The 112,025-nt window shown below is 42.7% G+C and overlaps 1 protein-coding gene across 1 annotated transcript; it reads right to left on the reverse strand.

The window, feature by feature from the left end:
• Positions 1 to 40,890: 40,890 nt before the first annotated feature.
• On the reverse strand, positions 40,891 to 86,011 carry LOC121860244 (nephrin-like). The gene is made up of 18 exons (XM_042357332.1): positions 85,609 to 86,011; positions 82,088 to 82,210; positions 81,618 to 81,803; positions 74,569 to 74,683; positions 68,134 to 68,309; positions 56,957 to 57,143; positions 55,649 to 55,761; positions 52,532 to 52,634; positions 50,191 to 50,360; positions 49,685 to 49,814; positions 49,160 to 49,296; positions 47,270 to 47,451; positions 46,309 to 46,473; positions 45,948 to 46,055; positions 45,695 to 45,839; positions 43,708 to 43,881; positions 43,456 to 43,577; positions 40,891 to 43,258 (listed from the first exon to the last, which is right to left on the reverse strand). Exons 1-18 carry the CDS (start codon positions 86,009 to 86,011, stop codon positions 41,375 to 41,377), a joined length of 4,623 nt encoding a protein of 1,540 aa, XP_042213266.1. The 3' UTR covers positions 40,891 to 41,374.
• Positions 86,012 to 112,025: the final 26,014 nt, after the last annotated feature.

Raw genomic sequence — 112,025 nt, forward strand, 5'->3', positions numbered from 1 at the left:
GACCACCTGTGTGTGGTGGGGAAGACAAAGACAACCTGTAGGTGGGTGGATGGAGACAAAAACCCAACCTGTAGGTGTGGTGGATGGAGACAAAGACCAACCAGGTGTGGGTGGATGGAGACAAAGACCAACCTGTGGTGGGGGTGGATGGAGACGACCACCTGTAGGTGTGGTGATGAAGACAAAGACCAACCTGTAGGTGTGGTGGATGAAGACAAAGCACCCCTGTAGGTGTGGGTGGGTGGAGACAACACCCTGTGAGGTGGGTGGTGAAGACAAAGACCAACCTGTAGGTGTGGGTGGATGAAGACAAGACCAACCTGTAGGTGTGGTGGGTGAAGACAAAGACCACCCTGTAGGTGTGGTGGATGGAGACAAAACCAACCTGTAGGTGTGGGGAGAAGACAAAACCCCTGTAGGTGTGGTGGTGAAGACAAAGACTGGCCCAGGTGTGGTGGATGAAGACAAAGACTGTGGGGTGGTGAGACAGCACAACCCTGTAGGTGTGGTGGGTGAAGACAAAGACCACCTGTAGGTGGTGGTGGAAGACAAACACCAACCTGTAGGTGTGGTGGATGGAGACAAAGACCAACCAGGTGTGTGGTGGATGAGACAAAGACCAACCTGTAGGTGTGTGATGGAGACAAAGACCAACCTGTAGGTGTGGTGGGTGAAGACAAAGACCAACCTGTAGGTGTGGTGGGGAGACAAAGGACCACCTGTAGGTGGTGGGATGAAGACAAAGACCACCCTGTAGGTGTGGTGTGTGGGATGAAGACAAAGACCAACCTAGGTGTGTGGTGGAGACAAAGACCAACCTGTAGGTGTGGTGGTGAAGACAGATCAGCCCCTGCAGGTGTGGGTGGGATGAAGACAAGCACAACCTGTAGGTGGTGGGTGGGAGACAGGCACAACCTGTGGGTGGGGTGGATGGAGACAAAGACCAACCTGGGTGTGGTGGATGGAGACAAGACCAACCTGTAGGTGGGTGGATGGAACAAGGCAACCTGGCCAGGTGGTGTGGGTGAACCAACCTGTAGGTGGGGTGGATGGAGACAAAGACAACTGTAGGTGTGGTGGATGAAGACAAGACCAACCTGTAGGTGGGGTTGGATGGAGACAAAGTGCCTGTAGGTGTGGTGGGTGAAGACAAAGACCAACCTGTAGGTGGTGGATGGAAGACAATGACAAACTGTAGGTGTGGTGGATGGAGACAAAGACCAACCTGTGGTGTGGTGGGTGAACAAGACAACCTGTAGGTGGGTGGATGGAGACAAGACCAACCTGCAGGTGTGGTGGGATGAACAAGACACCAACCTGTAGGTGGTGGATGAAGAAAAGACAACCTGTGGGTGGTGGATGAACAAGACCAACCTGTAGGTGGTGGATGGAGACAAAGACCAGCCTGTGGGTGTGGTGGATGGAGACAAAGACCAGCCTGTGGGTGGGGTGGGTGGGCAAGACCAGGTGGGGTGGATGGAGACAAGACCAGCCTGGGTGTGGTGGGATGAGACAAAGACCAACAGGTGTGGTGGATGAACAAAGACCAACCTGTAGGTGTGGTGGGTGAGAGCAAGACAGCACTAGGTGTGGTGGATGAAGACAAGACAACCTGTAGGTGGAGAACAAAACCAACCAGGTGTGGTGGTGGATGAAGACAACCTGTGCTGGGTGGGGTGAAGACAAGACCAACCTGAGTGGGGTGGATGGAGACAAAGACATACCTGTGGGTGTGGTGGATGAAGAAAAGACAACAGGTGTGGTGGATGAAGACAAGACCAACTGTAGGTGTGGATGAAGACAAGACCAACCTGTAGGTGTGGTGGATGAAGACAAGGCAACCTGTAGGTGTGGTGGATGAGGCAAGACCAACCTGTAGGTGTGGTGGGTGAGGCAAGACAACCTGTGGGTGTGTGGTGGATGGAGACAAAGACCAACCTGTAGGTGGGTGGATGAGACAAAGACCAACCTGTGGTGGTGGATGAAGACAAGACCAACCTGGGTGTGGTTGGGGCAAGACAACCTCCTGTAGGGTGTGGTGGGTGAAGCAAAGACCTGTGGTTGGGGGGATGGAGACAGACCAACCTGGGTGTGGTGGATGGAGACAAGACCAACCTGTGGTGGGGTGGATGGAGACAAAGACCAACCTGTGGTGGGGTGGGTGAAGACAAGGCAACTATGGTGGGGTGGATGAACAAAGACCAGCCTGTGGGTGGGGTGGGTGAAGACCAACCTGTAGGTGGGGTGGATGGAGCAAGGCAGCCTGGTTGGTGGTGGTTGAGCAAGACAGCAGGTGTGGTGGATGAGGCAAGGCCAGCCTGTGGGTGTGGTGGTTGAGAGACAAAGACCAGCAGGTGTGGTGGATGAAGACAAGACCAACCTGTGGTGGAGTGGATGGAGAGCCAACAGCAGGTGTGGTGGATGGAGACAACCTGTGGGTGGGTGAGACAAAGACCAACCTGTAGGTGGGTGGATGGAGACCTGTAGGTGTGGTGGGATGAAGACAAGACCAGCCAGGTGTGGTGGATGGAGACAAGACCAGCCTGTGGGTGTGGGTGGATGAACAAAGACAACCTGTAGGTGTGGTGGATGAAGAAACCAGCCTGTAGGTGTGGTGGATGAGACAAAGACATCATGTAGGTGTGGTGGATGAGCAAGACAGCCTGTGGGTGTGGGTGGGTGAAGACAAAGACCAACCTGTAGGTGTGGTGGATGGAGACAAAGACCAGCAGGTGTGGTGGATGGAACAAAGACCAGCCTGTAGGTGGGGTGGATGGAGACAAAAAACAACCTGTGGGTGTGGTGGATGGAGACAAAGACCAACCTGTAGGTGTGGTGGGTGAAGACAAAGACCAACCTGTAGGTGTGGTGGATGAACAAAGACCAACCTGTGGGTGGGGTGGATGGAGACAAAGACCAACCTGTAGGTGGGGTGGATGGAGACAAAGACCAACCTGTAGGTGTGGTGGATGGAGACAAGACCAACCTGTAGGTGTGGTGGATGGAGACAAAGACCAACCTGTAGGTGTGGTGGATGGAGACAAGACAACCAGGTGTGGTGGATGGAGACAAAGACCAGCCTGGGTGGGGTGGATGGAGACAAAGACCAGCCTGTAGGTGTGTGGTGGATGAAGACAAAGACCAACCTGTGGGTGGGGTGGTGATGACAAAGACCAGCCTGTGGGTGGGGTGGGTGAAGACAAAAACCAACCTGTGGGTGGGGTGGGTGAGACAAAGGCCAGCCGTGGGTGTGGTGGATGAAGACAAGACCAGCCTGTAGGTGGGGTGGGTGAAACAAAGACAATATGTGAGGTGTGGTGGGTGATGACAAAGATCAATCTGTAGGTGTGGTGGATGGAGACAAAGACCAACCTGTAGGTGTGGTGGATGAACAAAGACAGCAAGGTGGGGTGGTGAGAACAATGACCAGCCTGTAGGTGTGGTGGGTGAAGACAAAGACAACCTGTAGGTGGGGTGGTGAAGACAAAGACCAACCTGTAGGTGGGGTGGGTGAAGACAAGCAACTGCAGGTGTGGTGGGTGAACAGAACCAACCTGTAGGTGGGGTGGATGGGCAGAACCAGGTGTGGTGGTGGGCAAGACCAACCTGTAGGTGTGTGGTGGGTGAAGACAAAGACCAACCTGTGGGTGGGGTGGGTGAAGACAATGACCAACCTGTAGGTGGGGTGGATGGAGACTAAGACCAACCTGTAGGTTTGGTGGATGAAGACAAAGCAACCTGTAGGTGGGGTGGGTGAACAAAGACCAACCTGTAGGTGGGGTGGTGGACATAACAGTGTGGGTGCCATACTTCCGAGGTATCATCCACCTCGAGGATGGTTCTGGCTGACTCTATTGTCATCATAGTAAAAGTTGAGGTTATCTTCGACCTGAACTGTGAAGAAACAGAACTGTTATTACCTGTCTATGTATGTATGTATGTATGTATGTATGTATGTATGTATGTATGTATGTATGTAATGTCTGTCTGTCTGTCTGTCTGTCTATCTGTCTGTCTGTAATGTAATGTAATGTAATGTAATGTATGTATGTATGTATGTATGTATGTATGTATGTATGTATGTATGTATGTACGTGTCAGTCTTCTTATTCCCCCATGTTTGTGCATCCATCTGTTTGTCTGTCTTGTAAGTCCTGGTCATTCAATACCTGTCAATTTTCACCGTTCATCAAGGAGTTAAATCTCTTCTGTCTGTCTGTCTGTCTGTCTGTAATGGTATTCATGATAATATATCCAGCCAAATATGTCTTAAATGGTCCGGAATACACAGTAAACGTAAACCTTATGAAAAAAAAAGTGGACTTCGTAACTCCCAGAGGAAAATAATTAATATAAGGGAGGTTTTAGGACTCACAGACGAGGTGGACTCAGGGAGGATTTCAGGACTCACAGACGAGGTGGACTTGGGGGAGGAGTTCAGGACTGACAGACGAGGTGGAATCAGGGGGAGGATTTCAGGACTAACAGACGGGGTGGACTCAGGGGAGGATTTCAGAACTCACAGACAAGGTGGACTCAGGGAGGATTTCAAGACTCACAGGGGGTGGACTCAGGGGAGGATTTCAGAACTCCTAGACAAGGTGGACTCAGGGAGGATTTCAAGACTCACAGACGAGGTGGACTCAGCGGATTTCAAGACTCACAGAAGAGGTGGGATTTGTTACTCACAGAAGAGAAAGCCGTTATCAGCCTCGTCGGGTGGAGGCGTAGGAGAAGAAGGGCACGATGTCTTTGGCGTATTTCAAGATCCAGAAACGGTAGCAGATGGTGACGTCATCAAGAGGCGGCAGTGAGGGACCCGCACTGAAGTTATAACGCACAAACACCTCTTTTGATCCAGGGTCATATAAACCCGTCTGCAGCCCAAACACCTTTGCCTCCTCACCTGGGGGGAGTCAGAAATCACCAGGTCAATAATTTTTCACCAAGTCAATCTTATTTACCTTAGGGTCAAAGTCATCGTATCGCAGGTCACTAGATCGATTATTTTCACCGCAGGGTCAAAGTCCAGGCCAGTCTTAGAAATAACTTGGTGATTTTGCATCAGTGAATCAAATTATATAGAGTGTGTGTGTGTGTGTGTGTGTGTGTGTGTGTGTGTGTGTGTGTGTGTGTGTGTCATCATATATAACAATATAATTTATTAGTAGGAGCTCCACATATCACATCATCTCAATCTTTAACATTAACAAACACGAATACACTTTAACTAATGACACAGAAAATCCCAAAAGTATTTCGCGATTTATCCAGTGAACCTAATACTCTACTCATGAAGTATGTATTACAAGTTGTGTGTGAGAAACTACTTTATTTCAGTCACCAAATTTACGTTTTCTGTCGTATCTTCGGCCTTATTTTCTGCACAAAATATGTCATACTCATCTCTTAGGACGGGCGTGTTTCTTTCTTAGGACTCAAAATATTATAAGAAATATATTTATAGTACAATTAAATCTATAAAAAAAATATCAATGTAGCTCAAGATAATTAGGTTAAATGTTGAGAAAATTGAACAGATCTATTTGCGTAACATTCAATAATAACCTTTGTATTAATGTGTAAAGGTTTTCAAAGGTCTAATGAACTTGGCGTAATTAATTAACTAAAGTGGAATTCGCATTTGAAATACCAGAGAAACAGCAGTATATAAGCATGTGGGATTATCCTACAATTAAACACAAATTTATAAAATGTCAAACGAAAAGCTTCTCCTGGTGTGTGTGTGTGTGTGTGTGTGTGTGTGTGTGTGTGTGTGTGTGTGTGTGTGTGTGTGTGTGTGTGTGTGTGTGTGTGTGTTTTGTTTTCAACAGGTTTTACATTTTTAAAGCGCTTAAATGTCCTAAGGTACTCATTATTACTTCCTGGTCTTTACGAGTCGTACCTGTTGGTGTGGTGTTGTTGGTGTTGTGTGGTGTTGTGTGTGGTGTTGTGTGTGTTGTGTGTGACGTTGTGTGTGTGTGGTGTTGTGTGTGGTGTTGTGAGTCGTGTGTGCGTTGTGTTGTAAGTGTTCCTGTGTGTGTGTGTGAGGTGTTGTGTGGCGTTGTGTGTGTGTGTTGTTGTGTGTGTGTTGTGAGTCGTCCCTGTGTGGTATGGTGTTGTGTGGTGTTGTGAGTCCCCTGTGTGTGGTGTTGTGGTTATGTGTCGTCCCTGTGTGTGTTGGTGTGTGTGGTGTTGAGTATTCCCTTTTGGTGTTGTGTGGCGTTGTGTGTGTCGTCCCTGTGTGTGTGGTGGTGATAGTCCCTTGTGTGTTTGTGGTGTTGTGGCTGGTGTTGTGAGTCGTCCCTGTGTGTGTGGTGTTGCTACTAGTACAGTTCGCTTGTGTGTAAACAATGCAGGTGAACGGTGTACATAGACCGCGGAGGTATAGTTGCAGGTATACAACATTAGTTAATAGTAAGGGAGTATGACCAAGGAAACCCAACAGAGTCATATCCGGGCGACATCCTTGTTAACTCAACAAGTGAAGCTAACAGGTACACCCTCTTCAAAATAGGATTCACTAGTAATGTTTTTAAGATCTTGTCACCACTACCACAACCTTTCACTCTTATTCGCGAGCTAAATGCATGGAATACCTGCCTTACCTGTTACCATTCTATACCTTATTGATCAGTCTGTCTGGAATTCACCTGTTGTGTGTGTGTGTGTGGTGGTGGTGAGGTGTTCCTATAATGTAATTTGATGACGCGTTGTGTCTGGGTCATGTAAATATTATATAGAAATCAGGGAAAAATAAAACTGATTCTGAGCTAAAGCCCTTCCAGTGCTGTTCAACATCCAACCATACGTGCAACTGATCTATAAAACAAGAGTCCCAACCATTGTAAAATTATCATAACATGTAATAAATCAGTGTATTCTACTCCTACACTGTCACTATGTTGAAATGAACTGTATTTTGAGCTGATCCCATCTAAGTTTCTATATGTCTTATTGTGTCACTTATGTCATATTATTTGTAATTCGTAACCCATTCAAATATGTAATGTATATTTTCAGCTTCTGCTGCCAAGCTCTTTAAACCGTTATATTATTATTATATTATTTACACACACGATTGAGAGAGAGAGTGACATACATGGATTGATAGATCGATCGAATCTAATTGGCGCTTTACATACTCTCTAAACATACGAGACAAACACACTCGTTGACACTACACACACTCTCTTCATTACTTGTTCGAGAGAAGCAAACGATAACACATTTTTTTCAGGTTTCATGACTGGTGGTGAGTGGTGGTGGTAAGTGGTGGCGGTGGTGGTGGTGGTGGTGGGTGGTAGTGGTGAGTGGTGGTGGTGAGTTGTGAGTGGTGGTGAGTGGTGAGTGATGGTGGTGGTAGTGAGTGGTAGTGGTAGTGGTGGTGGTGATGGTGAGTGGTGGTGGTGAGTGGTGGCGGTGGTGAGTGGTGGTGGTGGGTGGTAGTGAGTGGTGGTAGTGGTGGTGGTGATGGTGAGTGGTGGTGGTGAGTGGTGGTGGTGGTTGTGAGCGGTGGTGGTGGTGGTGGTGGTAGTGGGTGGTGGTGTGAATGGTGGTAGTGGGTGAGTGGTGGTGGTGAGTGGTGGGGTGGTGAGTGGTGGTAGTGGTGGTGGTAGTGGTGAGTGGTGATGGTGAGGTGGTGGTGGTGGGTGGTGGTAGTGAGTGGTGGTAGTGGTGAGTGGTGGTGGAGAGTTGTGGTGGTGGTGAGTGGTGGTAGTGGTGGAGTGGTGGTGGTTAGTTGTGAGTGGTGGTGGTGGTGAGTGGTGATGGTGAGTGGTGGTGGTGATTTGGTGGTGCAACTACGGAGATTCCATGAATTTCAAAATGAACACTGCGACTCCTGTTGTCTCGGTAGGGTTGTCAAAATCCTTCGTCATTTGCGTTATATAATCTCACCCAAAATAGTAAGGATCCTATTTGTGAGTGAGTTCGTCTCCCATATAATTCCCTTGTTCTGTCCACTGAACACCCGCAAACTTCAATAATTTCATCACACTTTCTAGTAGCCGGTTTTTATGTTTTCTGGGTGTTTTCTTTTCTAGTTGGGTTTAATTGAGTGTCTTCTGTATTGTTAATCAAATTGTCCGGCCGCCGCTCCTCTGACTGTCTTCTATTTGGTTTGAGATCTCACCCTCTACCCCTTTTAGCTTCATGACCATGTTTCACACTTACTGTACATATGACCGCTGGTACTATATGTATTACATTACTCAAATACTTTTATTGTTAGAAACTAGATATGTTTACTTTTGAAAAAATAAAAATAAAAGTGAAAAATATATATATATATACACCTGATATTTTGTTGTCACAGCACCACCGGTCGAAAGAATCACGTGCGTCCGTCCGTGACAGATGCAGCTCCCGGTCGATAGTGTGTCACAGACTCAATGGATTCAATAAATCTTTGTGAGAAAGTTCTGTTTGGCAGCGTTGATACCCAAGTCGTTCTTGAGTTAAAGCCATTGTCGGCCAGGGGAATATGACACCCTCAATGGCTCTCTCTGAGTGAGTTATGACGTCTCATTAGCTTAAAACACAAACAGATTAGTGCTCATTGGGATTGATATCCATTCCAGAAATATCAAGCGGCTTGCAAGAGTTGTAGTAGTTGTTGTTGTTGTTGTTATAATGTTATTACTGCGCTTCAACAACGAAGGTCTTTTAGGGAGTAATAAAGTTTGTAAATACACTATTATAAACACAATTTACCAAACATGATATAAACTCTCTATTGAAAGCATGAGTATTTGTTTATCTATGCGTAAATCTAGATGTTTAAAACCGCTAATGTTTGAGGTTTAATAAGGTGTAGCTGCTAGTATGTATTGAATGATTACCTCTTATCGACCTGAGAGATCCATTAATCCCTTAAAGTTGTTTGATCATTGGCTTGTGTTTAATAGCTATAATCTCAATACGTATTTCTTAATAAAAGTTTATATTGTAACTTAATATTCTTAAAAACTTAGGTTAGATGTAGCTCAGTGAAGGGAGCGTAACGTATTTTGTAAGTATTTAGTTATAAGGAAATTACTCTACCAGTTTAACTACCCTTCCTAGGTGATATCTGAGCCTAGTAACATTATTACATTTATTAGTTATGTGTATCTCGAACAATACTTATTAGTACAACACAAGCTTCTTGGGGCATATAATAATGTAACTTCAACGACTTAATGTTAAAGGGAAAGATAGATTCACTATTAATTTGGGGTCGAAATGTCCAACTCTTAAAACAATACATTTATGAAGACAACTTTTGTTTTTTCCTAATAATTCCAGGTTCCTTCAGCCTGTTGTAATGAAACTTATTGAGTTGTAAAGGTTATGGTGATTATAAAATGGAATGGATTTAAGAGTACTTGCTTATTGTTATTGCTTAGTCTGGGTTTAGGCGTCCGTATTATATATTGGCTGGACGAGAACTGAACTTGGTACACACAGATGACTTTGTGTACAAGGAATGTATTTATTGGTATTGAGATCAGTAGGCAAAAGGTCAAGGTCACTGTTCCTTAAAGTATATTTCTCTTTACTGTCAAGAAATTTGGGTAAATATATAGTAAATTATACATAACCAAGACTTAGGCGTCCTCTCCTGAAGTCGACCTCAGACGTGTTTTTGTATTGGGTAGGTTGGCTTTCGGGCGGCTGAGGTCACCGTAACTAATAAAGCAATCACCGGCGGGGGATTCAACATGATCCAAGGACCTCTGGTTGAGTGAATTATGGCCCTTTATCGACATACAGCTTTAGAATTCTTTCACGAATGATAACTTAATTTTCCACGGAACTTAATGTTTATAAAAAGATAAATCAAAGTCGATGCTTTCAAGTCATTATGTTCATTATAAGGGCAGGCCACGAACACGGACACTGTGATCGGGCATTAATTCCTAATTCCCCAAGAACTAGTCTGAGTTATCTACATAAAAACAAAGTTTACACATAAATTCCTTTCTCACACGCTATTGACCCTTAAGACATAAACACTGGGGTAGGTAGAGAGTACATCTGTAATTATTATCATAACCTCTATAACTAGTTCGCTTTGACTTAAAAAAAATATTTATCCTGCTAAAGTAACAAATTTATCCAGATTATATTAAACCAGAGACGTACATTATCTTCATCACAGTATAATATTTCTGGTCACTCACACACAAAGGTTCACGTGAGTATGATGGTCACTGTAATATGTACTGAGGAGATGAATAACGTATGTCTGTCCACACTATAGCTCAGTAATGGAAAAAGTGCACTGTTTAATCTGGATATATTATTCAAGATGATAATCCACAGTGTAGCATATGGTTTTGTGTTTTACTCTAACGTATAGTGGTATTCCTGGTTTCTAACATACAGTGGTGTTCCTGGTTCAGACATATTGTGGTTCTCTGTTAAAGATATATTTTGGTTCGATGGTCATGATGTAATGTGATTCTCTGGTCAAGCCATAATACGGTTCACTGGTCAAGCCACATTCCGGATTCCTGGTCAAGCCATAATACGGTTCTCTGGTCAACCCATAATACGGTTCTCTAGTCGACCCATAATACGGTTCTCTTGTCAACCTATAATACGGTTCTCTTGTCAACCAATAATACGGTTCTCTGGTCAACCCATAATACGGTTCTCTAGTCGACCCATAATACGGTTCTCCTGTCATCCAATAATACGGTTCTCTGGTCAACCCATAATACGGTTCTCTAGTCGACCCATAATACGGTTCTCCTGTCATCCTATAATACGGTTCTCTTGTCATCCAATAATACGGTTCTCTTGTCAACCAATAATACGGTTCTCTTGTCAACCAATAATACGGTTCTCTGGTCAACCCATAATACGGTTCTCTAGTCGACCCATAATACGGTTCTCCTGTCATCCAATAATACGGTTCTCTAGTCGACCCATAATACGGTTCACTTGTCAACCAATAATACGGTTCTCTGGTCAACCCATAATACGGTTCTCCAGTCGACCCATAATACGGTTCTCTTGTCATCCAATAATACGTTTCTCTAGTCAACCCATATTTTAGTCAAGCCGATCATTACTTATTCCCAGCATAAAGTGTTCCATATACGCCTGATAATTTTTTCATCGTGCAAACACAACAATACCTCTCTGGCTACTTCATCATGAGAGTCTTGTATCTCGGTTATAGAATAAACACAATAGTGCACAGACACTGCTGCTCTAACACACAATAGCACACGAACACTGCTACTCGAACACACAATAGCACACGAATACTGCTGCTCTAACACACAATAGCACACAGACACTGCTGCTCTAACACACAATAGCACACAGACACTGCTGCTCTAACACACAATAGCACAGAACACTGCTGCTCTAACACACAATAGCACACAGACACTGCTCTAACACACAATAGCACACAGACACTGCTGCTCTAACACACAATAGCACACAGACACTGCTGCTCTAACACACAATAGCACACAACCTGCTGCTCTAACACACAATAGCACACGAACACTGCTGCTCTAACACACAATAGCACACAGACACTGCTGCTCTAACACACAATAGCACACAGACACTGCTGCTCTAACACACAATAGCACACGAACACTGCTACTCAGACACACAGTAGTACACGAATACTGCTGCTCTAACACACAATAGCACACGAACATTGTTACCCTAACACACAATAGCACACGAACACTGTTACTCTAACACACAATAGCACACGAACACTGTAGCTCTAACATACAATAGCACACGAACACTTTTACTCTAACACACAATAGCACACGAACACTGTAGCTCCTAACACACAATAGCACACGAACACAGCTCTAACACACAATAGCACACGAACACTTTTACTCTAACACACAATAACACGAACACTGTAGCTCTAACACACAATAGCACTTGAACACTTTACTCTAACACACAATAGCACACGACACTGTAGCTCTAACACACAATGCTGAACACTTTTACTCTAACACATGCACACGAACACTGTAGCTCTAACACACAATAGCACACGAACACTTTTACTCTAACACACAATAGCACACGAACACTGTAGCTCTAACACACAATAGCACACGAACACTTTTACTCTAACACACAATAGCACACGAACACTTTTACTCTAACACACAATAGCACACGAACACTGTAGCTCTAACACACAATAGCACCCGAACACTGTAGCTCTAACACACAATAGCACCCGAACACTGTAGCTCTAACACATAATAGCACACGAACACTGTAGCTCTAACACACAATAGCACACGAACACTTTCACTCTAACACACAATAGCACACGAACACTGTAGCTCTAACACATAATAGCACACAAACACTGTAGCTCTAACACACATTAGCACACGAACACTGTAGCTCTAACACACAATAGCACACGAACACTGTAGCTCTAACACACAATAGCACACGAATACTGCTATTCCTTTAATATTTGAACCTGTAGCTCTAACACACAATACTTTTGGTACTGTTACTGTAACATAATAGCACACGAACACTGTAGCTCTAACACACAATACTTACAGGTACTGCTGCTCTAACACACAATACTTTGAACATGCTAACACATGTGTACACGAACACTGTAGCTTTAACACACAATAGCACACGAACACTGTAGCTCTAACACACAATAGCACACGAACACTGTTACTTTAACACGTAATAGCACACGAACACTGCTACTCTAACGCACAATAGCACACGAACACTGTAGCTCTAACACACAATAGCACACCAACACTGTAGCTCTAACACACAATAGCACACGAACACTGTTACTTTAACACGTAATAGCACACGAACACTGCTACTCTAACACACAATAGCACACGAACACTGTAGCTCTAACACACAATAGCACACGAACACTGTAGCTCTAACACACAATAGCACACGAACACTCACGGTCTAATAATAATATCGTCACACCCTCTTGTATCCATGTATTATACACAAAATTTATGTTCAAAATAACTTTTTTATTCTTTTATGTTTTTTTATGAGAAAATTTCAAGTTTCTCTATAGATCAATGCATTATGGGAGAACTATACTTCGGATATATTTCACATAACAGTACACCAGGAATACTTCACATGATCGTATGTTTGTATGTACACACGTGTATTGTATATTCATGAATAAACACCAATACTTTTACCAAGGATCAATGTATAGTATATTGTCATCTAACAACTCACTCACCGACAGGAGCGACAGACACTCACCGACAGGAGCGACAGACACTCACCGACAACAACGTTATGTATTCTCATCAAGTTTTAGAATCACCATACTAGCTCACCACCTTTCGGAGTAAGTATACGTTTGTCTGATCGGGTCTTGGTTGATAGTTTGTGTCTTTAACTTGCCATCACTCGGATAAAAGGTCGGTAAATGAGAGTATAGTGATGAGTAAAAATGAGGAATCGTTATTGAGTACTAGTAAGTAACCACCGATATGAGTGGGTGAGTGTCTTGAGTGACCGACTGTTAATAGACACTGAATAGCGAGTGATCCCACGTGCCAAATAATGTGTAACAAAACTAAAGACAAACAGCAAAGTAACTGAAAAGTGTTGATGAGTGACTGATGTTTATTGATCGTATTTGTGTTTGCTGAATGATGAGTGAGTTTGGGTGGGTGATTGAGCGATGACTATGGTAAGTGAGAGTGACCTAGGAGGTACTCACGTGAGGGTGCTGCTGAGGCGACGTAAGCCACACACAATACCACCATCCATCCACCACCACCCATGACGCCTGACTAACCTGCTCTGTTGCTCCACCTCCAACCTTCCCATCCTCAAACCTTCCCACCTCCACCCCTGTCACCTCCACCCCTGTCACCTCCACCCCTGTCACCTCTACCCCTGTCACCTCCACCCCTGTCACCTCTACCCCTGTCACCTCTACCCCTGTCATCACCAATTCTTTCACCTCCACCCCTGTCACCACCCCACCCCTGTCACCTCCACCCATGTCCCCACCCCCTGTCACTCCCCACCCCTGTCACCCACCCCTGTCACCTCCACCTCTGTCATCACCTCCAGCACCCCACCACCTCCACCCCCTGTCACCTCCACCCTGTCACCTCCACCACACACCTCCCAATTCCCTTTTCACCTCCACCCCTGTCATCACTCCACCCCCCTGTCACCTCCACCTCTGTCACCCCACCCCCTTTCACCTCCACCCCTGTCATCACCTCCACCCCTGTCACCCACCTCTGTCGACTTCCACCCTGTCACATCCACTCCTGTCACCCCACCCTGTCACCTCCACCTCTGTCACTCCCCACTCCCTGTCACCTCCACCCTGTCACGCCCCAATCTCCCACCCTTCACCTGCACCCTGTCATCACCTCCACCCTGTCATCACCCACCCATGTCCCTCTAATTGTCACTCTGCCCTGTCACCTCCACCCTGTCACCTCTCAATCTTCCACTCCCCACTCTGCCATATATTCGCCACCTGGGGAAAAATAAGAGGCGTGATGCTGTCGTCACTGAACGTCAAACATTCCTGGTGATACAGTGGAACAATTTCTAACTCCTCCTTTAGTTGTTTCCCTACAGGGAGAGTTTTTGCGCATAATCACAGAGAATGTAGTAATAATCTGCGATAAAAGTGAAACTTGATTAACAGTGCGTGTATCTCTGACTCTGCTGTCTACACACATATACTCCATTACCATAACAAGAATTTTGGTGTCTTTGACTATCCATCAAAGTAAAATAGTTGGATTTACCACCAGCGTAGGGAACTACAATGTCATGGAATATCCAGTACGGAACATTAACTCCTTGTTTTCGTGAAATACAATGCAACTTTTCATAGAAACCGTAAACAATGTAATGGGAATTTCTTAAAGTTCCTGCGCGATACTAACCATAGACGATGTAACGCTCGCGCGATATTTACAGAAAACGTTTCATAATTTTGTGGGAAACTATTTTTTTTAACTAGAGTTGCACAGCCCCATTCTTTCGTCCATTCGTCCCACAGCAGCTACAATGTGAAGTCGATACACCCGAAGTTCGATAAACGAAGTACCTAAATGAAGTGCCTCTTTGTCCTAATAGGTGGCGCACCGTGTATGGGGGGAAGAGGGCTGTAGAGCGGAGGGGTGGAGAATGACGTAACGAAATCTTCAGATCCTGATAATGTTAAAATTGTGACTTCGTTGGTTCTCACAATGATAAGGATAGTGACAATAGCAGCACTACGATGCTATAGCAGCAACATTAGTACAGCTTACTTTATTTATACTAGAGGTGGCCATGCCGAAGGAAGGAAGTCAGTGGCCTGTGTATGATTCCATTAATAATTTTGTCAAGGGCTATGTTGATGCTTAGTAATGTTATTGATACCACAGTTTATATTCGTTCTGCATGATAACTTGACAACCTTATTGTTATGTCTTCTTATATTGGTGGTGCGTGACATCACAAAGAAATGTCTGGGTTCACGTTTTCCAATCTTTTCAGGATTTTGAATGTTTCAATAAGATCTGCCGTATTGTGCCTTGTCTGAAGGGCTGTTAGTCCTAAGGCCCTGAGTCTACTTGGATAATCGAGATGACATTGTTCAGGAATCCTCTTAATCACTCTGTGTTGCACCTTTTCTAGGGATGTTAGGTCTTACTGGAGGTAGGGTTTCCATGCTTGTTTACAAAAATCCAGACTGAGACATACAGTAAGTAAAATTTGTACAGTTGAAGGAGCATTTCCCTATCTTTGTATTCGAATGAAAACTTTATAATTCCCCAATCTATCACAACGCCAAGATCTTTCTCCTTATTGACATTGCAGTATCCAAGAAAGTGCTAACACAGTCAGCGCCGACTCGAGAATGGCTAGTACACTTTACAGAATAATTGCACACAGCTAAAGCTTTTATTCAAGCTCAAACAGTGATCAATGGTTGGCCCATAGATGATTTAGTGAATGCAGGTTTAGGTCGTCTAGACGCACAGCTGTTATCAATAGGTCAATATATTGTCGCTTTACATATAGCTTAAACAGACTATCACCTAACTCCTATCTCTCTGGAGCATGAAGTGGATTTATGTTACCCCTTGTTAGAGGCATCTTTAACGCACGAGGTAACACTAATACACATCCCACTAAAATCAAAGAAGATGTAAGTTAACAATTACTGGTAGAAGGTTATCATACACGGATAAGATCTGAGAGAATATTAAGTGAATCCTCTCCAGGGAAGTACCATAAGGCACTCTTAAGTGTGTGTCCAGTGGTGTTAAGTTGACTGACTAAGTCTTTTGAGCTTTATAATACTTAATGATATTGTTTACAAATTATTGTTGTTGTTTTTTGTGTATTTATTTAATATTATGCTTATAGTGACAAAGAAGAGCCCCAAAAATATACATTGTCATCCGTTGCATTATTTTACCGATGAACTCAATTTAATCCAGAAATATTTGGAAAACATATTGTCATAATTGATAAACAAACACAGAGTTAAAAAGTTATTTCACTATTAATGGATCCGTCGAGCTCCGTATTTACTGATGCATATCTCGCTGATCGATGGTGATTGTTGCCTCTTGATCATCCGAGGAACACCACTGGTTGGAGCTAAACTACTGAAGCATGAAGCATAGAGGCACTGATATATAAAACATTATCCCGCTGAGGAATTAAGCACTGAAGCATTACCCGCTGAGGCATTAAGCAATGAGGCATTACCCGCTGAGGCATTAAACATTAGGACATTACCCGCTGAGGCATTAAGCACTGAGGCATTACCTAATGAGGCATTTAGCATTAGGACATTACCCGCTGAGGAATTAAGCACTGAGGCATTACCTACTGAGGCATTAAGCACTGAGGCAATATCTGCGGAGGCATTAAGCACTGAGGCATTACCCGCTGGGGCATTAGGCATTAAGGCATTTCCTGCAGAGGAATTAAGCACTGAAGCATTACCTGATGAGGCATTAAACATTGAGGCATTACCCGCTGAGGCATTAAGCACTGAGGCATTAATTGCTGAGGCATTAAGCATTGAGGCATTACCCGCTGGGGAATTTGCTATTAAGGCATTACCTGCTGGAGCATTAAGCACTAAGACATAACCTGCTGAGGCATTAAGCATTAAGGCATTATCCCGCTGATGCATTAAGCACTGAGGCATTACCCGCTGAGGCATTAAGCACTGAGGCATTACCCACTGAGGCATTACCCGCTGGTGCATTAAACACTGAAGCATTACCCGCTGAGGCATTAACATTACGGCATTACCCGCTGAGGCATTAAGCATTAAGGCATTACCCGCTGAGGCATTACCCGCTGAGGTGGTTTTCATAAAGGCATTAAGTAAATACAGCCTCGTGTAGTTTTGTGAATCTTTATTGGCTGTTATATGTGTGATGAAAATTATTGATGACTTGCATTATCAACATCATTATTTTTTGTATCTGTTAATAAGATGTTGGTGGAGATAACCTGAGACAGATGGTATATTATTATTATTATTATTATTACTATTATTATTATTATTATTATTATTATTATTATTATTATTATTATTATTATTATTATTATTATTGTTGTTGTTTTTGTTGTTGTTATGATGGAAAACTGTTATAAAAGTCAGTACACAACTTCCTTCTTTTGCTTGTTTATACCATAGCTAGAGTAAAGACACTTATTTAACATGTGCATCTATAATACAAATTTGGTGGCCTCTCAAATATTATATATCACCAACCCAAGAATACAATTTCTTCGTTGACTTTCAAGATCAATCAACCATAGTTTCTATATACAGCTAAAACCTGAAATTTAAGTACGGGAGCCCGGTTATGATGGACATTATAACATTTGTTCGTAAATAATAAAGTCTTTTCAAAGTTTGCTTACAAAGGTTTACTCTGAATAAATCTACACACAAGTTAGAAGTTCTCTTTCTAATTTGGATAAAAGGTTTTAGTCATTACCAACCAAGTACAGAACTGTGTAGGCTCCTCTACCGTGCGTTCTTACCAACAACTGCTTCTTACCTCATGTAATATGGAGTTTTATCTTTGGTGTCATTTTTTCTCTAATGTAAACTACTGTATATTACCGTTGCTTTTTTGACTGAAAAAAAAAAAAACATTCATTTCTTTTCGGTAAAACAAATTAATAAGATTCTGAAGTTTTGTTGTTAATTAGTTATTCTTTTATATGCATCTATGTTTGTAAAGGATATAGTGATTTCTATCTGTCAGTTCATCTTTGCAAGCGTCCATACGTGTCCCTAAAGTTATTACAGGATTATCTAAATAGCATCCTGTGTAGACTAAAATATATTCTCTCGAACTACAAAAAAGTATCTGTACTCGGGGTGATCGATGAATTTCAATATAAACACTACGACTCCTGTTGTCTCGGATGGGTTGTCAAAATCCTTCGTCCGTTGTGTCATATTGTATAAACACAATTTTGTAAAGATATTTTTCGAACGACTAACATCCTTAGACGAAAACTTCTGTAAACTCTCAAGCTCTTTGATGTGATTCTTTCTATATACTTTTTCCTAGGCTTTAGTATTTTATGGCCAAGTGTGTTGAATAGTTTTAGTTTCTCGCTCTTTATGTTTCACAGTCATAACATTTTTAACACCGGTTATCGTAAGACTTTTTTCCCGTTGTAAGTTACACCAATTTTCACTTATTGGGTGACTTAGCTGTTTGTGTGTCTTTTAATGTATTGGAATTTTAGTCATGATTTGTCAATTGTTTTTAAACCAATCATACACATTTTCCTCTCAAATATATAGAGCACATACTGACTCAATATTTATTATTATTATTATTATTATTATTATTAATATTAATATTATTATTATTATTATTATTATTATTATTATTATTATTATTATTATTATTATTATTATTATTATCATTATTATTATTATTATTATTATTATTATTATTATTATTATTATTGTTGTTGTTGTTGTTGTTGTTGACTATGGAAGATTTAATATTAAATCAACTTATGAGTTATTCCCCATAAAATGTTTAGTCTCATCAAGAACTGGTCTTTACTGAGCAGGCTGTACACCAACGTCTTTTCATGTCTTTGTTTATATGTTATTGCATTAAAATGTGCGATCTATGATATGAATGAATGAATGTCTTTTATATTGGTTTCCATCACTAATCAATAAAACACACCGCAGGGAATTGTGTTCTACAGGAGACTGGTGCCATTTTAATGTAAATTTGCAATGAACTTTTAAGATAGTTTATGCAAGTATTCGTCATGGAATTGCCTCCAGCACTCTGTCGAGAAGTTGCTGACAACTTTTCTAATACCTTTGTCAACAACTTCAACAACTGGGCCGCGGCCTCTTGGCCAAGACCACGGCTAACATGGCTGCCAATATCCTTACTAAACTCTTGTCACATTTGTACAAATATTCCTGGTTAAATCGTTGTCAAAGTCCTGAAACATTTCTGCCCATAAATTTTTCTTCTTAAAAAATTACAAATAATATTGATCTTAGCATCTACGAACATGAGTTTCTTACATTTCTGCCGTTATCATTCACAGAATACAACGCTATCGTAGCTGTAGTTTCTGTAAATATTGTTACTAAACCCAAATGTTTGACAAGAAAGAAATTTATATTTGTATTTAAGTACTAATGTTCACCAACACTGTTTTTATCGGCTTGGATAATGTGAGACCCAGTTCACGGCTGCCAACAATACTGTCAATATACAGTATTGTAATTCTCCAAACTTCTGTCATCAATAACTTGAGTCAGGGAGGATGTGTTATACCTTCCGTTGTTCCTTCAATTACTTCTCTACGTTAAATATAAGATAAATATTTACCTCTTGGACTTGTTGTTTTCTTAAATCGAAAAAGTTGCAGAATTCCCACACGATCTTTATTGACTGACAAGGTTGAGGCTGGTCATGTGTGTTGGGTATAGCACTGCTTGGCTCCAGTAGTACTCCCAGGGATACAACACACGGAGTTACGTAACGTCTACCTCAAGTTATGGCATTCTTTAACTCTCTCTGTAAGGTGATCTTAGCAACACGCATGAATTCATTATACCTTAAATTGATCATCATGTTTACCATATACTGTATATATAAAGAGTGTACAGTACAGCACATCAACGCCGCCTACTTCATCTCTCTCAACACAGCAATTCCACCCACAGGATATTCTCATTAGCCATCAAGCGCCGCTCATCTGGGACATAATTCCCCATTAAAATTTTTAATCGTCATAAAGGTTGAGTTATTACGTCGGTAATTATGATATGCAGAACAGCACTGTTGCCCACGTGTTGCGTAAAGATGACGATAACCAGTGACGTGTGATGTCTTACTCGTCTGTCTGTGTCTCTTGTGTTGTGTTGTGTTGCTGTTCAGTGATCACTCCTTCTGTGTTGTGAGTTGTTATTATGTTGTCAGTGTGCGTGTTATGAGTTGTTTTTAAGTTGGCGACTGAGTGTTATTGTCGTGTTTACCAATGTGTGTTGTCGTTTTAGTCACAGTATGTTTCCTGCCATTGCCGCTCGGTCCAGTGTGTTGGGTGTGTATTTTGTGTAATCAGTGTTTGTTGTGTTGACTAGTGTGTGTGTGTGTGTGTGTGTGTGTGTGTGTGTGTGTGTGTGTGTGTGTGTGTGTGTGTATGTATGTGTGTGTGTGTGTGTGTGTGTGTGTGTGTGTGTGTGTGTGTGTGTGTGTGTGTGTGTGTGTGTGTGTGTTATGGGTTATATCTGTGTTAGTCTTGTGTTTGAATGGTTCTTATGATAAACCTTTATCTAATGTTTGTTATTGGTGTATTAGCAAGCGTGTGTTGTATGCTGTTGTGTTGTTCAGTGTGTTCTATAGTGCTGTTGTGTTGTTCAGTGTGTTGTATAGTGCTGTTGTTGATGTTCAGTGTGTTGTATGATGTTGTGTTTTTGTTAAGTGTGTTGTATGGTGTTGTGTTGTTCATTGTGTGTTGTTTTTGTATGTCAGTCTGGCCACCTCAACAGTGTCTTAACTACCACCACATAACACATACCACACCATTACTCGGTCAGGATCGGGTAACACTGAAATTAATTAGAGTTTATCCTATTTTCTGTGAATTAGTAACACTAATTAGTCTGTTCGGAATGAAACACAAATTTTCAAATCACAAAAACCAAACAATTTTATTTCAAAAGTTTATATAACATGAAGTGTGAGTTTTATGATTCATATGATCCACGAGTGTGTCAGTACAAGCAATGTTGTATTATTATATATAACTTATAACTGGCTACGGTGTACTCTGTTACCACCTGATCATTAATTATGATAGTAAAATATTGTAAATAAAAACAATAACTACAGCAATAATAATAATAATAATAATAATAATAATAATAATAATAATAATAATAATAATAATAATAAAATGAGGGTTAATCTAGTAATGAGTACAGTCGGCCACATTTCCACCTGGTACAGTCAGAGGCAGTATTGCTCCCTTAGTAGCCAGAGCCAGGGCTAGTGAAGGCCTGGCGATCATCATCCTTCCCACCTCACCTGTCTAAACGTTGTGTTAATATTGGCCTTGGCTGTGGCTCCGGCTCTAACACAGATATGAGTCCAAGAGTCAGTTTTAGAGCCTCTTGCTTGGTCAATGTTTGGTCTTAATCGCAGAAACACATCACTGAAACTAATATTCTGATCATAATGTTTAAGATCGTCTATTACACAAGGTGGAAAATAGAACACCAAGTTCCGTAAAGATCGACTGACCTAGATATGTTTCACCTGACTATGAATATATGATAAATACACACTATTTGAGGCCAGTAGTAGCAGTACTAAACAGGAGGAGGAGGAGGAGGAGGAGCCATAAGTACTACTGTAGGAGGGAGAAGGGTAAAGCCTCCAAACATTACTTCTACACAGCCAGGAGAAACGGGAGTGGGGAGAGTGAGGGAGGTTGTCTTTACTTCACAGGGGGAGGGAGAAGAGGTGAGGAAGGTAGGGAAGGTTGTCTCTACTATACAGGGGGAGGGAGGAGAGGTGAGGAAGGTAGGGAAGGTTGTCTCTACTATACAGGGGAGGGAGGAGAGGTGAGGAAGGTAGGGAAGGTTGTCTCTACTATACAGGGGAGGGAGGAGAGGGTGAGGAAGGTAGGGAAGGTTGTCTCTACTATACAGGGGAGGGAGAAGAGGTGAGGAAGGTAGGGAAGGTTGTCTCTACTATACAGGGGGAGGGAGAAGAGGTGAGGAAGGTGGGAAATGATGTCTCTACTATACAGGGGAGGAGAAGAGGTGAGGAAGGTAGGGAAGGTTGTCTCTACTTCAGGAGGAGGAGGAGGTGAGAAGGTAGGGGAAGGTTGTTCTACTATACAGGGGAGGGAGGAGAGGTGAGGGGTGTAGGGAAGGTTGTCTCTACTATACAGGGGAGGGGAGGAGAGGTGAGGAGTGGGAAGGTTGTCTTACTTCACAGGGGAGGGAGGAGAGGTGAGGAAGGTGGAAGGTTGTCTCACTAAGCAGGGGGAGGGGAGGAGAGGTGGAGGAGAGGGGGTTGTCTCTACTATACAGGGGAGGGAAGAAGGAGGTGAGGAAGGTAGGGAAGGTTGTCTCTTACTATACAGGGGAGGAAGAAGAGGTGAGGAAGGTAGGGAAGGTTGTCTCTACTATACAGGGGGAGGGAGGAGAGGAGAAGGTGGGGAGAAGGTTGTCTCTCTACTACAGGAGGAGGGAGGAGAGGGGAGGAAGGTAGGGAAGGTTGTCTCTACTATACAGGGGAGGAAGAAGAGGAGGAAGGTAGGGAAGGTTGTCTCTACTATACAGGGGAGGGGAGGAGGTGGAGGAAGGTAGGGAAGGTTGTCTACTATACAGGGGAGGGAGAAAGGTGAGGAAGGTAGGGAAGGTTGTCTCTACTATACAGGGGAGGGAGAAGAGGAGAAGGTAGGGAAGGTTGTTCTACTATACAGGGGGGGAGAAGAGGGAGGAAGGTAGGAAGGTTGTCTCTACTATACAGGGGAGGAGAGGTGAGGTAGGAAGGTTGTCTCTACTATACAGGGGAGGGAGGAGGAGGTGAGGAAGGTAGGAAGGTTGTCTCTACTATACAGGGGGAGGGGAGAAGAGGTGAGGAAGGTGGGGAAGGATGTTTCTACTATACAGGAGGGAGAAGAGGTGAGGAAGGTAGGGAAGGGTTGTTCTACTATACAGGAGGAGGAGGGAGGAGGAAGGTAGGGAAGGATGTCTCTACTATACAGGGGGGAGGAGAGAGGAGGAAGGTAGGGAAGGTTGTCTCTACTATACAGGGGAGGAGAAGAGGGAGGAAGGTGGGGAAGGATGTCTCTACTATACAGGGAGGGGAGAAGAGGTGAGGGGTAGGGAAGGTTGTCTCTACTATACAGGAGGGGAGGAGAGGAGAAGGTAGGGAAGGATGTCTCTACTATACAGGGGAGGGGAGGAGGTGGAGGAAGGTAGGGAAGGTTGTCTACTATAAGGGGGGAGGGAGAAGAGGTGAGGAAGGTGGGGAAGGATGTCTCTACTAGGGGAGGGAGAAGAGGTGAGAAGGTAGGGTTGTCTCTACTATACAGGGGAGGAGAGGAGGGAAGGTGAGGGAAGGTTGTCTCTACTATACAGGGAGGAGGGAGAGAGGAGAAGGTGAAGGTTGTCTCTACTATACAGGGGGAGGAGGAGAGGTGAGGAAGGTAGGGAAGGTTGTCTCTACTATACAGGGGAGGGGAGAGAGGGGTGAGGAAGGTAGGGGAAGGTTGTCTTTACTTCACAGGGGAGGGAGGAGGAGGTGAGGAAGGTAGGGAAGGTTGTCTCACTATAAAGGGGGAGGGAGGAGGTGGAGGAAGGTAGGGAAGGTTGTCTTTCATTTCACAGGGGAGGGAGGAGAGGTGAGGAAGGTAGGGAAGGTTGTCTCTACTATACAGGAGGAGAAGAGGTGAGGAAGGTAGGGAAGGTTGTCTCTACTATACAGGGGAGGGAGGAGAGGTGAGGAAGGTAGGGAAGGTTGTCTCTACTATACAGGGGGGAGGGAGGAGGTGGGAGGAAGGTAGGAAGGTTGTCTTTACTTCACAGGGGGAGGGAGAAGAGGTGAGAAGTAGGGAAGGTTGTCTCTACTATACAGGGGAGGAGAAGATAGAGGAAGTTTTAGGAGGTTGCCATTACCTCTCCTGTATGTCTGTGAGCCGAGACACGTCTGACTACACACACCTGTCTATTGTACAACATTAACAACTTCATTATTAGCTGGCTGATGTAGCACACACACACACACACACACACACACACACACACACACACACACACACACACACACACATGGAAACTAGTGGAACTTGCAGAGGGTGACACATCTCTCACCAGCAAGGCACCAGACACCTCTCCCAGAGGACCTTGCTGGGGTAAATCTCTCCTCCCGGTTCTCACCTTCTTTCTCTCTTCCTCTTACTTCTTGCTTTCTTTTTTACTCATTTTCTTACTTTTTTGGCTTTAGTTCCAACCACCTGTTTACCGCGTCCCCCACGTTGTTCCCGCTTTCTCTATTTTCTTTTTTCTCATTTTTCCTCACCCTTTCTTTTCACATTTTTTCTCGTCCTTCTCTTTCATCTTATTTTATGCTTAACTCCACCAACTCTTTTCTTCTCCCTTTACCAATCTCTTCCTTCCTTTGTCCTGTTCCTCTCCTCAATTTCTCCTCCCTAATTTTCTATTACTGACATTCAAGGTTCGCACACGAGCTCTTCATACACCAGTCAGTTTACTAAGGATATATGAGGAGGTAAGCCAGGCGCTCCGTAACCTACAATATACCATTTTCCTCCGGTTGCTTCTCCATAAGCTTGTGTGTACTTTTTCTTAAGTCTTTAGGCATTTAAATTAGTGTTTTTCTTTATTGTAGCTATTTATTGTGCGTCTGTTAGGATACTCATGTTCTTACTTATAGAAAGACCTTATGTAACTTTTAATTAAATTACTGTATCGTATTTGTGGCTGTGGTAATTACAGTTTCTGCTAGAATACAGGGTATATGAGTCAGCGTTAACCAACATTATGAGGGTCAAGACTTCTGACATTAACACAATCTGGTGCTACGTCATGTACATAATGTTTTGGAAATATGTTTCATAATTATGGGGTGTATTCCTGAGACATAAATAAGGATAAATGACTTTTATGCTCTTATCACGGATAGTGAAGAGGCGTCATAAAAACTGGTTAACAGATTAGAGGAAAATGTTGATAAATATGCGTTAAAAGTTAATGCTGTAATAACGAAAGTAATGGTTGTTTCCAAATTGGAAATAAAAACTAAAAAAAAAATGGTCGGTTAGAGGGAACTAAAACAAGTGGGAAATGTGTATTTGGGAATCAATATTAACTGTGATGTAGATGTGCAAAATAAATTATAGCAAGAATACATCACTAAAAAAACAACTTTTAATGGTCTAAAAGACTTAATAAAAAGGTCCATTAACTTTAATTTCAGAGAAAGGCTGGAAAGGCTTTATATGGTCAGGACTGATGTATGGGTCAGAGGCGTAGATACTCTCAGCAGACACCAGAAAGAAGTTAGAGGCCTTTGAAATGTGGTGTTATAAGCGAATGTTAAGAATAAGTTACACTGACAGGAAAACAAATGAAGTATTAAAGTTATCAAAAACTTCAAGAGAAATACTTTAAATGAGATACTTTGGTCATATAATTAAGGATGGGGAAAACAGCAGAGATATTAATGGGCAAAGTTGAGGGTAGGAGGGCCAGGGAAAGGCAGAGACTGGAATGTAATTAAATTAAAAAGTTCCAGAGATATACAAAATCTTGAAGGATTGGTAAAATCAGCCAGGAAACGTTTATAGTGGGTCACGGTGGTCGCCAACCCTCAGATATGGGAACGCTACTCTGTTTTATTGATTAATATTTGATTAACAGTCCGAGCTATGGTAATTCCAACTGCCGTCCACATTACGTGGTCTGACAGACGGGGCCTCTTTCATAGCAGCTATTTAATAAGGGACTGAGTCCAGTATCACCTAGAAATGTTGGTTCTGGACTGACCCTCGTAAGGATAAGACGTTAACCCTATTGAACACCTTTGAGAAATGGTGTGTCGAAGGTGGAATGTTGGGGAGCAGCGCACCCGTCAAGCAGTGGAAGAGAAGGCTCAATAGCTGTGGGAGAGCACCAGGTGTGTACCTCAACCAGCTACCCTTCAGGTGGTCTGAGTTTGGTCGTCGACGTTGAGGGAGGCTCTGGACTTTCTGTTGAGTGAAATTTGTGTAGTATACATTTATTGTGTATATATTTCATATTCTATGGAAATTGTTTTATATAATAAAATACATAGAAATTTTGTATAAGTAAAGAGGTGAATGTTTGAGATGATATTGCATGATGGTGAGCTTAACAGTAAATGCTGCAGCGAAATAATTCAAATCTCAGGAATTGATTGATCATCTGGTATATTATGACTGATAATTCATATCATGGGAAATATATGATATATAAAAAATAAATAAAATTGATTAATATCATTATTTACATGTGTATTTCACAATTCATTTTGGACGTCAAAAGTATAAGGGTTATGGCCGGGAGATGATCCTCCACCGTGGGGCAGGGCACGGACTGGTCGCCGGGGTCTAGCAGACATGGGTGGCGGCGGACCATACTATAAAATGCATGGCAGTACCGAATATATGAGCACCTGATTTGATAGCACAACTTTTAAGCTGCACAGATACAGAGAAGGAAGGAGGAACGTAGCGGTACAGGATGAGTTTGTTTACTTTGTGGAAACTAAACGAGAAGTGTAAATAAACCCTGAGCTATTTTTTCTTGACAAACGTCCTTAAATCAGTGAACTTCATCAACAACTCTTGGTACTCGGGCCAAGTGTAATTTATCATTTTGGCGTTGTTCTGTTTTCCAATTTCCCCATGAAAACATCCTTCCAGGGTTTCATCTCTTCCAGCATAGATAAAACTTTTTCATCTTAAAAATTCCCGAGTCTTGAGAGCTGGGCCTTCTATCTTCTCTTTCTTGCTGGTGGTTGGTTGATTTAATTTACTGGCCGTCGGCATCTTAGGTCATTACAGCCGTAGACTTGTTATTTTCGTGTTCTTTTTCTCTTGTTCTATTTTAGGAGGTTAATGTTAGTGGCGCCCATATATCCTTTTCTTGTTGTTCTTCTTCTGATTTCTTATTTTTTTCCTTCCGTTTCTTTTAGTTCTTGTTTCTTCTTTTCTTCTTGTTTTTTCTTTTTTTCTTGTTTTTTCTCCTGTTTTCACTACAAGGAGAACCTCCCTGTAGGTCATCTTCTTATCGTGTAGCACCTTGACTACCCGACACTCCTTCCTCCACTCGGGACACTCCGGTCGGATGATGAGTGTGGGCCACCACAAGCTGCACATTTCTTTCTTGTCACATTTCTTGTACTGATGTCCAGTGGATGCGCAACTGGAACACACGTCCTCTGGAACTTTGCATTTCTTGGTCCTGTGGACATATGTCTGGCACTTGTAGCACCCGGTTGGCCCTGTTGGTATGGCTTCAGTGGGATGATCTCCCAACCCAGTAATACTTCACGTGGAAGTTCCTTGGGACAGCCGACCAGGGCCACTTGACTGGTCAGCCTCTTAACAACGTGGAGCTGGTCCCCGATCAGATCGGCCATCTCGTGTTGGTCCATGTGGTCGATCCCTGCGTGGGAGATCACTCCCATCACCAAGTTTTCTTCGTAAATGTTAACCTCGATGGGGACGTCGTTGGTGGTGTTGATGTCCGATAGTTGTCTGGCCTGGCCCCATTCGGAGAAGGTGATCGTGAGGCCACCACCACCCCGGTCTGAGGACGACCTTCGTGACCTCTTTGATCCCTGAGGAGTCTAAATTCTTCCTCAGGACAAGGAGGTTGAGTTTCTTGGGGGAGGTGGGCTCGACCGGGTACAGTCGAACCACCTTAACTTGGTCCCATGACAGTGTCATGTGCACGTGGCACCTCGGGAACAGAGAGAGGTGTCTTCACTCGCTGAGGTGCAAGTCCGTGTTGGTTCTGTTTCTTGGATGGTATTGGGGGATTACTTGCCTCTTCGCCGTTAGGCTATTTCGGCCGAGTGATTGGTTGGACTTCTTCCTTTTCTTGTTTCTTCTTTTGCTTTTCAGTTTCCATTCTTCTTCGTGGTCTTCTTCAATGTTCTCATACACGTCTATAAACGATGTTAAAGATAGTGTAATGAAATCGGGTTAATTGTTGCGATCTTGTTCTGGTCTTGCTTGTTCTTTTCTTGATTTTTCACTACAAGGAGGGCTTCCTTGTAGCTCAGTCTTTCGTTAGTCCGCAGCTTGGCACCCCTGCACTTCCTCCACTTGGACACTCCCGGTCGGAGGAGGAGTGAGGGCCACCACAAGCTGCGCACTTTCGCGGCCGCCAAGCAGTTAGCGTCCTGGTGCCCGGGTGTCCCGCAGCTTGAACACACCTCCCGAGCACGACACTCGCGCCAGATGGCCGTACTTCTGGCATTTGTAGCAACGAGTGGGTTCGCTGGTACGGTTTTACTGGGATCTTCTCCATCCCAGCAAAACGGAGCTAGGAAGTTTCTTGGGAAGCCAACCAGGGCAGCTGTACTGGTCAGCTTCCGAACTATTGAGAGCTGATCTCCGATCAGCTCGGCAAGTTCTTGTTTTCGAGATGTTCGATTTCTGTGTGGAGATGACTTCCAAAACCAAGTTGTCCTGTAGGCAGGCTTCAACTTGGATCTCGATTCCATTGATTTGTCTTATGTTTTCTAATTGCTGGGCCTCTCCCCACTCCCGAAGGGTGACGATAAGGTCACCGCTGTCACTGCGGACGACCCTGTCACCCCGTGATTCCCGAGGAGTCAAAACTTCCTCAGGACAAGGAGGTTGAGTTCCTTGCGCGAAGGGCGCTTGACTGGATACAGTTCAACGACCTTCGCTCGGTTGCAGGTGAACATGGTCACGCGGTACCTCGGGAGCAGAGAGAACCTACCTCGCCGAGGTTCAGTTCTCAAGTGTCTGTTTCTTAAGCTTCTTTTGTTTATAAATCTGGCGCCCTCAAGCCAGCTGATATCTTTAGTTTGTGATTGGTAGGTATGATTTGAAAGCGTAACTGTGATTGGCTACCTGGCCTGCACGAAGACTTGCTATAGAATGTTTACATTCGAGTTACAATATCCTCACAATGTCGCAAAATAGTTTTCAGTATGAAGGATTTACAATGTTTAAAGCAGTTTGTAATTTAGAATACAGTAAGTTTGTTACAAGTGTGTTGAGTATCTGCCTCCTGGTCTTTGGACTCAGAAGGAGTGATCGTAAGTTACACTCGTCGTAGGTTACACTTAACCACTTTGTCTTCAAATAACTTCCCATGGGCGGCTTGTTCTCAAACGTTCCATTACCCACTTTGATCGCCCAGACATCTGCTAATGCTTGGGTACACTGGTCACACAAACTGTAAAGCGCACTTCTCATTTAAATCCTTTAGCGAAAAGGGTCATCACACTCATTACAATATCCCCATTTCGCTTAAAAAAAATAAATATTGAAGTACAGTTCATAAGGTAAAAAAATAAAATAAATGTAAACCAAAGATAGTTTCTACACAAAGTGAGAATAGGAAGAATCCAAGGGCCACAGGAAAATAGCGCGCCGTGCTTGTCACTCACACGACCTGTGCAGCAATAACTGTCTCCGGCTATGTTGTTTGTGTTTATGTATCTGCTACTTGTGTCCTGCACTGCTTTCACTTCCATCTTCATATGTTACATAAAGCACTTCACCTTATATAACTAAAGCCTACTATAAAATTAACACGTAAGATATGAATTAACAGTGAGGTAACGTCATAAGTCTACTAAAATCACTGTGGCGACAACAACAACATAAAAAGATCATCACTATGGCAACAAAACCAACGACAAACACACACCAAATACAGAAATAACAACAACAAAAACAAGACAAGAAAGGATCAATACTCTAGTATAAAAAATAAAAACAACAACAACGAAAATACAAGACAACAAAGACAACAACAACAATAACAGCAACAACTACAACACAAGGGAGATTCACAACAACAACAACAAATATAACGGGACGATCAACAATAATAACAACAACAACTACAACACAAGGGAGATTCACAACAACAACAACAGCACCTCCGAACCTGGTCTTCAGGTTTACAGAAGGTCTTGGGGAGAGATACTGGACGATTCCTCTGAGTTCTACCTTAAAGCTCTCCCCACACCACTCACCACCCACACCACCACCACCCACAACACCCACCTCCCCACACTACTCACCCACCCACACCACCACACCACCCACCAACACCACCACCCACACCACTCACCACCCACACCACCATCTCCACAACACTCACCATCAGCAACACACCCACCACCCACAACACCACCCCACACCACCACCACCCACACCACCACCCACAACACCACCACCCACAACCACCCACCACCCACACCCACCCACCACACACCCAACACCCACAACACCTCACCCCACAACACCTCACCACCCACCACCACCACCCACACACCTCACCCACCACAACACTCACCACCCACAACACTCACCCCACAACACTCACCATCACAACACTCACCACCCAAAACACCACCACCCACACCACCACCACCCACACCACCACCACCCACACCACTCCACCACCACACCACACCACCCACAACACTCACCTCCCACACTACTCCACACCCACACCACCACCCACAACACCCACCACCCACACACCCACCCACCCACACCACCACTCCCCACAACACCCACCATCACAACACCACCACCCACAACACTCACCCTCCCACACCACTCACCACCCACACCACACTCACCCCACAACACCACCACCCACACCACCACCACCCACAACACTCACCCACCACAACACCACCACCCACAACACCCACCCCACAACACCCACCACCCACACCACTCCACCACCCACAACACTCACCCACCACAACACCCACTACCCACAACACTCACCTCCCACAACACTCACCATCACAACACTCACCACCCAAAACACTCACCACCACACCAACCACCACCCACACCCACCACCCACACCACTCCACCTCCCACAACACTCACCACCACAACACCACCCACCACAACACCACCACCACAACACCTCACCACCCACACCACCACCACCCACACCACCCCACCCACCACAACACTCACCCCACAACACCACCACCCACACCACCACCACCCACACCACCTCCACCACAACACTCACTACCCACCAACACTCACCACACAACACCCACCTCCCCACAACACCACCACCCACAACACTCACCACCCACAACACTCACCACCCACAACACTCCACCACCCACAACACCCACCACCCACACCACACTCACCCCACAACACTCACCATCAGCAACACTCCACCACCCACAACACCACCAACCACAACCACCCCACCAACCCACAACCACCACCACCATCCACCACCCCACAACATCCACCACCCACAACACCCCACCACCCCACAACACCCCACCACCCACCCACCCACCACCCACAACACTCACCACCCACAACACTCACCACCTGCACCACCACACCACCCACACCACCACCACCCACAACACCACCACCCACACCACCACCACCCACACCACCCACCACCCACAACACCCACCACCCACAACACTCACACCCACACCACCACCACCCACACCACTCACCACCCACACCACACTCACCACCCACACCACACACAACACCCACCACCCACAACACTCACTGCCCACAACACTCACCCACCCACAACACCACCACCACAACACCCTCACCCTCCCACAACACCACCACCCACAACACCACCACCCACACCACCACCACCCAACACTCACCACACACAACACCACCACCCACAACACCACCACCACAACACCACCACCCACAACACTCACCACCACAACACCCACCACCCACAACACCACCACAACAACACCACCACCCACAACACCACCACCCACAACACCCACCACCCACACCACCACCACCCACACCACCACCACCCACACCACTCACCACCCACACCACTCACCACCCACAACACTCACCCACCCACACCACTCACCACCAATAACCACCACCCCACAACACCCCACCCACACCACCACACCACCCACACCACCACCACCACCACCACCACCCACAACACCTCACCACCACAACACCACCCACAACACCACCACCACACCACCACCACCCACACCACCCACCACCCACACCACACCACCACCCACAACACTCACCACCCACAACACTCACCACCCACAACACCACCACCCACACCACTCACCTCCACAACACCACACCCACAACACTCACCACCCACAACACTCACCACCCACCCACTCACCACCCACAACACTCACCACCCACAACACTCACCACCTCACCACTCACCACCCAAACCACCTCACCAACACAACACCACCCCACACACACCACCACCACCCACACCACCCACCACCCACAACACCTCACCACCCCACAACACCAACACCCACAACACTCACCACCCACACCACTCCACCACCCACACCACCTCACCACCCACACCACTCACCACCCACACCACTCACCACACACAACACCACCAACCACAACACTCACCCACCCACAACACTCACCACCCACAACACTACCCTCCCAACACCACCACCCACAACACCCACCACCCACACCACCACCACCCACAACACCTCACTCACACACAACACTCACCACCCACAACACTACCACCCACAACACTCACCTCCACCACACAACACCCACCAACCACAACACCCACCACCCACACACCACCACCCACAACACCTCACACCACCCACAACACCCACCACCCACAACACCCCACCAACCAACCACCACCCACACCACCACCCACACCACCACCACCCACAACACCAACCACCCACACCACCACCACCCACACACTCCACCACCCACAACACCACACCACACCCACACCACCACCACCCACACCACCACCCACAACACCTCACCACCCACAACACTCACCACCACACCACCACCACCCACACAACACCTCACCACCCAACACCAACCACCCACAACACTCACCACCCACAACACCCACCACCCCACAACACCACCACCCACAACACCACCCACCCACACCACCACCACCCACAACACCCACCACCACACCACCACCACCACCACCACCACACCACCACCACCCACACCACCACCACCCACAACACCACCACCCACCTCACCACCCACAACACTCACCACCCACAACACTCACCACCACAACACTCACCACCCAAACACCACCACCCACAACACTCACCACCACAACACACTCACCACCACACCACCACCACCACACCACACTCACCACCCACAACACTCACCACCCACAACACTCACCACCCCAACACCCACCACCCACACCACCACCACCCACAACACTCACCACCACACCACCCACCACCACAACACCACCACCCACAACACCCACCACCCACACCACCACCACCCACAACACTCCACCACCCACACACCACTCACCACCCACACACTCACCACCCACAACACCACACCACAACACCACCACCCACAACACTCACCCACAACACTCACCACCCACAACACCCACCACCCACAACACCACCACCCACACCACCACCACCCACAACACTCACCACCCACAACACCACCACCCACAACACTCACCACCCACAACACTCACCACCCACAACACTCACCACCCACAACACCCACCCACCACAACACCACCACACCACACCTCACCACCCACAACACTCACACCACCCACAACACTCACCACCCAACACTCCACCACCCACAACACCCACCACCCACAACACTCTCACCACCCACACCACTCACCCACCACTCACCACCCACAACACTCACCACCCACAACACTTACTTTCATGGTCCTCTTTTCCTCGTGATATATAGGACAAAAACCTCCCGAGCAGCTTAAGTTTTCCTTTGTATTCACAGAGGAGAATGTTAGCCCAGGATCTCACGGTACAAGTAATAAAAAGAGCCCAGTGCTGATGGCCGTGTGATGTGTCTTATATGAGCAAGTTTTCGCCTGGGGTCTCGTGTTGTATTTCTCGTGTGATTTCTCTGCAGTGTTACAGGTCAAAGTTTGTAGCTACGGTCTTATTAAATCTCTTATATATGTTGAGAAAGTTACTAGTTGTCCATTAATATCAGTGTTTTTTTTTTATAAGTCAACAACCGTTTCTATGTTGAAGTTTTACAAGAGGATCAAATATATTGTCTCTGCGTGGCATGTATTTATGATGCTATCTGATAAACACTTCCTTATGCAAAGAAAAGGTCCCTCGGGCTTACGGGTGTTGTTCAGTAAGTGATAAAGTTGATAGTACAAGAAAGGAAATGAAAGAATCATGGGGGCATATTTACGATTATTTACGATCAGTGAAAGTACTGCCATTCGTTCTTAGTATGTCTGCCTGCCCCAACGTTTGGCCCTAGTCTTAAGAAAATACGCTACGTATGTTACACCACCTACGGACACCACTACCAGGATAAGACTGAAAATAAATCACAAGATATAACCGTAAGCTTTATGGTACTGCTGGTTGTTTACCAAAATAGAAACAAAATGGTTCAGACATGATAAAGTAATATTCAGAAGAAAAAAAATCATACGAATAAAGATAATAACTCTTTAACTCCAGGTAGGGGACAACAGGACACAAAAAGGTTAAGTTAAGTTAAGTTAAGTTAAGTTAAGTTAAGTTAAGTTAGGTCTTTAGTACTACAGTTAGTCAACATAAGGATTGTAAAATAATAATTTCATAAGTAAATATCGAATGAAAAACACTTCCCCAGGATATTATGTTCCCTTTACTTGAGTGAAAAAAACATTAAACCAGGAACCTTCGACTTGGTAATAATAACACCTTTGTAATGTCACCATTTCACCACGATGGTATTCCACAGTATTTAATATAAATTCTTGGTGATAAATGTATAAAGAATCCTCATGTTTGATGTCAATTGGCGTGGAAGAGAATGGCACATATATTAGAACGAGAAATTCTTCTTTGGGGGAATCGAAACCTTAAGGAAACAGTTAAAAGTGAAATCGAATCGTGTAAGGTGAGAGGGACACGATGCTACACAACTACGGCAATATTGTTGTTATTATCCACTCTGTATCTATATTATTCCGGCTAAATAAACTGTTTCAACATTAATATCATTAAAGATTTTATTTAACAAAAACCGACTCGTAGACAGAAAAACTCAGAGATATAACTTACAATAGGCAGACTCACTCAAAATTTAATTCATTCGTCACTCTCTCACATATTAAGGCATAAATGACCTACTGAACCAAAGCATATCGTTGCTTCCAGTTCTCTCATATTCTGATTAGTTTTAAGCGATATAAAAGTGACCTGATAAATATTCCTCTCGCTGTTAATTATAATCCTAAGGTTATTTTCGTATTTACAACACAGCGTAAATCCCTCGGGGAAACTGAATCATATTTAGATTATTCTGATGCAACTTCACCCCCGTCACTCTCACCATCCAACCGCCAGCTGGTGCACCTCCGTCACCATCCTCCCGCCAGCTGGTGCACCTCCGTCACCATCCTCCCGCCAGCTGGTGCACCTCCGTCACCATCCTCCCGCCAGCTGGTGCACCTCCGTCACCATCCACCCGCCAGCTGGTACACCACCGTCACCATCCTCCCGCCAGCTGGTTCACCTCCGTCACCATCCTCCCGCCAGCTGGTACTCCTCCGTCACCATCCTCCCGCCAGCTGGTACACACCTGAACAAGGCAGTAATTACCCAGGAGGATGTTAGCGGCCGTGTTGGTGTGGGTTCTGCCAGGTTCACCCAATTAGTGAAGCTGGACTGGAATATCCTTACCTAGGTTCCATTACATACTAATGAGAATCTCGGGAGTGTGGGAGGTAGTTAATTAATTCGTTAAATTTGATGGTAATGATTAGACAAAAATAGACTTAATGGTTAAATAATTAATTCTCATAATGTAGAACTGTATAACCTTAACCTAACGTGATGCCTAACAACGTGCTCACATAAATATTCCCAGCTCAGAGTTTAATATATAGGTTATGTAAAACTGCTTCAGTGTATGCAAAGTTAATTACCGTGCACCAGAGTGCAGAGGGAATATTATAATCACTTTTCCCTTGTGCCCGAACGTGTTGGTGTGAAGCGGAATAAGTAATAAAAGATGAAATTAAAATGGATGAATTATCTCACAGAGGCTTGGCTGAATATTGGATCTGTCATTGGTGTTGTACAGAGACTTAGACTTAAGGCTGAAGTTCCCTCAACGTAGATCATAGTTTGGGATGACTGTCACAAATGTTATGGTCGACTCCCTTGACGGCATAAAGGTGGGTTAACATAATGACTAATTAACATTATCTGTTCTTTTACGCGTTTTGACAACCGTGGCAAGTGATGGGATGTCTGTCCAATTGTATACCTGTACACCTACATGTGAACAGAACATAAATTCAATTTAACTATTAACATTATAAACATACATATGTTAGTAAACCTTTAGCTAAAACTTTTGGAGAGGAAATAAAAATATTAGACTCTGGCAACTCGCGCTGACCCCGTCGAGGGCATGACAGTGCAGCTGTCAGGGCGAGGCGAGGGATTCGAACTGAACTTGAAAACGATGTACAGGCAGACAGACGTATTAAGCCGAATGAAAGTTCAACCTTTGGCCCCGGCCTCGGTGTGTGTCGGACCCATACTTTTAAATAAAGTTCACCAGGGAGTTATTCAGACTGTTGGGTCATGTAGGCTTTTACCATAAACTAATATTGGCAATTAACAAAAAAAACAATTACACAAGAGGCCAACTGTTAAACACTGAGTCATTAATCCTGACACCTAAGGCTACACCGTCGAGAGTGATTAATCCTTATTCCGTGACTCGCCTGTACATGACCAGGATTTAACTTAGCACACCGAAGAGATAATATCTTCATCGTTGTTGTCTCGTCAGCATAACCGTCATTACCAGAAAAAACTAAACGTCATGGAACCCGGGAGAAGTATTGTGTACCTTGTATATGTATTTCATCCTCACCCTTGCCTGCCATTTCAGCGAGGTCAGGAAAGGATGAACGTTGGACTTCAGTATAGATTCAGCTTTTATTTCTCATTCATTCTCATGTGCTTCTAATGTTTTACTAGTACGTTATTGTGTCGTAATCTCTGTTTAACCCGATGATTATATATTTTTACACACGTTTTTATTGTCTTGTTTCAGCTAAAAACAAAAAAGTCATATTTAATACTGTACTTCATTATTACTTTCCATCCTACACTCCTTTCCACCTTTTCCTTCTCCCCATTTCACATGTTCTTGCTCTTCTCTTTCCTTTAATAATTAAGTATCTTTCTCATTTGTCTTCCTCAGTGACTACATTCATTATTCTTTGTCCATCCTTATGTTATTCCCTTTACTAATTATGTGCTTCGGGCAACGAGTCTAAACATATATTATATCTTGGTGAGTAAGTTGAGGAGTTTAGATTAATTGAACTTCCTAATAGATATTTTTCTCTTAGAGGTAGTCAACATTTTATTATTTTAATACTGAAGACAATAATTCATAACTCGGATGAGACACTTTGGGTTAAGAGTTACCAGATATACTAAGACTAGCAAAGGTTACCTCATGTTACCCAGAAGTAAAAGATTATTACTTGTGGTGGGTGGTCGTCTGTGGTGCCTCTCTTGCAGTGATTGAACCAACAGTCATGGCTTCTATTTTCCAAGTTGTGTAATTTAGCCGAAACTGGAATCTAACTCAGTAAAATAAATAGTTTATTACTTGAACTTTAAAGAGAGTGAGATCAGATTGTAGTGTTTGGTAATTAACCTGACGTCGTGTGTGTGTGTGTGTGTGTGTGTGTGTGTACAGGTAATGTGGCGGCGTCATAAAAGATAATGTAATTGCCATAACTCGTAACAAAGGTGATCTAATATATATTGATAGAGATTGGAAATTCAGTCCCTGTGAACTTACTACTGCGTGTGGCTATTAATAACGTTATCGTGGCAGGTATGTACATTAATGAGTATTGTTTAAGCAGATTGAAGGATGACACGTATGTTAATGATGGACAGGTGTGTGAGGTTCTACGGTACATACTATTAATATTTAATTTTTGTTCTAGATAATAACTGTGTTTAGTGACTATTAAGAACCTATATTGTATATGTCATAGTTTTATATTATTGGGAAGTGTAATATTCCCTACGTTTAACTTGGAATGAATCAGTAACGGAGGAACGTATGAGTGGTTGAAGGAAAGTGTCCAGTATTCCCACATAAGAGGCCAGTAACAGTAATAATGGTTGTTACAAAGACTTACTTAAGTGTACAGTTATATACGAGACTATGGAGTCCCTGTCATATCAGCCATGTAAAAGACTCTATTTACATACAGATGATTTTCCACTGCCATTAATTACTATCAAGTAGGTGATAAAGATAACAGGGAAGCGTATCTTTACAGACATCGCAGTGACTTATGGATACCAATACCTGTGTTAGCTTTGAGGGGAATATATAATACACTTCCTATCTATTTTGTTAATTATTTATATTATATTGACAACCGAGGGGAACAGCCTCCGAGTAAACACTGGGGCTGGAGTTATTAATGGATTATTTTGCCAGAGCTAAGCCAATACAATACTGTCACTGATGAAAAACTTAATTGGAACAATTAGTAGAGATAATTACTGAGCAGCAACGTGAATATTAATCAAAAGGCATTGAGTCCATTACAATTGAATGTTTTAGATTACCGTCAACCAATCACAGTCCCGTCCTCACATCTGAAGGTTGGCGACCACAGTCCTCCACTCTAAACGGTTTTTTTTGGCTGTTTTTACCAATTCTTCGAGATTTTGCATCTCTTTGGGGCCCATTTTTAAATTTCATTCATCCATCCTCGTCTCTGCTTTCCACCGGCCCACCCACTCCCGGCCCACCAACCCCCGGCCCACCAACCCCCGGCCCACCTACCCCCGGCCCCACCTACCCCCGCCCCACCTACCCCCGGCCCTTCTACCCCTGGCCCTCCTGCCCTTAACTTTACCCATTAATATATTTGTTATTATCCCACCTCATCCCTAATTAATGAGGGCTACTGGCTCTTTAGATAGGAATCACTTGAAGAGCTCCTTTGACGTACATAGAATTACACATTTTAGTCAAACAGTTGAACCCATTCTTGCCCAATTGTTTTATAAATTCTTCTGGAAGCTGATCAACCAAACAAGCTTTATCATTTTTCATTTTGCTCACAGCTGCCTCACCTGTTGCCAGACTCTACTCTATCCTTATCATTGTGTAGTGCTTCTATATACTCTACTCATCTCTCTTTAAATTCTTCTGCCTCAAATTAGCTCTGAGAAAATGTTACCTTATAATTTCACCTGAACCTTTCCAGTTTCTCAGAATGTTTCAGTCCAATTAATTTCATGAATACCGAGAGTCTCAGGTGTATCAGCGACGAGTCGACTCAAGACCGTTCAATTTTTCCAGCTCTTGATTGTTTCATTTCAAGAAACTCATCCTTGTCGGATATACAGTATTAAAGTCATCCACGTCAGTCATTTCACATAATCACTTCTGTTGATCGAACTCCTAATTTGTGTTCCTCTCACCCATGTATCCTAAGGAACAATACTTTCATACGACTATTAACAAAACACTATATTTTATCACATTTATTTGTCTATATTTTTCACAGTTGTCGACTTGATTGAAATTGAGTTATGGTGTCTATGGTGAGGTCATTTGTGACTCGTACATGGCATTACTCTCTTGCAGCATCACCACAGTGCCTCACTACAGTCAGGCACAGTCAAAATATCAGCATTAATATATTTTGTTTTGTAAATAATAAAGTTTATAAATATTTTTTGATCTACAGCACGTTCTTCCACGTGTTGGTCTTTGATGTTGGGTGTGTGTGTGTGTGTGTGTGTGTGTGTGTGTGCTCCTCATTATATCAGTGTTAAGTTGTTTTGTTTATGCATTTTAACTTCGATATTATATGTTTTTCATAATAAATAATGCTTTATGAGCTTAACTTCAAAATGTTTAAAAGAACATTGACAAAAAGGAGGAACAAACGTTGTGGACTGTACATGATTTACAGACGTATTGCTTCAGCAGAGAGTCGGTCTGTAAGGGTAAACAACTTGAAGAAACATATTTGGTCTCGTGTGACAATAAATAACTCATAATCGAAAAACTCCAAAACGAGGCAACAGAAGATAAGGTGTACAGTGTGTCTTTAGCGGGATCATTTAGAGATAACCAAAGGCTGTGTTTTCCAGGTCTGAATATTATACCACAGAAGAAAAGATTAAAACTCGTAATACAATAGTTTGATAATGTCGTTTAAGAAGTGAAGTAACTCACTACTCAAAGACCCTTATAAGTGGAGTAAATCATCACTCAAAGACCCTTATAAGTGGAGTAAATCATCACTCAAAGACCCTTATAAGTGGAGTAAATCATCACTCAAAGACCCTTATAAGTGGAGTAAATCATCACTCAAAGACCCTTATAAGTGGAGTAAATCATCACTCAAAGACCCTTATAAGTGGAGTAAATCATCACTTAAAGACCCTTATGGAGGCATTCAGAAGGTTAAGTAAGACACTGTAATAGAAATAAGTCGTTTCATTTGGTGTGATCAAAATAGAACACCAGTTTATTATACATTACACCGTGAGACACAACACCAGTATAATCTCTTAAGCGCATCTCACTCAAATTTACAACGCCATGGCAACTGTTTCCTCACACGACCCATTATATAAAATCAATTGAAGTTATACAGAGTAGTGCTTTATTTACCGGTGAACCAATAAAAACAGTTAGTATAATTAAGGGAAACTTGGATTTATTAATCTACATACGATAGGTCATTATTGCCCGTTGAAGAATATGCTATTTTACACATTATTATAAGCTAAAGAAAACTCATTATGCTCACAGTGCTTAAGGTGTCTAGATATTTCTGTACTCTCTTAAAAGGCATTTGCTAATGATTGTGTAGAGTACATGAAGGAGTAATGAAGCATTTAACAAAGATAATGTTAATTAAAAGTTTTAAAAGGTAACCTAAGGTGACGAAGGGAGTCAATCGGTGACAACACAAGAGGGACTAAGCAACATTTTCATGTATACTTTGTCTACATCTTTCATCGCAACACGTCAGAGGTCGAGCATAGTATGTGGAGTACTGTGAAGGATGACAGGTCGATGGGTCGTACTGTTGCGTGTGTGGAGAGTGAGGCTGTGGCTCCTGAAATCTTACATGGGGCTGTGATGTACAGCACTGGAGGTCTTGACGATGCTCTTGGTAGTCCAGTGGCACGAAGGCTGATGGCACTCTATCGCTCGGCTTCATGATATATTGATTTTCTTGAACTTTGTGTTTATTATGGTGATAAACTCGTTGTTTGTCGTCACTAGAGTGCAAGTGTTCATGAACTCCAGAATAGTGTTGATGGTGGTGATGCAGATAGTGCAGTTGTTGATGTTGGTCAGGCAGGTGAAGCTGCTGGCCGTGAGGCACCTCGTGATGTTTCTGATCATCTACGCCATCATACATATGTTGATGATGATGAGTGGCTGTACTTCCGTACGGCTGTTGATGATAATGTACATGGGAAATTTGCTGGTGTTGTTGATATGAATTTTCCTTTAACTGATATTGAAGTTGTTGGTCCTCATGACACTGCTGGTGATGATGTTGAGGAGGTGACAATTGTTGTCCTTGTTGTTCATGTTCACGTGATAGCTCATGTATGGTGTGATGATGATGCCTGTACGGAGGAGTTTGTAAGTCTTCCTCTTTTTGTTGTTCCGTCTTATGTTTATGTTGAAGCTGAAGCTTCTCTATCGGTGAATTACTGCGCTCAAGTTGGTGCACTGAGAAATGTTGTCCAAGTTGGAGGAGCGGTTGAGCATGTTGGTGATCTGGTTGTTGCGGTGAACAACGCTGTTGAGTGACTGACTGCTGCATATGTTGTTGTTTAAGTTGTTGTTGCTCCAGTTGCTGTTGTATGTGGGGCTGGCCATGATAAATGACTTGTGTGGCGGGTTTGGAGGGAAGGCAGAGAGGTGGTGAGTACTGTAATGTTGGGCTACGTAAGGTTGTGCAGGGACTTTTGCTGGTGTAGTGTGATGACAGTGGCTGCTTAAGAATTCGTTTGGGAAGTAGATGGGAAGGAGGTGATCTTGGAGGAGCTGGATGGTTAACCCACGAGTCGCTACTGTGCAGTGACGAAAAGGACACTCGGTCCTCCTCCACGTGGTCCGTAAGTTTCTCCTGGTGATGACGAGGCGACGAGGGCTTGTAAGGTCTAGAACTCTTCAGGCATACATCTGGTATATTTGAAGTCAGGCCCGAAACCTTCCCTCTCTTGCTGACGCTATTTTTCCGTTTTAAGGGACTGTCAGCAGAAGAAATACTGATATTGTCATCAGAAGGAAGGCCATCACAGTGAGTCAAAATATGTTCTTTACTTACATCTCTCGTTAGGTTGTGTAGGGGGCTGTTACACACTCGCCCTGGACTAGTAGCCAGCGGCGAAGTAGAGTGTGATTGTTGCAGGTCTCCACTCACTCGTTGACTGGTATATGAAGGTATCAACTGTGGCGCTCTCTTTCTGACTTGGTGATCAGCGAGTGGTGACGCGGTAGGTAACTGCTGTGTTCCCCTTTGGTCTTGGCATCTTGTAAGTGGTGAAGGGAGACATAAACGGTGAGGGTCTTCAGTGTCTTGGTGTCTGTCTGACGGTGAGGGACTATGTTGGTGAGTTGTCCTGGTGGATTTATCACTGGTGAAGGGTGAAGAGGTGCGTGGTCTAGGGGAGCTTGTAATAACTTGGTGAGTGGCGATGGGTAGTGTGGGATATTGCCCAGGTGATTCCTTGTTATCTTGTTGACCGGTGAGTGGTGGTGTTGCCTCACCTGTCATCACCACCTGGTGTTCGCCACGTCTGGTCTCCTCAGGGCTCGCTGTTGTCTTAAGGCACAGAACCTGTTGGTCACAAAGGTGTCTACAAGAATTGTGTCCATAATAAATTAAAAGCTGGAACCCATGTTTTGACACAGTTCTAAGTACTTTTCCATGAATTTATTTTGTGTTTACCTTTGAAGGAAAACATAATAATTATTACTAGAGACTGGTATAAGCATAACTTTAATAACAAAAAGTTCACCTGACATGAGACTCACTTGGTTGTTGGCAGGAGTAAGGTTATCAAGAGAGCAACTTATCTCAGGCTCATCATGACTAATGTCTCCAGGAGTTGTTGCTGGGGTGTACACATCTAAGGCTGCAGTCTTGTTCGATGATCCTACGTGAAGAGACCTTCTTGTTTATCATTGATTAAAAAAAAATCAACATCCATGTTGACATCTCAAAAAATGAGTGAGTCTTATTATCAAATAATAGCAAATGAGAACTATATAGAATGATGTCATTACCTGAGGCACTTCTCTTAATTGATCGTCGACGGACAAAACAAACAATGATGGAGATGGTGAGGACAAAAAGTGTAGCCGCGGTGAGAGAGAACAACAGCAGGAGGAGTCTCGGTACTCGACCCTTTCCGCTGTCCTCCACGTTGCTAGTGCTGGCTGCCTCCTCCTCCTCCACACCTGTTCATACATCAATTATAAAATATGTCAAATGGATATAGAAAAAAGAGGTTGGTAAGGGAGGACAATACTTAGTCTTTGTGTAGGGATATTATTTGTATGGATCCTTATTATTTTCTCTGAGGCAAAGGTTCTAATTAGACCCAACCAGCGGTAGAAACCCCTACACGCACGCACACACACACCCACACCCACCCACCCACCCACACCCACCCACACCCACACCCGCCCACACACCCCAGAACACATATATGTTTTTTATGAGGTGAAAAGTATAAATTAAAGACGTTATTATCACGTAAATTGGAAACGACATTTGCAATTTCCTTTCCAAGAAATATTAAGAGAAAATATAATTTATAGGGAGAATTGGACTCAAGATTATTACCAAACATTTATACACCTGCATTTACTGTACAGTCTATGTGTATTGCTAAAATAATCATTAAATAAATCTAATAGCACTACATCCCAGATAAACACAAGATAATTATTGATACCCGCCTGGTCAATAGATACCTGCCTAGTGAAGCTTGAATGACTAAGTAGAAAATAATGAGGGGTAGCGGATGAGGGCAAAACCGTACCTGTACACCTGCCGGATATGTAAACGTTTTGAGCATTTATTTACAATCGACCACCACTTTCCCGTTCAGCTGTTCAATCATTTTTTGTTTATTTCTCGAGAATAGCTGGAGAATTGACATGTTTTTATATGTTTATGTTAACACTTTTCTGTGCCAGGGAACTAGTGTTTGGATGTTTGTTTTTTATAAAGTCCAGAAGCCTTTAATGTCTTTTTTTCCCCTCATGACTCTTCACAGGCGTCTCATAACACACTAATCCATTTAAATTTTTCATACAATATTTTTTTCTCCTGTCTCCCCCCAAAATTGTTTCGTTAAATTGAAAACATTCACTCCTCTGCCGATACTTGCAGCTCACTCACTAGAGCATGTCTCTTGTTTCCAGGAAAAACTCCAGTTAAGACGACCTAAAATAAACATTACAAGACAGCCATTGTCACAGCACAGCTGGCTGAAGCTGCCACAGTGGTCCTCGCTGCGTGGGCGGATTTAGGTTTCATTTCTGAGGCTGTTGTTGTAATTCGTGATAGCAGTATGCTGTATATAGTTTCTGGCTACCAACAGTGTAGTTAATATAATGTAAATGGATTGAACAGTGAATTATGTTAATTATTTCACTGAGGTTAATTATATAAATTAACTTTAAATCCAAAGTAAGTTAATTGGTTGGTAATTGTCTCGCATGTTTTTGTTTTATTTTATCTAATGTTAAATAAATCTAACACATCTGTTGTACTGTACGGGAGAACATTGGTAGCAGCGTGCACGATGGAATTACAGAACAGGTGATGAAGTGTGGCCTTGAGAGTGCTGTGTTGGGGAGACCTCTATGAGGATTATAGATTATTACTCACAAAGAGAACTACATTTTTTTCAAGTTTGTCTTGTGAGAGATACTGATGAAGCTCCAGTAGGTCTTAGTACTTAATCAGTGTGGTAACGATGACTGCTAGTGAGTTTTTTTTTTTTTTTTTTTACGGGCATTAGCCCACCCGGGCACAGGTCATTTTTAATGACCTGTAATTGTGTGTAAATGAGGCAGAAAGTTAGATCAGCAACCTGGGACTTGGTCACATTTTTTTTTATTGAGGACTTATAAGCATGACTACCCATTAGGAAAAGTGTGGTTACAGCTCACTGTGTACGTGGCTGGCACTGCACTAGACATCGTAAAGGTTTATTGTCTTACAAATAAGAGTGAACCTCCAGGCGGTCCTGATACTTACTCAGCGTGGTGACTACGACGGCTGGTGAGGTGAAGTGGGAGCGGCCGTGGTGGTGGTAGGTCTGGATGGTGAAGTAATACTGGGTGCCAGGTGTGAGCCCGTCCACCTCCGCCTCGTTAGTGTTGTTCCAGGTCACCTCCGCGTACTGAAGGAGACAGAATACTTCTAAACTCTTTCTTGTTGATGGTATGATTCATGTGCACCAGAATTAAACAATATATCGAGAGGGACACCAACATATCCTTTTACTCACCTGATAGCCCGGGATACCAGTTGCTTGATATCGTATAGTATAACCAAGTATTTCAGTATCGTTGTTGACCCACGAAATGGTGACGGAACTGGCTGTTACTGTCGTCACCTGAGGGGGGGGGGAGGTTGCCTAAGACAAACATATTATCATATTCCTAAATTGTCAAGGAATCATTGCGGGTGTTGTAATTAACCGATAACATTCAGCAGTGAGATACCATAATGTAACAGGGTGCATAAATAGTGTAGTGACAACCAATAGCAAAAGCATTTTATACAAAGTTAAACGTAACTAAATTCCTCACATTAAAAATGGGTTGATAATGATATAATTTAGAGCCTGGGTGCAGAAGTTAGCTTACCTGGAGGTGTGTCGGTGGGTGAGGGACGAGGGGAGGGCTGAGAGTGTGGTTAATGGTGAGTGAGCCCAAGGTGTTGACCGCCGTACAGGTGTAGTAGGTGTAGTCCCTGACGGTCACCTTCCTTATCTCCAGCACCGACCACCACTCCACCAGTCCGTCCACAAGCTGTAAATACCACGCCACTATTACCGTGTGTCTACCACAATCCGGCCCACAAGATCACTCAACAAAGCCAATAATAACTTTTGTTGCCCTTGTGGTTCCGTGGTAGCGGTTCCTGTTTGCACGTTGAGGTCCCGGGCTCGATTCCTGCTGAGATATATATATAAAGAGGGAAATTGTATATGATAGTTTTGTGAGAATGCTGTAGAGTGCAGAGGAAAAAATATTAAGAACTAACACAGTAGTTGGACGTGGAAGGGTAACAAGTGTTAAGGCAGAGTATTGCATGGTCTACAATCCTAAGGTTGTATGGCCATCATATGGGAAAGGAAGGCGGAAGATTGGTAGGAGAGAGAGAGAGTAAAATACCAATAATATGGAAGGATGGGAGGAACACTTGACGAGAGAGGGAAAGAGCAGCGGTAAGTACGAAGGAACAGAGAGTGTAGCATCTAGTGATCTGTAGTGGTGGCTTACCTAGACTGAGTGGATGAAACCAGTGATGTATCTGAGGCCGTTTTGTGGAGGGGAACAATCTGTTACACCAGTGAGAACGGATGAATGATAACGAGTGAATAAAGAATGTGTGTATGTCTGTTTCCGACTACCCTACAATAAATGGGAAGAAGTGTAAAAATGTGCAGATAAAAATTAATATCACCCAACAAAAATATTCTTCTCAATTCATACTTCTCTGCGCCATGTGTCGTCAGCTTGGAAACTTCGCATGCACTGTAGCTTGACTCACTAAAGCAAATTGTTGACGCTAATTTAGGAAAGATAAACACATTCACCTTACCTGTGGGAGCGGGACGAAGTATTTGTGGCTGTTCAGTAGGACTCGATCATTGTTTAAGGTCCATCTGAAGGTGGGTGCAGGAGCTGCCATGACGCGACACTGAAGTTGTGTGCTGCCCCCTACTGGAGCCAGCCACCTCCGCACGATCGCCTCTTCCGGGTACACTGGCAGCCAGGGTGCTTCTAAAGGTACAGTGCCACATAAGGTCACGTCTACCATCACTCCTGGCTCAGAAGTGCTTCACTTGTAGTGAATGGTGTGTACATTTTCAATGGATATCAATTTATATATCAGCATTAACATCACCTCCACAGTAAACACGAAACAAAAAACATCTTACAGGAAATGTCTCAACGAGAAATGTATTAGATCTTAAGCCACAGAGATCTGTAAATATTTAAATTGGGAGTTCAACATAATTTCTCAGGAGGACTTGCCGATCTATTCTGGATCCTCTTCTCATTTATTTCCCTCAGAAGTCACCAACCTTGAGTTTCAGAAAAAAATCGGAAACATTCAGCAGGTAAAATTTGTTCTCAATATCTTCAGTTTCTTCCGCATATTTTTTTTTACTTAACCTATAATCCATTCCCGTACAGGCAGAAAGAATTAATAATATCCTTCAGATTTTGACGTATTTACACAGACGAGCAAGGTGTCCTACTGTAGGTTCCGATTTCATCAGTTTCAGTGGTTTTCAGCTTAAGACTTACCGGCCTTACTCATAGTTGTAGCAAAGCGTCACCTCAGCTCCTGTATTTACTAACCTAGACTACGCGTACACGGTATATAGACTCAAGTTGTTAAAGCCCAGTAATACATTATAGCATCAATATCTCTGGTCCTCCCTCCAGCCAACGACTGCTCCCCTCCTAGCGACTGTTCCCCTTCTAGTGACTGTTCCCCTTCTAGCGACTGTTCCCCTTCTAGTGACTGTACTCCTTCTCGTGACTGTTTCCCTCCTAGTGGCTGTTCTACCTATGGCTCCAAAAGTTCCTTGTTCCTTTATATTATTATTTGTAAATCTACAGCGATTTTACCAAATATTTTTTTACTTTTTTCTTATCAATGAAGGAATCTACAAGTATTTGATTAAAATCTGTTTTCTTTTTGATAATTTTTCACCAAAAATTTTCATCAGAAATTTCTTTTGAATTTGTGAATTTTATGTGAACTGAGACATGTAGGACCAGAGTGATGCAGCTGTTTAGTAACCAGTGTATATCCTCTCATGCTACCTGTGAGGACCATCCCTCTGTGGTGAACACCGACTCCCAATCCTGGCCGAGTTTTGTGCTGGAACAATTTACACAGTACTATTGTCCCTTGGAACACCATACTGGTTCGCATTGACCCGCACTTGTTTTGGCTGTAAACGCCTTAGTTAAGGAAGTTCAGGTGACGGGCAAGTCGAAGGGAATGATTGAAACCCGCCTTTTGACACACATCAATAAATATTGAATGCGTCAAAAGGCGGGTTTCAGTCATTCCCTTCGACTTGCCCGTCACGTGAACGTAATATCAGAGTTTTGAAGGAAATTTTAATGTTTTTATGTAATTCTGGTTTGACATTTCTTCATATTTATTGTGAAAGAATATACTGTGTTAATGCTGAAAATAATAAACAAAATCAGTGAAAAATATAACACAAGGCAGCCAGTCTAACGCCGTCATGGGAAGTACGAAAGGTAGTAATGTACAGAAGTTACAGAGCTTCTATCAAGGTATTTGTTCTGCCTGTAGGACACCTATGTTAGTAATAAGTAACCCGGGACTAGGGTGTCTATCGTTTGTGCTGGAATATCATAATTTTCTGTGATAATTAGACACATGAACATAATTAAACAAAATCTAGATGAAGGGAGAGGGTGAGGCGTGGGGATAACTCACGGGAGACGAGGAGAGCAGTAGTCACAGAGGGGGCTGAAGAGACAGTGTTGGAGGCGTGGCACTTGTAGAGAGCTGTGTGTTGCCTGGACACTCGCTCCACCACCAGCCTGGCAGACCCCACGCCCCACCACACCTCACTGCCGGCACAAACTTTACTACTGCATAAACTCCTCGTATCTAGTGTTATTATATGTTAGACTATTAACATAATTTATACACGGCCAAATGTTTGTTTAATTGTTGTTATAAACTTTACTAAAAAAAAATAGATCAAATGTAAAATCATCTTTCATGTTTCTGATATTATTTATGCATTGTGGTGGTGGTGGTTGACGATAGACTGAGCCCAGGTGTTGGTTGTGAGGGTAACTAACTATAAGATATTTCACCGTTGGCGTTAACGTAGTTTTTCAAGTCCCTAGTCCAGGTAACTAGGGAGCTATGTCAAGTAACCTGGGTGTTATGTTATTTACCTTATATCTCTGGCGTCTCTGCTTCTGATGTATTCATACTTGTATTCCTCACCTGGTGTTATTGCTGTCCTTCATCCAGGTAACATTGGGAGTGGGGTTGCCAAGGGCTGAACAGAGTATAGTAGCGGTGTCTCCTTCGTCCACAGTCACCCGCTTAGGGGCCTCCACGCCCTCGGGCCCGTCTGAGAGTGACACATTAAATTGAATTGAATTGAAACAGCTTATTTAGCCAGAAAAACACAGATACAGAGTGGATAATAATAACAATATTAACATGGCTGAGCCAGTTGAGAACCTGAGCTCTCTTGTAGACACCTGATATATACTATACATTTATCTCAAGGAAGTATTATGTAACATTTAGTATCATCTGGAATAGTACAATAGCATGGTGGTAAAAAGAACATGTTACCACGGTTATCACTTCAATATTTTTTTTCTTAGGTAAACTGTGGGGAAACTCTTGGGATTTTTGTTCTTGTATAACGTTAATTACACACACACACATACACACACACACACACACACACACACGCGCACACACACACACACACTTACAGAGCACGTTGATGGTAAACGAGGAGTTTAGAGAGGCCCTCGGGTTGGTGGCGGTGACAGAGTAGCTGCCGGCGTCCTGGCGGTGCACCCTGGCCAGGTGGAGCTGACCCTCGGCCCCTGTGTCTCCGTCAACACCCACCACACTCTGCGGTCCTCGCCACCATGTGTAACTGTATGTGTACAGGAGGATTTTCGTGTGTTTTTTTCATACTACTTTGAAAAACAAGAGTTTATTTCCACTGATAAGAACAGACTTGGCTGTGACAAACATCATTAACCCAGTTTGGACGGGGAAGGGGAGCGAGGCGGGGTGGGGTGGGGTGGGGTGGGGTGGGAAGGAGGACTTCATTAAATGTGGGATTTCTGAAAATAATGATGGCCATAACTGTATTATATATTAATCGTGATAATGATAATAGTTAATTGGCTTAACCATGAATTACCTTCACTGACGTACAGTAATAAAATAATAATGATCCTCCCAGCTGGAGCACTACTGTCCTCTGTGGGATGGGTGTGACACTTCGCCTCCTCCATCGAGTGCAGAAAAAAATGAAATAATCAATTTTCCAGAAACTTTCCACCATTCCACATATGCTGGTATATCTCACTGCTTTGCCCATTTAATAGATACTCAACAGTGCAGCCACCACACACCCTCCATCGGCCTACGAGAGCTTATGGAGGGCCCGAGGCTATTCTGTTGAAGCTCCGTTATGTACAACTTCTGCCTATATATAACCCACACTAGCATTCCCTGGAACTCCCTGCCACAGAGAATTTTTCCTTTTTTTTTTTTTTTACAAAACCTGCATTACCCCAAATCCTTAAAAAAACATCTTTAGCAAGGGGACGCCACGGTGAAAAGATTTGGCAAATATCTCTTTCGTTAACCCTCTCAGAGGCCGGGGTGTCTCTCAGCTGAATAAAATTGTCTGGCTTTACCCAGAATAAAACACCTAAGTGCGACACTGGACTTGAAAGGATTTAAAAATTGTTGAGGGCCTGCGGGTGACCACATGGCCTGAGAGGATGCCTGGTGTCCAGGGAATGAGGGTGAGTGACCACCAGGCAACAATAGAGGCGCTTGATGTCCTAAATGTCATAAGGATGAGTCACCACCTGGCCTGCGTAGACGCTCCCTCGGCTGCCTGTCAACCTGTCAGCCTTAAATCTTAGCTCTGGTTGGCCAAGGTTATGATAGAAGTGTGGTAACTACCGATCTATTTGTTTCTGTAATGTTTGTCTGTGACGTATTTAACCCGTTGTGCGCGGGTTCCCCTCTGAGCTGAATAAAATCGTCTGGTGTTGTCAGTTAAATATTAAAAGTGGCGTCCCCAAAGTGAAGGAGTTAAGTAGTGTTAAGGGTCTTATGTTAAAGTATACCTGTACATGGAAATAAAATTTACTGTGTAGTAATTAATTAAAATTAAGACACACAAACTAAGGATGTGAACACTACATCACCGTCAAACTTTCCACAAGTTAATTTAGTGTGTGAGTCATACTTCGTTGATCTCTGACAACTTATAATTACTCAACTCTTTCGTTTCTATTTAATCGATATTAGACTATTATCATGAGTTAGTTGGTTAATCATTGATATCTGTGGTATAGGTTGTATTATGTTACCCTTACCCCCATCTTGCCATCACCTCCACCTGTCTCACGGGAATTTACATACAATACCCGGGTGTACACTTTATGGTATGGTTTAAGTAACTATTGTGTGGGTGATGACAGTAGTGAAGGAGGGGCAGGTGATGCATGCAGCCCCATGATACAGTAAATGGAGTTGTGTGTAAACCATGTCTGTTACGACAGCCTGTAGACTCATAATGTTAGCGAAGTATGACCATCTCTAATATGTCTATGGAGTATGCCCATACTGGCATACAACAGCGTTAATTAAACAGAAGTGATAGAAGACGTTATTTTGAGGTGGTCTGGGCGGGCGAGGCTGACACTAAAAGAAACAGGGAAAGCATATTTATTTCAGAAGGATGTGAGCGGACAGAGATGAAAAATTCATTATAATTAGCATGCGAAAGCCCCTTGATGAGAAAGGTGCAGATGTCACTGGGGTTGGTGGAGGATTTAATTAATTTTTTTCCACTTCATAGTAAAATGTGCCTTACGGGGGAAAGAGCGGCGGCTGTGTTTTCTAACAGTTGTAACTTTTGCTCTGGTCGCCTCCCATGACTTGAATTAAACGCGGGGGTTAACTGGTGGGGGGGGGCGGGGGACAGGTTGATCTTGACTGGCATCTTAATGACCACGTCCATGATGAGGGTAATCACTACGATGGTTAGTGCACCTGCAACAAGATGGCAGGACCTACCTGACGGGGGGTGGGTTGGCCGTGGCTACTACGTTCACGATCAGGTCTTCACCCTCCACCACGTCCACCACCCTGGCAGGTTCCTCCACCCACACAGGGCCGTCTGTAAGGAAAACCTCCATAAACAATGTATATAATGTATATCATTGAGACAGGTAGGCGGGTGGTTTTTGATTACCTCTTGGAGCTGTGACCCTGCCTCCAGTTGTCCCCAGCCTGTGGATTGGCATTAGGAGGGACATCCAGCCATAACACTTACCATCCTTACCCACCACCCTCACCAACACCCTTACCACCACCCTCACCACCACCCTTACCACCACCCTCACCATCACCCTTACCACCACCCTCACCACCACCCTTACCACCACCCTTACCACCACCCTCACCACCACCCCACCACCACCCTCACCACCACCCATCTCCACCACGACCACCCTCACCACCACCCTTACAGCACCCTCACCACCACCATCGTCCATTACCCTCTACCACCCTCGTCCATCACCCTCGTCCACCACCCTTACCACCACCCTTACCACCACCCTCCCACCAGACAACAACAACCATACATTGTTCCTAAAAAGATGCCAAATCTCAAAAGGTCCATTACCACCCCCGATCTATACGGCCAGGCAATAGACAACCTACCTAGACCAGCATCCGCCAGTAGGGTCGGCGCTCAAAAAACCCATAAATGGGATAGGGTAGGCTGACACAACCCTAACACACTATTAGCTTAACTAACCTACAGCAGGGCGGTTAGCCCGCCCTCTCTTACCTCCTCTTAAATTTCTTAACTATAACTTCCTTCCCCCACCTCTAATCTTCTTTCACCCCTCCTTTCTCAAAAAAAACAAAAAACAAAAACAACAACAACAACAACAACACCAACTCACCAACCACCCTCACCAACCACCCTCACCAACCACCATCACCAACCACCCTCACCAACCACCATCACCAACCACCATCACCAACCACCCTCACCCATCCACCATCACCATCCACCGTCACCAACCACCGTCACCAACCACCATCACCAACCACCCTCACCAACCACCATCACCACCCTCACCAACCACCATCACCAACCACCGTCACCAAACCACCACCACCCTCACCAACCACCATCACCAACCACCATCGCCAACCACCCTCACCAACCACCTCACCAACCACCATCACCAACCACCATCACCAACCACCTCACCAACCACTCACCATCCACATCACCATCCACCATCACCAACCACCGTCACCAACCACCTCACCAACCACCATCACCAACCACCATCACCAACCACCGTCACCAACCACCGTCACCCAAACCAACCACCTCACCACTCACCAACCACCACACAACCACCTCGCCAACCACCCTCACCAACCACCCTCACCAACCACCATCACCAACCACCATCACCAACCACCGTCACCAACCACCCTCACAGCCACCATCACCAACCATCACCAACCACCATCACCAACCACCCTCACCAACCACCCTCACCATCCACCATCACCATCCACCATCACCAACCACCGTCACCAACCACCACCACCCACCAACCACCATCACCAACCACCGTCACCAACCACCGTCACCAACCACCCCTCACCAACCAGCCACCATCACCAACCACCATCGCCAACCACCCTCACCAACCACCCTCACCAACCACCATCACCAACCACCGTCACCAACCACCCTACAGCCACCATCACCAACCACCATCACCAACCACCATCACCAACCCTCACCAACCAACTCACCCACCCTCACCAACCACCTCACCAACCACCCTCACCAACCACCATCACCAACCACCATCACCAACCACCATCACCAACCACCATCACCAACCAACCACCCCACCCCTCACCAACCACCCTCACCAACCACCCTCACCAACCACCATCACCAACCACCCACCACCAACCACCACCACCACCATCACCAACCACCGTCACCAACCACCCTCACAGCCACCATCACCAACCACCCACCAACCACCATCACCAACCACCATCACCAACCACCATCACCAACCACCATCACCAACCACCCACCAACCAACCCTCACAGCCACCATCACCAACCACCATCACCAACCACCATCACCAACCACCAACCACCATCACCAACCACCATCACCAACCACCCTCACAGCCACCCACCACCATGCCACCATCACCAACCACCATCACCAACCACCATCACAGCCACCATCACCCCACCAACCACCATCACCAGCCACCTCACCAACCATCACCAACCACCCAACCCCCACCCACCATCACCAACCACCCATCACCAACCACCATCACCACCAACCACCATCATCACCACCACCATCACCAACCACCATCACCAACCACCGTCACCAACCACCATCACCACCCATCACCAACCACCACCAACCACCCTCACCAACCACCCTCACCAACCACCCTCACCAACCACCATCACCAACCATCGCCAACCAACTCACCAACCAACTCACCAACCACCATCACCAACCACCATCACCAACCATCACCACCAACCATCACCAACCACCCTCACCAACCACCATCACCAACCACCATCACCAACCACCATCACCACCACCATCACCAACCACCATCACCAACCACCATCACCAACCACCTCACCAACCAACTCACCAACCACCCTCACCAACCACCATCACCAACCACCCTCACCAACCACCATCACCTACCACCATCACCAACCACCATCACCAACCACCATCACCAACCACCCTCACCATCCACCATCACCACCACCCTCACCACTACCCTTAGCATCACCCTCACTCATCACTCTCACCACCATCCTCAACCACCCTCACGCATTACAGCTTGTCATCACACACACACACACATGTATAGGCATAACAGGTAAATTGTATCTTGGGTTAAAATCGAGTAAAGAAATATTGCATTAATACGGTAAAGGCAGAAGGTAAGAAGTTAGTATTTAATAATCTCAAGTTAAAAGTAATTGAAACACTGAGAAGAGACTGAGGTGAGGGAGATACCACACACTGACAGGTTCTCACCATCACCAAACTGCCTCTGACGAAGTAAACAAGAAACGTCGCTACTCACACAACACGTTGAGAGTCATGTTAGTCGTCACGGTGACACCCAGACCGTTGTGGGCCTCACAGCTGACCACTCTCCCGTCATCATCCGTCACGGCCCTCAACAACAGCTCTGACCTGAGGGGTGAGGGAGGGTAGTGAGGGGTGAGGGAGGGTAGTGAGGGGTGAGGGAGGGTAGTGAGGGGTGAGGGAGGGTAGTGGAGGGGTGAGGGAGGGTAGTGAGGGGTGAGGGAGGTAGTGAGGGGTGAGGAGGTAGAGGGGTGAGGGATGGAGGGAGGGATGAGGGAGGGTAGTGAGGGGGTGAGGGAGATAGTGGAGGGGTGAGGGAGAGGGAGTGGAGGGGTGAGGGAGAGGGAGGGGTGAGGGAGGGTAGTGAGGGGTGAGGGAAGGGGTGAGGGAGGATATGGGAGGGGTGGAGGGATGGTGGAGGGGTGAGGAGGATGGAGGGGTGAGGAATGGTGGAGGGGTGAGGGAGGGGATGCAGGGGTGAGGGAGGATGTGGAGGGGTGAGGGAGGTGTGGAGGGGTGAGGAGGGTGTGAGGGGTGAGGGAGGGTAGTGAGGGGGGAAGGAGGGTATGCTTCATTAGTAAGGTCATCAATGATCGTCTTAATATAGTGGGTAAATGAGTGAAGGGGCGTTTATATTTTTTGGGGGGTAACCTGATAAGCACAGCGCTCTGAAGGTTCCCCTCAGGATGGAGATAAAATTAAATTGTGAACCTTACTTTGATCTCATTTGTGGCTCACCAATGTAATTATGAACAGTCTAATTGTTTAACTAAGTCAAGAGAAAGCTTGGTTATATGAGGTGAGGCGGGTGGAAATGGTGGAGGAGGAAGAATGTGTGAAGAGAGTGGAGGAGGAAGAATGCGGGAAGGTAGTGGATTAGCAAGAATGAGGGAAGACGCCGAGGGAAAAGAGGGGAAGAAGCGAGTCCAGTTAACAGTTTGGGAGTTTGTTTGTTTGCCATTAATATTTTCGTCCACAATCAAATATAAACGAAGGAGGGCTAATTGGTCCCGTGTTTTTTTAAATCGTAGTTCCAACTCTTGATAGTTTTTCATAGTGTAAATAGTTATATTAAACCTCATGTCAGTTCTTCACCGTAAGCATAAGTGTATTAATTATGGTACTGAAACCTTTTGCTAATCATAATAAATGTACTTTAAGGAGAAAATGAACCATGCCCGCTGGCCATCTCTTGATATATAAATTGATTCGTCTTACATTGTCATTCTTAACACCGAGAAGACAAGTAAACTGTTTGAACTGCAGGAGGTTGTGGCCCCGTAGGAGGCGTCAGACCACCTACCTGGTAATAGTAGCCCCAAACAGTCCAGGAGAGTGACGGATGGTGGCTCCCTGCACCGTAATCCCCTGTGAGTGCCAGGTGATGATGGTCAGTGGTCGACTGGGGGAAGACTCACAGGTGAGGGCCACTGTCTCTCCCGCCTCCACACTACTCGGCGTCACCCACCCTCGCACCTCCTTCACCGGCACTGTTAACATGGAGACAGTGCCGGATTAACCATGAGGCACTTGAGGCACTGGCCTCAGTCCCCCCGACTCTAAGGGTCCCCCAAATCCAAACATTCTCGAAGTTGAAGCATATAAAACATGAACTTCGTTCAACGATGTCCTAGCAACGTCTCAATTTTCTGTCTCTTATGAACATTAAATGTGTTATTTTGCAGAAGCTTAATATTGATGAAATCACTGATAAATTTTGGTATATTTTATTCTTGCTATATATATATACCTTGAGGGTAGGGGGCCCCAAGTTGATCTGTGCCTCAGGCCCCTACTAAGCTTAATCCGTCACTGCAGCGAGACGATAGTTAATGTTCCTCACACGTGTTGCAATAATGTCTAGTGTCTGAAGTGTTGCATTCGTGTCTAGTGTTTTTTATTTTTATTTTTTGTTTTTTTTGTTTTACGGGGATTAGCCCACCAGGGCACAGGTCACTGACCCACATCAGGGCCTGGGGGTGAAAATGTAATAATGATGAAAATAATAATAATAATAATAATAATAATAATAATAATAATAATTCAGATAAGTAAAATTTATAATAAAAAATACAAAATAAAAATAATAAAATAATAATAATAGTAATAATAATAATAATAATAATAATAATAATAATAATAATAATAATAATAATAATAATAATAATAATAAAAACATAGAAATACAAAAATTAAAAAAGATCAAGAGTGAGAAACAATATATGTATGTTGTGTTGTCAATGGTAAGAGGAACAATTGAGACCCTGCACTTATGTGTAAATGAGGCAGAAAGTCAGATCAGTAACCTGGGACTTGGTCACATATGGCAGCAGGGTCTACCATTAGACAACACATTATGCTTCCAATATCTTCCCAGCCGGTAGTACCTCCCTGTTTGGTAGCTGCCTACTGCCTGGTGTGTCTCTCTGTATACTTGGTTATGACGTGATCAAACTGGGAGGGACTCAGGACTATATTGGTGCGGGGGGGAAGTTTAACCTGGGAAGCTAAACAAAGAGATTTTCTGGTAAACGCTATTGAACTTCTCTTTATGTCAGAAAACGAGTAACAGAGCCAGCAAGAGTCTTGCTCTGCCCGGCAACCGAGTACACTCCATCAAAACACGCAGGCAGGTTCCATATTGGGCATAAATACATATTGCATTAGACACAGATATGATCCCCTGATCAATCATGTTTTGTGTGGGTGTATGCAGACATGATCTGCTGGATAGGCGCGTAATAAGGTTAGTAATTAGTCTCGTCAATTAACAATTAATGGTTATGAAAGATAGAACTCTCTGTATAATGTATATGGGTTACCCTGGGGATCATAAGCATGCTCACTATAAACTGCTTTATTTCTCAGGACACAAACATATGGTACACCTGACACGCATGTCTGGTGTACTGTACTGGGCAGAGAAGCGTGTCAACGTGGATGCAGAAGTGCTCCACTGACTCCTAAACTTTCCATAGTGGTCTTAAATCCACCATTCGTCACTCATATATTGCCACAATACTTCACAGCATCTGACAGATAAATTATAGTCCGTTTAGCGTAACAGCACTTACTATCAGGTACAAAGACACGTTCCACTAAGTAAAAAAAAACAGACCGCAGTGGACTCACCAGCTTTTGAGAGAGAGCGAGAAAAAAATTATTTACATAAAAAATACTCGGTTGAGAGGAGGAATGATTAATGGGGGAAAGATATAACACCGTTGAGCAGATGAGTGAGTGGGTGGGAGACGAGGGTCAATAGTTAAGAGAAAGATTTATATCTGAACTCATAACAGGGGGAACATCAGGGATGATTAAAGTAGTCAAGAAAATGGAGTGAGAAAATTAAAATCACAGAAAAGAATGAACAGCTCAATGCAAGAAGAGAAGCTAACTAAAGAGAGATGGGGGAAGAAATTGACTCGGAGAGAAAGTAGGTGGTACAGGGAAGCAGAAAATGGAACTCCGCAGATGAGATGGAGAAAAGAGATTAAACTGTGGTGAGAGGACAGAGTTGTGCTGAGTAAGAAAAGTGAGTTAGGGCCGAGAGGGGGAGCGGCAGCAGTGTCAGGGGAGAGAGGTGAGGGTTAATTACGTGGGTTATGATAGAGCAACTGAATTTTGGGAATAACCACGAAAAAAAAAAGACGAGTAGTGCAGCGAGGACACCAAAGCCTGAGGGAGAGACATAACTACGAGAACTCAGAAATAGTATTGTGTGGAGGTGAGGAGGGTGAAGTACGCTTGGAGGGAGAAGGGCTGTGGTCAGGTGCCCTTCTAACATTGTTGTTGTTCACTGAGTTTAGGCTAGGTAGTACTGTGTGTGTGGTGAAGGTAGTACTATGTGTGGTGAAGGTAGTACTGTGTGTGGTGAAGGTAGTACTATGTGTGTGGTGAAGGTAGTACTATGTGTGTAGTGAAGTACTGTGTGTGGTGAAGGAAATAGTGTGTGGTGAAGGTAGTACTGTGTGTGATGAAGGTAGTACTGTGTGTGGTGAAGGTAGTACTATGTGTGTAGTGAAGTACTGTGTGTGGTTAAGGAAGTACTGTTTGTGGTGAAGGTAGTACAGCGTGTGGTGAAGGAAGCATGATATATGATGAAGATATCGCACATAATGGTGGTGATAGTACAAAGTGTAGTGAACCTAACACACGATATGGTTAAGTAAAGTGAAAATTAAACGTGGTGATGCTAATGACTGTGGAGTAAATGACAATGTTTGATACATTAACATGGAGGTGAATGGGACAGGATTGCGGTATATTAAGTAGAGGTGAGGCTGTGTTGGTATGGGTAGGTAGTGTGACGCTAAGCCCGGAGAAAAATACGGTATGAGTGTGAGAGGGGACTTGGCTGGGTAAGGAGGATTTTCTCTGGGGTTTTGTTGGAATATCTTGCAAGGGTTTTGACTTACCAGTAGTAGCATACATCAGGGAAACTGGTGGAGAGGGGTGATGTGTCACACACGTTAGTATCTCGACACATTCACTTTTAACCTCATCAGTCAGTAAACCTTCACCAAGAGTATGTCCAAGAACAGTTGCATGACCAACAGCTTTCTTATACACTGTGAACCTAAGTATAAAGATCCATAAAGAAAGATACACACACACACACTACACAACTGTACAGTATATCATACAGCATTTGATGTCGCTGAGAGAGAGAGAGAGAGGCCACACCTGAACGAGAACAACTGACGACTGCAAGTAATTGCAACTATGTTTTTTCGTGGGCAAACGATGTCATTTGAGGATCTTATTTCCAAGAGTTGACTTCAACATAATAACATCCAATTTATTATTAATTAGAATAGCTTATGTAATTTTATCTCACCGTCAATAACGAGATTAATAAACCAAACTGACACTTTATTGGATTTTTTTAAAACACTGCACCAGTACAAGCAAGAGGTTGTGGTCTGCTGCCACCGTGCGCCAATTGAAGTGTGGAGGAGAATTTATGTTAGTGTCCATAAATGTCTCTAGGAACATAAGCCAGCACAATAACAGCTGATGCGCTCCATCCCGAGGTTAATAAAACCGAAGTTCTCACGACAAACATTAGGCCATCCTCACAGTTCACTTTATATGATGACAAAGAAAGTTTTTTTTATGACAACGAAATATAAAATCAGAATATGTCCTTGTCACTTTATCGTGAGGTAAGCGCAGTTGTTGGGAGCAATATATATTGTCTCTGGGGCTGCTGCCTACATCATAACACATGGTTTGCTAAAGAAAACAAATCAATGGCAGCTAATAAAAGGAGAAGGAGTTGTGTTTACTTTAGAGTATTGGCTTTTGATTCCGACTTCCCTTCATTAAGCCACATTGCTTCTAGATCAACGAATCAGGTATTTAGTAAATTCAAAGAGAGAGATACAATCGAAGTCTTCTCACAGTAATGAGAAAGCAGTGGCGTATTGTTAATGAATGCAAGGCATGCATTGCATGCCTAGTAGAAAGAAAAATATATTTTTAAATAGTATCTCCAGTAATACAGATTTAGTTTTAGTCTCAGTTTTCACTCAGGAAGGTCGAGCAGACTCAGTGTCCCTCAATGTCGAGGAGACTCAGTGTCCCTCAATGTCGAGGATACTCAGTGTCCTTCAATGTCGAGGGAGACTCAGTGTCCTCAATGTCGAGGAGACTAGTGTCCCTCAATGTCGAGGAGACCAGTGTCCCTCAATGTCGAGGAGACCCAGTGTCCCTCAGAGCAGACTCAGTGTCCCTCAATGTCAAGCAGACTCAGTGTTCCTAATGCCGAGGAGACTCAGTGTCCCTAATGCCGAGGAGACTCAGTGTCCCTCAATGTCGAGGAGATCTCAGTGTCCCTCAATGTCAAGCAGACTCAGTGTCCTTAATGTCGAGGAGGACCCAGTGTCCCCAATGTCGAGGAGATCTCAGTGTCCCTTAATGTCAAGCAGACCAGTGTCCCTTAATGCCGAGGAGACTCAGTGTCCCTCAATGTCGAGCAGACTCAGTGTCCCTCAATGTCAAAGCAGACTCAGTGTCCCTTAATGTCGAGGAGACTCTAGTGTCCCTAATGCCGAGGAGACTCAGTGTCCCTCAATGTCGAGGAGATCTCAGTGTCCCTTAATGCCGAGGGAGACTCAGTGTCCCTCAATGTCAAGCAGACTCAGTGTCCCTTAATGTCGAGGAGACTCAGTGTCCCTTAATGCCGAGGACTCAGTGTCCCAATGTCGAGATCTCCAGTGTCCCTTAATGCCGAGTCAGTGTCCCTCATCAAGCAGGCTCAGAGGAGACTCAGTGTCCCTCAATGTCGAGGGGAGATCTCAGTCCCTCCAGGGAGACTCCAGTGTCCCTCAATGTCGAGCAGACTCAGTGTCCCTCAATGTCAAGCAGACCAGTGTCTCAATGTCAGTGTCCCTCAATGTCAAAGTGTCCCTCAGTCAGCAGACTCAGTGTTCCTTAATGCCGAGGAGACTCAGTGTCCCTTAATGTCGAGGAGACTCAGTGTTCCTTAATGCCGAGGAGACTCAGTGTCCTCAATGTCGAGATCTCAGTGTCCATAATGCCGAGGAGACTCAGTGTCTTGTCGAGGAGACTCAGTGTCCCTTAATGCCGAGGGAGACTCAGTGTCCCTCAATGTCGAGGAGATCTCAATGTGTCTTAATGCCGAGGAGACTCAGTGTCCCTCAATGTCGAGAGATCTCAGTGTCCCTCAATGTCAAGCAGACTCAGTCCCTTAATGTCGAGGAGACTCAGTGTCCCTCAATGTCGAGCAGACTCAGTGTCCCTCAATGTCGAGGAGACTCAGTGTCCCTCAATGTCGAGGAGATCTCTCAGTGTCCCTTAATGTCAAGCAGACTCAGTGTCCCTTAATGCCGAGGAGACTCAGTGTCCCCTCAATGTCGAGCAGACTCCAGTGTCCCTCAATGTCAAGCAGACTCAGTGTCCCTTAATGTCGAGGAGACTCAGTGTCCCTTAATGCCGAGGAGACTCAGTGTCCCCTCAATGTCGAGGAGATCTCAGTGTCCCTTAATGCTCGAGTGAATGTCAAACAGACTCAGTGTCCTTAATATCGAGGAGACTCTCAGTGTCCTCAATGTCATCAGTGTCCCTCAATGTCGGAAGAGACTCCCTAGTCGAGGGGAGACCAAAATCCCTTAATGCCGAGGAGACTCAGTGTCCCTCAATCAATCTCAGTGTCTCCAGCAGACTCAGTGTCCCTCAATGTCAAAGCAGACTCAGTGTCCTCCTCAATGTCAAGCAGACTCAGTGTCCCTCAATGTCAAGCAGACTCAGTGTCCCTCATAAGCAGACTCAGTGTTCCTAATGCCGGGAGACCTAGTGTCCATAATGTCGAGGAGACCTCAGTGTTCCTAATGCCGAGGGAGACTCAGTGTCCCTCAATGTCGAGGAGATCTCAGTGTCCCTTAATGCCGAGGAGACTCAGTGTCCCTTAATGTCGAGGAGACTCAGTGTCCCTTAATGCCGAGGAGACTCAGTGTCCCTCAATGTCGAGGAGATCTCAGTGTCCCTTAATGCCGAGGAGACTCAGTGTCCCTCAATGTCGAGCAGACTCAGTGTCCCTCAATGTCAAGCAGACTCAGTGTCCCTCAATGTCAAAAGCAGACTCAGTGTCCCTCAATGTCAAAGCAGACTCAGTGTCCCTTAATGCCGAGGAGACTCAGTGTCCCTTAATGCCGAGGAGACTCAGTGTCCCTCAATGTCAAGCAGACTCAGTGTCCCTTAATGCCGAGGAGACTCAGTGTCCCTCAATGCCGAGGAGACTCAGTGTCCCTTAATGCCGAGGAGACTCAGTGTCCCTCAATGTCGAGCAGACTCAGTGTCCCCATGCCGAGGAGACTCAGTGTCCCTCAATGTCAAGCAGACTCAGTGTCCCTTACGCCGAGGAGACTCAGTGTCCCTCAATGCCGAGGAGACTCAGTGTCCCTTAATGCCGAGGGAGACCCCAGTGTCCCTCAATGCCGAGGAGACCAGTGTCCCCAATGAGGAGACTCAGTGTCCTTAATGCGTGCAGAAGGATAAGCCACATGCCCCCCAGTGAACATATCGGCGTAACCATCCTATCAATAACATGCTAAAATGAACTTTATTGCGATGGACCATAAGGAATTTGAGCCATTTTAGTAAAATTTAATATTTTTTCCCTTAATAAGCCTGAAGTCTTATGTTATACGGTGATATTATATTACCTAAGAGTTGTTGTTCCATAAGAGTGGCTATTTAATAAGGTTTCTGCAAATATAATGGGTACAAATGCATGCAATTCGAAAACTGCATTCACTTGTCGAGAGGCTATGTAGACTGTCGGCGGCTCTCCGTCAGCTGGACAAAACTGGTCCACATTATTATTTTAAATATTTCTAAATAATCCTACAGTCCGCTTTCAGTTATAGTTTTTCACTTGGGAAAATTATTAATTTTTCTGTTTTACTTGAAATAATAATCGGATCATATAAATAAAAATATTTACTAATTATTTAAATGTTCATCAATAAGATCATTGGCAACGTTACAGAGGGCCAACGTTGTACATTCACCCAAAAAAAAGTCCTGTCTCGAACCATGAACCCCGAGATTCAGACTCTTGAATCCGAAGCATTTATGGACAGAATAATGTATCAGTGTCTACTGCTTCGGGTTTACGAGTCTGAATCCCGGGGTTCGTGGTTCGCGACAGGACTTTTTGGTGACTGTACATGATGCCGAGTCATTTGTTTAACTACTTTGACAAATGCCGCTAATATAATTTAAGAAATTAGGTGTTTATGAAAGTTTCACAACCCTTATTTAGAGAAAGGCCATATCCTACTTGATATTTGATTTGATAACTGATATATGCATGCCTCAACAGTGCAACCACGGTACGCCGCTGTGAGAAAGGTTCATTCAGCCCATGAAGCTCCGACACCTGCTTTGAGGTGTTTTGTGAATCACTCTCATATGAACCGCGACGGTCAGTTCCGATGTTGTTGTCGTCGCGTTAAGAAGTGTCACAGTGAAGTGTCGCAAAGTGTCATCGTGGGTCAGGGAATATAATATCACGAGATTGTCAACACGGGTTGTATTTGTTGAGGTTAATGTGTTAAATATGAGGATGTACAGTGAGGACGTAGTTGTTGTGGGCCAGAGCTGACACAACCAAATGTACCCAAATGTAGCCAAATATAGCCGGAATGAAGTCAAATAATGGTCCTATATGAATAAATCGGACTGCCAATCACTTCTCGACTAGTATTTGGTGTCAGAAAGTCACAAAAAATTGGAAAACTTACTTTAATCTGAGTTAATAGCTCGCGTGCATGTACCGACGGATCGAGTAATTACCCAAATGTAGTCGCAATGAAGTCAAATAATGGTCCTACATGAATAAATCGGACTGCCAATCACTTGTCAACTAGTATTTGGTTTCACGAAGCCACAAAAAAATTTGTAAGTTAATTTAATCTAAGTTAATAGATCGAGTGCATGTACCTATCCTAACACAACTCAGATTAAATTAAGTTTACCAATTTTTTGTGACTTTGACACCAAATAATATTCGAGAAGTGATTCACAGCCCGATTTACGCTTGTAGGACCATCATTTGACTTCATTGCGACTACATTTGGGTAATTACTCGATCCGTCGGTACATGCACGCGATCTTTCAGAGAGTAATGGGAAAAACACTCAGGCATGAGAGACAGAGAGGGGGGAGGGGGGTGGGGCGAGAGAGTTGTGCAAGTTATAAGAAGATACACATATTGCTACCTTCATCCTGTGAACCCCTCACCCTTAACACCCGTCTCCCATCCTGGGTGAAAGATTAGGTCACATAAACAGAACGGTAAGACATAAATAGATTATTAATACTGAAATCTGACCCCAGTAGCGTTGAGGGCCACAGGTGTTGTTATCCAGGAATTTGTGTGTGTCTGATAAAATATTTATATTTATATAAATTATTTTATTATATAAATATTATAAAAATCCTAAGCTCTACAAATTCGCAAAATCGACATTTTCTAAATGTGGATGTGAAAATTTTGCGGATACTCCATGGATGCGGATGTGATATGCATCACGATTTGTCATCACTAGTTTTAGAGAAAATGTTGTAGAAAGATATTCCTATTTAAATAAATAAGAATCACAGCACCGGAAATTTTTTAGTGTAGGTTGTGAGTAAGTTACTCTTTGGGGTCCTGACCATTATGACTTCCTGTACTTTGTTGTGTCAAATTATATCAAGCAGCTGTACTGAGCCATGTTGACGGATGGAGGTATCCACCTCTCTTGTGTTACGGTTTATTAAATTTTTATTTAAATATCAATAAAATTGTATATAATTAGAGTAATAAAAGTCAATGTAGCCTCATTCATGAATGTTGTTTCAGGCAGGATCGTCCCTGGACCAAGACATGATGGGTGATGCCAAGGCTTCTTCTACTACCAGGGCAAGGTGAGTACAACTACTTCTGCTCATATTATGACACGATGGACAAGTGTGTCTATTTATTTTTGGTGTTAACTAAAAACATCGTTAGTTCATGGTTGTTCCTGTTAGTTCAAGAGTTCCATTGTTGGTTAAGGAGAGGGTTGCCACCTTTTTTTTGCAGCTAGGGCTGAGACTTGCCTTTGGGCTAACTAGGAAATCCTAGATGGCTGACCTCATTCTGACGTGGTGGCCAGCATTACCACAACCGAGTCATGTGGTCTTTGGCACTTCGATCGTGTAGAAACCCTCACTATGGATATGCAGGAAAACACGTTGGGCTTGATGGCCACCCATCATAACCTTTGACGAACTCTGTAAAATTATCTTAACCATCAATGTCTTAGCACTAGATTACTCTCCTATCCAAAATTTGCGTGCCATATAAAAATACCTGCCGTAGAGAACCTTTACTACACCCACTTGTATTGATGCACTGTGAGGCGTGGGGCATAAATAAAGACGTAACACTAAAACTAAGAGTAAAGACACTGTTGGAGATCATTAACATGAATAAGACTACTGAGAGTGAAGGTGATATTGGAGAGCAATAAGATACCTAAACGTGTACTAAGGGTGAAGGTGCTGTGGCTGTGCATTATTATTACATTGCGAATACCTTGAATGAAAGTGACGTGAGGGAGGACAATGCTGAATGTACAGTGAGTACAGGTGTTCTGAGGCATCATTGTGACAACTGTACATGTGTTGAAAGTGATTTGGAGGAGTATTATGATTATTATACGAATACTGAAAGAAGTATATACTGTATATGGTTAGGGGGCATTATGATAACTATATGGGTTAGGGGGCATTATGAAAACTATATGGGTTAGGGGGCATTATGATAACTATATGTGTACTGAGAGATGAGGTGCTTTGGGGGAGCATTGTGATAATTAGATGTGTACTGATTATGACGTTACTATGGGGGAGCAGTATTATAACTCAAACCTGTACAGTACCTTATGTCGGAGAATTATTATAATCAACTATAAATATACCGAGTGAATGTACTGTGGGGAGAATTGTGTTGTCTAATAAGAGTAAAGGCGTTGTGGGCGAGCATTATGATAACAGAGACGATAATAACAATGTTTATTTCTGTTCAGAAAAACTTTGGGAAAACATATAAAACATTGGTGTTGTGGTCTAGTGCACTAAATTATATTGCAAATGCTCTCTTGATATAAAATACATCCAGTTTATTTATTTATTTGCGTAGATAAATTTCGATATTCTTTAACACCATATTAGTGTTAATAACAGCGTCTTTTGATAGTAACGTTAAGCAAATACTATAGTACAGTAGGTAAAACAACTATCTGTGCATACTTTGTGGGAAACAATATGATACCATGGACGATAAATTTTGGTATATGAGGGCCGTCACTAGTCACACGTAAAATTTCGGAGCATATTGACCCCCACCTGCACAGAGAGTTGTTTTAGCTACTGTACTATCGTGGACAAAAGTTCGCTCCCTGTAGTGAAACTGAGACACGGGAATGAGTCTCCGAACTGACTAACCCTGATTGTTATCTGGTGCGGGTGTGCTGTGCGGGTCGATGCTGCTTCAGTTTGGGAAGGAGCGAACTTTTGTCCACGATAGTACATAGCGACATGAAAATAACGCTGTGTTCCAGAGTTTGGTGCGAAGATACGGGATGGTGCTAAAGTGAGGACCTTATTGTACACAGGCATAATGTGAAGGTGGTGACGATGTATGGTGTGGGGACGGATGGTGGTGACGATGAGTATGGTGAGGGGACTGATGGTAGTGACGAGTATGGTGAAGGGACGGATGGTGGTGACGATTATGGTGAAGGGACGGATGGTGGTGACGATTATGGTGAAGGGACGGATGGTGGTGACGATGAGTATGGTGAGGGGACTGATGGTAGTGACGAGTATGGTGAAGGGACGGATGGTGGTGACGATTATGGTGAAGGGACGGATGGTGGTGATGAGTATGGCGAGGGAACGTATGGTAGGTGATCAACTTACAGAGCACATGGATGGTGGTGGTGGCGGTGATGGGCGTGGGCGTGGCTGGGCTCCTCGCCTGGCACCTAACCTCGGCACCGTTGTCTGCTGGCATCACCTGCAGCGCTGCCCTCACCTGCGTCACGTAGCCCTCTTGATTAATCTCCACCGGCAGCTTTTTCTTGTTCTTGTACATCCTGAACCAAAACCAACAATTGTCTTCATTAACATTACACGAAGACAAATCCATTAACCATTTTTATACAGTGATTAATGATTGATATCAGACATGAAACAACGAATCACTTTTGTTTAGGAGGAAGACTCTACTGAAACAACAGGAAAACAACCGTCATGAAATAAGACTAACAATGTTGAGTGTACAAGGAAAGACGTGTATATCGTTAATGATGTTATATTACGTTTGATTAATGTTGTTAATGTAAAACTAAAATGTATGATGCGGATATATTGAGACGTCGGAGTTGCAAAGCTTCACGTCGCTAGTAACTTGCCAGACCTCGGCCGGTGACGACTATACCTGATGACCATTAGTATACCTAGTGTAGTGGGGGTCAGTATACAGGGCACACAATCATACACGCAGTAGCATTGTTCGAGTCTCTTGTCACGTTAACAAAACATCTTACGAACAGCTGCAGATGATCCTGTGGCGATTTTTCTCTTCTGTCCTTTAAGATGTAAAAAGATTCTGAATCTTTTTGTGTTCCCCAACTTATTTTATTCTTTGTGACTTGGACAGCTGAGCTACGTCTTCAGGAAGTCTGAGACACCTGTGCAGATGTATATTTTTTAGTTTTTCCTCTGGAATCACATCATCACCTGTCCTTTGTGAAGATTTCAATTAGAATCTTCGTCTCCTTTGAATCTGAGATCCTTCTTACGTGTAATGGCTTCAGCTCCTTGTCTGACACCAGCACTATATTGTTTCTTATGACGAGACTCTCCTGTTTGTTTTTAATTATGTCTTCTTTGACACAACCTTAAACTGTTTTAGACTCTTTAGTTCACAAGGTATTTTTTCATAATTTTCGTATTGTGTTTCTCTCCTTCTCTTCAACAGGTATTATTCTTGTTGATATCGTCGGGTGTCATATGTCGGATATAGTAAGTCAACTTCCTCCCTTTTACACTGGCTTTATCAAGTTCAGGTCCTGATAGTAATTCTTAATAAGTAAATCCTTAAGTCAGTGGGTGACATTCTCCATAAATAACTGATTCAAGTATAAAGCTGAGGACCAGGGCCGTGCACAGGTCTGTCAGAAGGGCGGCTGAGAGTTTGTAAAAAGGGCACCAATACCCTGAGGGAGGAGGTGAGCGAAGTGAACCTTTGCAGCTGGGAGGGTCCAGGAATTTTTTTTGTAAATCTGATCTATTTGAGGGCCATTTTGAAACCATGTACAGTTGCTATGAATATCCTTGAATTTTGGTATATTTTATAATAATTTTTTTAATGAAAATATAGTTAATATGCAATAAAAGCAACATGCAAACTGCTTCTTTATGAAACAAGTACCGGTTGTCAATATGTACTTCCAACTTCAAGTGTAGATGAATCTGATACCATACAATGATATTATTAGACAATATATTTACAACATAAACTAAAGAAGCAGGGTCATTGAATGCCACTTTACAGCTCAGCCACGTCTCTACTATAATCCAAGCTCTGCCAGGAAAGAGCCCCACATAATAATACAGCAGAGTGTTTATACTTGGCTTTAGAATAATATAAGAGGATTTTTTATCCCTAAGTTCTTTCCGTCTTAAATGGGATAATCTGTTCCTTTTTTCACGACTAATGGATACCCCACCTTCTTGTTACTGAAGATTTACAAAAGAAAAACACACACCATCGAGGAGGGCACTTTATAACTGGCAAGGCAAAGGGGCAGGGACTCAAGCTCCCCTTGAGCCCTACCTATGCACGTTCCTGCTTATGGCACAGGTAAATTGATATGTTTATTTCACCGTAAAGTGAAATTTTTACCCTAATGCTCGTGTTCCGTAACTCCCTATAATTCGTTAAGCGGGGACTCCTGTCTTTATATTTACTTAATTTAACGTTTCTTATAAAAAACACAGAATCCCAACTATTTGCAATTCTTCCTCTGTGTGAGTGACGTCATCATGCGTGAGGCGAGACTTCCGAAATAGTTGAGGAATTTAATTCTATATTTAATTGAATTATTTCTACCAAAGATACAATTATAATTACCCAACATAATTTCATCGCGATTTGATCTACTAGTTTAAATAAAATAACACAGACACATTATAAAAGTCATTAAAACACTGACTCACATTAAGTCTTGTGGAAACTTGAAAAATCACTCACGTTTCTATACATTTCTCGGTATTTTTAAAACCATTCAGTTCTAATCAAATACAACTTGGGGCTTTAAGCAACCCTCTTATAGGTGTAACACAGGCATAATTAACTACACTGTGTATTAAAGAAGAGTTATGTGGATATGATGGGATCAAGTGAGAACAAATAGAAGTAAGAAGATGGATGATGATGGGCAGGAATTAATGAGATGGGGGAAGATGTAACTGAAGAAAATACGAGAGAGAGAGAGAGAGAGAGAGAGAGAGAGAGAGAGAGAGAGAGAGAGGCGATTACGTTTAAAATTTAACTAGTTAATTTTCATTTTTTCAGTAAAGTTAACGTGATTTTTTTAACATTAACTAATTAAGTTAAGATTTTTTTCGATTAAGTTAAGTTAACCCGTCTGTGTCAAATTTGCTTAGGGGAATTTTCATGTGGATTAAATAACTTAATATCCTGTAAATGTTCTCCAGAAGAGACAATGAATACTGTAGTTTGAATACCTGAATAGTAAGGCAGTCTGGCACACTACTTCCTTGGTATAAGTCTTGAGATTAAATACCGTTTATCATATGGACACTGCAACGGACAGTGAGATGGATTTTTTTTATTTTGCCGCTAACAGCGGCTAGTTTATTGTACACCCCATACTCATCCTGTGAGTGGTAGCGCAAAAGGATTACAGAGTAGAGTTTGCAAGGGTCATAATAATTAAACCCCGTTGTCAGGATATTATGGCACTGAATGTTACACAGTATTTAAATTACGTTATTTATTTAGTTCTATACATAAAGGGTAACTTTGACAACTGAGAGGCAGCAGGGCAGGGCGGCCTCTCCAGTCTGGCTCCGAACGTTTCGTGTACAGGAAAGTCAACTGGGCACAAGGGCTGGTGTGTTATATATTATTGGTTATTTTTTCTAAGGAGTTAACTGATAATTAGTCGAAGTTAATCAATTAATTTGCCAAAATTTCGATTAAGTTAAGTTAAATTGTAATTTCAAAAGTTAATTAGTCAAGCTAAGTTAATTAATTTTCCCATGCCTGGTGTGTGTGTGCGTGTGTGTGTGTGTGTGTGTGCGCGCGCGTGTGTGTGTTTAATGTATGTATGTATGTATGTTGGGTATCATTACAACGGCCATGGTGGACTGCGCTTCAGCTCAAGACCAACTACTGCAAGAGTAAAAAAAAAAATACGTTTCTTGCTGAGCCTGAGTGAAGTGTGTAAGTTATTGCGGGTGAATTGATTGTGTTTAAAGATGACGTGAATTAATGACTTGGACGGATGAAAGAAGTGGGAAGTGAATGTAGAAAAGTTGAAGACTGAAAGAATTAGAGAGTGAAAGAGCTGGATGTTAAAGTCTCGAATGTGAAAGTTGGAGAATAAACGATGGAAAGTGAAAATTACAAAGTGAAAGGATTGAGGTCAGGAATGCAGGTGTGTGTGTGGTGTGTGCGAGTGTGTTTGTGAATGTATACATAAGATAGTTAGAACAGAAATAAAAGGCTTTACTAGGATTTTCTGGGGCCCAAACTGAGAAACTTTTGGAAGGAAAATTATGGGAAGATTACCCTTGGTGGTGTAACGTTAGTATAGTCCGCGGGCACAGCAGAGAGAAGCTAAGACAAGATAAAACTTTCTAGAAACAGGAAGTACAGTTGATATATAAGGTACAGGCGAGCTTTTTAAGAAGACACATTAGTTATATATGACCGGAAGAGATATATAAAGCCGGGAAGAAGTAGTGTTGGTGGACCAGCTGCAACGCTCTTGACTCTCATATGGGGTGTGAGAAGGTTTTTGTCCATTACCAACACACAACCCATGGGGAATGGCCCACACTGTCTGATATAATTAGTCCGTCACTACTTAATGAGTAAAGTTGTAACATTAGAGCCTCATCCATCTCCAGCCCATCATTCCTGGCGTTTGGTTCGATGTTTTCACTTGTACATATTAACACATACAGAAACGTCTTGGAAGGTGAATATGTAGATGGACAGTGACGAAGGTGAACATTGATGTTTCACAAATTATGGCACAAATATTTGTGTAATCATATAAAGATATACCAAGAGTGAAACAGGATATAGAAACACGACAATTTTACAGGAACGACAACTCAAAAATCTATATACAGTTATAAGCGGCAAACATTCCCCCAGAAGACACTGCTGGTCTAACTTAAAGCAGCCAGTATCGTCTGTGTAGATCGTGTCCTGTGGTTCACTGTTGTTTACGTGTAATTCCAGCCAGGAAAAAATGGTGGCTTCTTCACCGTGTTGTGTGTACCTCAGCTCAACCTACAGAGTATGTTTGTCTTCGGCGGGTGAGCCACGACACGCGGGGGGATCAAGTCGTGCACGATATGTGTTGTATATTATCTTCTCCCACTATGGAGTATTAAATTTAAACCGACAAAAAAAGTAAAGTTAACATCAGGCAGCTGACACACTAATGTCCAACAACTTATTATAAACCATTTAATGATATGAACATCAATCATTCCCGAGTGTACCATTTGGAATTATATTTTAATTATATATTACAATTCTCAAAGTCAAATGTTAACCAGTCGTTGAAGTCACAAAACCCGACCCAGGAGTTGTCAGGAGCCGCGCGCCCGCACACACACGGCCTATATCCGTCCTTGGCCAAAATTTAGTGCACTGGGAAAAACTAACTATACTAAATATTCAACTCTATGTTAAAACCTGTTGTTGTTCTTAGCGGGGCCCACTTTATATGTTCGTTGTATTCTCGGGGATGTTTATATAAGCATACCAAGTTTCAGCTCTTAAGAACCGCGGCCGTGCATGACAAAGAAACAAAAGTTTATGTGTTTTTAATGAGCAGGTTCCACCATTGGAGGCGGAGGGAGTAGTCCACTGGGACCAACCCCCCCAAAAAAGTTCTAACTTTATGATACTTCTGGGGTACATGAGCATCCCACTTCTGGAGTACATGAGCATCCCACTTCTGGGGTACATGAGCATCCCACTTCTGGAGTACATGAGCATCCCACTTCTGGGGTACATGAGCATCCCACTTCTGGAGTACATGAGCATCCCACTTCTGGGGTACATGAGCATCCCACTTCTGGGGTACATGAGCATCCCACTTCTGGGGAGCATCCCACTTCTGGGGTACATGAGCATCCCACTTCTTGAGGTACATGAGCATCCCACTTCTGGTACATGAGCATCCCACTTCTGTACATGAGCATCCCACTTCTGGATGTTATTTCAGCATCCCACTTCTGGGGTACATGAGCATCCCACTTCTGGGGTACATGAGCATCCCACTTCTTGGGTACATGAGCATCCCATTTCTGGAGTACATGAGCATCCCCATGTTAAATTTCAGCTCTCTTTTTCTAGTATTTGTAGCTGTGTATAGCGACCAGGCACACCGACACACAAACAAACACTGTGTTGTATATGTACACCCATGTATACATTACCAGCCAAGGTCTCTAGATACGCTACCATGTGTTCACGCTAAGAAATATACATGTTGTATCCCCAGCAGTATTATAACTCTCATTAACTCGTCCCCCGCTGCTCATACATACTCACTTACGGAATGGCTTATCGGTGAACATATGTTTTAAGCATTTTTTATTCACATTTAGTTGAAATTGGTAACTATCAAAACATTGAACAAGAAATTATCACCTCATAAAACTTAAAGGAAAACCTGAAATTGTAGAAAGGAGAACTAGACCTCTTGTTAGTGAGAGGTTCCAAGTGACGGTGAACATTACATAGATAAAGTACACACGTACCTACACCAGCCTGGGAGTAATTCTAAATTGTACTTGAAGAACACAAAAGGTGGTGTATTTAACTACCTGAAACACAACATGAGTTACACATACTTATAACTAAAGACATACTGTATAGCTTGCACCCTACACAAGAAAAGATGGAGGTTGAGACAGTGGAGGTGAGGTAGAGACAGTGGAGGTGAGGTAGAGACAGTGGAGGTGAGGTAGAGACAGTGGAGGTTAGGTAAAGACAGTGGAGGTGAGGTAGAGACAGTGGAGGTGAGGTAGAGACAGTGGAGGTGACGTAGAGACAGTGGAGGTAGTGGCACTCACGTGAGAGAGGGCGGGGGTCTGCCTCCGTCGCTGGTACACAGGAACTTGAGTGTGACGCCCGCTATCACCTCCGTTCCTCCACCCTCCACCTGCAACACGGGCCTGCCAGGACGCTCTGAGGCCCCACACAAGAGCACCGTCAACAGCAGCACCATAAGGAAAATGACGCACATGTTAACATTATGAATTTAGAAATAATTTTAGAGACATTATCAGACTACTTGAGATTTAAATTAACATATTACAATAATTCATCTTTGTGTTGCATTACATATTGTATTTCTTCATGCTACTGTACACAAGGGGAAGGTAACGCTGTACATTTAGGAATATTGTGAAGGCAAACATTGATCAACAACCTAAATGTGCGTGTTATATCACTCGTCTTATGTATTATCCACTCATCACTCTTACTTACCATCATATTCATTCTGATCTTTCATGAGGATATTGTTTTCGTATAAAGTTAGGTGGTGATGCAAAGTACCCATGGAGAGGCAGATAATTCATGTGTTGGCACTGATAGTTTTCTACTGCAACAAATTTTACCAACTCACCACCACTGACTTCCCCTCACAATCGAGTACACTCCTCACCACCCGCTACTGATACACCTTAACGAGCTACAGTACTGACGGTATCCCTCGACATCCACATGACTTTTTGTTATATAGTTTCAATTGGCTTCTTTGAGAGACTTGTGGCACGAGGCGCTTCTACAGTATCTTTGACTATGTTGAGTATCGGAGGTCGGGCTTAGATAAGGAACAGAGATATAGCACAGTAGTTGGTAATGATTGCTTTGACACCTTCAGTTGTCTGGACCAAGTACTCGTCAAGACAAGCAGTTAGCATCAGCAGTTAGCATCGACTACCTATAGGGGGTTGTTTTTTTTTTTTCTCGGTATTCTGTGTTGCATTCAGCAGTGCGGATGTAGTGATGCAGACAAACGAGTGAACGCAGCTCTGGACACGTGAATAGTGCACTGGCGTAGTGAGGTGTGCGGCACCCGGGGGCAAATGTCCCCCTAACTGCACCCCCCCTCCCTCTCCCTGCCCTTCCCTCCCTGCTTTCCCTGCCCTCCCCCTCCCTGCTTTCCCTGCCCTCCCCCTCCCCCTCCCTGCCCTCCCCTCTCTCCTCCCTGCCCTCCCGCCCTCTCCCCTCCTGCCCTCCCTCCTGCCCTCTCCCTCCCTGCCCTCTCCTCCCTCCTCCCCATCCCTGCCCTCCCCCTCACTAAGCCGCAGGAATAGAGTCGACCAGAGTTGTCCACACATTTTGGCGTTGTGGGCGGAAAGTTTCCTCTTAACACAGTCCACGAACCGCACCTGACTTAATAATGTTGTAGTTTTCATTAAAGTGTTGAAGCTCTTGGATAGTGAATATTAAACAATTTAGTTTTAGATAGTCGGTCTCAGTAACTATAAATACCGAGCAATACCCGTCCAGGGAGTAATTTATCATGTAAACCCTTGCGAAATTATCTCTCTTTTTTCATAGCATTCTTTATTTGGCGAGCTTTCATTACGATTTTTTTCTGCCTGAGTGCCCAAGCCGCAGAAAATTATCTGGTGAGCTGCATACTGCCTGCGGGTCTCTGCTGGAGCTCTTCTGGTGTATACAGTTGTTGTTTCTCGTACTATATGATCTCAGATGTGTTATGGTGGGTCGAGATGTCTTCACCCCCCCCCACAGTGTCCATCATCTTGCATCAGTTTTATCGGTATTGATATGGAGTAAAGTAACCTATATTAACTTAGAGGATGATGCCGCATACATACAGTACATACATACATACATACATACATACATACATACATACATACATACATACATACATACAGTACATACATACATACATACATACATACATACATACCAAGTGACAGGAGTGAAAAAGGTTCAGTTGAAGGACAATGAGCAGATGGAAACAAGTAGTAGGAGTAGAGATAGGTGCCGTGGCTAACACAGCTGGCTGGTTGTTATAGGATTGTAATAACAGACCTCCAGCACCACGACAAGACCCACACGGCCGCACCTCGAACCCCGATAGGCCCCACCCAGTAGAAAAGGTAGAAGTAGGTTAGTAGTAGCATTGTTTGATGACATGTGAAGGTATAGTCTTTGAGCTTATGTATGGTTAAAATTGTCAAAATGTAAGTTTTTACAACCTAGAATACAATATTTGGGGCATGTGGTTGACCAAGACGGAGTTACTGTTGATGCTAGCAAAGTTGAGGCCATCCGTAAATATCTTAGACCACAGTCTGCAGATGATGTACGCTCTTTCATTAGTATGGAGGGTTTTATCATTTTTTTATACAGGGATTTTCAAAAATAGCTCTTCCTTTAATTGATTTACTTAACCCTTTCACAACGGGAGGTTACACTAAGCTGAATAAATCGTCTGGCGGTAGTCAGAATAAAATGGCAAGTGCGTTACACGGTGAAAGGGTTAAGAGAGATGGACCTTTCAAGTGGGAAGAACAGCAACATTGTGCTTTTGTTGAATTGAAAGACCGCCTTACTAGAGCGCCCATCCTTTGCTTTCCAGATTTTTCAAAACCTTTTATGATAACCACAGACGCCAGCTACAGTGGGTTAGGGGCAGTGTTATATAACCACAGACGCCAGCTACAGTGGGTTAGGGGCAGTGTTATCACAAGAGAGTAAAGGGAAGCAACTCCCACTAGCGTATGCTAGTCGTGCCCGCTCTAAAGCAGAGAAGAACTACAGTGTTACTGAGTTAGAGGCTTTAGTTGTGTTATGGTCTTTACAGAAGTATCACGATTGTGTATATGGATATCCAGTTGTTGTAACTACAGACCATAAACCTCTTGTCAGTTTGTTTAACACTAAAGACTTGTCAGGCAAGTTTGTCAGTTTGTTTAACACTAAAGACTTGTCAGGCAAGTTTGCCAGATGATTTCTCCCTATTCAGGAGTTCAAACCATTGCTTAAGTATTTAGAAGGAAGGAATAATTTTGTCTCAGACGCTTTATCTAGGCATGTTTCCTTCAATTAATGTTGACCGAGTACGTGCGACGCAGGAAGCTGATCCTATGTGGTCACATATATTGTCTTATGTAAAAGGTAGTACGCCTAATTTAGACATTAAACCTCCTGTTCCTATTCGTGAGTTTGTTGTTCACGATAATGTTCTTTGCCGGCAAACCAAACTTGGTGTTCCTGCTCGTACTGTAACTCAGTTAGTCATACCTGCTCCGCGTGTACATGAGCTACTAGTCCTTATGCATGACACTCCACAGCTAGCTCACCCAGGCAAGGGCAGATGCATTAAACAAATGCGGTTAAAGCACTTTTGGCCCTAGATGGCAAAACAGATTTCAGAGTGTGGACAATTGTCAAGTTTGTAACGAGAATAAAGGTACTACGTTAGCACCTCTCCCCGTTCTCAAGTGTCCTACAGTCTCTCGACCATGGGAGAAGGTCATCATGGATGTTTTAGGTGATCTAGTAGAGACTCTCATTAATAATAAATATCTTTTAGTAATGATAGACACATTTACACGTTACTGTGAACTAGCACCTATCCCTGATAAAAGCGCAGAGACAATTGCCCGAGCCTTTAAGAGTCATATTCTCGACAGGCATGACACTCCTAACGTTCTACTTACAGATAACGGAGGTGCATTTAACAACGCGCTGCTAACTAAGTTATGTGAACTGTATCACATTAATAAATGTTATATCACAGCCCATCATCTTGCGGGGTGGCTGAACGGCTTAACAGTCATCTTCGTATTAACTCGGATTTTACTAACACGAACTGGGATGAGTCTATGCTTGACGTACAAAGTTCCATTAACAGTTTTTATTTGAATCCATAGGCGACACACTTCACTTCGCTCTCTACAGTTATGATAGACGACTTCCATTCGAGGTTGAAGTAGGGAGACAACGAATTTTCGGTGAGGATTTCATTGGCAAACAGTATCGCCTTTGGTGTTGAATGCTGTTTTTTATTTTCTCTCGCTCATGCGAAGGTAGTTTGTGATTAGGTGAATTTCTTCTGTTTAGTCATTTGTTACTAACAGCTGTATGTTTTCCTCCACAATTGCAGCATTTAATTGTTGTGGATGTACAGGTGTGATGGGAGTGGCCTTTGAGCAGATCTGTGTTTCGTTGCACTGCCTAGAGCTGTGCCCGACTTTATAACTTGTGTAGCATTGTCTTGTGTCTATTATCTGCTATAATTCAACGTCTATGGAGGGGATTGTGTAATTAGTTACAAGAGAACAAAATATTATGAACAGGAAGAAGAGAAATGGTGGCCGCTCACCTTGCAGTCAGGAAGGAATATACAGTATATCATCCGGACTCCTGGCACCCTCCCTCATGCGGTACTTACACATATATCCGAAGGGTCTGTCTGTCAGTTGTGGCCTTTACCGAAATATGTTCAATAAGATGCAAATCGTCGAGTTTCAGAAACAGAAAAGCGAAAGCGAGTGGACATTGCGTTCACCACAACAAGAGAGTAGAAGCTGATATTAGATATGGCAAAGCAGCATAGAACCCATCACCAACACTTCCTCCTACCCAAAAAAATCGCTGTAATAGATCAAGTATATTATAATATTTGTTCAATAACTTTTTCCGTTGTTATAACTCTGTAAACTTTACTTGTTATGTGATGAAAGTGACTTTTTCATTGAGACAATCTTCGTTCACTTGAAGTAATCGAACTATCTAAACGTTACAGATAATGTTAAGATGGTTAACTTAGCATTGTGACTGATTGTAGTGTGTACAAGTGAACGTGGGCCCTTCGTGCCTGGTGAAAGTTTGAACGCTAGTGCTTGGCTAGCGCGCAACCGTCGTCAGGTTGACAGAGTACAGCAACAAAATGGTTAATTAATGCCATCCTAAAGAAACCATCGACATGGGACCAGGTTTTTTCACTCTACGTTATTTTTGCGATTTTTTCACCAAGTTTGATGAAAAACGATTGTGCCGTTTCGGCTGCCCAGAACAGACACACACACACGGCTATTCCTATAGAGTAACCCTCCTTGGTTATAGCAGCACCACAACAACATCAAGGAGTAAACGTTAACTTTCTTCTTCCTCTATAATAATGGTTGCCCTTCGTGGAACGAGGATGGCCGGCCCAAGGGCCACCTAGGCGTGAAGGTGTAGAAGCTGTCGCCAACACAACAACCACACCCTGAGTTAACGAGTTACATGACCCAGTGTCAAGGAATATTCCGAGAAGACCGGACAACTCACTAACTGTACTAGCTAACCATTACCCCGGAACACGATCTGCAAATCGATTAACATCCGGGTCCCCAATTACTGCGGACACTACCTCCCTCCACACTGGTGAAAAACATGACAGAAACACCACATCTGTGCACTCTGGAGGGAAGTCACCAAGTCTGACACAGATCTCGTAAATCTTTAAGTGAAAAGCGAGATACTTAACGAGAATTTTTTTATAATAGTGAGCGACTGTTAAAATAACTCACCTTTACTAAGTCACTGTAAAAATAACCAAGTATTATTATTTTAACGGAATGTAATACTTGCAACTTTTCCTCTTTTCTGAATCTTATATACAACACTGTGTTTTATGAACCACGGCGGAGAGATAAGGATCCGGGAGCAAATAAAGCTGGCTGCAGTATCATGTCGTAACTGAGGTAATAACAGGGAGCTTCCCTTATTACCTGGGGTGTGTGAGAGACCTCCTGCCTCACGGTGGCTCATAATCCCCGCCAGAGTTCAGTGGTCCTTTCATAATAAGACTCACTCTCTGACTGGATCCCCGTTAATGTTCTTGGCATAAATAGTGTAAATGTCAAATTTCAAACGAATGTGAGAGACAAAGAGAAAAGGACAGATAAATTGTGTTGGATGTTTTCGTCGATTCGTTTCTTCCTTTTTTTGGGGGGTGGGGGGGTGGGTGGCTACATATCACAATAGAGGTCTCGGAGTAAATTACTTCTACCTCTACCTTAACCGAGTCGTTATAGTTAAGCGGCTGATAATAATCTTCAGAAGAATCGTTAAGTTATGATAAAAGCATTAAACTTGGCGTGGATATTCTGATATGGATATTATTTAACTCCAGTCGATAAGCTCACTTGGAATTTCAAGATGGCGGCTATTTTTCGACATACTGAAGATTGATAGAGTTATCCTATTTCAGTGAACTCAGTGTCCATTTCTATGTTTATGTGAATGTTAATACTAATTCTGCTCACCCTCCCAAAACACACTTGAACAACTCAACATCAACTATGGGAGTGACAGGACATATTGTTAAGATGTAGTTGTTTACATAATGTCCAGTAATGACGGAGAACCATCATCAGTTATAACTGATAGATCATGCGGCAGAAATTACAGTATATAAATAATGGCATTAGTTTATCTTATTCTCAATATTTTTCACGAAATTAGTGTTAACAGTGAGTTGTAAAGGATGAGTTTATAGATAAAAGTGATGGAGTTTTCAAAAAGCTTTGCTTTTGATGTCTCCCCCAACACTGCCTTTGACTTTGATCCGCTGCCAACACAGGTCCAGCCATGACGATCATTGCCTGGGACTTTACAATATAATATATACTACAGAGCGTCATTAACTTCCCGAAGCTTTTGATGATAGACTAAAACAAATATAAAACAAAGTATCGATTACCTTAACAAAAATACCTGAAGCTAATATATATTGTATTACACTCTTTCTGTAGCTAAGTTTAATTATTTTTTTATATATGGGCGATATGGGTTGGGTGTAAACGGGGCTGCCTAGTTTGTTTTATGTAAGACGTTTAACTACTATCACTACAACACAAGTGGTGGAAAGATGAACATATTTAACAGATGGAAGGATTGACGAGTGCAGGAGTGAATGTTTGGATGATAAGAATATGTGAGAAAAGTGGATGGGGAAAACATTACAAAGAGGATGAGGGCGAGTGAGGTGGAAGCATATATAGGTTGAGTGATGCTGGGTAGCGGGAGGCGGTGCACTGAATATTAACAAGCGATAAAGGAGGCAGAATATGTGATAACTTACTGGCGATCTTGAGGGTCCATTGGTGAGTGACGGCTCTCTCCGTGGCTGGGTGGTGAGCCCTGCACTCCGCCGTGACCTGGGGCGTATCGTGTAGCCCTGACACGACATGGTTCAACTCGGAAGTGGTCACCCACCCTCCACCTTCCTCCTGACTCACCACCGATGAGCTGCTGTCCAGTTCTACTCCTACGAGAAAATTAAAACGGCAATTAGTTACACCTGTAATATGGGATAAACTACTCTTCTTAAACTACTAATCATATCCTCACTGTTAATCAAAATCAGACGTAAATTCATCGACGCCAAATGCAAATACTAGTGTTGGGATATTGGCCTACATGTGTCAGAAAACTGAACAGAAAAGGTTATCTTTCACTTATATCTGGAGAACGTTCAGATGGTAGAGGGGGGGGGGGTGAAGCAGGTGATGGTTGTTGTGGGGTTATGGGTAGGTGAGGGTGTTTGTTTACCTTGTATCATCCAGGTGATGGTCGCTGGAGGGTTGGCGGCGGAGGTGTAGCAGGCGAGTGTCAGCTCTTGGTCCACCACTGCCATCGAGGGAGTTGTCACAGTCACCTTGGTTGGCGCGTCTGCTGGAGAACAGTGTTAGGTGTGGTGTCACGTACAGTTGTTCTAAGAAAGTTCATAACATGGCAACAATACACCAGATCTAAACAAACTGGTGCTCGTGGTGTCTTTACTGCTCGTTGGTCGACCCGATGTTTGTTCTTCACGACTTAGTTCCCATGAGAACACGTTGTATTATTCATTTATAATTGGGGTCATAATCAGAAATTGAAGTCGACAAAATTATATTAAAGCGAAGAAATCTTGGAGGATAAAACAGCATTCAGAATAAAAGAGTGTAGATGATAAATTAAATTCTAAAGAAAAATGGATGAGAGAAGAAAGTTGGTCAGAGCGAGTGAGAATTTTTTGAGAATTTTACAAGGAAATTAAAATGCATGAAGACAAACCAAAGAAAATTGTCTTGGAATATGTACAAAGAGACAGCGGGAGATGTAACAGGAGGGAAACGCAGAGAGAGATAAATGAAAATAATGAGGCAGGAAAGAACACATAAATAAGGTAAGACTACAAAGAGAGATGTCAGTAAAATCCTCTAAAACTATCTTAATTTTTGGGGGTCGATAAATTCCAGAATGAACACTGCGACTCATGCTGTCTCGATATGATTGTCAAAATCTTTCGTCCGTTGTCATATTTCCTTTTTTTTTTAATGATGACATATATTGTGGTTAAACTTTCTAGTGAATCACGTGTAAAATGTTTAAACTCATTTTAATAAAGATAGTAATGTTATGATCCCAGTAAATTTGTTTTGTGTTTAAGCCATTGTTCATAAAAATTGTTTCACTTCAGTGGTATTAAACATCAGTTTCTTATTAATAACATTCTGGGTAGCAAGTGACAACGATGAATGTTTCCAGCCGTTTAGAAAAAAAAAGTTTATCTCTGGTGGCTCGTATCTTAACCTGATAAGTAATGTTACTAAGAATATTGATAGTAATTGTCATGTTATTCATTGTGGGATTTATTTCTGTACGTTGACTCACCACGATAGTGAGCTTCGTGTTGCCTCCGTAATTCTCATCTCTCACATAGTTCTTGTTGTAAAAATAAAGAAATCTATTTTAAGTTGTGTTCTACAGTATTTTCAGTGCTTACAGTTACAGCAAAAAGTTTATAATATAAAAGTGTGTGCCACCAAACTATTCATTTCATTAATTTACATAAAAATTATCAAACTAATGAACACAATATGATGATGACCAACGTTACTCGCATATTTGGCATGAATAAAAATTTTTCAAATGCTGGTCTGTTGTCCATCAATCACACAATTATCTCTTGTCAAAAGGAATTCATGTAAAAATTATCAAAACTAATGTTGAACAGTTGGACAACAATCTCCACCGTCAGAAGTGTTTACAAAACGTTCAGGTTATTTTGACAGATATGAAAAAAACAAAAATATTATAAAGTTCTGATAGTGTTTGTGTTGTGTATTGGCGTTCTTAGTGCCCCTCGTGTAATGAGGATGGCCGGCCCAAGGGCCACCTGGGCGTGAATTTGTTTAAGGTGCAGAAGCTGACGCCAACACAACAACCACACCCTGTAAGTTAACGAGTTGCATGACCCCGGAACACGATCCGAAAATCGATTATCATCCAGGTTCCCAATTACTGCTGGGAAGACAGAAACTTGCCCATAGTTTCACCCTGCCCGGGGATCGAACCCAGGTCCACTCGCTTACGAGGCGAACGTGCTGATCATTACGCAAACACACACACACACAATTCAGACACTATAATAAGCTTAAGAAAAATTAAAACATTATCATAAATAGTTTAGCTTCCACCATAATACAGTGGTGGGCCTTTAACTGAAGCCCTTTGCAAAATTAAGGCAATAAATTAATTGATGACTAACTTAGTTATTTAGATTAATGACAAAATATAGTTATCTAACTAAATGCCTGAAATAAGAAATATATGTGCTCTCGTGTTCTCGTGCGTGCGAGATTGTAAACTTGACGGTGTCGAGTCGGAAGTGTGTCGTGGATATTTCCCATAAATCTGAACAAAACAGTTAATTGTAAAATTTGTATTAATTGAGTGTATTCACTGTAAGTTGAGGAGTGTTAGAGGGAAGGCTTATCAAGAGGAACATTAGGGATAAAATATTTTTTCAGTGTGGTGGTTAGACAGGTGAGGGGCGTTGATGATGTATTCCAGGTGAATAAATTATCGAGTGTAATTAGTAAAGGCTATATGAATGTGGCTGAATTAAGTGAGATCAAATAGAAGGGAGAAGTTGAGATGGCGACTGAATGGAGTTGAGGAATTAATGAGAAGTAGTAGAGCGAGGGGACAAGTGACTCATTTCAACGATAACAAATTTACTGATAATTTAAGTAATAAATAAATTAAAAGGGTTAAGTAGGTTGAGTTGATGGTAAATGTATATAACATTAACCGGAAGAGTATGTGTTTGGATAAGTTCGGGACGATATAAAAATCAGATCACTGCAAGTAAAGTAAATCTAGAGGTAAAGTGACAAAGAAATACCGTGGAAGTTGATTATTCAGGTCAGTGAGAACAAAGGGATATACTGGAGTGTTTTTTTTTAGAAGGTTAAGTAGATGTAATGAAGACAAGGGGGAGAGGGTTGGGGGATGGGAGAGTAAGTTGTTGTCACACTTGTTTGCGTACGCCAGGCACTCTTCGGAGAATTACTGAACATAAAATTTGGAGAATAGTGAAGACAGGGAGGTGATTATAATGTGTTAATTAATACTTGAGGAAGAATATGTAGCGAATATCGACGTAATAAACAAAACATAATGCGATAAAGGTGCACAGGATAATTAACACTAAAGCGATGGGATGGGGTAAAGCCACAAGTTGGATGTGGAGTGAAGAAAAAAGACTTGAATAAGTGAATGGATAAAACTAATAGTTCTGCTTCATAAAGTTGGAAGTATTACATGAACACCGTCTCAAAAATATTAACTACTCCATGAGGCTAGACCTGGATAGGACAGTTTGTTGAAAGAACTGTCCTTGATGCTGTAAATTCAGTGCTGCTATACCTCGTTGCGCTGCGGGAAAGCTCCACTAATATGTGTGAATAGAAACAGCGAAGTGTAGCTGTACAGTAGTGACGTCACAACAACACGTGATTCCTACAGCCAAAAACCGCACTGCTTATTGCTGTCAGAATCTCACGGGAACTTATAATATTGTCTTAAAGATGGCGCAGGTGTGGCTCATGTGACCGTAATTGTACAATGTCTGCACCGATGAAACAGTTAGTAACTGTTGACTCAATAATGTACAGTGAGTGACAGTACCTGAAGAAACCGAAACAAGTTGACAGTGCCTGGAGTATCAGTAACAAGCGGCAGTACCTGCAGTAACAGTAACACGTGACAGTACCTGAAGTAACAGTAACACGTGACAGTACCTGAAGTAACAGTAACAAGTGATGTCTTACAGTGGACAGTGAGAGTGACGTTGGAGGTGAGTGGTTGCTCCAGCAGCTGGCTGTTGACCCGACACTCGTACACTGCCCCGGCCTCCTCCCGCGTCGCCGTCACCAGTTGAGTTACCCTCACACCCGTCTCCTCCATACCCGTGCTGCTCGTGGCTGCCGGCGGGGTGGTGAGAGGGGCAGCTATCATAGATGTGGGATTGATGGGCCGCCCATGTCTGTACCAGGTGACCCATGGGCGAGGGTTGCCGCCCACAACCTGGCAGATGAGGATGCGACGCTCCCCCTCCCTCAGGACCTCACCTGTCATGTAGCCGGTGATGACGGGGTAACCTGGCACGTCTGTCGGAGAATCACAACGCCAGGTGAAGGTCATCCTCGCTTCACAACACCCCTCACACTTATACAAGAAGTCATCAACAGTGGCCCTCAGTCCCTCTTCTGTTTAAATATCTAGTAAATTATCCACTTATTCTTTAACTTACACATCTTCTTGCATCTTCTTTTATTTATGTATTATATTTATCTAAATCCAATTAGTTTTACGTACAGTTGCTTCCACTTCCGTCTTTAACAGTGGACCTGGTCTCCCCGAGCAATGTGGCAACACTGTAAAAGATTCCCAGCCGAGCGAAAGGTATCAATGATGGCGAATCAATAAACCTCAGGTGATTCAGTTGAGCTCGTCTTGAGAGTGTGACCCAGTCAGTGTAAAGAAGTTCTAAATTATTGCTTGTCGCCGTGACAGGGATGTATACACCGACTGACACTGAGTTTCGTTATAATTGAAAGTTATATTCCTGTCGTCTACAGCTATTTGAAACCAACAGTGTTTGTAGTGTTTGTTTAGGAATAATATTGTGAGGTGGATTACAGTTCATAACAAACATGACAGAGGTGTACGGTAACATGTATAATTTTCTTTCATTTATATTAACCGAATCGATTATATTTCCAACAGGTTCTTCAAAAAATTAAACCTAAATGTTAAACCAACAACAACTTTGTCACTTAAAGTACCGCCGCACCACAATTACCAAAGGTGTCTCGTAACCTTTGGGTAATACAGCCAGAGTGTGTGTAAAACTTAAAACTTTTCACACAAACATTGTCCTCGAGATTAAAAATTACCATATTTTTTTTGAACTGGTGTGTGCTTTCCAGTACCAGTCAGACGCCATCATGTACTAATGGCTACCGCTTGTCTATGTATATACAACAAGTTACGAGTTTACCGGAAAAAAAAGACTGAATGTGGCAACTTAAAATAATTCATATTTATACAACAGCATCACAGCTCCCGCACTATAAATACGAAGGTTGAAACGAACATTAACCGCACCAAGTTGGTTGTATGGTTTATACACTAAATTATTGATTTAAACTACAGTGAATTGCTTAAATAACGAATATGAAAAATAATATAACAAACTGAAGAATCTTCGACTAAAAAGTTGGTTATGTCAGTTTCCAGGAAGAGACTGACGAATAATACCGCAGAATGACCCGGGGCTGAATAAACACGGTTCAAGAGCTTCAACCAGAGCTCTTCATCTAGTTCAGTGCCCCGTTAAAAGGGATTATTCTCGTGCTTGTGAAACTAAGGCAGCCAGTTCAAGTGTAATGTATAATACATAGGTCTCATTGTTTTAAACTAAAGTATTTAACACAATACTGAGAACAGTGATAATAGTAATAATGATATCAATAATAACAGTAATAATAATAGTAAATGCTGCCCATCGTACACGTCTTGTCTCGGCCATCAGAACAGTACAGTACCTGGTGTCAGCGACCTTCCTGTCATATCTTTAATTTGGTCTTGTTGACTATGTTTAATAGTTATACATATTTAGGATGAAAATTTCTACCTTTTGCAATATCAGAAGCATAAATAAGTAACTAATGTTACACTGAATATTTATTAAAATGTTTTTAATTCATCGCTAATGACATGAGAGTAGAGGCGTGTGTTTAGTTCAAAGAAGTTTCTCTTCCCTTCCCAACTCCTGTTATTAGTTCTTCTTGTAGGCAGCAACTTCATCCGGCACTTTGCATCAGCAGTGTTGTAAAACTAAACAAGTCCCTCGTGCTAACGCGGTTATTGCTACCCGAAGTAACAAATGGCTGGCTGGAGACAGACTGTAAGCTGCGGCCACAACACAAAAAGATTGTTGGCATCCTCCTCCTACTACAAAAAGTTTGCCGCCACACCAGCATGCGGCTACACCAGCCTGCGGCTCGTGAACACCGCTGTGCTCCCTAGTAGCCTAAGAATGTATTATATAATGCTTATAATCGTGCTCTCGATACCAGTTCTTATTAAACTCTTGTTTCGCGTCATGCTAAGAGCAAACCAGATCCCTGAGCAGGCCCACCTTCCCGGTGCCTGGGCCTCTCTTGGTGGGGATATACAGTAATTGTCTTGGTATACGAACAATGTAGCCGAACATATAAAGAGAGAGAATAAAAATTAAATTAGTAATTAAAACTTAAATTTTGTTGGTAAATCCATCATGGTAGTATATGTAATAATGTATGCACATACCGGTATGTGACTTCAGAGAGGGGTTTCTGTTCCCCGGGCGTTTTGGTTCTACAGGAGTGCCGACTACTGTAGCACTGTTTGGTAACCTGCCGGCGCGGCGGTGTCGACCAGTGTTGCTACTCTAAGGTTCTTAAACAAAACTCGATTTTTTTTCTTTAGTTTTGCAGTTTGTTCTGTCTAATGTTACCAGGTGTATATGTTACACCATGGTGTAATGTTATTAACTCGATTTAAATCACCATAGGTGATTAGTTTAACAGAAACTTACTTTCCCAACCTTTTATGAAACACAGTAAAGCTGACATCTACTGCTTATAATATTTCTTCAGCTTTAATACTGCGTCTAGGCGTATTGAAGACACTGCCAAGGAAATAAAATCAAACCTGATAAAAAAATTGGATCATGTGACATTTTGTGACTTGTGATTGCTGAATCAGCTGATATTGTGGAGGTGTAGAGCAACTTCTCGGTTGTGTTGGGGTCATTTATGATGTTGGGGGTGTCAGTTGAGTATTTATTTCATTGCTGAAGTTCTTCAAAGAAAACGTATTATATTTGAATGAATTAATTATCAGTCGCTACATATGAAACCCCAGCTGTGATCGACAGCATAAAGGTTTAATATATATATATATATATATTGATAAAATCACACGGGAAAAGGGAAACAACGGAGCACCTTAGCTTTCGTCTTTATTCAAGACATCTTCAGCTAAGGTGCTCCGTTGTTTCCCTTTTCCCGTGTGATTTTATCAAGATTTATCTTATCCACGTTTTCATTGTGGATCTACATGATATATATATATATATATATATATATATATATATATATATATATATATATATATATATATATATATATATATATATTAATTTTTTTCTTTTTTACGGGGCTTAGCCCACCCGGGCACAGATCACTGACCCACATCGGGGCCTGGGGGGCGAAAATGTAATGATAATAATAATAATAATAATAATAATAATAACAATAATAATAATAATAATAATAATAATAATGATAATAATAAAGAAATACAAAACAATTTAAAAAGATCAAAAGTGAGAAACAATATATGTATGCCGTTGTCAATAGTAAGAGAAACAATTGAGACACTGCAATTGTGTGTAAATGAGGCAGAAAGTCAGATCAGCAACCTGGGATTTGGTCACAATTTTCGCAATGCCATGTGGCAGCAGGGTCTACCATTAGACAATACATTATGCTTACTGTTCTTTTGTGATATTCCTCATCGTCTCTTTGTTCACATCTTTGCAGCCGAGTTCGAGTTGAAGAAGTCAACAACGCTCTTTTAGTTATTACTCAACTCATTAATTTTCTCATTTCAAAACCACTGAATAAGAAAAGACTGAAATTATTTCTTAGAGGTCAGGCTCCTTACAGTGAGTTGGCAGTGTCTGTCGACATCCGCTGCTTGAGCAAAGGAAAAACTCTTAACCAAATGTTGATGCTGTTTGACGAAATAAAAGTTTATCGTTCATTGAAATTTTCTGGAGAGTTTACCTCAGATCTCATCTTACTTTACTGTAGAATTATTAACTTTACTAAACAAGTTGAATTTGAAAATACAAAGAACTGACATAACAGATTTGTATGACACAATGTCTGCTTATGAGAGTAAATCATTGTATTCAGTGGACAACTTGCAGACGGCTTCTTCACCATTTCCCTGAGTTTGAGGAAACACTCCAAGAATATAACCGACCCACCTGGCCAGATTATGTAAAAGTCTGTATAGAAACTTTCAGTAAGAAATTCCTATAAAGGCTCCAAAACTTAAAAATTCATATTGACAAATTTCAGCTTTGTCCCGCCTCTTATGTGTTTTGATGTGGGGACCTTCAAAAAAATATACTGTAGGTAAAACTTTCCAGTTGCTGGAATGGAATTGTGTGAAATCTCATCATCCACATCACTGAAACTTCTTTACGTAAACCCAAGTTGTGATTTTTTTTATAACTTCAGATACAATTAAATTTTCAGTCATTCGTGCTGAAGGTCTGAAAGCGTTGTGTTTATTTGGCACCATCAACAATATATTTATGTGCGAGACTGCATTTTCTCTCGTGAATAACTTTAAAAAAAAACACACGTCGGACGTTCTGTCAGTTGCTTTAACAAATAATGATAAAATCATCCGAGTAAACTGGCGAATACAATACAGAGCCACGATTCTCACTGAATGATATTGGTTAGTTTGAAATTCAAGTTCTCAGTTACTTAACACACTGGAAATACCTGACATTGGGTGAATTAAATTATTCCTAATGTTTTCAAATATACTGTTAAGTGATTCTCGTTTGATCGACTTTTAAGAGAAGCTCGTTGCTCTAGTGTAGCAGTGGTAGCCCAGTGGTGGAGTAAGATAGAGACTAGTGGTATAGTAAGACCCAGGCACATGGAAGTTATGAGTAAGGCTTGATTTACTTGAATAATTAGACATTCAGTTTCAGAGCTTCTGAATAAAACACTATAGCAGAATGTGAACGAGAAAAGTACTGACTTTAACTTGATTTGCGACTCGTCAAAAACAAAATAAAAGACGAGACCAATCAAAAGAGTCTTGAGACACAGCAATAAAGACCTGAAACTCTACTTGAGATTAAATTTGCTCTGGCAACTCGTGATTTACGTGAGACTCGCTAAAGATGACTTAAGACCATAATAATGGAAGAAACTGCAGCGGACCTGTTGCCTCATACTAGACAGCCCCGTAGACATTTCCGGCAAGGACCACCAAAATGTGCAAGTTACAAAATGGAATCAGTGGCACCACAAGAGAGGGATGACCAGACAAGGGACAAGATCTTCATCGCGCGGTCAGGAAGGTCACGTATATCTCAGGACACAATGTGGCGCTTTGACTTACATGACGACTATGAGGCCTTCACTCCCACACCCTCTCAAGGCTTACCTCTGGGTTATTTGTTTCGTGACAGCTATGACTTTCCGAGAGTTAAGTTGATCACGTGTTGTGGGTGTCTACCGAGTAGATCTTACACAAGAAGACAGACGACTACTGATTGTCATTAGAAATATGCAATAGAACATGACGAATAGAAGTGGGTTTTTTTGCTAATTATTAACGAAGAACCACTCAAATACATCAGGTACTCTGCACAAGGCGTCAGCATCTGTAAAATATAATAAACAAATAATCATCAGAACTGAGTAATGGTCGAGTAGTTGGACGTAGTGAAAGTCTTGAAGCTTTCACTTGTGTCCTTGTCTCTGTCTAAAACGTCCGGTAGGTAACCTTCTCACCTGCAGCACAGCTAATTAACCTACTGAAGTCACGTGTCTACATTTCGTCAGAGTCCAAATGTTTAACTGAAGACCTGTTTTCTTTAAATTAATCATGCACTCAAACAAGCATTCGGAAAGCCCCAAGAATGCCAATTATTGTCATCATATAATTGAAACACAAAAGTTTACAGAGCAAATATCTAAATATGATTTTCGTGTTTGTTAATATTACTGTTTCAGGGTCTATCAAAACAATCACGAAACCGAAGCGAGTTGGCGAGAAAAATTAAATTCTTAAGATTATTGACGGAAACATGTGGAGTCAATTATTATCACAACAGAAGAGAACAAAGCAGATCTTTCCAAGTCTCTACGTGATGCCTCGTGTCCAGAGGGAAGGGGCTACATCAGCAGTGCGACCTGGTAACAAAAGATGGTTTTATAAAACCAACCGACGCGTGCACTGTCTGCTACGAGAATACAGAAGATATCAACCTGAGTGGGAAAATGAAAACGCTAACGCAATATTGATATGGCATGCATGTGAGGCAGTCAACTTTAGCTTTGGGTGATAAAAAGCTATCTGCAGCGACACAGGTGTAATGTGTTGCCCATGCACTCTGTCTGACAGTGAAACAGAAACATAAATGACGCCCAGACATTCTAGGAAACATTATAAAAATGCTTGCAAATAATGTTAAAATATAACCTCACATCCCATGCTTAGACTGCACGCGATTCGCTTTCATCTTTCCGAGGTCGTGGGAAGAGTCTTGCTGGAAAACTTCACGGGAACATTTATTTCTTGCCACAGGGAAATATCGGGATGGATCTCTTCAACATGCGCACAGGTTTTTGCCGCACCTCTATGACGGTTCAGACAGCAACTATTGACCGAGCATGTGTGTTGCCATCACCAAGAGGTTTATTAGATGTACAGTCGGGGTCAAAAGTCTTGAACACTAAGCAATATCTGACATCTACTTCTGAGTTATACATATATGATTGGGATATACTAATAACACTACTTGTCATCACATATTATGCCTGAACCACAAAATGGGATGAAACTCTCCTTAATACCTAAGATCTTCGGGTACTTACATGCCAAATACTGTCAAGTGTTCAAGACTTTTGACCCCGACTGTACATGCTGAACTTACAAACTCTCAGACAAATATATAGCTTCAGTAACAAGACAACATCCCTAGGACTCGTGTGATCAAGATGACTACCAATACCAGATATTCGTCTATAAGTTACGATATTATACACGGCAAGATGTTCCTGTTACAAGAGAAGCTTAACGTGTATCCCTGCAAATGGTTATTATCTTTTAGCAATCCAGTCAGCCAGGAGACTTTTACTGCTCTTATTTGAATATTGTTTTGTGAACTAAAATTTAATAGATTCAAGCATCCTACGAGTAGGGTGGTGGAGGGTGGGTGATGGGCGGAGGGTAATGGGTGGAGGGTGATGGGTGGAGGGTGATGGGTGGAGGGTGATGGGTGGAGGGTGATGGGTGGAGGGTGGAGGGTGATGGGTGGAGGGTGATGGATGGAGGGTGGAGGGTGATGGGTGGAGGGTAATGGGTGGAGGGTGATGGGCGGAGGGTGATGGATGGAGGATGATGGATGGAGGCTGATGTAATTGAGAATGGTGGGTTGAGTTTCATCGATATCTACACTCGAGGGTAAAAACATACCTTGTGTTAATTTCGTTGAAAATGGGAAGGAAACAGTGATTTGGTGTTATACAGTAACCCACCGAATTCCATGACACTGACACAAGGTGAATGTTGGTTTGTTGTTGATCTTGTTAGATGTATAGTAAGGCTGTTCCTCCCCGCTGCTGTATAATACGTCCGTGTGTGAGACCTGACAACACTGTTATTATGGGCGTAGAGGTTAGCACTGTCAATGCTCACATACAAACACATGTAAATTTTCCAAAGAAACATTATACAAAAGTTTCTCAGTAATATTGCTAACTCTGACCCTCGCCACCAGTTGGCTCAGCCTGAGTTATGTGTTATGTTATCACCGTCTGTATTAACTAACTCAGAACAACTCACTAAGTCTCTCCACGGGGCCCCAACTAGTTTTCGGAATTTTTTAGACGCATTTTTCATTTTCCTTTGACGTTCTGCTAACAATTGCATGTTAATGTCTATCATTCATTTAACAAGTCAAAGAATAAAGAATGTTAAAAACGAGGGTTTATTTACAGTTGGCACCCAACCCACCAACAGGGAGAACATCGCCAAAACTGAGTGAAAAGTAACGAAAATAAGGTAAAAATTCACCTTGTGAAGGTTTGCGACCGTGTCAACACACACTATAAGGGGAGCTACAGCGTAAGTCTTTTATAACAGCAAACACTGCGAACAAACTAAACATTACTTGACAGACTTATACCTTATTTCATGGTTATGTTCAGGAGGCTTGTGTTGTATGCAGTCATTAATGATTTACGGCGCAGCGTCTCCCCCTCATGGAGTTTGTTGACATCGACGGTGCTCTTTGTGCAGTAAATTTCACTTTATTTTCATAGGTTTTAACTCGTTTCTCCTTCCTCCCTCTCACCAGATTTACATACTTTTATTAAATTAACGTCCTGACAAAATTCTCGTCACAAAATAACAAGAAAAATAACCTTTTGCCGCGCAGGTAAATTTCAGCTTCATATTCTTAGTTCAGGTAATTTTTTTCAGAAGATAAATCCCCACACATTCTGGTTGACTGGCACTAAGTTATACAGGACGTGTCAATGTGAGTCGCTGCTAACGAACCTCGTGAATACTGACGTCGATTATAGAGTCAGTTTAACTTTTCCACATCTCTATACGTCAAGACGAAAATTTATATAAGATGAGTGAAATGCACAGGAAGTTAGAGGAAACTATTTTCTCGTAACCCACTACGTTATCGGCTGCTTTCCTGGGACACACTTAACAAAATGCTGTCCTCTTATTGGTCATCTGTGTCAGTGTGGCAGATGACGTGGCTGAGTCAATAGTTCTCTCTCATTAGTCATTGCTAGAGTTCTGACTATCATATAACAGTTAATGGCGTCCTCTTATTCATCAAATGAATTACTACAGCATTTTACAAAGAAATATTTTTCGGCGCATTAACAGCACTGCACCTCTGGCCTGTGTGTGTGTTCATTTGCCTACTACAAACAACAACAAATGAACTGCTTGTTCTCACCCAACACAACACAACCGTCTGCTGCTGAATATATTATTAGAATTGGTATCAGCACAATATTGATTACCTATCGCGGTTAAGTTCCCAAGTGATACATTAGTGACGTTACATACAGTATACGTGGTGTGTAAGGTTATAGCTGCAATATGTAGCTATGTATGGCCACAACTCATTCAAAAACAGTGACCTCAACTGGAAACAGCTCTGTACCCTCTCTGATATCGGAGCTATAGCAAGTAAAGGCAGTGACCGCGAGGATAAGGAAATGGCTGGGAGAATTGAGTGTAGAAAAACGCCTCCGGAACAATGGGAAGTGATCAGGAGAAGTGAGAAAGGGCTGGCGGTTAGGACGACGGAGACAGTTTAGTGTATTAACTTTTTTCTTCAGAAGGACGACTGATTCCTTTTTTCAATCCCTAGCCTTAGAACTTTACGTTTATTTACATTGGAATGCATTTGTCATTTTTGTCTACAGTAAATGCTTTGATTCTTTCAAATCTTCATCTGGAGTTAATATAACACCCTGGTTTCTTATCTTCAACACAATTACTGAAGTTGCTGTCTACGCCTATTTCGATTTCATCTATTATAGTCAGCAAAAAAACGTTTTGCACCTCTAGGTCTGATGGCTTTCACAACGATCACTGACTGGGGCTATGTTAATTTGGTAGGGTTGGTATTTCTGGTTGTGTGATGCATTGTATAACCAGTTTGATGTATTTTTTATATCACATATAGTTAATACAGAGAAATTAACAGGAATCACCCGCGTATATGAGTGTTGTTCAGAATTCTTGGTCAGGTGTGTCATATTGTATAACACCATAAAGGAGTAGATAATTGTTTTGTTGACTGTACAGCTGTATAATAACAAGTGAGGGTCTGAGGACAGCCCTCGGGTACACCACTTCTATATGGTTAATATTGACCTTCAGTTTTCTGCCTCGTAATCATCCCCTTATTCACTCTAACGTCGCGTGCCTATTATCTTCGTGTGGAACACTATCAAAAGCTCTGCTAAAATCGAGGTTGATAACAGCATAGTACCATTTTTCACAGCCTCGACAAACGGAATACACGTTTGTATTGTTATTCAAACAACAACCAATTAAAACAAACAGGGAATTCAGTGACGTTATCCTAATCGTGACCAGAGAGAAGTTACACCACGAAGGTAATTCCAAACACGATAACGGAATCCCTCACGTTAAAAAAGAAAGACCAACGACCCCCAGCAATGAACAGTCACTTTAACTCCCTTGTTTCTAGGGCGGGAGGCCATTGTAGCCTTACATGGTGAGTGTGTATTCTTGTAATGTATTTATGTATATTGTTATCATAACATTTAACTTCGTAGTTCAACTTGTCTCTCGTCATGATCAAGATAACGTCATTAAATTTGCTGTTTCTGTTAATCGGTTTCTGTTTGTTGGATTATTATGTACTGTACCGACGTGTGTTTTGTTTGGCTGTACATTGTTGTTTTTATCTATAGATTGTTGTACTGATGGTTACTATGATAACTGGCTAATAAAGAAGTCAAGGTGATCGTGTTTGCCCAGCCTCGGTGTTACTATTGGTTACTAAGTTCTTCCTTACATGTCTATAACACCTGGTGACTTTACACACCGTCCCTCCCTTCCTCATCCCATCTCCAGGTGCCACTCGAGGACATGAGTTCCGAAAGTGGAGAACTTAACTATTGCTTCGGTTGTTGGTTTTCTAATTTATCTTGGCGATATATCTGGCACTAGTTGAGGCAGGGAGCTGAAATCTGAGCACACTAGTGACATAGTGGCCAGACATTCCTTTTAGTGTTTGACTCGCACATTGTGTACACATTTTGTTCATGACGCAGCTTGGGGGCGATATACACACTGATTATACCACTACTTCCCTACCGGTAAACTGACCTGAACCTGACTGTAGTGGTCAAATCTTAGTCACTGAGGGTGTTCTGAGATCCTAGTGATTAATTTATTACAAAGGTTTCGTTGTTCAATATTTCTCGTTATATTGTCTCATATTATTTTGACGCTTATTAATCTAATTAGAGTCATTATAATTTGGTCTTAGCATTCTATAGAATATGTTTTAACTAATCCTTGAGCAACAGGAAAAATCCTTTTGAAACGATTATAATATTCGTCTACTGTGGATCTCTATTTCAGTTCACCAGCTGGTCTCGTTATACAGTCTAGTCAGGTCTTCCTCCGCGGTGCAATCAGAGCTGCCAGCAAGTTCATATTATAGTAACTTCTGAGGTCAAGTCACCTTCTCAGCTTAATCCCGACCAACACACCTGTGTCACCTTAATCAGTTATAATCCACTCTATGGAAATTTGGGACTAAGGGAATTTTCTTCATGGTTTAGTATTTAAAATCATTTCATAATTTGCTCTCTACGTCAATGTTACTTATCACATTTCCCCTTTTGGTCACACTAGAGGCCTGTGTTATTCTCCCGGGTCGGTTTATCTATGTTATTTGACGATACAGTCGTGGGCTATACTTTGGTGAAGGTCTTGTACAGTGAATACATTTCTAGATGCAAGTTACTCTGGTTAGTGCATGTCATAAGTTTTCCTTCCATTCTATAAAAACTTGTTGGTTCACATGCAACCTGTATAATCAAATAGTCTCTGCCTTCGTGTTCAGCTCTGTCTAAACTGTTTCTGTATTCATATTAGTTTTAATTTATTTATTGATACAACAACCAAGATTTCCCCTAACAAAGACTGCTGCCCCTCCTCTTTCCTGGTTTTTGGATCAGTGTGTATTAAATTATATCCATAATTTGATATTCAACAAGTAACTCTCGTGAACTTACATCAACCAATGTTTCTGTGAATTGTGTTGTCTTCCCTTGCTGTACACATGACTGTTCTTATTTTATATATTTAATTTGTGATAGTTTTACTACTCGAAAACGAAATAATTAGGGAACCTTGTAAAACACACTTTAAAATTTAGGTTGGACAGATGTATAAGTGACAATAGTTGGTTGTCCACACTCAAACACAAGACTTGCTCTACTGTATGTCACAACAAAAACTACACTACCCAACATAACTTGTACACTCACCCATAACTGTAAGGTTAGCGGCGGCCCACATCGCGCTGGTGGTGGCAGTGGGTCCCACCTGACACTGGTACTGGCCTTCGTCCTGCAGCATGGTATTCTTGATCACCAGGTGGTGCTCGCCCTTCTTGGCCTCTCCCAGGTAATGGTATCGTGGGTATCCAGGCACACCACGCTCGAACCCTGCCAGACACGACACGATGATTCCTGGTTAATGATGCATCTTGTATACAGACGGTGTGATTATTGTGAGTGTAGTTGTAGTATAAGTGTTGTGGTGTTGGTGTGGTGGTGCAGGTGATGGGGGTGTTGTTGGTGGTGCAGGTGATGGTGGTGTTGTTGGTGGTGCAGGTGATGGGGGTGTTGTTGGTGGTGCAGGTGATGGAGGTGTGGTGGTTGCAGGTGATGGAGGTGTGTTGGTGGTGCTGGTGATGGAGGTGTTGTGGTGGTGCAGGTGATGGAGGTGTTGTTGGTGGTGCAGGTGATGGAGGTGTTGTTGGTGGTGCAGGTGATGGAGGTGTTGTTGTGGTGCAGGTGATGGAAGTGTTGTTGGTGGCAGGTGATGGAGGTGTTGTTGGTGGTGCAGGTGATGGAGGGTGTTGTTGGTGTGGTGCAGGTGTTGGTGGTGCAGGTGATGGAGGTGTTGGTGGTGCAGGTGATGGAGGTGTTGTTGGTGGTGCAGGTGATGGAGGTGTTGTTGGTGGTGCAGGTGATGGAGGTGTTGTTGGTGGTGCAGGTGATGGAGGTGTTGTTGGTGGTGCAGGTGATGGAGGTGTTGTGGTGGTGCAGGTGATGGAGGTGTTGTTGGTGGTGCAGGTGATGGAGGTGTTGTGGTGGGTGCAGGTGATGGAGGTGTTGTTGGTGGTGCAGGTGATGGAGGTGTTGTTGGTGGTGCAGGTGATGGAGGTGTTGTTGGTGGTGCAGGTGATGGAGATGTTGTGGGTGGTGCAGGTGATGGAGGTGTTGTTGGTGGTGCAGGTGATGGAGGTGTTGTGTGCAGGTGATGGAGGTGTTGTTGATGTGGTGGTGCAGGTGATGGTGTTGTTGGTGGTGCAGGTGTTGTTGGTGTGGTGGTGCAGGTGATGGAGGTGTTGTTGGTGGTGCAGGTGTTGTTGGTGTGGTGGTGCAGGTGATGGAGGTGTTGTTGGTGGTGCAGGTGTTGTTGGTGTGGTGGTGCAGGTGATGGAGGTGTTGTTGGTGGTGCAGGTGTTGTTGGTGTGGTGGTGCAGGTGATGGAGGTGTTGTTGGTGGTGGATGTTGTTGGTGTGGTGGTGCAGGTGATGGAAGTGTTGTTGGTGGTGCAGGTGTTGTTGGTGTGGTGGTGCAGGTGTTGTTGTTGATGGAGGTGTTGTTGGTGTGGTGGTGCAGGTGTTGATGGTGTGGTGGTGCAGGTGTTCATGGTGTGGTGGTGCAGGTGTTGTTGGTATGGTTGTGCAGGTGTTGTGGTGGTGGTGCTGGTGTTGTTGTTGGTACAGTTATTGTCGTGGTGCAGGTGTTTTTGGGATGGTGGTGCAGGTGTTGTGGTGGTGGTGCAGTTGATGTTAGTGTGGTGGTGCAGGTGTTGTTGGTATGGTTGTGCAGGTGTTGTCGTTGTGGTAAAGATAAAGTTTATAGAAAATTAATTATTATACAGATAATAAGACGCACTATCAAAGGAAGTTGCTAGAGAGCCGGAACAAAGTCTCTGTCAAACATCTCTCCAAAAACCTGAACAAAGGAAGTGTTAAATAAAACAAGGCTATTTACCTTACTATGAAAAGAATATGAAATATACCGAAATTATTCACCAACTTGCTTCAAATACAACCCGTTTAATTAACAGAAAACAGAGGGGAGTCAGCAGTATCCACAATACGAGAGGCCATTTACAAGTACTCCAGGAACACACAGACCTAGTAAGAGTTGTCGTTAGCTTATGCGGTTCTTCGACTGTGAAAAAAATAAGTAATTTAGTAAAGACGTTGACCTTTCGAGACACCAGGGTATTGAAGCATCACATAATCACACCATTAACGACAAAGAAGAATGCCTCCTTTGTATTCAGGCTGCTCAAAGACTGATGTAAACTTAATACTCTCAGTTGACTGCACAGAAGCGACAGAGGTTGAATTATAAATGACACCATCTTGAGTCACGTTCATGTTCTTGATAGCAATATTTACATCATAGTGAATGGTATTGTAAACACGAAGCGGAGATGGACTAGGCAAAAGGACGTGTTGATGTGTGTACTACCGGTGTTGATGTGTACTACAGGTGTTGATGTGTGTACTACAGGTGTTATGTGTACTACGGTGTTGATGTGTGTACTACCGGTGTTGATGTGTGTACTACAGGTGTTGATGTGTACTACCGGTGTTGATGTGTACTACCGGTGTTGATGTGTGACTACAGGTGTTGATGTGTGTACTACCGGTGTTGATGTGTTACTGGTGTTGACGTGTGTACTACAGGTGTTGATGTGTGTACTACAGGTGTTGATGTGTACTACAGTGTTGATGTACTACGTGTTGAGTGTGTACTACCGGTGGGTTTATTGTACTACCGGTGTTGATGTGTGTACTACAGGTGTTGATGTGTGTACTACCGGTGTTGATGTGTGTGTTACCGGTGTTGATGTGCTACCGGTGTTGATGTGTACTACCGGTGTTGATGTGTGTGCTACCGGTGTTGATGTGTACTACCGGTGTTGATGTGTTATATCAGGTGTTGATGTGTGTGCTACAGGTGTTGATGTGTGTACTACCGGTGTTGATGTGTGTACTACCGGTGTTGATGTGTTTGCTACAGGTGTTGATGTGTGTACTACCGGTGCTGATGTGTGTACTACCGGTGTTGATGTGTGTGCTACCGGGTGTTGATGTGTGTCTACAGGTGTTGTGTGTACTACCGGGTGTTGATTTGTGTACTACCGGTGTTGATGTGTGTACTACCGGTGTTGACGTGTGTACTACAGGTGTTGATGTGTGTACTACAGGTGTTGATGTGTGTACTACAGGTGTTGATGTGTGTACTACAGGTGTTGATGTGTGTACTACCGGTGTTGATGTGTGTACTACCGGTGTTGGATGTGTGTACTACAGGTGTTGATGTGTGTACTACCGGTGTTGATGTGTTTGTTACCGGTGTTGATGTGTGCTACCGGTGTTGATGTGAGTACTACCGGTGTTGATGTGTGTGCTACCGGTGTTGATGTGTGTACTACCGGTGTTGATGTGTGTGCTACAGGTGTTGATGTGTGTGCTACAGGTGTTGATGTGTGTACTACCGGTGTTGATGTGTGTACTACCGGTGTTGATGTGTGTGCTACAGGTGTTGATGTTGTACTACCGGTGTTGATGTGTGTACTACCGGTGTTGATGTGTGTGCTACCGGTGTTGATGTGTGTGCTACAGGTGTTGATGTGTGTACTACCGGTGTTGATGTGTGTGCTACCGGTGTTGATGTGTGCAGGTGTTGATGTGTGTACTACCGGTGTTGATGTGTGTACTACCGGTGTTGACGTGTGTATTACCGGTGTTGACGTGTACTACCGGTGTTGATGTGTGTACTACCGGTGTTGATGTGTGTACTACCGGTGTTGATGTGTGTACTACCGGTGTTGACGTGTATACTACCGGTGTTGACGTGTGTACTACCGGTGTTGATGTGTGTGTTGTGTTGTGTGTGTCTACAGGTGTTGATGTGTGTACAACCGGTGTTGATGTTGTACTACCGGTGTTGATGTGTGTACTACCGGTGTTGACGTGTGTACTACCGGTGTTGATGTACTACCGGTGTTGATGTGTGTGCTGGTGTGTTGATGTGTGTACTACCGGTGTTGATGTGTGTTCTACCGGTGTTGATGTGTGCTACAGGTGTTGATGTGTACTACCGGTGTTGATGTGTGCTTACCGGTGTTGACGTGTACTACCGGTGTTGATGTGTACTACCGGTGTGTATACTACCGGTGTTGATGTGTACTGGTGTTGACGTGTGTATTACCGGTGTTGACGTGTGTACCGGTGTTGATGTTGTACTACCGGTGTTGATATTTGATGTGTGTACTACCGGTGTTGACGTGTGTACTACCGGTGTTGATGTGTGTACTACCGGTGTTGATGTGTGTACTACCGGTGTTGATGTGTGTACTACCGGTGTTGACGTGTGTACTACCGGTGTTGATGTGTGTACTACCGGTTTTGATGTGTGTACTACCGGTGTTGACGTGTGTACTACCGGTGTTGATATGTACTACCGGTGTTGACGTGTACTACCGGTGTTGATGTACTACCGGTGTTGACGTGTGTACTACCGGTATGTACCGGTGTTGACGTGTGTACTACCGGTGTTGACGTGTACTACCGGTGTTGATGTGTGTACTACCGGTGTTGGTACTACCGGTGTTGATGTGTACTACCGGTTTGATGTGTACTACCGGTGTTGTATGTGCACGGTGTTGATATGTGTACTACCGGTGTTGACGTGATTACTACCGGTGTTGATGTGCTACCGGTGTTGACGTGTGCACTACGGTGATGTACTACCGGTGTTGATGTGTGTACTACCGGTGTTGACGTGTGTACTACCGGTGTTGATGTGCACTACCGGTGTTGATGTGTGTACTACCGGTGTTGATGTGTGTACTACCGGTGTTGACGTGTGTACCGGTGTTGATGTGTGTAACTACCGGTGTTGATGTGTACTACCGGTGTTGAGTGTGTACTACCGGTGTGTGTGTTGTTGACGTGTGTACTACATGTGTTGATGTGTGTACTACCGGTGTTGATGTGTGTACTATGTGATGTGTATTTCTACCGGTGTTGAGTGTGTACTACCGGTGTTGACGTGTGTACCGGTGTTGACGTGTGTACTACCGGTGTTGACGTGTGTACTACCGGTGTTGATGTGTACTACCGGTGTTGACGTGTACTACCGGTGTTGACGTGTGTACTACCGGTGTTGACGTGTGCACTACCGGTGTTGATGTGTGTACTGGTGTTGATGTGTGTACTACCGGTGTTGATGTGTGTACTACCGGTGTTGATGTGTGTACTGGTGTTGACGTGTACTACATGTGTTGATGTGTGTACTACCGGTGTTGATGTTGTATGTGTTGATGTGTGACTGTACTACCGGTGTTGACGTGTGTACTACCGGTGTTGACGTGTGTACTACCGGTGTTGACGGCTACCGGTGTTGACGTGTACTACCGGTGTTGATGTGTACCGGTGTTGACGTGTACTACCGGTGTTGACGTTACTACCGGTGTTGACGTGTGCACTACCGGTGTTGATGTGTGACTACCGGTGTTGTTGTGTACTACCGGTTGATGTGTGTACTACCGGTGTTGATGTGTACTACCGGTGTTGACGTGTTAACTGTTGATGTGTGTACTACCGGTGTTGATGTGACTACATGTGTTGATGTGTGACTGTACTACCGGTGTTGACGTGTGTACTACGGTGTTGACGTGTGTACTACCGGTGTTGACGTGTGTACTACCGGTGTTGACGTGTGTACTACCGGTGTTGATGTGTGTACTACCGGTGTTGACGTGGTACTACCGGTGTTGATGTGTGTACTACCGGTGTTGACGTGTGTACTACCGGTGTTGATGTGTGTACTACCGGTGTTGACGTGTGTACTACCGGTGGTGATTTACAGATATGAAACATAATAATTGTAGAAACAATATTGAGACAAGTAGTTTGTCAAGGTATGATGGAGATGTATGTCAGGTGTAACACTCGGATAGGTAAAGAATGGTGTGTAAAACCCCCAGTGAATTACTAGGTCTTATTACAGTATATAATGTCGTGTAACTACCGTGAGACGGTAACGTGGCCGGAGAACTAATTAACACCGGATCTAGGAAATCCTTGACTGGATCCAACAAGGGGAAAAATAATTATGGTAAGCTGAATTGTACACACAATTCGTATAATAGGTTTTTATTGTATATCACCTGTATTTTTAAAACTTTTTCAAAACTTTTTGTTTTCTAGGCCCTGATGATGGAAAATGATTTTTCCGAAACGTTAGTGATTAAAGAAACCAACTTAGTCAAGATGTTTGTTTTCCCTGGTTCTCCTCTTCGTTATTTATATATATATATATATATATATATATATATATATATATATATATATATATATATATATATATATATATATATATATATATATATTATATATATATATATATATATATATATATATATATATATATATATATTTTGAATCACGGAAAAGAACGGAGCACTTAGATTTCGTCTTTATTCAAGACAGCTCAGGTGCTCCGTTCTTTCCATATTTATCAAATTTATCTTATCCACGTTTTCATTGCGGATCTACATGATATATATATATATATATATATATATATATATATATATATATATATATATATATATATATATATATATATATATATATATATATATATATATATACACACACTTCAGTTTACCTTTAATCAGTTTTTTTTTTACTTTACAAATTTTGGAAGACATTTGCTTGGTCGTTTTCTTTATGGGAAAGGTTAAGTTAACATTTTAAAACCTTCAAATGTATTGTCTCTCATCTCACAGATCACTAGTTTCCGTCCAATATTGCCTCACCCGGTCAATTTTCCTTGTTTACACAGCAATCAGTGGGAGCTATTCTTATAGATTTCCAGGTCAGGTTTTTGTGAGAATAGATGAATAGAAATAAGAGGGATCAGCTGTAATGCCAAAGAGGCTGTAGCTCACACCTAGGATTTCTTAGCAGGTCAGGTGATTGTGGGAAGAAAAAAGTCAGGAATCAGCTCAGCTGTGACATCAATATATAACGTTAGGTTCAAGGACAGAGTTCATCCCCTCCCCCCGTCACCTCGTTGGTTGACAGACCGAACTGGTTAAACATATACAGGGAGATGAGGTCACACAGTACCTAATAAACTCCTGTCTGGATATTTTCCTCTCAAAATATTAACTTGTCCGCCAGTCAAGTGCTGGTAACAAGAAATTTGAATTTTGTGCTTAAAAAAAAACGAGCGATACGAGAATATAATATGGAAATACTTGTACATCCTTCTGGGTGTTATTGAGGTATCACTAAGATAGACATAATCTAGTTCTATACCGATTTTGAGGTGTTAGGTGACATGTCTTCTCATAACAACACATAAAATGATGAAAATTGATACCATTACGTCGCCCTCAATAGGCCTGCTAGCTGGCCGTGACATGAGGCGACCGAGAGTAATATTTAAAACAAATACGTACAAGTGATTATAAAACATTGAAGATAATCAGAAAATTATTAAACTTCGTAAAATACAAATCTGAGCGTTGGAAAATTACTTTACTCGATATTTCAAGTAATTCCACCCATATATTTAAAAGGTGTTAGGCTAGAGAAATAATGCAGAACAATGTCTAAATTTTGATGGTGCCATATATGTTATGAGCCCGCACCTCAACTCCTGCTTCTCCTGAGCGAACTCATATCTCAGCAGCGAGCGAACCCCCACACCTCCACACTGAGCGGACCATGACAACAACGGGTCCAAATCCTATGAAATGGAGGACATAGAGCTAACAGCTTTGGGACTGTATTGAGACGTCAGACGCATTGATTGTACCATGCCATAGGTGCAATGTTCCTCTCAAAGCTAAGTGACAGTACTGAAGTAAATAACGTAGTATAACTAGTGATCTGGGTCAGGTTATTCAGTGATAGAAATGGCTGCTCATAGCTGGGGCCAATTCAGAAAAGTTTTTTTATGGATTATGGTGTTGCGGGAGACCTAAAACACACACACACACACACACACACACACACACACACACACACACACACACACACACACACACACACACACACACACACACACATTCCAATACAATCTTCATTATGAAATTACAAATAATAACCGAATGTTTGGATGTTACTGTCAGTTGTCCCAGATCAAAGACTACACAGTTAGTTCTCCTTATTTAGAAGATTGATTTGAACCCTCCCCCTTCCCCCCCTTCCTCCCCTTCCTACCAAAAATAGACGTTGATGAGCATTTTCGTGGTTTTTTACGTAAACAACCGAATTTCGGGTCTATCTTAAAATCCGTGTATAGCAAAGAAACAAATAAATAGAGGTTTTTAAAGAGGGATTCCACTTTAATATATGGTGGGGGGGGGGGACGAGCACTGGGGCCAACACCCTAAAATTCTACCTCTGGATATTTCAGGGATGCATCACATTTCAGCATTCCATCTTCATAACTGTAGCCGAACATAGCGAACACATAGACACACAAACATTCACACTCATATGTTCTGTTCTTTGTCGGTATTTATTTAAACTATCTTCTTCAAGTCCAGTTTGCTTTGATTTGTTTGCCTTGGGAAATTGTTCACAAGTTCTTCAATAAACAACAAGTGGTTCCTTCGGCCTTTCCACCCCTGTTTGCCACCCTGTTTCTTATTAAACAAAAGTAAACACCATGACCTTCCTCGCTCTCCACCATAACTACATCTTGTCTGATGTGCAAACAGTAAGATATACATCGTGATACTCTCGTGTAAACAATGGAGGTGAGTGAGTGTAGGTAACAACATGGCAGGTGAGTCATAGTGTTGATGGTGGACAGTTGTAACACATTCTCTAACAACCAAGTATTACTGAGGTGTGTTCTTCACCTGTCACAATAAATAACTGACCAAAAGTTCTCAACTTCCTGAGGTCTGACTCTCCTGGTACACCAACATAAAACTCTCACATCTGTAAAATATTTCTCTATAACTGAATCAAACTCTGCAATGTGAAAAATTGTGTTTTTACGGAATATGATGGAATCAAACTGTGTAGTTCACCTTTAGTATATATGAAAAAACATTCTTAGTGGTAATTTAATTTCAAATTTGTTTGTATCTTTATTTTATTTAATTTTTCCAGATGCAGATGCTAAGTGATATTAAGTTCATAAGAGGAATTATTTTATTGAAGATCTCTGCTGCCTTAATTTATATCAGCATATACATACATGAGGCTGGTTACACACACACACACACTTCTTCAAAATGTTACAGTTTCATCACACTAGCAGAGAAAGAACATAATGATCATTGTTTGCAGCGAGGAAAGCCTGTGGAAAAAGCCTGAGTTCACTTCGAGTTTGCAGTTACAGCAAAATAGTTATTTTTCTCTCTCTCTCTTTTTACCTCTTCCCTTACGAGTGTCGGGGTGGTACAGCTCCTACTGGCTCAGTCAGATGTTTCTTTTCCATTTAAGAATTATTAAATATGGTTATCAATCGTTAATAACCAAAAACTCAAGAAAATAGATATTAAGAAATCAACAGATAACTTGTATAAAAGAGAATGTGTACATAATTAGGTTAGTGTGTGGTGGGTGTTGTCGGCAAAGAAGGAAACAATTTGCTGCTCCCGCTCCTCAAGTTACCCCGTGATGTATGACTCGTCTCTCCCAGCTGTTCATGCCGTTGTTGTTGGGTTTTAAGATGTCTTCATACAAAAAACATTACTTTAAAAATCACCACACGATTAATTCCGATTATACTTTAAATGTTCTAAAATGAATATTAATCATCGACTGAAACTGACTTACTACCATACCTCTATGATCTCCCATAAAGTCTCTGGTCTTGTATTTGTCGTGTAAGGGCACAGAAATATGTTAGGAAATTTTCTGTTAATAAAAGTGGTAAATGTTGGTTGTATTTTACATGTTTACGTATTTTCTGGGGTGCGGCTCTCATCTCTTGGTCGAACAATCGCTGGTTCACGCCCCAAGTCCACCCAGGTGTGAATATGAACCTGATCTAAGAGTTAAGACGGTTGTGGACATCGAACCAACCTGGAGGACATTTGGTGATCGCTTGTGGACTGTTTCCTGCTGAAACGTGTTTTGTGTACCAAGTCATGTTCTGTAGTCACTTATACATTGTGCACGGTGCCGGACAGTGAGCCTTTCTGGTGTGTCTGTGAGCTCATATGACAGAACCCTGTTTGTTTAAATGATAGGTAGTAGGTGTCCGGCTGTCTGTAAGGCTTCTCCTACACTGGGTCCAGTCAGTGGGATTTGAGTTCTGTGGCTGGAGGTGAGCGCATAAGGGAGTTAGCCGGATTTATTTCCCTTCTCCTTTAAGTACCTCCTCATGCATAGTCCCTCCTCATGCACAGTACAGTACCTCCTCATGCACAGTACAGTACCTCCTCATGTACAGTACAATACCTCCTCATGCACAGTACAGTACCTCCTCATGCACAGTACAGTACCTCCTCATGCACAGTACAGTACCTCCTCATGCACAGTACAGTACCTCCTCATGCACAGTACAGTACCTCCTCATGTACAGTACAATACCTCCTCATGCACAGTACAGTACCTCCTCATGCACAGTACAGTCCCTCCTCATGCACAGTACAGTACCTCCTCATGCACAGTACCTCCTCATGCACAGTACATAACTTAGGTTAGTGAGTATATATCTAACTTCAATTGGCGATGTTCATGTTACCCCTCCCCCCCGACACCCACGAGTACAACAGAGGCGGTACTGTCCTGTACAGCAGAGGGTTAGTATCCATGTTATGTGGTGTAAATGTTATAAAACCTTTAGTGATTACTTTAACATTATTTGTCTAAATGAAAGAACACATTGTTAATTTCCTTTGCAAGTTGATTGTTGACACAACTCTATTTCTAAGACTCACTCAATTAAATTTGGGTGATTAGCGACTCCTAGTTCATTGTACAAGAGGGAGAGAAAATAGATCTCGTTTAACTTCAGCTGTTGGACCAACATCATTATTCAATTATTAGGTTTTTTCTTGAGAGTAGTTGTATTTTACAGGGAATCTTCCTGGAGGTCAGTATAATTCACACTCTCGATCTTTTCACTAATAGCGTTAATCTTTCTGAGAAATATTACAGAAGCCTTTCATAGGGTCTGTCTGACCACCAAGTTTCCCTTCTATAACTTTCTTCCTTCACTCTCTTCTCTCACATCCAGTTCACCTTCTCTCTGGCTGTTCTTTTCCTCTCAACAGTGGTGTACCTCCGGGTCGTGTCCTTTCTCTTACGCCCGGAGGGACACCGCAGTACAGTACTTAACGGGGTGGTGTGGCGGTAAAAGTAACTAATTCCAATAAAATTAATTTATAATATTGGAATTAGTTACTTTTACCGCCACACCACCCCGTTAAGTATTGTACTGCGGTGTCCTTCAGGACTCGTTTTTTTTTTAACTCGGGTTGGAACGCGACGACCCTCTTGACCCTCTTCAACGGAAAAGGGTGTTTAAAACTCAGAATTTTAGTCTCTTTCTTCTCTTCGTCAATAAATTTCTGTTCTCATCAAGTCACCCAATTAACTCTTATGCTCAAGAATCGACTCTGCATTGCATCCTTTCTGTCACTCTTATCTTTTCTGGTTCCGTCTCATCCCCGCCTAATTTCCTTAGCTCCCGATCTGTATAAGATTTCCCAAGGGTGTGGACGTAACCTAAGATACTCTCTTCCTATCTTTTTATTTTCTAATACTCCTCATACTTCTCCCTCTTCTTTAGTGGGTTTTTATTCAGTCACGGAACACAGTTATATTCGTATAAATACAACCTCTAACTCATCTCATAATCTCACCTATAGTAACTCAGATTATTGAAGCTATACACAGGAAGGACTCCTCACCACACAACATATTATTGCTCTCATAAGTAAGGGCTCTACCTCCACTTACAGTACCTCTGTCAGAGTTGGGTCGACAACAGATCAACTTGTTAACTCTTTTAACTCCAAAGTTTGACACATTCTCTTATCGCCACAATGTTTGTTCTCTCCCCTTTGGCCTCTGTTCCCAAGGGCTGACTGAAGTAACGTGTAGGTGGATGGGTATAAAATTTCTTTCATTCCTCTACTGCTAAATTTTGGATAGTTTTATTTCTCTCCTCCTTCTAACCAATGACGATCTGGTCTACTTTTGAAACCGAGTCTTCTTCCAAATATAAACACTCATTTTATTCCACTTACTTAATTTCCCTTACAAGATACAAATATCTGACCCTGAGTCGTATCATACTTGGGCTGGACCCATTCATGTTATAATTCACCTCCACATCTATCATTAGAACTGACGTTTCCTCCTTCACACATAAAACATCTCACCCTTTAAATTCCGTGTCGCCAACCATAATTTATATTCTAAGATTTATTCTGATTTGGAAACAACAGTTAGATTTGGTTTTCACGCACTGATTTTAAATTCATATTCGTCATGCTTGTCTATTTATATATCTAAGCGGTTTTTTAATGCCTCTCACAACTTGTAATATGAGCAGCAGCATCTGTAGACTAACTATGTGATATTTTATTCATTCATCGTCTGCCTTTCAACTTGTCTTATTAAAACTTTTGATTAATATCACTAAGTATTCGAGTCACGCCACCTTATTTAACTTCTTGCTGACCCTTATATAAGTTTCAAGTTCGTTACTTCCTGACGCCCCAAAACTATTTAGTAAAGTTTTAATATATCCATCATGAATGAATATTTTTCTAAACCATCTGTAAGTTCATTGTCTGATACTCCATCATGATCCGCATAATCAGTCGAGTCTCATCCCCTGTGTCCTGTAGTTACGTTCCTCGTCATTATTATTTGTCTCCTGTCACTTATGCTTTGAGAAGATTACCTTTAACCTGTCTGTGGTCCTTTTTAATTGATCAACTTCAGGTGTTTGGTCTAAATTGGGGAGATCATGAAATACGTTTTTTTTTCTTTTTTTTTGTATTTTTACTTAAAATCTGTCTTCTGGAATCCAAAGTAAAAAAATCAGAACTGCGGGGAATCTTGTCGCGAGCCGAAGGCACCATTAAGTTGTAATAATTGGTTCTTATGACAAATAGGGTCTTATAGCACCATACAGATGTTTAAAGTGTTGTGGCGGGAAATCAGTAGTTCATTATATTTTGTTGCTAAGAAAATATGAACAGGATATGAACATTATTCGTTCTCAAAATATCAAGGTACAGTAGTTAGACACTTAATATGTCCTAAACTACACAACATTGACTGCTGTTAAGGTCATTCCTAAACAACGTTAGCCAACAAAAATGTTCGTTAGTGTCAGATCAAGGGGCCGTTTTGAGGTCACAAACTTACACTCCACACACTGCTTCCAATATATTAACAGATAGGGTGTCTAGAAAACTTTAAGGGCAAAGTTATGTTATATTAGTTTCCAATGAAAGAATTTCAGGGGCATTTATCTACATATAATACTCTTTAGGGCAATTTATTACCAGTGTAACCTGATTTAACTCCATTTTGACACCATTTGTTCAATTAACTTATAGACCAGCCATTAATTGATCGCTTTGACTAACAGTATCCTGACCCAGCAGGAAAAATCACTACAGTAAAAGCCTAAAATATTTATCTCACCTTAATATATATATATATATATATATATATATATATATATATATATATATATATATATATATATATATATATATATATATATATATATATATATATATATATATATATACTAGTGTTATCCTCGGGAACTGAAACAGTTTTAGAATATGAAACATAATTTAATTCATCAAAACATCTAGGTTTCCCTCAACATTCTGTGTTGCTTGTGTCCAAAAGAGGCCATTGAAATTCCCCAACGAAGACAGTATCCATTAAAGTCTTGTTCATTAGCATAATAAAGGATTACAAAACTGTATCCGAACATAATGCATTATGATATTTGTATAATGAGTAATTTAATGAAAGTCGCATTGAGGATATAAATAGCAGACTTAACAAAAACGTTTTTTATTTTGATAAAGTGTGAGAGCGTTCCTCGGTCAGGTCACTTGCGTGGAATGTGATTCATTTTCCGTAAATCTGTTTTGGTGCGCCGCCAGTCCATCGATTAACATCACACCCAACAACACTAACATTGCCGGCATATGTTGCGCCACTACCACTCACACCCCCGTAACTATAAGCTTCACAAGTGAACCTCTTCTGGGCTGAGAAATACAAAACCAAACGTCAGTGTCGTCCAAGTTAACTTCATTCGTAAACGTTAAAGGTGTTTAGTGTATTTTTCTATTCTGAGAACAACACCATCCACCTTGACTATTGGGAGTCAGTTCACTAAGCCGGTCACAGTAAGTTCCAGTTTATTTGGCTTAAGAAACTCCCGAACACTTTGTAGACCTTTTCGAGATTTAAGCACGACTAAGCGAGCTTATCGGCAGTGATTGATACTAAGACCTGGCCGCCAGAACAAACACG

The sequence above is a fragment of the Homarus americanus genome, unplaced genomic scaffold (assembly GCF_018991925.1).
Source record: "Homarus americanus isolate GMGI-L3 unplaced genomic scaffold, GMGI_Hamer_2.0 scaffold21914, whole genome shotgun sequence".
Taxonomy (NCBI): Eukaryota; Metazoa; Arthropoda; class Malacostraca; order Decapoda; family Nephropidae; genus Homarus; species Homarus americanus.

Excerpts from the sequence above, each read along its gene's own strand:
- LOC121860244 (XM_042357332.1), bottom strand. The coding sequence starts at position 86,011 with ATGACCTTCACCTGGCGTTGTGATTCTCCGACAGACGTGCCAGGTTAC. Across the intron at positions 57,144-68,133 it reads CACCACCATCCATGTGCTCT|TGCCGGTGAAGGAGGTGCGA; the intron begins GTAAGTTGATCA and ends CCATGTTAACAG. Across the intron at positions 43,578-43,707 it reads AATTAAGAGAAGTGCCTCAG|GATCATCGAACAAGACTGCA; the intron begins GTAATGACATCA and ends CTCTTCACGTAG.